Here is a 113,553-nt window from a genome sequence, read left to right on the forward strand (position 1 = left end):
ACCAACAGTTAGGGTATACTACAGTTCTAGGCCTGTTTGCAAAGTGGCAAGTTTTTATGAGTATCCTTTTTATGGCTGAATATACGGCCGAGGTGCAACAGCCCTAAACAAAATCTTTTCGTTTCATCATAGGAGTAGATTAAGTAGAGTTCGAACCCATAACCTTTGGCATGCTGCGCTACGCTTAAGCGCATGCACCTTAGGCGGTAAATTTTTTTTTGTTCGTATTGAATGCATTTTTGTATGTGCGCATTTGGTAGTTAAAATCTATTCAACTATTGAGTACCTGTGCCAGGGCTAACTCACACGATCGCCGAAACGCATTAATTTTTATGTGGAAAAGAAAATCCTTAAACAACATAAAAAAGAGTGTCAGAAAATAATTCTTTTATATCTGTACTAAAGATACTAGTCCCGACCCCGAAAATTGTGTGCGTTCACCACATAAATCCCGAATTTATATATCACACTGTATTTATATATACCAAAATAAATCAACAAATTCAGAAGTGGCGAGTTGTTAAGAAAGCCACCAGCAGACATATTCAGAATTAAGTCAACAATAACCGGCCACCGAACTTTGGGAGGTCATGCCAGGAAGAAGCGGCAAGCAAGGAGAATCTAAGGAAACAATATTTCACTATCTGTATGAGTGCCCAAGTCTAGGTGCTCTACGACATAAAATGTTTTTAAAGGGTTTTCCAATAAGAGGTGTTATTTTGATATTCAAAGAAAAATGCTATTTTTTAATATAAATGATCGGGAGTTTATGCCGCACAATGAATTTTCTGAGATGTAATGGGATCTCAAGAATCTCTGGGGAATCATTTTCTCATATTTATATTTTTGCTTATTCATATGCACTTTAAACCAGAAATGGCTTCAAAAGCTAAAGATGATTTCACGGTAAAAATTAAGTGCGTCTTCTAGTTGGGTTTTTAGCTTATTCACACAACGAAGGACAACCACAAAGGATAGTCTAATGGCTGTGAATGGGCTAAAAACTCAACTGGAAGACGGACTTGACTGGATTTCTACCCTGTTGGATCGTATATGGACATAAGCGAAGATTTTTTCTCGAAATCTACGAGTGTTTTTAAAGCAGTGTCGAGTCGCCTGAAGTAAACTTTGGTCTATTTGATGTATCGAAAATTGTGTATGTTTAAAAAAACATCCGTTATGTTTACAACTTAGTATAAGTATATATAACTGGCGCTTACACCCTTTATAGAGTGTTCAACCGAGCTCCTCCTCCTGTTTGTGTTACCCGTCTTGATGTTTTCCCAAGATTTATTCACCAACATTTTCGCTTTGATTGGAATATTCACAAATGTGTTTGTATTGATTTACATCAGCTTAGATGCTATGGGTATCGTTGTATGTAGAAATATGTAAGAAACTAAGCAGCCCCTCAGGTAATTCAATAGGTGTGCCGACACAACTAAGGGAAAGGAAGAATGTTGGAAGAAAACTTTGAAAATAATTGTCATGGTATATGCTTTTGTGGGTACTCAATGAACTGCGTGTAAAGAATGTATAAAGAGATACATACATACATATAGATATTCTCTACTCTGAAACAACAAACTTACGTACATACAACCACGTATGTATATTATTACATGAGTTAAAGCCCACGCACATACAAACATAACTCAGATTCATACGCAACAACGCAGATGGTTCAATGACGTCTCGGTAATTATTTAATCGAATCGCGGGAGTACATCGGATCTTATATTCGCAGCACTGCTACTTATGAAGGTACAGAATTCCACAAGGTTAGTCAGTTGATTTATCCATAACTGAGATATCGAATTGCGAAGCTGGTAAGAAAATTTCTCTAACTTGAGAGTGTAAGAGGGTAAATGAATTCTTTTGAGCAAAAAATAAGAAAATAATGGAGAAATGTAGTAAATGGAGAAGAAAGGTTGTAAAACGTGTGATAACAAGTACGAGGGTCGTTTGAAAAGTCAGAGAAATGGCACAATTGGCGCGCGTATCGAAGTTAGTGTTCAGTTAGTAGCATCTCTTGAAAAAACACATACCAAGTTTCAGCTATATTGGTATATTTATGTGCGTTTGGCATTCGATTAAATTCAACCGCTGAATTTGTCAAATTGTCGATATGCGCCATGATGGAAAGAATAATGAGATGGCGCCTGTCGTTGTACCGTTACTTTGCTCTCAGCAAATTTGACAGTGAGTAACATCGTATTAGCACCAGTATGGCCAGATTACCGGATTTCGTAACTTGATTTGGCATTTTTTTTTGTTATTTAGTCTCGAAGTTTTAGTTCTTTCTTCATGACATTTTTCGAGACTGTTCTAATTAAAATTTAATATTTATAATTTTGTAAAATATTCATTTTTTTTTTTAAATTAGTTCAATATTCACTCAGTTTTATTTACCTTTACTTTTTTTAACATCTGGTCACATTGCCCACGATTGCGGTTATTGTTGGTGTTCTTCTGCTTTCAGCAATCAAATCTCTCTCTCGCTACTGCAGTGTTGCCTAGCGTTTAAAGAAAAAAAAACAAATGTTTATTGAATAACTTATAGAACTTTGTACGCGTGACAAATTGTCTTAAAAATGTGTTATGGTTACGTACAATTTAATTTATGAGTTGTTTGTTAAGAGAACAATTTTTTTGCTATATTTTAGGTTATGTAACAAGATAAGGTACACTCTTTGTAAAAATGCAGTTATAGTTTCGTTAGTAGTATTTTGTTGCTTATTTTTACTATGAATACACCTCTTGATGCCCTATGTCCCACTAAAGATTGAGGACGGGAAGAAACTATGGTTGTAATTCTCATTCAGTTAATTCATACGCTTTGTAAAATGTATAAAAAGATTTTCAATGTTAAGAAGAATTGAGAGAATAAGATTTAATATTCTAACATATCCTTAAAATGAACAAAAAATTAAATGTTCTCTTTCAAAATATGAAATTTTATAAGAACCAACAAATTTTCATTAACACTAAAATCTTCTCAGAGTGACCTTTTTTAACATTATTTCGTTTAAAATAAAGTTTTTTTTAAACTTACAGTTCCGGTAGCTTTAAATTTAAAAAAAGAAGCAAACACCAAACTTAAAATATTTCGCATTTTGGGTATAAAAAAGCACTAAATTTATTGCGAAGGGCAAATGGTTGGCAACACTGCAAAACTCAGCTAATGCGACGTCACGAACTCTGTTATGAGCACAATCTTGTTTCCATCATTTTTGGATATGCGCTACACTCTGTATTCTCACAAATACAATTGTAATTCTTCATTTCATTATTCAATTTGTTATAACGAAATATTTATGCGAAACTCAAATCACTGAGCAACGTGATAAACCTATGGCTTTTTTAAGTCCATATATCATACATCTTAGGGTTTCTTCGGCTTGCGCGATGGCTTTTTTCCACGTGAGAAGTTGTTTTTAATGATTACATGGAATTTATCATACCATTTTATACGGGTCTGTTTCAAATATGTAGAATTTACATCAAAATTTGATAGATCCGTCCGAAAATTATGAATGGTTCTTTAAAGAAATGCTTCTTGATAAGCGAAATATTGGATGTGAGATGGCAATGCTTTTGTCCTATCTGCCTAGCGCGTTTTAGAGATAAACGTTTTTCTTACAAGATGTCGGGTGACAGAGCTAGGAATTAAAAGCTAAATTAAAAAAGAATTACTAATGAGAAAACAAGTACGGACCCATTTTTTATTATTTCCTCTTAATGTTAACCGTTAAATCGAATACTCTCTTGGTATCTGGCATCCGTACTCCATGCCGCTAGCTGGAGAAGTGTCTAGTCTGGATACTAAAATAGTCACTGGCTTTGTTTCATAGACTTTACATTTGAGGTGCCCTTCATAGAAAAAAGTTCATAGGGATAAGATCGGGCGACGTAGCTGGCCAGAACTTGTCACCGAAACTGCTTATCGCATCGGCTTATGTGTTAGGGAAGAGATCTCGCGGTATCGTCCTGGTCCTCCTGACCGTATGCGTGTGGCACCATCTTGCTAAAACCATCTGGGTGTGTGTTGGGTGCAGGATGTTCTCTCATTATTGCCAGACACCATACGCCGTACAGCATACGCCGAAAATAGAGACACCATGCACATTGCTTGTCCTCGATGCTTTTCAAAAAAAATATGGTCCAATTGTTTCACTTCTTGACAATGCATGCGAGGAGGTCACTTTGGAACTGTTGAAGTGGCTGTTGATGTTTTAATAGTGGGTTTTGTCTCTTTGCCGTACGAAATCGGCCAAACATTGTCTCGCAGAAATGTTTACGCAAATTGTAACCGGTCGGCTTAAGCGCTCGAACAATTTTAATTTTGAAGAGATGAAATCTATGATCCATCCTGAATATTTCATACATAATAGTTTGGAAAGTTCCAGGGCAACCACTCCCATGCGCACGGTGATTATTGTGCAAACTTGTAGCGAAGACTTCAATACTTTCATTATCTCTCAATGCCCGGTTGCGGGCTGTTTGCCACTAAACTTTTTACACGGCACACTCCCATCCACCATCGAATCAAATCTCCAATTTGGGCTTCACGTAAACGTCAAATATTGACCTTGGAATTCGCTTCAATTGCAAACGCAGGTTGTTCACCTGTCAATGGTGAAAATATTTTCAGAGGTGTGCTCTTTAACAGGTCGTTTTTCGGCTCTGAGCGAATTTGACAGAATAAGCTGATGGGCTGAAGGCACTTGGGATGCCTTTACAAAAAAACTGAAAATGTGTTGGTGATGTATGAAAAAATCAGCCAATAACACTTCGTTGCCGTCTAAGCAGCGACTGATTGGATGAGTGTGTGAATGCCTGTGAAATGATCGTGCAAAGATCCCTTCACAATATTCTGCTTCACCAAAGTTAAAGAACAAACCTTTTATATCTATCATCCTTGATGGTCTCCCTGCTCATAGGCTCGGCAATTAAGGAGAAACTTCAAATTTAAAACCTAAGCTGCCTAAAATTACATTTGTTTGTAGGATAGTGAGATATACTAGTTTTTTGAGGCTACCGAGTAGCTAGCCGCGAATCCTGCTCGATAACTTTGTTGTGTCTTTCACATGCAAATTTTTCATAAAGTTAGCGAGCAGAGAGATAGCGAGGAGAGAAGTGACGAATAAAAGAGGATTTTGAACGTAACGAAGTACGCTATTCTCAGTTCGAATGCATTTACTAAAATATAAATAGTATAACCGCCTCGGTAGTCTAGCGGAAGTGCACTAGCCTGCCATTCCACAGGTTGTAGGTTCGAGTGCCACGTAAAGCACGGTACCCGCGCTTTCCCAAATTTACCTACTTTCGCTGTTTCTAAAAACAAACAAAAAAATGTCATTCCTCAAACCCAAAAACTTATCCTTTCCATCCTTACTCCCGCACAATAATCAGCACATTATTTGCATTGTAGCTGCTAAAACAACCAAAAAAAAACAAAGAAAAACACATAGTTACACATTGCATAAGTGGTGCCAGCAAGAGGAAGCGGGCAATCGCGGTAATAGCGTAAACACACGAAATTTAGCGAAACTCTCCACCATCCGTGCGATCCTTTGGGCAAAAAAATGTGAAACACAGAGGGCGCTCCTAGCAGTAAGAAGGCATTGTTCCTAAGCAACGACAGGTGGGCATTCCCCCTATTTAGGACTGGTAACGGCAGGCTAATCCCCTCGAGGCCTTATGGAGTGAACAAGGAAACAAACAAAAAATTCGACTAAGCTCCGAACGGCAAATGTTTGTATGAGACGTAATACACTCGGAGATTCGCAAAATTTTTCAGAGGGATACCAGATTTGTTTGTGTTTTTCTCGAAACATCCCTTTTTAAACTGGTATCACGTTGCGTTGTCTTACAGAGGAATCAAGTACGCCATTTGCGAGGATTTCTAAAAAATGGGGCTCACTTGTCAGGTCATATCTCCGTAATTTTTTGATCTTTTTTTGTTGATATTAAAAATTGTTCATATGTATAAGTTTATTTTTAAGTGTGAGTGTTAAGTCGTTTCAATACTTAAAGGATGGCATCGCCCTGACAGTTGTTAAAGAGGAACTGCATTATTTCTCAGGAAAGCGCAGAAGAGATGGAATTCCATTTCTTCATGTGGTATTTCGAAAACCCTTTGGTCCCAGTACAATATACAAACGACTCAGAAAGCCATTCAAATTCAAAACTCGTAGCTGTATTTACCATTCACTGGACGAACGGCACACACACGGAAAAGCTAGAGTTACCATTTAACCCCTATTGCAGAAGCTGTTGGAACCTTTCAGAGAAGGAGACTGTTGAGTACTTTCTCTGTAAATGTCCGGGCTTGGCAGCTAGACGATTAAGGTCACTGGGTGCTCCTTTCTTTGACAGCCTGGGGCAGTACGCCAACCTAAATCCAATCAATCTCCTCCATTATATCTACAAATCTGGCTGGCTGTAGATATCTGCCTGTTGGAGGTCTCATAATGGTATCAAAACGGCGCTTAGTGCTACTTGAGGAGCGCCAGACCGGCACTCCAACTTTATTTTGCCATTTCACCTACCTACTTAAAGAGTGCGCTGGTAAAAAGTTTATTTTCATATCAATTTTTTCTATAACATAACATACCTACACGCCTATAAGTGCTTATTCGCTAATGTATGTGTGTATGTACAAAGACTGGAACCACAAAAATCACTAGAACCACAAGCCCCATAACATACTAACACTCTAACAATACTATCTAAACAAGAATTGTCAATGGCACGAGGCAATTGCAAATCAATGCCAATAACTGCACCCCATAAACAGTTAAAGTTATGTCTACATAAAGCATATATACATACATACATACCTACATACATATTTACCACAACTGGCAATTGCTATATCAGCTTACTAAACAATATGGCACAATCGAAGCGTTGTTGTTTTTTTAGATATTTCTATTAAAAAAAATTAAATGCAAAACAAGGAAAGAATATCCCAGCATGCTATAGTGATTGTTGTTGCTACAATTTCTTGCTGTGACTGTGAAAGTGATGAAATAAAGATTTGAAAACAAAAATATTTTTATGCTCAAACAGTTTTCCTTCTAAATTTTCGCCTTTGTGAAAAAGTTAACTAAACACACACTTAAACCAATTACCAACAGTTCCACTTGTTGCATAGTCCACAAAATCCGCAGCATTGCTCCAGTTAATGGATTTTAACAGATGGCAGGGTTTTGTTGTTGCTTGAAGTTACACTAAATCCGCGTGTTGGTCGCATTTTGTGTCTGGCTAACAATGCGCCTTTCACCAAAGCAGTGCGGCTTTGCACCAACGCAGTCGGGCACTACAACTCAGCACTTATCTGGAGCATTTGTGCAACACTTTTCTGCACATTTCTTGCACACATATACATGCATGTGTACATAAAGTGCAAACGTCAAGGGTACCAGTATTCTCACTCATGCAATGTAATGCACTTGCAGCTCCATATGCGACGTAAGCAGATGTCTTGTGCAGCACCCAACCAATAAACTACCGTTATTTCTGCTTAAAATTTTCATGCTTTGATTAGATAGATTTGCAGAATAAAGTGGATCAATTGAATTTGATTTTCATGTACGAACACTTTTTAAGCCTCCACAAATGGGAATTTGTTTACCCGTAAAAGTAAGTAAGTTTCAATTTTCCGATAAGAAAGGCATTAACAGCAAAAGTGGGTCACTAAAAAGTCTCTATAGTTAGAAGTAAAGAATGGCCACGAAAAATATTAGTCGGGCGAGAATTGTTATAACATCAAATTTTTATTTGATAGCTTATAAAAACTTGATTTTATAACGATTTTCGGCCGACCAATATTTTTCGTGGCGATTCTATTTCAATTATTTCCTTTTTTATTAAGACCGAAAAAATGCGAATTTTCCAGATTTTTTTCTGAAAAAACTTTTAAATTTTTTGATCTAAACATTTGTACACATATTATTTTAGCTTTTGACTGTATTTTAAGACTTAGTATTAGTAAAAATATTTTATTTGGAAAGGAGCTACAAGATGTTTTGCAGTGACCACTATATCTCTGAACTGAATCACCTGAAATTAAAAACCAAACAGATTTCGTTAGTGTAATGGTTAATCTAGTAATTAATCGAAGGAGTAAGCAAAATAAATTTGTTTGACAAAATGGCGGTTTCTAAAAAACAAAGTCTATTTTTGTCCAAAATGTCGGCCTTAAATTGTTTATAAAAAAATATTTATCGGTGAGAAAAAATCTTCGATTAATTCCTAAAAAAATATATTTCAGAAGCTCGTCTTAAAATTTGAGACTAATCGGTTAGCCATTTTCGAGTAATGTTGGTTACCGACTTTGAAAACACTTTTCATATGCTAAAATTTTCTTTTTTTTTCTTAACTTGCATGGAGTTGACTATTCCAGTCTATTCCTCCGCCGCTTCGGCAGTTTCTAATCACTCGAGCTGATGTTGTCTGCGGCTCATTCTTCCATCTCGGGTGCTCTTAGCGCTCTGAGATCGGAAAGTTCACGCGCTGCTCATCTTGTTTTTCAGCATATGAATGCGCATTGGACCCAAGTGTGATTCATATTGCCTTCCTATAATACAATAGTGATGCCATTCCTTCATTAAGTAAATTTCAATTTTCCGATAAAGAAAGCATTAAAAGCAAAAGGGGGATACTGAAAAATCTCTTAGTTAGAAGTAAAGAATGGACACGAAAAATATTTTGTCGGTCGAAAATCATTATAACTTCAAATTTTTATAAACTATCAAAACAATGTCTATCTTATTTTCCTCTTTATTAAGCGTACTATGTTAAACGAAAAACTCATAACAGTTCTCTTTGTTATAAACAAAATGGCGCAATTTCCATTTGATTCCTCTCATTAGGCGATGGACATCAGTTTTTGTTACGTTATCGAGCAATTCCTTTTAAACTGCTGCTCATTTTTATTGTATTCTTTAATCTTTAACATAGCAATGACATAGTGCTTATGGTTTCAGGAATGTTTCAGAGAGATTATGGAAGGAGCTCTGAGATTACTCAGCTATTGGACCACAGATTGTGGCTTAAGTGTAAACCCGAGCAAAATTGAACTGATGCTATTCACTAAGAGAACTAATATATATATATATATATAATTGACGCGTACACCCTTTTTGGGTGTTTGGCCGAGCTCCTCCTCCTATTTGCGGTGTGCGTCTTGATGTTGTTCCACAAATGGAGGGACCTACAGTTTCAAGCCGCCTCCGAACGGCAATATTTTTACGAGGAGCTTTTTCATGGCAGAAATACACTCGGAGGTTTGCCATTGCCTGCCGAGGGGCGACCGCTTTTAGAAAATTTTTTTTCTTAATTTTGGTGTTTCACCGAGATTCGAACCTACGTTCTCTTTGTGAATTCCGAATGGTAGTCACGCATCAACCCATTCGGCTACGGCGGCCGCCAATATACCAAACTTTAATCCCCCAAAATTATTCTCATGCTAACCCAACAGGCTAAATACTTAGGTGTTATATTAGATCCCAAACTCAGCTGGAGGTCCAACGTAGAGTACAGGGTAAAGAAATCGAATATAGCACTTTAAACGTGTAAGAGAATGTTGGGAAAAAAATGGGATCTCCAACCAAAACTATCCAATTGGTCTTACACAGCCATTGTAAGGCCAATACTAACATATGCGATACTAGTGTGGTGGCCTGCAATAGAAAAGAAATACAACCAAACCAAGCTGAACAATTTACAAAGAACAGCCTGTATCTTGTATCCTACAGGAGCTCTTAGCACCAGTCCCACTGAAGCGTTCAATGTACTAACTCATCTATTACCATTAGAATTACATATAAAAACAATCGCTACTTGCAGCGCGTTGAGACTCAGAGACATAGGAAACTGGACAACAAGATCGTACGGTCGCAGCTAGATCCTCCTACAGGGACCCTCGCTGCTTAAAAACAAATCAGGCTGCACAGTTCCCGACCTTAACTTCAAGAAAGACTTTGTGGTACGTTTTCCACCGAGAGCCGAATAGGGCAAAGGGAAGGTGATTGGAAGATACGACATTGGAATCTATACCGACGGTTCTAAGATGAACTGTGGTGTGGGAGCTAGCTTCTATTCGGAGCCCCTCAACCTATCTCAGTCAGTTCGACTTCCTGATTCTGCCAGCGTGTTCCAGGCAGAACTATTAGAATTCAGGGAAGCATATCACCACTAAAACTCTGCAAGGAAATTGATGCAAGTGTAGCTATCTTTTCAGAAAGTCAAGCAGCTATCAAGGCCTTTGATTCCAACTCCATTTCATCCAAACTAGTCTTACAGTGTAGGGAGGAGCTAGAATTGTTGAGTCATTGGTTTGGAATTACTCTGATAAGGGTTCCCGGTCATAGGAACATACGGGGTAATGAGATAGCGGATGAGCTTGCAAAAAAAGAGTTCGACACTAGACATAGCAGAGGCGGTGTCAGTCGCCACCCCACTCAACACAATAAGAGCATACATTGCTTCACACTATTATGCTTTAGCCAATGGAAGGTGGAAGCAATTAACTACATGTATTACAACAAAAATCACATGGCCGTCGTACAAAATAAAAGGACGAATTACCTGTTAGGATGCTCTCGACCAAACATTCCACACATCACTGCAACCTCCCGTTCGATCCCATCTGCAGAAGCTGCCAAGCGGAAGGGATGAAGGAAAGTTTTTTCCACTACTTGTGGGAAAGTCCAGGGCTAGCTGGGACACGGCTTCGCTCTTTCGGTAAGTTTTTCTTACAGCAAATTAATGAGATCTCAGATATCGAGATAAAGAATTTGCTGCTATACTTGGATCTCACAAAAAGGATCTGACTTAGAAAAAAAAAAACAAAAACAAGAGATCATCACACGAGAACAGAGGTATTAAAACGGTGCTGGTCTCTAATTAGGATTATTTCAATAGAAATACTCAACAACTTCAACAACAACAACAATCGTTTGCAATTTTCTTTTAACAATTGCGCAATATTTTCCTATAGGTCGCAATTGTGGGCAGTTGGGTGGGTTGTGGTCCTTTTGATTTCCCCTGAGATTTTCATACCAGTTCATGGAAAAGACGGCTAAACTGACACGGTTCAGAACCGACTTGAGTCTGTATGTTGTTTTATGAATGGCAGCAAACGTTTTTGCAAAAAAATTTCCTGATTTATAGTGCCCGGAGTAATGAACGTTTGGTTTTTCATGCAACACTGACAGATGACTTGATAAACCAAACATTTTTTAGGGCACTTGTTCCGCGCCCTGAATCTATTTAAAGTCTGCTTTGTTTCATTATCCATAACCGCACAGCCATATTTATGAATCTCTTCACGATATAATTTTCGCGCACGTGTTTTATCACTCTTATTTTGTTTAGCATTTCGATTGGGTCCTCCAATCTTTTTACATGATCCTAATCCTTCACTTTTGCACACTTCTTGTACGTATCCTTCCGACATACGGGCGTGTTTTGCAGCATCTCGAAGTGAAAGATCAACTTTTTTCGATTAATGACACCATTCCTTAGCTTTTGCTTCCTACGCAAATCCTTTTTTGCTTCCACTGCCAGGCCTTCGTTCAACCGACAAGATTGCATTTTTTAACACATCAGTTACCGTACTTTTCGAACAAGTTAAAGTTTTTGGTTCGGCATTGTGCAACAAAATCAGCTCACTGCTTAAAATGTTAATATTATTCAAAAATGCGTGTGTCAGGCAAAGATATAGGTGTGTCAGGTAGTTATATAAAAACTCACAGCATTTTGTGCTTCTTTCTGAGTAGGCTAAAAAGATGGCTTTTTACATGGTTTACATTGAGCAAATTGTCCACCGAGAAAGGGCAACATTTTTTCATAGCAACGAAAACACCATTAATTTTACCTCAATTTTGTTGTTTTTTTTAACTCACAATTTAAAACACACCTGAAGGCTAAAGTACCATATTTTCCAGCTTTACCGCTTTGTCTGTCGCTCGTTTTCCCATACAGAATAATCCCATTCAACAAATTATCCAATACAACAACCAGAGAACATCAATAACCACTAGTTCGAAACAATAAATTATACCTCTATTTTTATCCCTGCTTTATCTTTCGCTGTTTTCCCAGACAAAATAATCCCATTTAAATAACTTACCCAATACAACAACCATTAGTTCGCAGATATGTGTCTTAGCTGTAAATTATACCTCTATTTTTATCCCTGCTTTATCTTCCGCTGTTTTCCCAGACAAAATAATCCCATTTAAATAACTTACCCCATACAACAACCACTAGTTCGCAGATATGTGTCTTAGCTGTAAATTATACCTCTATTTTTATCCCTGCTTTATCTTCCGCTGTTTTCCCAGACAAAATAATCCCATTTAAATAACTTACCCCATACAACAACCACTAGTTCGCAGATATGTGTCTTAGCTGTAAATTATACCTCTATTTTTATCCCTGCTTTATCTTCCGCTGTTTTCCCAGACAAAATAATCCCATTTAAATAACTTACCCCATACAACAACCACTACTTCGATGACATGTGTCTTAGCTGCAAACGGAAAACTGATTACAATCCAATTTATCTGACTGGCATTCGTTATCAACAGCGAACTTAAAAACGATAAGAGATGCAAGCAGAGAACCAAAAAGAGTATATAGAGAAGGAAATGAAACTAATGAGCAGGAAGAGAATTTAAAAGAAGTATTTTCTTTCTTAAAAATGATTTTCTTTCTCAAAATAATATTTTCTTTCTTTTACAGTCCCAATATAATTTACTTACAACTGATTATTTCACGCACTAGCCACCCTGTGCTAATCGGAAACAGTTTTGTACACTAGATGTCGTCCTAAGCATTAAATCTTTTAGCCACGGAAGAAAGAGATTTGAGGAACGGATATGGGTGAGTAAATAGCCTTTGTTCTGGCAATACCTTTTTTACCAAATTATAAACTCTATTGGTCGCAGTCGCAGAAAATTCTAAAAACGGGTTTAGCGATTAAATTATGTTTTGTTGAAAACACCATTTTAGCTCTGTCAAAGTCAACTTGAAGTGAATTTTATCACAAAAAGAAAAACATTGTTTTAACTTTAGATGAGAACGACGTTGTACAAGTTCAAATAAGTTGTAAAATATTGAAAATAGTTGACACGATTTTGTTAAATTGAAATAATATAATTCCTAATCAGAGAATATTACAACATTTTGTAATTATGGAATTAGGAAACCTAAGCCATTAAGACCTTGATTGAACTAGGTTAGGTTAGGTTGGAATGGTTGTCCAAGGAATGAGCACACTTGAACGAAGATAAACGGATTCGGGGAAGAAGGTGAGGGGAAAGAGAAAACCGATGGGATGAAAGGAGAGTGCGGGGATAGGTGGTGGTGGGATGGTTAGGAGGATGGGTTTAGAGTGTGGGGATTATGAACGATGACTGCGCTGCATTTGCGTCAACCGCTTTGTGCTGCTGATGAAATTCATCAGATTTTTAATGTCAATGCCAGCTATATCAGCAGGCGCAGCAAAGAAGTAAGAGCCAAGATGCCTGGATCTCAACCCCGCCAGGGCAGGGCAGCTAAACAGAAGGTGGTGAGATGATTCCAACTCATCCTTCATACATCCAACGCAAAAAAAAAATCGAGATAATTCCAAGTCTCACAGCATGCATTCCCCGCGCATAGTGTCCTGTGAGAAAACCCACGAGATTCGAGAACAGAAATTTTGTCAACCTCAGAAGCTCACCTGAGCGCCCCCGATCCACACGTGATCAGAAGGATTTCGCGACCTTACAAGTTTGTCCCAACGCTCGCTAAGTTGGCGCGAAGCCCATCTTTCCAGGAGCAGACCGCAGTGAGTCACTGACCCGAGGGCCTTATTACCGCTTAGGTGTCGGGAGTAAATATTAACTTTCTTGACTGTTAGTACGCATATGAGCAGCCAATCAGCTGCCTCCTTGTTTGCAGCTACCTCTGCCTGGAACACACTGCAGTGGTCCGGTAACCTGAATTTGAGTCTGATGGGGAGCTCCTCACAAAAAACTCATCCGCCAACCTTTCCTTTATACTTCGATCCATCCATGAACAAGTTCACCAGGCCCTGTCCCCAAGTGTAGCCCCCCGTCCACTCTTCCCTTGATGGAATATGAGTGGATAAAGTTCCAGTTGGACTAAGGAGGGGTGAACTCAAAGTTTCTAAGAATGCTTGAGTGCCCATAACTGAGGTTGAGCCTATAGCCCGAACCCTTCATTCTGATTGTGGTACATACAGCGGCAATTCTGCCTGTGATGTTTACGGGTACCACATTTAATATTGCGTTGAGCACCAGAGTAGGAGTCGTTCGAAGCTCCCCACTGATTCCAATGAGTGCCGACCTCTGAACTCTCCCCAGCTTCTTCACCAATGTCTTCCTGTCCAATGAGTTCCATCAGACTATTACACCATATAACAAGTTAGGCTTTGCAATGGTATTATATAGCCAAAAAACAACTCTAGGCTCTGGGGCCATCTTTTGTCAATTGCGCCCTCGCACCCATACAAGGCGATTGTTGCCTCCCTCAATATTGGGCTTCCATGTAAGCTTACTGTCAAGGATAATACCTAGGCACTTCATCTTGTCAGAAAGCAGCAGAATCCTCTTAAGAGGATTCACCGACAGGCCGCAATCCATTGCCCATCTAACAACTACGTTCAGATAGACCTACACATGGTAGAAAAAATCTGCGTTCACCCACTGTTATAAAGTATTAAAATAATTTAACGTGTTTATCTTAAAACTCTCAGTTATTTCTTTTTACTTATTTCAAAGAAAATTATTCGTAGAGGGTATGAACAAAATTTTTTGGAGTTTGAGCTGCGTCCTTGTTCAGATAACGGGATTGTAGTACAGTTACTTAAATAGGCTGAGCAGAAAAAGTGTGCGTTCATTTCGAATAGTGACGATTATTTGGATGGCAATTACGTTAAATTTAATTTTAAATCATTCATGTAGTTGACGCGGTTAAGAACAAATCTAAAGAGGGAAAAATTGATATTAGAAATACATTTTTTGTTACTATAGACCAAAGGCGAAAAGAAATAGATATTGGTGAAAGGAAAATCATTGTAAGTTTGTGGCAAAATAGTAAGAGCTATTGGGAAATCGCAAAAATTGTTGGGAGGCAATACTCCTCGGTCCAAAGAGTGATAAACAACTTCAAGCAAACGAATTGTTTGGAGTCTAAGCCTCGTTCTGGGCGTCCAAAAAAACTGACGGAAAGAGAAGAATGCAACATGACTATTCTTGTGAAGTCTAATTCACGAGTAACAGCAAGCCAAATTTCAAAAGACATAGAAGTAAAATACCAAAAGAAAGTACATCCAGATACAGTAAGAAAAATTCTCAAAAGAATCGGATTTCACGGCAGAGTGGCCCGAAAAAAACCCTTCATATCGCGAGTAAATCGACTTAAGCGGATGGTTTTCGCCAAGGAATATGTAAACAAGCCACCTGAGTTTTGGAATAGTGTGATTTTTTCAGATGAGAGCACGTTTTGCATTGTCGGGATAAAAGGTCGTACAATTATTTGGAGGAAAAACGAAACGGCACTTGGAAAGCAAAATCTGGTACCTACGGTAAAGTATGGGGGAGGAGGTGCCATGATATGGGGGTGTATGGCTAGTTCGGGCGTTGGAAATGTACAGTTTATTGAGTCAATAATGAACAGACATGATTATCTCGATATTTTAAAAACGAATTTGAGAGAAAGTGCAATCAAACTGGGACTCGATGAAAGATTTGTTTTCCAACAGGACAACGACCCGAAACACACAGCAGAGATTGCTAGGTAGTGGTTGTTGTATAATGTTCTAAAACAACTTCGCACACCCCCACAATCACCTGACCTTGACCCCATTGAGCACTTATGGGACGTTCTAGAAAAAAAAATGCGAGAGCGTACAATAACTAGCAAGGAAATGCTTAAGAACGCGCTTAAAGAGGAATGGGAAGCCATAAGTCCAGAAATAACAGCCAAACTATTTGGATCAATGGAAAGACGCCTTCTAGAAGTCATAAAAAAGCGTGGATATCCAACTAGCTATTAATTTTAAAACATTTCTATGATCTTAAGCCTTTTATTTTATTATTATTGAAGTGAACGCAAACTTTTTCCGTTTAATTTGAATAGCCTTTTTAATTTTATGTGATCTCCTTTTAAATTTGATTTTGTTATTGGTAGCGAAATATGTGTGATAGTTACGTTTAAGTGAACTAAATAAAACTCATTAAAAAAAAATTTCTGAAATATTTATTGTTTTGAACTTTTTCTAATGCAAAGATAATTTGCATAGGTGAACGCAGACTTTTTCTACTATGTGTACATCAAATCGTACAGAGTATCTACAAATTTTCCTCTAACAATTAGTGCCACGCCATCCGCTTACCCTGCATTGATTGAACTAAGTTTTGAATGAATTTAATTTTGAATGAATTTAGCCGACCGACCATACCGGCCAAAGCTTTTAAACTTGATTTGTAATTTATTGATTAATTTGCACATAAATTGAGTCGGATTCTCCTTGAAATCCTATGAAGGCTGCTCTACGAGAAATCGAAATATCATGAAAAGTAAAAAAGGAAGGATGTAAAAATTGATAGTAAGCAAATTTAAACATAATTTTAATAACTTACCTCTTTTTTAATAATCAATTTATTTTAAAATTTGTATCTCAAAACACGGCAAAATCGCAAAGGAAAAACCCCTTATGGAATGCGAACAGTGAAGTGGGTCTCCCTGACATGTGGCCAAGAGCCCGGTAGAAAATGGACAGAGATGGGAAATTACCTCTCTAAACTAAGAAGATGCAAGTGAGATTGCAAACCGTCTTTTAAGGCTAAATTTCTCTCTATTAGTTGCAAAATTAAACCATTTTCAGTTGCGCAATGCGTATCGAGTAACACGCGACAGTTTTGCAAAGACAATAGCAATACATTCTCATTTTTTTAATACTACATTTAATACATACTCGTACAATTCTCTCATTCTCTTCGTCGCCGTATATGATTTTTCGAAGACTGTAAATTCGGCAAATAATTTGGCGTTGCTTGCCAACTCAGCGACGTCTCGTTGTAATTCGCGGAAGATTCAAAGTCAAAACAAGTATTTTGCCGATATGGCCACACATCTTATCCCTTTGGGGACGGAGCCGCTCGACGGGCGAGCGTCGCTGAGGACGAGAGGTATTGGAGTGGGCAGTAAAGAAAATAAATACTTTGAACGTTATAAAAACTAAGGCTTTATTTAACACAAGAAAAATTTTTCATAAAATCAAAAATCAAATTATGAACAAACTGCTATCACTGCTAAAGTTGAAATGCCTGAGTGGATTCCTTATTCCACTTGACGAAGTAATGCCGTCATATTCCGTCTTATCAGATTCAAAGTAATATTCATCAGAACACTATCTAACGTATCATCTCTAGATCGCTTAGCCATCATGCGTCGGATAAAATATATAAAAAGCCTGCTGGTTCCTCTGGCAGTGAAATTCATTCTGAATCCACCGTCGTCTCACATCGTAAGTTTACATTATAAGGAAAATAAGACTTCATCGCTAATGGCCCCTAATGTAATGAATGAAAACGTGACTCTTTTATTATACTTATGCGTATCTTATCGCTCAGAACGACAAACATCGCGAGCCTTGCAGCTACGACAAGCGTTCGGAACGGTAAAGCGGCTTGGGCGGCCATAACACTCGTCCGCAAAGGGCTAAACCTACAAGAGGAGTAGGACTCGTTTCGATTCAGTCCTAAGTTGAATTATAATCAAGCCTTTTTTAAGCTGAGATAGATAGATTTTCCTCCAGACTTTAGCTCGAATTTAGTCTTATACCTACGATTTTTTTATAATTTTATTTATTTTCTTTATTATATATATTTTTTCTTGAGATGCAATCTCTAAATACTTCAACATTTTTTTGCAATGAAAATTAAGTTTCAGTGCACATTAAATTTACTACATTCAAGGATTTATGGTCCAGTGGTCCCACTCTTGTATTTCATTATATAATATTAACCCCGGACTCTGTGTGCTGGAAACTTGTGAGGCAGCTAAAAGCATATAATTTCGATCTAATTCACCCTCCTTCACGCCGCAAGCCAATAGTTTTTTAGCGGCATTTAAAGCAGAACGGGATGGAAGTTTCTCTGAAAGGAGAAAAGTTATAGGATTAATAAACAACTCCCAGAAATAAAGGGTCTTTCAAAAGTGGCGCCTAGATGTAATATAAGTAGTGAATAATTCTTAAACGGTACGTTTTTTATGTCATCTTTGACATTTGTCAAGTCAAGACAAATGTACAGTTTTGCACGAGAGAACAACGCGTTGAAGATATTGAAACTTATTATGAAAATAGACGACTTTTAAGAACAACATATGGCCAAATTCGTGACTTTTTTGGTGGAAATAATCTTCTGAATGAGTAGACAATGCAAAGTTTGGTGAAAAAACTTCCAGAAACTGGTTCTGTCGGCCATAAAAAAAGGACTGGTAGACAAAAACTGAAGATTCTGTTGGGAATATTGGAGCTGTAACGCAAAGCGATGCTGAACAACCTTCAATATCGATGTCAATACGAGTATCGACGTTCTCAACAATTAGACAATTAGGCATTCACGAACCGACTCCTTGGTGGATTTTGCTAGTAGCCGTTTTCATGGTGGACATTTAAATGACGTTATTTTTCACATATTATTTTTCACTATTGCATAAAAATAGTGAAACCTGAAATAATCTAAATTTTTGCATGGATTATTTCAAAATAAAATCTGGGCGCAATCATGCAAAAATATTTTACCAGAAACCAAAGTATGTCCAAATTTCTACAGGTTTTCGACGCACTGAATGACACTCGGGAATCATGCTCTGGTCGCTCAAGTTTTTGAGATATTTTAGCGAAAATGTTCAAAAATGCGATTTGAACTTATATTTGAGGTTATGTAGCACCGTCATTTATTTATTTCTCTTTTCTTTTTTTTCTTAAGAAAAACTATACGCAACATCTTCAAAAGAATGCTTTTGAAAGACCCTTTACTTTCGCTTAATTTTGTTCAGCACAGCGAAAACCTGTGGAAAAGTGCTTCATAGTTCTTGGTAAAATTTCTTGCCGGCCTGTGTAAACACTGGATGATTAAAGTACCTGAATAATTGCCGATAAAAGCAATGCCTGTGCCATTCATATTGTATCCGAAGGTGTGCGCGCCACGCACGCCCCAGCCAGTGCCCTCATAAACGACGCCATCATTGCCAATGAGAAAACTGCAAAGGAGATATTTTATAATAATATTAATTAAAATAAAAGGCAAATTTTTGTTTCTTATAATTCAAATTTCTTTGTTCGATGAAAAATAAAAAAAAATGTTAATTTCTTATAATTCAATTTTTTTATTTGTTCAATGAAAAATAAAAAACAAATTTTTATTTCTCATAATTAAATTTTATTTACATTTTTGTTGAATGAAAAATAAAAAAAAAATTTCATTTCTTATAATTCAACTTTTTTTATTGTTTGCTCAATGAAAAATAAAAAACAAATTTTTATTGCTTATAATTCAATTCTGTTTTGTTTTGTTCAATGAAAAATAAAAACAAAAATTTATTTCTTATAATTAAATTTTTTTTTTGTTCAATAAAAACATTATTATTTCTTATAATTCAATTTTTTTATTTTTGCTCAATGAAAAATAAAACACAAATTTTTATTTCTCATAATTAAATTTTTTTTTGTTTTTGTTCAATGAAAAATAAAAAAAAATGTATTTCTTATAATAAAATTTTTTTTTTGTTCAATAAAAAAATTATTATTTCTTGCAATTCAATTTTATTTTTTATTTTTTGTTTAATGAAATATAAAAAACAAATTTTTATTTCTTATAATTCAATTTTTTCATTTTTTGTTCAATGACAATTAAAAAGTAAATTTTTATTTCTTACAATTAAATTTTTTTTTGTTCAATGAAAAATAAAAAAACAAATTTTTATTTCTCATAATTAATTTTTTTTTTTATTTTTTGTTCAATGGCAATTAAAAAGTAAATTTTTATTTCTTATAATTCAATATTTTTTATTTTTTGTTCAATGAAAAATAAAAAACAAATTTTTATTTCTTATAATTCAATTATTTTTTTTTGTTCACTGAAAAATAAAAAGCAAATTTTTATTTTATATAATTCAATTTTTTTTTTGTTTTGTCTTGTTCAATGAAAAATAAAACAAAAACCCGTTTTTATTTCTTGTAATTCAAATTATTTTTATTTTTTGATAATGAAAAATAAAAAAACCCATTTTTATATCTTTTGTTGTTATTGTACTCGCATTGGCACTAACCGATAACTGGTAATAACAGTTACTTAAATTGTGGGGCGTATCAATAAACCGATGTAAACTAAACCAGAAACGTAAACGCACTCAAACACTCACTTGTAACCGATGTCATCGTATTTTAAATCATTCATATGATAGTTTTGTGTATTCTGCAAAATTGACGCACATTTCAGGAACTGATCGCACTCATCGGAAACTGTATGATGAATGATAACATAGCGAATGGGAGGTATTTGATAGGTTAGCGCCGTAGCCGGTTTACCGCCCCATTGACGTTTCAATTTAATACGTGGACATTCATTTTTGCCGGCCGAAACGTGATTGACACAAAATATTAAGCCGAGTACTAAAAGCCATATGAAGATTCGCATTTTCAGAATTTGTTAGAATTGTTTTTTCAGTTTTAGCGCACAATAATAATACTTGAATCGGTCCAATGATTAGCAGTGCTCACCAACAACTGGTCGCGATACTGACGCTTTAAGTTCTGTTTCATTATCAGCAACCGATATGAGTGGCAATGTGCGCTAAGTCTGGCTCTTCAAAGATTCTTGCTGCTATTCATACTCGTCGCTCTCTGCCGTCAGGAGAAATTGGCAAGCTCATCCTCATACATATGTATGAGTACCTATGTATGCACATGTGAGTGCGTACATTTATGTGTTACATTTGTTTCACTGCGAAACGTCACATTTTCAAACCAGTTACTATGAGTAAGCAGTTCAATTCTACTTGTTCCCGGAAAACACAAGCAAATACAAAGAAATATTTCCGATGTTGATCTCTTGATTAAGATTGCATTACTGGCGTTATTTCCGATTCTGTAAAAAATCCAAACGATGTAATCATTCGGCGTGTTAAATAACTGCTAGATAGGCAAGCATTGCAACAATAATGAATTAAAAAGAAATTAATTTTTTGCATAAAACTTTTAACTTAACTTTTTGCTTCAAACCGGTTTCTGTATTCTTGATGTTCATTTCTTAAAACAATGAATTGCTGTATTGCTGTTTTAGCAAAGATTAATTAAGATGCAGGTACTTCCCCGATTAGTCAACTTCAATTGAATTAAGAGGCAAGATTTTTTGGCCAAAAAACAATCGAAATATTATACAGCGTTGTCCAATACAGGTATCGATTTGAATCATATACTTTTTGACATTGATAGTTTTTTCCAGGGTTGGGCATATTGCACTATCACTAAATTGCACTATCATAATTCTTTTTCGTGATAGTTAAAATAAGCGTTTCATTAACACCAAGTCTTCACTTTTTCAGTGCTTTAACTATCCGCTTATCGCATTAATTATTTAGTGCATTATCTGGACTGTCAGTAATCATTATGCCTCCTTAGAACAAAATAAAGAACATTGCGAAGTAAATATTAGTAAAGTTCACGAGTCAGAGCAACTGCCCTGGCAAAATGTATAGGAGCAGATTTTCTCTAAACAACAACAAAGTACATTTGTTGGAAACTTATTACCAATCAGATTTTTTCTACATAACTGCCCCTGAGCAAATTTTGTATTTAAATTGTAAGAATGGATCCGCGGTTTCATACAAAAAAATTAAAACGCCACAGAAGAGGTGGTCACATGAAGAGGGTGGCACCATTTTGCATAATGCAAGAAGTAGCCGAATAGTTGGTACGCGGCTACCATTCAAATGTGCACAGGTTCGAAACGCCGAATACGAAACATCAATTAATAGAAGGCGTTTTTTCTAATGGTGTCACTTCTCGGCAGCAAGGCAAATTTCCAAAGAAATACGGTGTTAACTGCCGGAAAGTTCTACCATGCCCCTTGAGATATTGCCTCCAAAGGCCAACCTCCTTTTACCTGATTGCACTTGGAGCTGCGATGGAAATAACGTAAAAGTCGATGGGAAGTAAGTGCAAAAGGACATTCAGGGCAGCACTGGGGAAAGTTTTACATGCTCCGGTGATGCCAATGCATGCAGTCCTTTGCACCCTCCACAATTTAGTGATATTATAGCCCTTCCGAAGAGCTTCCCACCAAACCAAGCTTCCATAATAATAAAAGAATAAATAAAAGAAAATAAAAGTAAAAAATAAAAGAATAATATTAACTCTTATACAATAATAATAAAAAAGAATAAAAAAATAAAAAAGAGTAAAAAAATTAAGAATGAAAAAAATAAAAATAAAAAAGAATAAAAAAACAAAATAGAATAAAAAATAAAGAAGTATGTTTACAAAAATGAAAAAGAATAAGAAATAATATAAAAATAAAAATATAGAAAAAATAAAAATAATAAAAAAAATAATAAAAATAAAAAGATTATTGGCTTTAATCGAACAAAAATAAAAAAAGAGCAACAAAAATAAAATAAAAACAAGAAAAATAAAAAAATTATAAATTAAAAGAGATAACCACTAAAAAGTAAAAATAAATCTAAAATTAATCAATGATTTGGTTTTTTAAATTAAAATTTTTCTTTTTATTATTATTTTATTTATGTTTTATTATTAATTATTTTTTTATATTTTGTTTTTAATTTTATAATTTTTATTTAGTTTTCAATTTTTTTTTAATTCTTATTATTAATAAATTTTTTTAATTTTAATGAAGTTAAATTAAATTTAATTAACCCTAGAAAAGTAAACCCCTTACATATTACATAACAAGCAAACTTCGTAAATTGTACGTCTACATAATTATTTTTGGTGTAAAAAACTATAATCTCTTAAAATTCCAAATATGCAATTTTATTTTACATATCATTTTTTTATTAATTGATGAGAAAAGTTTTATCCATCACCAAGACAATGCGAGCTCTCTCACATTGGCTCACAGAGTTTTTGAACACTCGAGAGACCGAATTAATGAGTCATCCGCCTTACAGCCGTAATTTATTTCTTTTTGTTCCCGAACATCACAAATAGATAAAATGCGTGGTAATCATTTTTCATCGCCTGAAAAAGCTGTTGATGCGTTTGAAGAGATCATTTTAAAGGTGTCCACTTCTGAGTTGTAAAAGTGCTTTGAAGATTGGTTCAAACGAATGCAGAAGAAGTTGCTTCCTAGGAGAATATTTTGGAAAACAATAAAGCCATTTTCACTATTGTTGTACTGTGTTTTCATTATTGGACGCAAATTATAAAAGGCAAACTTCTTAAGGGGTTACATGGGGTTCGTCGGGTAAAAAAAGGCCTATTTTAAATATTTTTTTTTTCTATTAAATTAAATTATTTATTTAATTCAAACTTTTTTCTGTCTTATAGATACATATTTAAAGAATAATTTCTGAAATTTTCAAAAAAAAAATTAAAACTCCCCCATTGTGACGTCATTTCCGGTGACCCCTCGAAAAACAGGGGCGTCCGCGTTGTCAGCATAACTCCTGACAGACTCATCAAAAATGAAAAAACAAAAATAAGTGCTTTAGTTAAGACCATAAACTCGTGCTTGAACGAAGAGAAGAAAAAAGAGTAAAAATTGGAATTTTGGCAGACATTTTTCCAAAAAATGAAAATTTCTGTCAAATTTGCTTGACATTTTGTTTTTTTTAAATAGTTGTAATTGAAAAAAAAAACAAAATCCTTCGTTCAAGCACGAGTAAATTGTATTACGAACACCTGTGTAAAATTTCATCAAGATCAGTTGAGTAGTATTCGAGAACATTTGACAATCGACTTTGAAAACAAAGTTCCGAGAAAAACGCGTTTAAAATTTTTAGTATATTAACAATACAAATGGCTTGGAGCGCATACCTTTCAAAGGCTGTATCTCCGAATTTATTATTCGGATCGACTTGAAAATTAAGGATAATATTTCTGAGATGTTGCAGAAATTAATAAGCCAAAAAAAAATAAATCGATTTTTTGAACCAACGAAACCCATGTAACCCCTTAAGTTAATTCAATTTCGTTTGCCTGTTTGAAGTGACTCAAAAATTGTGTTGATTTTTGATATATTTTTTTATTGACAATGTTCGCATCTTCTTCGAATGACGAAAGCTCGATTTTTTTATATATGGAGAAAATGCACAAAACCGCTGCAAAAAAACAAATTGTGAAAAATCAGCGCGCTTTTTGAGCCACTGCAAACTGGCACTTCAAAATCCAATGACTAATAAAACTGCATCGAAGTTTTTCGAAAAATTCTAATCAAAGATTTTGAATTTTGATGGAAATTTGTTGAATAAAAAAGTTTTTGTTGTAACGTAAATAATATTTAAAAAATAATAATTTTAAAAACTTGAATAGAAAATAAATATCCAAAACTTTATATGTGGTTCATCGCCCTGATATTACTGTGAACACAGTTGCAGGTATTTGCTTTGAAACCATCAATCGTGGAGACTCGTGACCGAAGTGAAAGTTACCGGTAGAATATAATAAATATTTATATTGCTTGGCCGAATGGGTTGGTGCGTGATTACCATTCGGAATTCACAGAGAGGTCGTTGGTTCGAATCTTGGTGAAAGCAAAATTAATAAAAACATTTTTCTAATAGCGGTCGCCCCTCGGCAGGCAATGGCAAACCTCCGAGTGTATTTCTGCCATGAAAAAAATCCTCATCAAAATATCTGCCGTTCGGAGTCGGCTTGAAACTGTAGGTCCCTCCATTTGTGGAAAAACACCAAGACGCACACCACAAATAGGAGGAGGAGCTCGGCCAAACACCTAACAGAAGTGTACGCGCCAATTACTTACTTACTTATATTGCTTAAGGAATCTAAGGTGAAAAATTTCATATCGCGCAAAATTCGCTCGCTTGGCAACTTTTTTTAATATTTTTTTTTTAATAGTCAAATTATAAGCAAATTTTATTAGCTTTCAACAAACTAAGAACCAAGCAAATCCAGTAATTCAGGTGGTTCGCCTATAGCAAAAATAAAATGAAACGAGGAAAAGTAGTATAATAAAGGGGGCAATTGTCGTCCTGCATGTATTTTGCTATATTCATTGTAATGCTGCGGTAGCGATGGTCCACTGCTTCGACATTCAAATGCGAATACACGTATCGGAAGCATTGTGAGTAAATTGGCCTGGGACTACTGTATTATACTAAGTAGTTGAACAGTCACATCTAACTAAATTTCGCGCCCACCAAAACCAAAAAAGTTTCACAAATTTTCGTTCGTATCACCAAAGTGCAATCCCGTTTTTCTTGGAATGTACCATTTGTCATAAACATTCCAGCCACCACCGGCAGCAGTGGAAATTGTTTACGTTCGAATCGTACGCACTAGCACCTGTTCACCATTCGGTGTTGTAATGTGCGCGGGGAACCTTATGGTGTGCTTTGTGAACCTTCCCTTTACTGTTTTGGGAGAACGTAAAGAACACGCACTCAAATTTTGGCTCGTAGAGTTTTCAACGCCTTCACTTACGCGAACGCACAGGCGCATTAACATTTTCCACGTCTATCAAACGCTTCATTGAGCGCATCCTAATGCATACAGACATACATACATACATTTATATATACAAAGGCATGTTTTACATTCAATTTAAAGGTAAATTGGCTGGCAGTCGCAAGGGTTAACACCCTGTATGAGCATTAGGACAAGTACGCTAAGCTAAATTTGAGTGAGGCTAACAATTGATTATGACCAAAGAGCGGCCAACCAGAACGCATGCTTTGCAACTCGTGCTACCACCTAGATCTACATACATACATGCATACATACATACATTCATACATTCAATAGCATGTAGTTACATTTTTACACATTTACTGTATGCCATTGGAAGGTGAAAAGCCGGAGCCTAAAATCGAATATTGCTTTCTGAAATTTCCACATTCTTCTCTATGAATTTGAACTTTGCATGACTGCGCAAGGGTAATAAGTATTCCAACTTCTTTCCTGTGATGTGACATGAGAGTTCGAAATTGCACAGCTGACAGCCGGACGTTCAGTTGGAGTTGAGCTAGCGCATCGAAATGTACGTCAAAATGAATACAGTGAATTCGGGCACTTAAATAAAAAATGTAAAAAAATTTTGGAAACTTGTATGCAGCGGTTAAAAATTAAAAAATATATAAATTTTGAATGCAAAAATAATTATGCTTTAAAGATTTTAATATTTCATTAAATGGTTTACCACAAAAAATTAAAATAAAGCAAGGAACAAGCAATACGAAAAGTAAAAAAAAAAATTTTAAACGCTCTAAAATGTTTCAAAAGTGTTAAATCATTTTTTACTAAAAAACAAAACAACCAAAAAATTAGTTCTGTAACCAAAAACGCAAGTGCCTTAGTATTTGAATTCTCGAAATATGATTGTAAATATGTCCGCAGCTCCAAGTGGCCACTCGCCAAATCCCTTGCCCGCGTCTACGGGTGCGCCCGGCATAAACTCCTCGCCTACGAACTGTGAATATAATTTTTTGAAACGAAAATTCGATGGTGAGTCTGTTTCAGCCGATAGCAGTGGCAACATTAATGTCACAGAAAATAACACAACTGAATATCAAAACTCTTCTTGCCCAACGCCTGCCTGGAAGAAGCGCCACATGCAGGAATCCAGCAGCGCTATGCCAGAACCAAACTGTTTCACAATCGACTCCAACTACAACAGCTACTCCACCGCACACAGTGAGCCCATACTTATGGATTCCTTACAAACTGAGAATGTGCAGAACGAAGTATGCGTTAGCACAAGTGCCACTCATGCAACAAACAACACTAGCGTAATCAACAACAACAACAACAGCAAAAACAATAATAATAATAATACTAATAACAACAGCAATTTGACATTCAATCTCATCAGTGGCAGTAGTTCCTTCATCAACGATATTTTCGCCTACGATGCCAATCTAATTGTGCCAGTTACCAGCGGCTCAGATGCTACGTTGCCAGCCTTTGCTACACCATCAAATGTCTGTGTGAATACCAGCTATGACGATGGTACCAATTGGCAAGCAACTGATCTACTCGAACTCGATCATCGCTACAATTCGGGTTTGCAAACTGAAATTGCCCATCTACATCCGACGGTGCCACCATTGAAGGTGGAGGAAGAAACTACCCTCAGCACTGCGCAGCAAATTCAGACACATACGCTGGAGCAGCAGCAGCAAACACAATCATCACCTCAAGCCCAGTTTCTAGTTCCTGAGAAGCAAATGTCAAGATCACCTGTAAATATGGGTATTGGCAGGTATCGCCAACATCAGCTGCAGCAAACGGTCGGTCAGTCGCTGCAATCGCAGCAAATTCAACAGTCTATGTCAGAAACCAGCGCGTTACCCGATACGGAGGCGGACTTTGAGGATAAGAATCTTTCTTGGTTATTGAATTTTAAGTTTGATGAGTTCCCCCACCTTTCGCCGGACTTGGGTGGCAATAGCAGTAACAACTTGAATACGAATGTATTGCAAGTGGGTGGCCAACAACACAATATCTCATCGCCTACATCATCGCACAAATCGAATTCCTGTTCACCGCAGTCCTCCTTGTCGACATCAACGTCACATTTAGGCGTTCAGCAGTCGGTAAATGACTACACCCGTTCACCAAAAAGTTCCACAAAAGCTGGAAAGAAGTTCGAGGAACTGGTTATGGAGGTCACCGCAGAAGTGGATGGAAATGATATGATAGTCGCTGAAAATGTAGTCGTCGAATACTCACCACAGAGAGCGTAAGTCGTGAAAAATTGTATGGTTTTGTTTTTAAAGAAAGATTACGAATTTCTTCGACCGGTTCCCAACTTGCCAGATTTCCAAACCTAAATTTTCGTACAATAATATAAATGTGTTGGTTCTGTAATAGAAAATGTGTTGATAAAAATTAAAATGACTAATGCCCGAAAACATCTCAGTACGGTATAAAATTCGAAAAGGCAAAATTCTATTGAAATTTAGAATAAAGTTCTATGCTAAATGGCACACTTCACAATTGTGAATTATGTAACTCTGAGTTTCAATTCTTCTCTATTTTTACTTCAGTTTTGGTCGCCATAGTCAAGTAAGTTTGTGCCCGACCCGCACTCGATTGGTTCTGAGTTCAAAGTTCATTATAGATACGAATCGTCAGATAAAAGAAAAAGTAGTCTTGCGGTGATTTAGATTAGATTATAGTGGAACGATTAGAGAGGCAGGTTAGATACAGTATGGATAATAAGACGGAAAAATTGGTTTGAGGTCACTGTTTGCAAATCTTTTGGATTCATTGATGAACTTACGAGATCGAGGAAAAGGATGAACTTTATCCATACTCACTACATCGCATCCCAACAGCCCAAGTCTGAATCTAGAAAACACCAGACAGCTACAGAGAAAATGATCCAACAACTAGTGGCATATCCGACAGTGGCCAGTGTTTTCTTCGTTTCCGCAGACTCCATTTAACTTAAGCCTGTCGTACTCATAGGACCTGTGATATCCATAGCATCTGTGATATCCAAACACACACTTCTCTGTAGACTGGTTAGGGGTTTTACTCTGGAGTTAACCATAGAAGCCTTCCACCAGACTACAGAAGCATATGTAATACTAGGTCTAATCAGGGTGATGTACAACCAGTGTACAATCGCCGGTCTTAGACCCATGTCTTGCCAAAGGTTCTCTTACACTGCCAAAAGACTTTAAATGTTCAAGAGACCTTCTGCTCGACGTGCATCTTCCAGGTCTAAGAGTGGTAGACAGCGTAAAGCTCCCGCATTTGTTCTCATCTCTTGAGCAGAATGCTACAGCCACTAGTAACGGCAAGTGCACTAATCCGAAAAGTTTCAGAACTTGGTGTTTACCTCGGCAAACGTTTGATCAACGAACCGGACATAACTCACTGAAGCTCACAAAAAGAAATATACAGCTTCCTACAGGAATAATGAGGAGCACTGAAACAGTTACCATATGAACACCAGTTGCGTAGACCATCGTAACGATTTCTGCTGGCGCTGTAGAGGTGAGAACGAAAGATAGTCCATTCAGCCCTTTCTGTACGAATTCCACGCACTTCGGTATGCTGCATATTTCTTGAGTATCACTTCTTGGAGGGTTTAAGTACTTTAGCCAGTGCCATTGCCCACCTTTGAGCCTTCAATATGAATATGGTGACCACTATCATCTAATTTGGCTCTGGTCTCCCAATCCTTTCTGTCGAATATTCGAATATTCTCTACAATAATGCTTTGAAAGGGTTTGGAAAACGTAGATAATTATTGCAATATAATTACTCACAATAGTTTTACTTCCGCTTTCAAAAACAGGAGTAATACAAGGTGAAGTCCAAACTAAACAAGACTGAGCTAAAATACAAACGACAGGAGCTTTGTTCTGATAACTTCGAGTTTATTTATTCAAAATAGTCCCCTCTAGCCTCGATACACTATTTTGCGTGATCTAAAAGGTTTTCGAAAGAGTGTTTCAGGTCATTCACCGGAATGTCCTTCAGAATGCCGGTACAAGCCTTTCGGATGGCCTCTACGGACGCAAAACGTTTTCCTTTCATAACCAATACGGTGAGTGATTGATGGTTAAAATGCGATTTCTAGTCAAAATCAGTCACAAGAGTGGAACGATGAGACGATACATTATCATGCAATAAGCGCCAGCTTCCTCCTTCGCGGTATTCAGGGCGAATTCGACGAATGCGATACAATAAGCGCTTCAAAATGCCAAGATAGAAAATTGCATTGACGATTTGGCCCGTTGGCACGAACTCCTTGTGGACAATTCCCTGGAATCGTAAAAACAAATAAGCATCGACTTGATTTTTGACTTCTCCAAACGCAATTTCTTGGGTCCTTCTATTCGGCACTTTGACGCTTAGCTTCTGGTTCATGTTGGAAACTCACATTCCATTACAGGAAGTTCTCGTCTTTTCTCGCCTATTTAATGAAATTATTATGTATTAAAACTTCGTGTGATAAAATTCTTAGATAAAGCGCGTGTGTAGTAAAGTCTACTTTTTGATCCTACGTTTCTCTTAAATTCTTATTAAAAACACAGCACAGTGGAGATTTTTTGATTTCATATTTCTTGTTCATTTTCTAAATGATACTAAATAAAAGTTGTATGGGAAAACTTAAAACGCATTCGCATGGCTGTCATAGTTATGGCATTGAAGATATACAAAGATACAAAGAGATACAGTGGATCAAACGCTTAATCGTACATTTTTTTTTTGTCAGGACAACTAGCAAGTGCAGCATTCAGGCAGTAATTTAGTCCATTGTACTACACTTGGATTCCCTTTTAATTTTCTTTAAATCTACCCGATCTCCGAAGAAATCTGAGTAGATCTTGGGGTACCAAGGAGCCAAGTTGGTCGCTTCTTAACACATCAGTGCTAAAGACCTCAAACCTGATTCGAGCGAAGGCGGGGCAGACGCACAGGAAGTGGTCCGCCGTCCTACTCTGGGCATAGTACACTGTCTGAGATGCAGACCCTTTCCATGTGCTTCGCCCAAACAAATTGGCGCGTCGTACATACTCACCGTTCAACTATAGAACAGATTTTCGAAGCGATAAATTAATTTTAATTCTTTTATGTTTTTCGTTTATTTATATAAACAATTAGTTTTAAATCAACATTATCTATACTGAGGAATACAAATTAACGAATACAGAGAATTCATGTCAAACCAAATAATCGGAATATTGCAATGCTTTCCCGAGTTGTGTGACTTCTGGTTCCATCCTGTTGAAATTGAAGATCGCCTATGTCTATTCCTTAATGCTCAGACCACAAAAAACCTCAATAGGATGCCCATGGGGATGTCCATTGACTCTAACAACTCTTTCATTTTCATCTTTGAAGAAAAACGTGCCAATTATTCCACCTGGATTTGGAAATTGTTCTGAAATTACTCTTCTGAAGTTACCAAGATGGGGCAATTTTGTTTCTTGGTAAATCCATCCCCTGTGATATGAGTTTCACCACTAAAGATAATTTTGCGTGAAAAATTAGCATTAAGATATGTACAAAGAGCCAATTCACACAATTTCTGCGTTGATAATGATCTGTTAGCTTCAATTCTTTTGTAAGGATGCAAATGGAAATCCTTATGCGAAGTCCGCCAAACTGTCGACTCATGAATGCCTAATTGTTGAGAACATCGAGATATGAAGGTTGTTCAGCATGATGTGGCGCTACAGCAACACTAATCTCAATAGAAGGTGTAGTTTGGAATCTACCAGTCTTTTTTTCACTTATCTTTTAATTGAGGACTCATTCGGTCGATTATTTCCACAAAAAAACATAAAACTTGCGATATGTTGTGCTTAAAATTCGACCATTTTCATATAAGTTGCAATAATTTTAGCGCGTTATTTTATCGTGTAAAACAGTACAACTGTCTACTTGGTAAATGTCAAAAATGATATAAGGGGTTAGGGGTAGTCAGAGGCCCGAAAAAATTATGACTTTCAAATATTTTTTTTTTTTGCTAGTCAATGCCCTTTTCCCCAAAATTCCCTTGCGGTGATCATCACAAGTCCTTGGAAATTCATTTAAAATCAATCGGACAGAAGAAATCAGTTTTATTAATCGATAATCTGGTGTCTGATCGAAGATTTTTACAAAATTAACAACATGGCGACATCAGGAAATATTTTTCAGATTTTCGAGAAAAAAACCGGCAATTAATTGTTTAAAAAAATCGAAATTTTTGAAAAAAACGAAATCCTCCGATCAGGTACGAGTTTTTTAAGTTTTTCAAAAGCAGTATAAATTTTATTGAAATCTACCAAGCGGTTTTTAAGTTACAGTGATCAGCAGGTCAAAAAACATAATTTTGAGAAAAACGCATTTAAAGAAAGTTACCGGTTATTCACTACTTACATCTAGGCATCACTTTTGAAGTACTCTTTAAATAAAAATAAATAATTGGCACATACACTTCTGTTAGGTGTTCGGCCGAGCTCCTAATCCTATTTGTGGCGTGCGTCTTGATGTTGTTCCACAAATGGAGGGACCTACAGTTTCAAACCGACTCCGAACGGCAGATATTTTTATGAGAAGCTTTTTCATGGTAGAAATACACTCGGAGGTTTGCCATTGCCTGCCGAGGGGCGACCGCTATTAGAAAAATGTTTTTATTAATTTTGCTTTCACCGAGATTCGAACCGACGTTCTCTCTGTGAAATCCTAAGGGTAATCACGCACCAACCCATTCGGCTACGGCGGCCGCCAAAGTTTCATCGAAGATGTACATAAATACCATATTTATACATAAATATTCTTATCATTAGAACGCATTTGGTGAAACCACATAAAAATATTTATGCTTGCAGCAATTCAAAATGAAGCGGAGAAGTAACACCAAAACTTATTTTATTTTTTTACTTGTATATTTTATTTCATGAATTCTACTGCATCATATTTCAACCACCGTTAATGCGACGTCATATTGAACACCTCCCACCATACAACGCCACATGCGGAACGCGAAACGCCCCAACCCAATGCACAATGGATTTGCCGCCACAAAATCAGGCCAAAGAAACCACCATTTACGTATACAGAACTCATCGAATACGCCCTCGAGGATAAGGGTGAACTAACGGTTTCGGGGATATATCAATGGATATCGTAAGTACACTTCTACATACTATACATAAATATGTAAATTATTTAGGAAACAAATCTTGTTATCAACATACACACGACAACAATAAATGGGGCAATGAATGAATTGCAGCGCCATTTTGTGTAAATTGTACGAATTGTTTTAATATTATACATTGCTGAGGAAGCAGAGGAGAGAGAGAGAGAGAGAGAAAGTGATAAAATATTTAGAAAACAAAAATGTAACGGATGCAATTAAACAAATCGAAAGCATTTATTTACGTTGTGGTTGCAAAAGTATGTGCAAGTTTGAAACAGCGAAAAGGTTAAGGAATTTTTGATAGCGGAAAAGTTTTCGTACTCACTTCAGTACGTGCTTACAGTAAAGCATTCATACTTGCATACATACATACGTGCATATACATATATGGCCGAAAGCAAGAATTCAAGTTGCTTATGTGCAATAGGGTGGCCATAATTTATGTATATGAACCAAAACGTATTTATAAAAAAACTACTAAATTTCAAACCGATTGCTAAAAATTTTGAAAAATAAGTATTTTTACTGAAATAAGATCACATGAGGAGTAATAAAAAATGAAAATGCGAGCATAACAGAGCTTCTTTCCATCGTTCTCGATTTACAGCCACTTCCCTCCAACATTGCACGCACATTTTCCTAAGATCAGCTTCCACATCATCTAGTCACCTTTTCCTCGGGCGTCCCCTTTTTCATTCTCCAATTGGGCCTTTCGCGTTGATCGCTCCCTTGACATTCTAGCCACATGTCCCAGCCATTTAAGTCGTTCAATGCACATTAGCTGTTTTGTCTCGTTAGTTTTCAGCGTCCATAGTTCACAGCCATATGTAAGCACAGGTCGTATTAGTGCTTTATACATTCTTAATTATTGCTCACGCGATAATATTTTAGATCTGAGCAATTTCAGATTAGCATTATAGGCTTTGTTGGCTGCCCGTATTCTGTCGTTGATTCCTACCGACGTGGCTTGGTTGGCTGATAATGTAATGTCCAAGTAGTTGAATTCATTTACCCATTGGAATGTGTATGCCACACTCCAGATCATTGGATGCAATGTTTGATCTTGATCAGGCCATATATTTAGTTTTTTCTGCATTGATTATCAGTCCAGCTAGATGTATTCTTTCCTCCAGCTTTTTGAACGCAGCCTGCAGCTCATTTCTAGTTTTTGCCATTATTAGTATATCATCTGCATAGGCACACATTTGGAATGGCTTGTTGTTGATGTCTCCATTCGGGTTTATTTCGTTTAGTATTGCATATAACACCAGGTTAAATATCAGCGTTGAGAGGGCAATAGAGAACGGTTCCGTACATTCTCCTTGCACTATAACTTTTACTGTCGTATTTTTAAGGGTCATAATAACAAGTTCAATAAGCTTTGTTGGTATTCCTATAGACGACCAGTTGGCTCTATAACCAGTGATGGTAAATGTAGGGAAAATTCCCTACATGTAGGGATTTTTGTCGAAAAATGTGGGTGTAGGGAAAAGAGGGACAGATTTTCTTAAATTCTGTAAATGTAGGGAATTTTCAAGAAGGACAAAAAAAATTTTAAAATAGTGGGGTAAAATTAAAAAAGTGCATTTAAAATAAAAATCTGCGGTATGATTTCATGCCAGACTTCTTTTCGTTATGGCAGCATACTTTTAAAAGCGTTAATACGGCAACATTGCCTTCGTTAACGCTAGCACGATTTTTTCTTTGCGCGAAAATGTTTAGTTGTCCCACGTTTTCTGGTGCTTTTCACTTTTGAAGTAAGTTTGCAATTATTTTAGTTTTAGCTTTTTTATATTTAAAATGCATATATTTTACAGAAATTAGCTCCTCTTTTTCGGCTGACACTTCGGAGGAACACCAGGAAAAACAATGCAAGTATCGGAAACAAAAGTTCAATAACAAGTGGCTTGACGGCGAAATGTTAGTGGCTAGTTTGAAGCTCTGGCTAACGATCCATTCAAATGCAAATGCTATGCGTGCAACAAAGTTTTGAGCTGTGGCAAGTCTGATTTACCGAAGCACGCCGAAACAAAAATGCACCAAAAAATATGAAGGCAATTGAAAAGACATCTAAAATAAAGCGAGTAAACCGAATAGTTCCAGAAATTTCGAAATAAGACTTAGCATGTTCTTTGCTGATCATAATGTTGCGCTGCAAGTGGTGGACCATTTAATCCCACTCTTAAAAGAAATCGTGCCCGATTCTGAAATAATAAAAAAATCTGAGCTCGGAAGAAAGAAGTGCACCAGCATAATAAAAAATGAATTGGCAAAAGAGGAAAAAGACAATTTAGTTAAAAGAACTAAAAGTAAACAAATTTTCCATAATGATCGATGAGAGACATCGGACTCAATAAGCATATGTGTCTTATGGTGAGATTTTTCGACGAGGAAAGCGAGCGGCTTGTGGTTAAGCTGCTGGATCTAATTCCAATAAGAACTGAGTGCACTGCAGAAGCTCTGTACGGAATTTTTAAAAAATCTTAAGCAAACAATTCAATTTTGACGTTGCAATTACCTCATTACAGTGTAAACACAGGAGAAAAAAATGTAGGGAATTTCGTAGGGAAAATTTGTTGTAAGCGTAGGGAAAAGTAGGGAATTTTTTTGGGCTGTGTAGGGATTTTTCAAAAAACCATTTACCATCACTGTCTATAACCTGTTTGGTAATCATCTAGTATTTCTTCAGCAAATTGGCTCAGCCTTAAATATAACATATTCGTGAAGAACTTGTACCTTGAGTTCAGTAGCGATATGCCTCTGTAATTTTAACAGTTTGCTCTAACACCTTTTTTATGTATCGGAACAATAATATAGGGTTTTTCAGTAAGAGGGCTTCAACTTTTGAACTTTTTTGAATAAAACACAAACGGTTTGACTTTTTTAACTAATTTTTTTTTTTATTATCGAGTTTGAACATATACATTTAAGTATGAAATTCGATTTCTTTTGCATGACCACCGCGTGCACGTTTTACGAAGTCCAATCTTTGAACCCAATTTTCGACCACTCTTTTGCATAAATCGGCCGAAATTCCAGCAATTTCGCGTTCAATATTGGCTCTGAGCTCACAAATCGTCGCCGGCTTGTTACTGTAGACCAATGACTTCACATAACCCCAAAACGGGACGGCTTGTTAAATGGACCGTAAAATGGCCGTAATGCTCTTAAAGTAGCAGCAACAGAACGATTATTTTCATAAAAAATTTGCACGATTTGCAATCGTTGCTCAAGTGTGTAGCGTTCCATGATGAAATGTATACTAATGAAGTTTACAAATGACAAGCGAAAAATAAAAAATATTGCGTCGTTCGCCCTCCCTATCGGAAAAAAGTTGAAGCGCACCTATTGAATAACCCTATACTTGTCAACCATTCTGTAGGTAAGGTGTTGGTTCCCCATATATTTAATAATATTTTTCGCTTAATATCTTTTTTTCTTGGTACTCAAGTAAGTTTTGTCTAGTGCCTCTTTCTTCCATTCATTAGCTATTCTACATTCGCTGTCACACCACTCCTTCTGCTTTTTTTGTTTGACGCCTATACTTTCTTTTGCAGCTCGTATAATGGTATCTCTTATCGTGTGCCAGACTTATTCAACTTCTGTTTCACCATGCACACTGGTAAGCCTATTATATCATATATTGCGCTTTCGAATCTAATTCGAGTTTCTTCATTTTCAACTATTTTTGCTACATTCCACTTATGCATTTTGGTATTGCTATTGTTGTTGTTTACTAAGGCGATTCTTTGTCGTAATTTGCCTATGACTAGATAGTGGTCAGAGTCACAGCATGCTCCCCTTTGTGATCTCACGTCTATAAGCGAGGTGGCGTGTTTCTTATCCACTAAAATATGGTCTATTTGGTTTGCTTTTCTTTGGCCGGGGATTTTCCAACTTTTGCATTGTAGTCACCTGCTATTAGGATTAGATCATGCTTGCTTGTTGTTGTCTTCACTATCTTCGGTGGGGGCATATATGTATACTTATTATGGGTAGGTTTTGGAATTTGGCTTTCAATCTCAATTAAACTTTATTTTTTTGTGTTCAATATAAAAACCAACACTTTTTGGCCTTGAGTCTGAACTCCACTATAATAGATAGAATAGCTTCTTTTTCTTATCTCACCACTATCTTCCCATCTTATTTCCTGTAGGGCGCATACATATATTAAGTTTGTATTTTATCAATTCGTCAACTATTTCTACCATTTTTCCTGGTTAAAGTATTATGAGAACATTCCGTGTACCAATTTTCATATCATTATCCTTTAAAAGTTGTGAGAGTCGATATCGTTAAAAAAAACACCGAGTATGATGACCAAACTTTTACTATTTACGTTAACCACTTCAATCTGCTGATGAAATTCCCCAGATGATGTCTGTAGATAAATATTATATAATTTTCGCATACACCCTTTTTGGGAGTTCGGGCGAGCTCCTCTTCCTATTTGTGGTGTGCGTCTTGATGTTGTTCCACAAATGGAGGAACCTTGAGTTTCAAGCCGACTCCGAACGGCAGTTATTTTTTATGAGGAGCTTTTTCATGGCAGAAATACGCTCGGAGGTTTGCCGTTGCCTGCCGAGGGGCGACCGCTATTAGAACAAACGTTTTCTTCATTTCATTCCTCAAAGACTTCAGGCAATCTCAAGTCTCACCGCATGGACGTCTAACGGCTATGTCCAGTAAGGACACCCTCCTCATTTGAGAGCCCCGCTTTGTGAGGCTCAGAAGCTTCCTCGAGCTTCCTCGAGCTTCCTTTAATAAAAATAATTAAAAAAAAATTAATACAATAATTTTCAGATTTATTGAATGTTGAAAATTTTGGTAGGAAGCTTTTAAATTTGGGTTCTTTAACTTTTTATAATTTTTTGGTTTTTAGCATAAAATATAATAAAATTTTTTTTTAATTTTTGTAGGAATTTTTTCAAAGTCAAATAACTTCGGTTCTTCTAACATTTTTATAATTTTTTTGTTTTTTGAATAAAATATAATAAATCTTCTTTGGCATCTATGAAAACCCCTCTCAGTAGTTTTCTTATCTTGTTTTTTAACAGGGGAGACTGTGCCCAAGAATCCCTAACAGCTTCATAGTTGGATTCCATTAAAGCCGCCGTAGTCGAATGAGTTGATGCGTGATTACGTTTCGGTAGTGCATAGGTTCAAAACTCCCTGCATGAAACAAAAACAAAAAAGTTTGTCTAATAGCATCGCCCGTCTGCAGGCAATGGAAAATTTCCGAGTGTTTTTCTGCCATGAAAAAGCTACTCATAAAAAATATCTGCCATTTGAAGTCGGATTAAAACTGTAGGTCTCTCCATTTGTGCGAAAACTTCAAACCGCAAATCACAAATAGGATGAGGAGCTCGGCCAAGCACCCAATAACTTGAACATTTCGAGTTATATTCAAATACGTACAGTAAACTATCCTGAAAAATAGTTGAGTAGAATAGTGAAATCTTATAAAAACTTTTAAGAAAATTGAGAAAGCAAGACTAGCTAAGTGTATTTTAAAGTTCGGAATAGTTTATCAGCGCGATTAATAAGACTCGCTTTATTGGTTAGATGAGAAAAAAGCCGCCCTTAGAGTTTCTTTACAGTGCATTCATTAAACCATTTATTCCACTGAATACTAAAAATATTAACAGGATGGCAGTGACACCCAAAGGTGTAGTAGGTTGATCCTCTTTCACAAATAATTATCTGCCGATGGGCGACCACTTTGAGAAAAAATTATTTCCCATCACTGTAATGATACAGATGTTACCTTTGGAATCTCTAAATTAAAATTAAGGTCTGCAAAGCTGAGTTGGAATTGTACTATTTTCTTTAATAAATTGTTTAAGCGAAGCTCAAAAAGCCTTTTATAAATATAAGGCTTAGAGAATAAAACTTCAACTTATTGAACACTTCCATACAAACATAATCGATTAGATCAATTTATCACCCTTTTCGTGACTGCAATGCTTGTGCATTATGCATAAATTTAAATTAACCGGAAGGGTCTGCAATACTAGAAACCACATAAAAATACAAATAAAACCTGCACGGCACCCAATCCAATATAAAAAATGCCAATATCCGCTTGAATGTTCGAAAAACATGTGCGGCACTGCATATCGACGAACAGTGACGACGTAGTTTCCGTATTGGACGGCACCTGATCGAAAGCATTCAAGCGTTAAAAAGGTGCATGTCTACACACAAACACGCATATAAAGTGCTATATGTATGTATATGAGCCAGCGTCACGTGCCGCATGCACACAGACTCGTTCGACTATCCTTGCGGCTCTCAACCCAGGTAATGCTTTTAAAGGAATCTTATGACGAACCACCCTCTGAATTATAATATATGAATTAAAAAAGTTCACGGCAAATGCCTAAATGTTAAATACAAGTTAAACGTTACATTTTACGCCCTCTACGAATAATTGGTGCACAGTGGGCACAAAGAAGAAATTTTATAAAGAACTAAATTTTTTTGAATAGCGGGTAAGGTTGATTTGGTAAAAAAGGCATATTTCAATAATTTTTTGGCGAAATTTGGATAACCAAATGTTGAAAATTAAGCGAATGACAGCAAATCTTCGAAACTCTTTCGAAAAAAGTGGTTTTGTGGTCCACATCCTAACTAATAGAATCATTTCCCTACAGCTGCGATGGAGGTGATGTTTGAGCTGGCACCGCTTCATATATGTAGTTATTCCGCATGGAATTATTGAGACTGATGATATCACTAAAGTCATCAAATTCGAAAAGAAGTTAAGAATTGAACTGAACGATAAGTTAAACTGGAGTAGACCTGCATTTGAATGAAAACTCCAGGAGTGTACTCTGCATTGGTACACAGGTGGCTCGAAGAGCCTAGAAGGCATACGCGCTGGAAAATACGGCCCAAGAACCAAGCGTTCTGTGCCGATCATTAGTTTTCCAAGCAGAAGTGTATGCCATCTTTCTATGTGCAGAGATCAACTTAGACAGAAATTTCAGAAAAGAGCGAACTACCATTCTGAGCAGATCTCAAGGCTCTATCATCATATGAGATTAAGCCATCACTGGTCCTTGAGGGTATAGAGAAATCGATTCTATCAGGAACGCACAATCGCATCCGGATAATTTTGATATCAAGACACAGGAGTATAACAGGGAACGAAATAGCAGACGCTTTGACGGGAGAGGCTGCGGCCTCGCCTTTAACGGGACCCGAGCCCTTCCTTGCTATAGGAAAACACACCATCAAAGGGAAACTGAGGAATAAAGAGCTGCTAGAATAAAGAGAGGTTCGCTGCCAAACTATGGGGCTACGCAAGGTGAAATCCTTATTGGGAGGGTGCAACCAAACGAGGTTTAAAAGACTCATATCCCTCCCCAAGAATAAAGTGAACAAAACTAACAATCTATAAGATTATCATCATGCCCGTCCTAACGTATCACGAAGAAGCTTGGACGATGGCAATATCTGATAGGCGTCCCTTAGAGTATTTGAAAGAAACGTTCTACGGGAAATTTTTGGATCTCAGCACGGTGGTGAAGGCGAGTGTCGTAGCCTATGGAACAATGAGCTGTATGAGCTCTACGACGACATAGACATAGCACAGCGACTAAAGGTACAGCGGCTTCGGCCGGGTCATTTCATCCGAACGGATACAAACGCTCCGTATCTGAAAGTATTTGATGCGATACCAGGCGGTGGTAGAGGACAAAGAGGAAGGCTTCCTCTGCGTTGGAGAGATCAGGTGGAGAAGAACTTGGCTTCACTTGGTGTATCCAACTGGCGCCGGTTAGCACGAGAAAGAAACGACTGATGCGTTTTGTTAAACTCGACCAAAATCGCGTAAGCGGTTATAGCGCCTATCAAGAAAAACAAGAAAAGATGGTGATTTTAGTTCATGATGGATTCTTGGCTTGGCAATCCATATCCAAAATTGTGAAAAATAATGGCACGGAAATGTTTAATTCAATTTTTTTGCCAAGATGAATTTTAAAAGCCACTGTTAACAGCAGTCATATGACTCGCACATCAAAAGGTTAAGAGTGCGTTTGTGGAAGAATAGATTAAACTTTCCAATGGATATATCAGATGGCGTCTGTTAACACTAGAAGTTTCTAAGACCAGAAATATAAACAGCAACTCTCGTAAAACTGTGGGTCCCTCCATTTGTAAGATATCATCAAGACGCACACAACAAATTAGAGGAAAAGCTCGACCAAGCATCAATGTCTGTAGAATTTTGGTAAAAGAACTTAAGTGGCTTAAATAGTCTTTGCTTTAAGGTAAAGAAATTCTGATCTATCATAGACAAATTGAGTATTTTATTAAACTTTTTGTAACTTGGTTTCACAAGGCTTTGAATGATTAATTAATTAAATATTTCCAGAAAAGCAACCATTTCGTGCCTTACTGAAAAAAGTACTAAGTTGACTAAGTTGACTTAAGTTGTTCATCAAAAGTACGCAGATATATTTCATATTTTATCATTTTAATAGAAACCCCACTGTACTTAGAATTCAAACAATTAGTATTCGCAAATATTATAAAAACAAAAATATTTCAAATTTTTTGACTAATTTATAAATATTGAAGCCTACGCCGAAGCTCAGCCGTGGGCAAGTACATTTACATATACAAACATTTATATTTACATACATATTTGAATAAGGACCACAAGACATATTTGTCGACGGTTAATGAAATGACTACAACAAAAATTGGATAATGTGCAATAGTAAAATATGTTTCCGAAAAGTTTACTTTTCCTCTACCCACCACGCGAATATCACAGCTCTCACACTCTTCTCAGCACACATTCATACATAACTCTTGTCTTGCTTCATTTTATAGACTGGTTGGTTATGAGCTTTGTAAGTAGTTGTCGGTATTTAATTTATGTACATTTGTACATATGTGTGTATGTATGTACGAATGGATATTGGTTTGTGTGTGTGGTAGTGTGTGCATATAGACAATGAACACGCAACTTTAATTTCCTTTCATTTAATGAGGAGAAAACGCTATAATGATGAAGCAGAAAACTGTGAAAACTTACTACGGAACCTTGAATTATGTGCAGGACGAAAAGTTTGTCAGAAATCTCGGACAGCTTAAAGTGAATAACAATTAATGGTCGTAAAAACTTGCCTGCTTTAAGAAAACTTGAAAATTTTACAAATACTCACACGAGTATTTACCTACGTATAAGGAAAACTTAACGAAATCGCAGTATGGCGGGTAGCTCTGAGCTCTCGTTCCCAAGCCCCTCGACTGTATTTCTGCCATGGAAAGGGTGCTCGTAAAAAACCATCTGCTATTCAGAGAAGGCATGCAACTGTAGAACCCGCCATTTGTGGATCCACATCAAGACGCACACACACACAAAATTGGAGGAGGAGCTCGACCAAACATACAGCAAAGGGAACAAGCGCGAATTACTTATATGTATGCAGGGTGCATACGGTAGTTGAGGATCTGCATATACTATACATATGCGGCTATTACTTCCTGAAACCATTATTTTTCTTTTTGTTCTTCTTCAGATAAGACTTGGAGGACTACAACTTAACTCAAGAAATGAAGATATAGACAGTTATCGTCGCTTTTTGTGCAAATCACACCTATTTAGAAATTTCTAATTTTTTAAGTGCGCCCGTTCATTTGGTCATAAGGTTCACCGTGAATTGAAAGCATCTGTTGCGAAACGCAAAAAACACGAGGAACCCTCTTATACTGTCCGATCTGCAGAATTAATTCAACAAGTGCAAGCGACCATTTACGAAGGCCCTTTAAAATCAATAAGGTCTCTTGTGTGGGAGCTTAAAGTTTCTAAGGGGCTTATCCGTCAAGTTGTCCATGAAGATCTCCGGTGTAAATCCTACGTTATGCGTAGAAGATAGTTTACGTCAGAGCAAACACGAGAACAACGGAGTCATTCCATCAAAACGCCTTGTAAACTAAATTAGTCTCCCTGAGGCGCTTGAGATATTATGGCGAAAAAATCTTGACCAAGACCAAAGTCACCGTCTACCGGTATAGAGCTTAATTGCAGCTCTGAAAATTTGTTCACTAGTTACCCTCGATGGAGGTGCAGATGATATTTCAAAGCAATTTAAAAAAATGTGGTCTTTGATGCTAGTATTAAAAAAATGTTACAAAAACTAAAAGTTTATTCAATTTTTGAACAAAAATGTTCGGCTCTTATGCGGCCTAAGCCAAACTGAAACCGAGCATAGCATAACCGAAGCTGAAGCCGAGGCAAAGATTCGGTCGTTCTCTATTCATGACTTACACGTCTAATCATTTTTGACCGAAAAAAAAAAGAAAAACCTGTTACGGCCAACAATTTCATGGGCTATTGGAATGAAAAAAAGCTAATAAAAAAATAAAATAATATAATATATTTTATTATAAACTTAAATAAATTAAAATTAAAAAGTTAAACAAATCAGCAATCAACAAAATAACATAATTCCATCTTGGTGGATTTCTTTGTTACAGTTTTCAGCGCTAACATCATTTTATTTCTTGACTTGTTTTAAAAATATCGTAAAACTCTACACTTGAATATGTCAAATTGCATTTCACCACAAGAATTGCTTTTAGCGTATCCGTGATTCAATAATAAAAGGTTGTATAAAGTTTGACAACTGATTTCGGATGCTACTTAATTTACTAGAGGCAATTTAGAAGTAGTAAATGTTTCAGAAATTTGCTATAATTTTTTTTCAGGTTTTAGAAAGAATAATATCCAAAATCAGTGACAAACAATTGTGATAACCAAAACCTTACATACATATATACATATAATTGGCGCGCATACCCAGAAAGGGTGTGGAGCTCCTCCTCCTATTTGTGGCGTGCGTCTTGACGTTGTTCCACAAATGGAGGGACCTACAGTTTCAAGCCGACTCCGAACGGCACATATTTTTATGAGGAGCTTTTTCATAGCAGAGGTTTGCCATTGCATGCCGAGGGGCGGCCGCTATTAAAAAAAACGTTTTCTTCTTTTTGGGCTTTCACCGAGATTTGAACCTACGTTCTCTCTGAATTTCGAATGGTAGTCATGTACCAACCCATTCGGCTAGGGCGGTCATACAGAAATAAAATACAACTTTGCGTAGAAAAGTCAACCAAAGGATATTGCGTCTCGGGCTCATCTAGCCTGATCTCGAAATCCGTTGCCGAAAAATTATGGATTCAAGGCGCAACATTTATTTGAAAGGTTCTTCATAAAGAGGGTAGATACGGAGGTTATATTGAGTTGCCGGAATATATTCAGAAAATTGAAAATACGAGTTTATTCCTCAAAAGTAATATTATCGCCTTCAAAGTACTTCCCATCAAGTGCAACGCCAGCGTTTGATACAGCTCTCGAAACATTTCTGGAACTCCAATTTCTATATTTTCGGTATATCCATCAGAGTCGTACTCGATTTTTCCATTACTTCCTTTCTGATGTTAAAATGCGATCAAACAGAAAATAATCGCAGGAAGCCATATCAGATGAATTCGATGGCTGTTGGATGGTATTCGTTTCGTCTTTGTTTTCCCAATAATCCTTTATTCTAATATGCCGTATAATCCCTAAATAATAGCCTTCTTGGTGTACAATACCGTCGTAATACACACATAATAACCGAGAGCATCGCTTTTCTGTTTTGCCTTTCATGAGCCCACGTCTCGTCTCCTGTAATGATGCGTTTGATGAATATTGGGTCAGATTCAGACATGGGAATCATGTCTTAACGCAGTATCTTTTTTGCATAAAACTCAGGTCCTTTAGGACAAACGCAGCGCAAACCCAAATCATTAACTACAATATTCTGAATGGATCCGGAGGCAAGGTTCAACTATGAAAGTGCAACGTAGTCATCGATCGTCTTCATCTAACTCATCCAATGCTTGGCCCAGAAAACGTGCTGTTTCGACAGGTTGTGGTCAGAGGGAGAGGGATGTTAGGTGAGTAGATTTGTGAAGGTTCGAGATGGCATATGAGTAGATGTTTGGTAATGGTAATGGGTTAGGCTAAGGTCTTTATGCCCTGCGATCACATTGATCTATTGTGACTCCTAAGTGCTTAATTTTAATTATTTAAGCACTTGTAAGTCTTCATCCTCTAGTAGATGCGAGCCTAGGATTCTATGTCTCCTGTGACCTAATGCTTCACAGATGGTAATTAAGTATAAGTTAGTGCTAGATAGTCCTATTGTATTGAAATGTTTATTGCAGGCAAAGTGACCTGTAAGTGCTACACAGAGTAATTCGAGGGCCTTTTCGTCGAGGACCTTTTCAGGTGGTTAGTATCGTGTCGAATGCCTTCATATGTCCAACATATATTCAGTATGTCCGGGTCGATTCTGGATAAGTAGGAGTTTATCCTGCAACAATATCCAGATCGTAATTGAACCAAAGTTACGCGGGTTTCGCGACGCAGCTGAAGCTCTGCTCCGGTCCAATAGTTATAGTTTAATGCAATAATGTATTCGGGCAGTAGAATATTTAATAACTTCTTTGGCTTCTACACCAGTCAGTTTTCTTCAGTCGCTAACATATCGTCAACCAAGTCATTAAGCTCTGCTTTTATCTGCAGATAAGGGAGGAGGGTTTAAATCGATATTCTCCATAATTTTTAATTCAACTATCTTAAGATGGAATCCGAGTATATTTCTGCCGTGAAAAAGCTGCTCACAAGCTGCAAATAGGAGGAGGAGTTGAGCCGAACACCTAACAGAAGTGTACCAGCCAATTATTTACTTTATTTTTTTAAGACGGAATCACGTAGAGCGAAAATGACTGGGGAATTCCTTCGCTGCTTCCTTTTTTGCCATTGCACTGCCAGCATTGCTGCCTCTGAAATTGTTCAAAACCCGACAAGTCCGACAAGATGGAGCTTCAAATTTTTAACTACACAAAATATGTGGACGCACCGCAGATACTATGATATAACTTCTTAACTAGTCAGAGCAGGCTAAAATAAATATTTCGACACAAAACAACTCCATTTGTTAAAGTCACATCATTTTTCGGACAAAATTTAATATTTCTGCTTCTCATAAAGAATTTAATAAGTTCTTAATTGGCATACGGAATATTCCATTAAAACTTTCCACCAAATAAATGACAATATTCCTTACTTGAACGAAGAGCCAGTGAAAATAAAATCAAAATACATCAAAATAATTTATTGCAAGGATTATCATACCTACACCACACCTCCGCTTTCTGCGAGCCACCTGCACCTCTCTCTGCCTGCTTGTTTTCATAAGAATTTACTACATCAAATTCGTGAGCCATAGGCTCGCCAATATACAGATACTTATTTACACAGAAACATTTGCATTATACTTACATACATACATATACATTTAGTACGTAGATACAGGTGTATGTTCTCGAATATGCAGACACGCAGTCACATAGAAATCGTGGTAGAAAAAAACGAAAGAATTTTATATAAAATTTATGAACTGACTTTCCGCAGCAACTCGAAATGTACCATAAAAAATTACTCGGAACCATCAGAGGTATTCAGCATTGGTTTCGGCGTAGTTGGCCGTGCCGGGGCGTTCCTGGCACGAAAGCCAGCCGTCGTCAGCCATACAGCCAGCCAGTAGTCGGCTGCCGGCAGCCAGCAAACGGCCTACCAACCAATTTAGCCAACCAACCAACCATTCACGGGCCACGAGCCGACCTGCGAGCCGCCAGCCAACCAACCAATAACCAGTCAACCAGCGGCTCATCAATGTCTAGGCCCACCGGCAGCAACCCAGCCAAATGGCCAGGTCATTCGATAGTCTCGGCAAAACTTTCGAAAGGGGATGGACAATGTAATGCGCCCACTGTGTGCCGTGTGTATGTGGACATATGTATGTATGTATGTGCGTGTGGGTTGTTTTGGCAGTGTATAAGTGTAGTGAAAGCCATTCGGAAAAAATACTACAGTGAGTGGAGGCGATTGGGCTACTCGGCCAGCGCAAGTAATTCATTGGAGTTGGGGAATTTGATTTTGGTGGTTGTGTGTAAATTTTGGTTAGATACATAAATGTGTACAATTTATTATGTAATACATATAGAGTACTCTCCTAGTCTCAACAGTATTTCCTTGCAACAAAAAACACCGTATTTTGCCATATTGCACATCTCATTTATTTTGAATGAAAAATGTATTGGCGTTATTGTCATTGCTATTGACGTATGAAGCAGCTTTTATTATAGCGAGTACACACTCATGCATGCATACATGTATATGTATCTGCATATGTAGGTAGTTTATGTACAATTGCAATTGCACTACTGCAACGCCTTACGATGGGTGCTCCAAACACAATACAAAATTTATCAAAAAGTTAAGTGTTTGCTGTGTAGAAATGTGAAATGAGAAATGCAACTTAGTTGGTGCTTAAGTATGTATCAAAATTATTGACATATACGAATTTGTAAATATCTAAATGTGCCAATATTTTCGTCAATCATACGAACTGCCTCGTACAATAAGACAATTTGGACTTGGCCTCGCTCTCCAGCCCACTTCAGTAAGATAATGATAATACAAAATACATATGTGTATGTATGTATGTATGCATGTGCATGTGTTAGTAAGTAGCATATCGACTGACGTCTTCCGTCCATCGATGACTGACTCTGATATTTGATATTAATGGCTAAGTGGCACGATTCATACAGGGCCTGATAAATTTTTGTACTTATATTTTTATGTATTATGCATGTACACATAAATGCATACAAGCATATGTAGTTACCAGTCAACCAGACGTTTGATTTTAATAGAGTATTTCCAATTCGTCTTTCCCCGTGATACGGAGATTTCAAAACATGTAACTGGAATCAAACCATCTTTCCTACGCTGGAGAGTTCAATACGGATTTTAAAAGACAAATAATTCGCCTTTGCGAATCTTAAGTTCAAAATCATAAAAACAACTAATTAAGGCATTTAAGAAGTAATTCAATATGTATTAGATCTACTCATTAAAAAAACATTAGCCTATGGAAATCCTGTAGCTGCATCTATGAATTAATCAAAAATGCCAACTAATCTGAGCCACTGAGGTGGCTTTAGAAAGACTTCGAATATCCTTCCGACAAAAATCTCGTACCGGCTTGGAAAGAGAAAAATCGCGAATTTGAACAACACACTTTTTTACCATCCTGTGCATTGTCAATTGCGCGATAAAACTCGACTTTCAGTTCCGGCAATGTTCAAGAACAATGAACCCAGGGTCATTGGCATACACCATTCCTCCCAAAAAACGCAAGAAATAAAACGATGGCCTCAAATAGCAATATGTTGTTGTTGTTGCAGCAGTTCACTAGGCCCAGTGTGGTGTGGTCACTGATCACCAAAGATTTGCAGGGTCTCACGAGGCAGCTAAAACTCTTCGTCTCCCATGGGTGGTGATTGGGCTCTGATAACGACATTCAACTATCGGGAGTTTAGGAAGGTGATGAGAGTCTTTCGATGAATGTCGTTTAATGTCTGTATACTGTCCGATCCAGTATTTGGAGTCGTGTTTGGACCTAGATCTCGTCGGTGTCGTCGAAGAGATGCATCCTGACTCGCCTGGGAGATGACTCAGGCTCTAGCAAATGTCTGCAGGGGTAATTCCTGCGGTAACACCCAAGCATAAATTGCTTGCAGAACATTTTACTGTGCTCCTTGACCGGGAGCATGGAAGCCTCGTTGTGAAGGTGTTGCAGAGAAGACATCAGCAGGCCCCCCGTGGATGTTCTGATAGCAGTATATTGGCAGGTCCTGCGGTTTATTCAATGCGAATCACTAGTACCAGGCGACCAGACGGGCTAAGCGTAATGACCGACCAGCCAATTTCTTTAAATGTCGCCAGCAACTTTTTTTTTGTTTTTCGTCCAATGCAGTTGGCTAGCAATTTGAGGACCTTGTTGCATTTCGGCAATTGCGGTTGTATTCCCCGAGAAGGAGAACAACCCGTTAAAGGTGGCACCCAAAATTTTGGAGTTGTTAACGGCCGGTATTGTTGTGTCATCGACTTTCACCTTTAGTTGACCTCCTTTGTCTAGGTGGTAAAGAGGGTCGCCGTGGATTTAGTAGAAGAAAGCTGGAGATTCTTCGGAGTGAAAAAGAGAGAGAGACGTACGAGATAAACGTTTCACAAGTCATCAATGTTTTTGTCAGACGCCTTATCGAATAATCGTAAGCATAGGAGAGCAATGAAGCTTCCTCTGCTGGTAAAAGTTGATTGTGTTTATCGGCACAGAGTGAGCTTTAATGTTAGAGGTTAGTTGAGTAAACTACCATAAGCGACTTGACGCCGGCGGCTGGCGACGACTTGATGCACTGCTAGTGCGTACACTCCTGGCAAATCGTATTCATGAGGAGCTTTTCCACGGCAGAAATACGCTCGGAGGTTTGCCATTGCCTGCCGAGGGTCGACCGCTATTAGAAAATACATTTTCTATCATTTAGTGCTTCATGCCCGGAGATTTGGATTTACGCTCTCCCGAATGGTAGTCACGCACCAACCCATTCAGCTACGGCGGAACTACTAATATACTATACTAATAATGTGGCTTTTTGACAAGCTGATTCCGAATCTGTATTCACGACTTAAAAAACAAATATCTCTAGATGCTATATAACCTCAAATAAAGTCATAAATCGAACCTATTCGTGTTTTTTTCAGTTTTGTGCCGAAATATCACGAAAATGTGACGAGCTGAAGCTCTTCTGAGGCTAGTTTGAGATTCAGCAATTGAAGAACCTTCGGAGTTTAACTGGTTCCCCGCTCTGAACGCTATTTATTGGCGTGTATTATGAATTAAGTTGATAATGAGCAAACGCTGAACTTTAAACGCTGCTAGACCGTCGATATTCTCTTTAGTCCTACTAATATTAGCAGCCGTCGTAGCCGAATGGGTTCGTGTGTGACCAGTTCGAAATACACTGTGCGCATGAAACACCTTATGAATGATAGCGAACGTCCAGGCAGGCAATGGTTAACGGGACGATGTTGCCCATTTTCTCTATATAAAGGGTGTTCCAATAACAGATGTTATTGGTGAATGGATTGCGCTATCGAGAGATGATTTACGATTTTTTATGGCCGGAATTGGATGGTATTGATCTTGACAACGTTTATTTTCAACAAGACGGCGCTACGTGCCACACAAGCAACGGAACCATTAACCTTTTACGGGAAAAGTTTCCGGACCGTGTTATCTCTCGAAGAGGTGAACACCTTGTGACTTTTCTCTTTGAGGCCACGTGAAAGAGAAGGTCTACGCCAATAGCCCAGAGGCGATTCAAGACCTCAAAGATGGAATTCGTGAGGCTATCAAGGACATAGGGCAGCCACTTTACAATTCGATTATGGAAAATTTCATGAAAAGGGTATTGTCCTGTAAGCGTGGTCGTGGTGGTCATTTGCCTGATGTTATTTGCCACTATTAACGGCATACCTTCCTCTTTATAATGAAATAAACATCCGATCATTTATATTAAAAAATAGGATTTCTCTTTGAATATCAAAATAACACCTCTTATTATATTAAAAAAAATCAAAGAAATTTTTTAGTAACTTCAAACAACTAATGAAATTTTTCTAACTTTATAATTTTATTTTAGATTTGGATTATTTGGTTTTATTGTATGAAAAATAATGAACATTAAAAATCAATGAAACAAAATGCTGGAATTCTAAAAAAGGTAGCCTGCATTTTTTTCAAAATTTAACATTTTCCAGTTATCGTGTTATACCTTCCAATCAAATCTAACACCCTGTGTAGTCACATCTACAGATATAACGAAAATTTAGAGCCAAAGGTCTCTAAATGAATAATATCTATCCACGAAATAAAAGAAAATAAAATATTGTAAATAAGGCGAACATCTCAAAACCGAGACAACGATACCAATCAAACGCCCAGTCGGTGGAGCCCTATCACGCCAAATGCTTCCAGCAATGCAATCAAAATGTACGCATCACCACCCCTCCAGCAATCCTTCTTCGTGCTCCTCGCTCATAATTAACTACACGCAAGTCATATTTGCGTTGTAAGTCGTCAATAAAGCGTAATTCTCCCCTCATTACGCCAGCCCAAAGAATTTTAGATACCCGCCATCTTTTCTTTGCTGTTGTTTCCATACTTTACGAGGAACTGCCCCCTCGATTAGTGCGCAGCAGAAAATTGGGCTACATGGCAATAAATTTACATACATTTATATGTTGAATGACAAAATGAAATGAATTTCCACATTGGTATGTTTGCTTCCCAGCAGACGTACGCCCATAAATTCGCTTCACAGCAAAGGTATAATACTTACAAGTATTTCAGCAGCCCTGGGGCTTCGGTCGACTTCGGACGACAAAAACTTTCTAGCGGAAGGGTCATTAAAAATATATGAGCTTTGACATGACTGCCATATAAAAACTTACCGGGCGCTATTGCTAGTCGTTTCCTGAACTTTCCACCTGTTTCCCCATTGCCTTTAATTTGTTTTTTCTTTTGACAGAACACAACCCACGGCACACTTTCGCTGTGAACTACCCAAAATCAAGCCTATTCATTGTTTTTTTTTTTTTTGTTTCAAGTTGTAATCAAGTAGCGGGGATTTTCCACTTCTTGCCTACCCATCCGATGGGTGCAGTGTGTGGTGTGCGGTGCGCGCTATGTCGCATGTTTTTCATATACGAGTACTAAGGCTAGGTACATAGGTGTAAATACATACATATACTCGACATGTAGATATGTAGACTTGATTATAAAGGTACGTATTTGCTTTAAGGACCTACAAAATTAGTTGGCAAGAAACGTTGAATTTTAATAGTTGATGTGAGATACAAAAAAATATATGTGTACGCACACACACATAAATATAGTGAGTTGGCCAAGAGTGCACACTCAAACCAGCGACATAGCTTTGGCATTCGCTTTATGCCACCGAGGTCGAAAGGTATGGCTCGAATTGGTCGGATGCCACCAAAGGGAAGGGTGGCTTTATGGCTACCATTATTGTCTCTCTCCTATTAGCGGAGAGTGCGCAATGCAACCTATGTATGTCCTTTCCATCTTTTCCTCCTACCCCACTTTAAGCTCATACACTCATACAAACACGCCTGTACATGTATTTGTATGCATTCACCCCTCTATCTCTGCATGCATACATACGTAAAAATCGGGGTTGTACATGCGAATACTTACAAAACAAATGGGAGGTAATTCCACATGCGGAAACATTGTAAAGTTGGCTCAACTTTAATTGCCACTGGTCAAAGTTTTGATGAGTTTTTGTTTGTGACGCTGGCCAATGGTGGCCAACTTTGTTTTGATTTACGTCGTAAGGGTGGCAAGGCATGAAAGCAAGCGGTAAAATAGTAAACACAATACAAAATATATAGCTCACCTTTACTGTAAATTGTGTGCGCAAAATGTCCCTAAGCAATTGGCACTTGGATTTTGCATGCAAAAAAGTTGTATTAATATTATTGGGTTATACTTGGTGCACTGTGTCCCCTTCTTCGGGTTTTTTGTTCCATATCACCAATGGATTTGGAGTCATACCACCTAAGTGTCCAAGTTTTCTGAGAAGATGTTCTGGTGTTTCATCGTCCATTTCGCAAAAACGGCAGATGCTGGTTTCTAATAAAAATCTCGTTTCTTATCAGTAGAAACTGGGGTTTAAAGCTTAAACTCACACTCTTGATGTACAAGGAGAATTCCAAAATAAACAAGACTAAGCTCAAAATGCCAAGATAGAAAATTGCATTGACGATTACGGGCCAAACCGTGGCACGAACTCCTTGCGAACAATTCCCTTGAAATCGTAGCATCGACTTGATTTTTGACTTCTCCAAACGCGATTTTTTGGGTGGTGACTCGTCTGGGGCCTTCCATGCGACATTTTGACGCTTAGTTTCAGGTTCATGTTGGAAACACCACATTTACCATAACCAGTTACAATATTGTTAAAATATGGTGAGAGAATGCCTTAGCAGGAAAATGAGAGGTACTCACATCTACATACTTTCAGATAGCCAAGCGGCTCTAAAAGCCCTTCTATCAACAACTATCGCCTTTAAATTGGTAAATGATTGCCTAAACCTTTTCAACACGTTAGAAAACCTCAACATAGTAACACTAAGCTGGATTCCGAGACATGAAGGACATGAGGGAAATGAAATGGCTGATTACCTTGCAAAACAAGGAGCAAATATGCAACTTACTGGTCCTGAGCCTCTCTGTGGACTCACAAAAGACCACATTAATGAATTCCTTAGGAAATGGGAAGAAAGAAAATTTGCTGCACACTGTCTAAACTGGGCCGGTCAGCGTCAAGCCAAACTATTCCTAAGTCCCAACAAAGGAATATCTGACAAGCTTTTCTCACTACGCAGAGTAGATCTGCGTCTTTTAACCGGATACCTTACAGGTCACTGCAGCCTGCGAAATGGACATAGAAAGCTCAGAACATGTGCTTTGTGAATGTCCTGCGTTGGGCAGACAGAGACTTCATCACCTTGGTGGTATCGTAGTAATGCATGCAATCTTTGGAGCAACAAACCCAAAATTGTGCTAAAATTTTTAAAAAGCCTAAAACTCTAGGGTTACAAAAATAGGCCTTTCACAATAAATCAGCTCTGGTCGCAGTGCGTAATGGCCTTCTAATAATAATAATAATACAATGTTGTAAAGGAAGTTCCCGTCTTTTCTCGTCTCTTTAATGAGGCATTTCGATTGTTGAATTCTGAGCAATTTTTGGTCCTCAGTTACCTTGCGCGGAATGAAATAATGAATGATCAATTAAAATCGATGTTTTCAAGATATTCAACTCCGATTCCATGAATGTGAACGATAAGTTCGGTTCATTTTTGATAAATTTACGAACGATTTCGATGAAGTTTTCGGTGATTACTGATTTTGGGCCCGCATGTTCATTGTCGGCGTGTCCCCACAACCATCTCTGAAACGTGTAAACCACTAATGAACTCTGGCACGAGGTAGATAACCATCGCCATCGGTTTTTTCATTAATTCAAATGTTTCGGTAAACGATTTTAAAACAAAATTTGATATTAGCTCTTTGTTCGAAACTCATTTCTGTACCGATGACCCAAACATACTGACACTTTAGGCGCAATAACTTCGCTTTGCCTGAAGCTAGGGAAGTCAGCCAGGGATGTAACTTCCAATGCACTAACTCATTAAAAAGATGGCGCCATAAAAACATTTTTATGACGCCAGTCTTGTTTATTTTGAACTTCACCTTCTTTACAACCATAGTAATATCGATTTTCGATTCGGCCCATTAGTATGATAGCCTGCATTATACAAACAGGAATAACTGGAGCTATGACATCGGGTCCAGCAGAGACACTTAAGGGGTTACATGAGTTTCGACGGGTAAAAAAAGCCCTTTTTCAATATTTTTTTTCTATGTAAAAAATTATTTATTTAATTTAAACCTTTTTCTGTCTTATAGATACATATTTAAAGATTAATTTCTGAAATTTTCAAAAAAACAAAAATTAAAACTCCTCCATTGTGACGTCATATTCGGTGACCCCTCGAAAAAAAGGTGCGCCCGCATTGTCAGCATAACTCCTGACAGGCTCATCAAAAATGTAAAAACAAAAATAAGTGACCATAAACTCGTGCCTGAACGAAGGAAAGAAAAAAAAAGTAAAAATTGGAATTTTGGCAGACATTTTTGCAAAAAAATGAAAGTTTCGGTCAAATTTGCTTGACATTTTGTTTTTTTTTTTAATAGTTGTAATTGAAAAAAAAAAACAACATCCTTCGTTCAAGCACGAATAAATTGTATTTCGAACACCTGTGTCAAATTTCATCAAAATCGGTTGAGTAGTTTTCGAGAACATTTAACAATCGACTTTGAAAACACGGTTCCGAGAAAAATGCGTTTAAAGTTTTGAGTAACAATAAAAGTGGCTTGGAGCGCACACATTCCAAAGGCTGTATCTACGAATTTATTATTCGGATCGACTTGAAAATTTAGAATAATATTCCTGAGAAGTTGTAGATATTAATAAGCAAAAAACAAAAACGATTTTTTGAACCAACGAAACCCATGTAACCCCTTAATGTCATGCTTTACCTGTTACCAATAGACTTACAACTACAGCTTACAGCAACGAATACGGATGTTTGGTCATAGAGTTATTTTAGAAAGCCAAAGGCTTACTAACAATTCGCCACATTTTACTACCGCTACCCTAGATTTTAGAACATAGTTTAAGGTAAAGTTCCCCACGCGAAAGGAATGAGATTTGAATTCAGTAGTCAAAGAGAACACAACTACACTTTACACTAACGGAGTATATTTGAAAGACCTCGAAACTCCCAAGGCTTTTCGCCTGGGGAATTGGAGTAGTATTTCCCAAGCAGAAGTTCTCGGGAAAAAGAAAGTTTGCAGGATAATTAAAAACCATCCCCAAAAACTATCGGGAGTACGTACTTAATGATTTAGGTTGCACGACAGGCATAACTCTCATCTGGGTACCTGGGAACATAGAAGGAAATGAGAAAGCTGATGAACTGGCAACGAATCCGAAGCGGTAGAAATAAGCTGTCCCCAAGGCGTGCGCAAAAGGGAGATCTTCTCGCTATTCCAGAAGCAGGCCGTTGACAGATGGACTAACAGGGATACCTGCAAAATAAGTCAAGAAGCGTGGCCCAATTTCAACAAATTCAGAAGTGTAGAGTTGTTAAGACAGCCACCAGCAGACATATTTAGAATTAAGTTAACAATAACCGGTCACTGGCTTTTGGGAGATGTAGAAGCTGCTATCAAGAAGAATCTAAGGAAATAGTCTCTATCTGTGTGAGTGTCCAAGAATGTGGGTGCTCTACGACATAGAATGCTGCAACTTTAAAGAAATTTGAACACAAGAAAACAGACAACATAGACAGATTCATAGTCAAATCTAGATGGTTCTAAAAATGGTGTATCAAAATGGTTCGTAAGCCCTCTCTATCCAGGTTTAGGAGCATATTTGTTGCACTTTTGAAGTAAAGGATAAACTGTTTAGCCTACCTCTGTATCGGGACCGCCATTCACTGTCCTCCCAGTTGTAATAAATTGCTTTGTGTGGACTATAGAGAGCACACAAAAGGGCTCTGGACTATGGCATTTTCAAATAACGCCTAATTTCGCTAGGCAGTCTATCCGTTCATTACCGTCATGCCCTTTACGTTAATACATTGTTCCCAGGGTATTAAGTACAGTGAAGCATTTCTCAACGAGCTTCGATGTTAATTTATGCCACCACAGAGTGCATGAAGTCGCCTGACAGTCTAACTAAACGCAGATTCTCTTTATAGGCATTCTCTGCTATATATTTCTATGTCATATATAGACTTGAGAGGCTGTGGGATAACCGCCCACTGGTATCGATATTTCAAAGTTCAGCCCAAGACATCGGCACAAGTCCTGTCATCCGCAAACTTTCGACCCATCCATTTAACAATTTTCTGAGTCAGAACCAATGTATGAATGGTAATTCTGTCTTCCAGAGGGCCTAATTTGGTATTGAAATTTGAAATTTCTGGACGCCTTCAGCGCTGGATGTTCCATACAGAAATGTTTGCGAAAGTCATTGCGGTTTCCACATGTCCTGCGAAATTTTCGATTCTAGCAGGGAAGAAACGTGAAAGCTTAGAAAAGTAATCGTTTATTTTCGAAAATAAGTAATCAATGCCATGAGGGCCGAATGCCCTCTGCATATACAATATGATCAGGAAAACTAGCACTGGTTATGACACCTGTGACAACCCTTGGGGTGGTTTGAGTCTTTCGACAAGTCTAGTGTTGCTAGAATAACGGTCTCACCTGAACATTTTTGTTTCGATTCACTATTTACCTAAGTGTTTATGCCTTTAAAGGACCTAGTGGTACTTTTCACTCTGCGGAAAACATTCAAAAGTGCTGCTGGGCTCAAATAGTGTGTGAAAGTTAGGGGTAATAAGGCCTCACGTGTTATCTATACTGGAGTAAAGAGAGATATCGAGCTATATGGCACTCCTTGAATGGCTAGTTTCCCAGGTCTCAGTAATGATACCAGTCTACCTGGGATAGCGAGAGTAGTAAGCGACGAATTGATGTCCTCGGTTACGTTATTTACCCCTGTGCAGTGCAAATTGCCGCCGTAGTCGAATGGGTTGGTGCGTGACTACCATTCGGAATACACAGAGAAAACGTAGGTTCGAATCTCGGTGAAACACCAAAATTAAGAAAAAGTTTTTTCTAATAGCGGTCGTCCCTCGGTAGGCAATGGCAAACCTTCTGCCATGAAAAAGCTCCTCATAAAAAATATCCGCCGTTCGGAGTTGGCTTGAAACAGTAGGTCCCTCCATTTTGTAGAACAACATCAAGACGCACACCACAAATAGGAGGAGGAGCTCGGCCAAACACCCAGAAAGGGTGTACGCGCCAATTATATACATTAGGGCGGGTCAATTTAAAAATCGCTCATTGCTCTGTGAAAATCGTATTCTAGGGATCAAAATAAGAAACTTTGCCGAAGGAACCATACCTCTAAAACGAATTCTGATGTCCCCCAATTTGGGTCGAACGAAAAATCCCACTGACCCATTTAGAGTGCTCCAATCGAGTCCAAATGTATGACCGACCCCCACTAACTTTGGACGGCCGATCCACCCATGCCAGTGGTACACCCCCTGGAACTCCCCTGGGGGGTTCCCCATACAATCATTTCAAAGTATCACCATTTTTGGCCTTTACATGAGAAAAGAAACTAAAAAGTTCGATCCAAATTGGGGAACATCAGAATTCGTTTTAGAGGTATGGTTCCTTCGGCAAAGTTTCTTATTTTGATCCCTAGAATATGATTTTCACAGAGCAATAGGCGATTCTTTTGCCTCCCCACAAATCGACCCGGCCTAATATACATATATATAGTTCAAAATGCGTTTTTCCAATGACCACACGATCTTCATTCCTGGTATATACAGATGGGGCAGAATTATTTGACAAACTATGCCGCCTTCTAAGGACAGGGTATTTATAGGTTTATCAATGAAAAAAATGCAGCATAAATTGCGGGCCAAATTCGTTGCTGGTCGCTTCGGATCCGACGAAATGCCACCATAGAAAGTAATGGACATTCGCTCACTGAGCTTCGTTGGGTTTATTAGACACCTGATCTTAATAACACCGGTTGCCGAGACTCGAAATAGATATCCCTAATACTTCGCCTATCCCAGCGATCGACCTAGCGTGGGCAAATACACACACAACAAAAAATATATTCTATGTAGATTAGAACAAATTCGAAGTTGGCCGACATTTTAGTAGTCGTAGCTCCGCCCAAGAGCTCAAGATCAACCACAAAACAATTTAAAGTCATTTGCGCAAAAATGAAAAAAAAATGTTTTCTCTTTCCCCAAAATAATAAAGGGTGGTTAAATTTTAAGGGCCGATGTTAAATGTGAACCACACCTAAACGTCAAGTTTTTTCTGTATTTCATGTGACATTTTTCAATTTCAGACTAACTCAATTTGAAATATAGAAAAATGCACAATCGAGCAACGCGTTAAAGTTATTCAGGCTTATTATGAAAACGGGCGTTCAAATCAAAATGCATATCGCGCACTTCGTGATTTTTTCGGCCAATTTAATCGTCTGAATGTGCGTACAATCGGAAAAATTGTGCAAAAGTTTGAGCAAACCGGGTCTGTAGGATATGTGAAAACACCAGTGCATGCTCGTACAGCTCGTACTGCAGAAAATATTGCTGCTGTTCTCACGCTCGTCGTTATGAACATTATGCATAAAGGCTTGCATTTACACGCTTACAAGGTGCAATTGACTCAAGAACTAAAGCCTCTTGACCATTTCAAGCGTCGTCAATGGTCAGAATGGTGGCAGGAAATGGCAACAGTGAATGAGCAATTTTCGAAGAAAATCATCTTCAGTGATGAGGCTCCTTTTCACCTCGGTGGATTCGTCAAAAAGCAGAATTGCCGCATTTGGGGGAATGATAATCCAAGAGTGATTGCCGAAAAACCAATACACCCACAAAGAGTGACTGTTTGGTGCGGTTTATGGGCTCGCGGCATCATTGGGCTGTATTTTTTCCAAAATAAGGCCGGTCAGGCAGTTACTGTGAACAGTGTTCGCTATCGTGAGATGATAACGAACTTTTTATGACCCGAATTGGATATGGACGATATGTGGTTTCAACAGGACGGTGCCACTTGTCACACAGCTAACAAAACAATGGCTCTTTTGCGCGAAAAATTTGATGGCCGAATAATCTCACGCCGCGGCGATGTCAACTGGCCGCCAAAATCATGTGATATGACACCGTTGGACTTCTTTCTTTGGGGTTATTTGAAAGAAAAGGTGTACGTCGGTAAGCCAGCAACAATTCAAGAGCTAAAGGATGAGATAATTCGGCACATTAACGGCATAGAACCTCAAATATGTCTCAGAGCCATCGAAAATTTGGACCATCAGATAGAGGTGTGCCGCCGAGGCCGCGGCGGCCATTTAGCCAATATTTTGTTTTATACGTAATTCAGCTATAAAAATATTATCATAATAAAGAGAAATGATAATAATTTCTTAAAAAAATTGTATTTTATTCAAATTCAACACCGGCCCTTGAAACTTAACCACCCTTTATATAAAACCAAAGTTTTGAATTTTTTAACCAAACGATTCGTATGAACTCAATTTTGTCCAAAGTCACACTTATCCGTTATAAAAAAAAACAAAAATTCTAGAAAAAATTCAGCACTATTCAACATATAAATTTTGAATTGCAGTGATCGTTTTCCATATTACAAATCGAACGATGATCGTTGGAAGAATTCAGTGCGACACAACCTCTCGATCAATCCGCATTTCCGCAAAGGTCTCAAAGCACCCCAAGGAGCCGGACATTTATGGACAATATCAAGTGGGGATTCAGCAGAGAATGTGCTGGCGTGGGAACATGTAGGTTTACAACCCACTTGGCGTACATCAAGTTTTAACATTTTCCTCACTTCCTATTTTTTTCCCGCAGAAGAAGCAACGACTGGATTTATTCTTCAAAATGGAGTCTATGAACCGCGAACGCCTGCAACAGCATCAACAGCAAATGCAGCAACGCCAAAGCTGCACCTCACCACATCCGGATTGCCAACAACACCATCGACAACAACAACAACAAAGACAGCAACAGCAACACCAACAACAACAGCAATGTGTCTATGATGAAGCCGCCACAGCAGCTGACACAATCAAACGAGAAATGCTCAACAGTAGCGGCGACGAAGGCTGCATCCAGAATTGCAATAACACTACAAATAACAACAATCAAAGGCTCGAGAGCACACAATTGGTGCACGAATTACCCTTTAACGATCTGATGAGCGACGAAGAACTTCGCAAGACAGCTGGACAAATCTTGAATGGCATACATCGCGAAGTTGAAGTACAATCGGTGAACTCTATTATCAGCACCTATCAGGATGTGCTGCTGGACAATGGTGAGTAATGGCGCAAAGCTGTCAAATCATTGAGACTAAACTAAATTTGTTCGTTCTCTGCCTTAACCACCAGAAGATTACCTTAACCCTATACACAAGGACATCGCCGTACATGAGAGTGGCTTACGTAGCTCGAATGCAACACATCTGCCAAGCGCCTCATACACACAGACGCACAATACAACGAACTCACAGTATTATATCACAGAAATCGATCCACTCGAACTGGGCGTACAAATGTCGCAGCAAGTGGGTGCGGAGGAGGTACTTTTCAGCGATGAGTTCAATTTGAATTACTTTGGTTATAATGGCGCTAACGATATTGTTGCCTGACCGCCAGTGGCAGCAACAACGGGCGGTAGTGCCACCAGTGGCACAGCGGCACCGTTAATTAGTGTAACCGCAGTAGCAGCGACGTTGGAAAATGGTACATCGTCGCAGCAACTGGGGCCGAGGCCAATTGAGCAAGCATACGGCCAACTACAGCAATAACCAGTGTAGCGTTAGAACTTAGTAGTAAGTTTAGTATTACATATAAAGGTGTGAATACTCGTATTAAAAGGCCTTACAATCATTTCTAGTCACTATGTGTGGACAGTGCATGTCCAGAGCAATACTATCACAAATTTTACCAAAGATACATTTTTAATTTAACTCAATGAAATTTATTTCAATGAAAAATTAGGAAATTTGTAAGTAGATAAGTACATGACCAAATGTATTTATATGTATTTTAGTACGTATGTAGGTATATATAATTTTGTAAGTTATAGCATTGGAAAATCCCAACCACTACTGAGCCAATCAAACTTGGTTCCCAAAATGTCTCATCCCTGACCAAAGTGTAGCCAGGCTCTTTTCAACTTGGGAGTAGACACCTCGCTTCCTCTGCCCTCGCCAGTAGTGCATAGAATACTTTAGGTACTGGAGCATTCTAATCCAATCAAATGATATGACGCAGCCGGCCGGATACGGCGCTTTTGATTTGCTGATTGATTTGATTCGACTTGCGGATTACCTCGACATTCCATTGCCTGCGGTATACGGTATGTTAATTAAATATATGCAAATAATTGTCGATAAAGGATGGTTTTTGAGGTTTGCTAACTATAAGTTCACTGAAAGCTTTTACTACCTCAAAATTTTGGCTTTTAGTCCGCAAGATTCCTGCGTAGAGCAAAATGAATCAACTTACGTCTGAAAATGCTAAGGAATTTGAAAACTCATCACGAATGTGAGCGCTTTGTTGCCCAAGCAGTACATTTACTAGCCGCTAGTTGGCAACATTCTTGGCTGCCTCATCGTCCCTTGTGTTCGGATCAGAATGTGTCCACTTTGGCTGCGAACATGCAGCGCACCCATAAACATCGCCTCGCTAAGCAGAGGTAATCTTACTGAAAGAAGTCTTAAACTCTCCCCTACTAAAACAGCAATCCTATGTACAGCATGGTCTGAGAAGATCGAACTGGAAATAGGCATTAGAGTCGAAGAAAACCAAATCCGACTTTAAATTACTCTAAGCTATTAGGGCTAAAGTTCAACTGTTTGGTCTTCTTTTCCGCGCACACAAAAGCAATTACGAGCAGAGTTCAGAGCCGCAACGAAAATCTCAAAACGTTAGCTGGTGAAGGAACATTGCTGGCAACGAGGAAATTCTGGCACGTCCTAAGCTATTCCTTGCTGACGACTAAAACCCTCAGTGTAAGAAGCTGCAGACCTTTCAAAACATTGTACTCAGGTGTGTAACGAAATGTATTTTAATGCCCCCTGACTTTCGCTAATGCAGTGAAACATGTACAGGGTCCGGCACTCGAAGTGTCATAAATTTACTTTGGAAAATTACTTTTATTCAATTCAAAGTAAAAAATGTGTGAAAATAATACAAAATTAAGAATCAATTTACTTTTGCTTGATATGACCACCTTTTGCCTTGACTATGGCCTTGAGACGGTCCAGAAAGGAATCGCAAACTGCCCGAATATGACTTGCAGGTATTTTGGCCCACTCACGTACAATGACTTTTTTCAACGCCTCGAGACTGGTTAATCTTTTAGTTCGGACCTTGCTCCCCAAATTGGCTCAAAGAGAATAATCCATCGGATTCGCGTCAAGTGAATTTGAAAGCCATTGTGCGGACGTTATGAAGTGCGGAACGTTGTTTTTAGCCATTCTTGGTTCACTCGAGCTTTGTGAGTCGGTGCCGAGTCCTGTTGAAATGTCCATGGTATGCCACCGAAATGTTTGTCTGCCATCAGTTACATCCTAGATATTATATAATATGTATATAAGGTGTAAAATGTATAAAGGGTGATCAATTTAGAGGTATGGGATTTTAAATTTAAATAAAACAACGAAATACAAATTGATTGGGCCGTCTTTATTATTTTTGTGTAGAACCATTCATGACATTTATTTTTTAAAGATAGTCCCTAGTTGGCCATAATTGCGCCGTAATTCGGCCATCCGTAAAAACCAATTTGAATGACTCGGTCGAGAACTTCTGTTGGTATGTCGTGAATAACTTTAGTAATGTTGGCTTCCAATGCCTCAATCGAAGTTGGTTTAACCACAAAAGATTTAGATCTTACATACCCTCACATATAAAAGTCCAAAGGTGTGATATCACACGATATTGGTGGCCAATCCACTGGTCCGAGACGAGAGATAAATAGTTCACCGAAACGACGACGCCGTAAATTCATTGTTTCACGGGCTGTATGGAAAGTAGCGTCGTCTTGTTCGAACCAAATGTTGTGGAGATGACGGGCTTCAATTTCCAGCATCAAAAAGTATTGTATCATAGTGCGATAGCGTTCACCATTGACTGTTATATTGGCGTCAGCCTCATCTTTGAAGAAATATGGGCCAAACAATTGTTTTCAATGGATGTAATGGCTGTTCTTGAATGGCTTCGGGTTGCTCTTTAGCCCAAATACTACTATTTTGCCTATTGACGTAGCCATTAAGCCAAAAATAGGCCCAGTCGCAGAACACCTGCCTGAGCGCGCGATGAACACTTTTCACAGAGTGTCGATTTTCGTCATACAATTCCACGATTTCTAAACGTCGTTAAAGCGTTAGTTTTTCCATGATGAAATGTCAATGAATTCTGAAAAAAATTATATATATAGTAGTACCGTGGGATCTGTCAAAACAACCCTATTGAAAAGAGTACCTCCAATCTGATCACCCTTTATAATTGGCGAACTCCTACTCTAAGTTTTGCTGTGCGTCCTTATGTTGTTCTTTAAATGGAGGGACCACCTACACTTTTATGTCGCCTCCGAATGACAGGTGATTTTTCATGGCAAGCTTATTCAGTGAAGAAATGCATTCAGAGTTTTGCCACTGTCTTCCATTCGACTACGGCTGCCACATAGATTTTACTGCAAGTTCAACTTTTATTTCGCCAGAATCGACAACACCAAGATGCTCAAAATAAATCAGAAGTTACATGCGAAGGAACCCCGCATATTACTGAGCATTTCTTCACTTGCCCTGAAAACCAACTTATCTAGCATCCCTATTGCTTTGGACCGAACCTATCGGAACGACAATTGACCTATTGACCTATGTTTACTTGATATGGCAACAATAATTCTAGAACACCTCCAGACAATTTCAAGAACTAAATATCTCGCACGTCAGCCTGTGGAAAATTTTTGCGCAAAAATCACTACTTTTTTTTCACTTGCAAGTGACAATTTCAGGCAAACCATCAGCAGCTTCAATAGCGCCGGCTATGTTGAGGTTCGCACATCGCGTCTGTGATTGTCGAATCTCCAATACCGTCCCAGAGTATGAGAGTGCGTATTTTTAATATTTCGGTGATGCTACCGTAAATAAATTTTAGTAAACGGTGAGCACTTCAGACGGTTCCAAGATGGAATCAGGAGTCGAAGCGGGGGTTTTCTCCAAATCAGCCAATTTATCTATCTCCTTGAAGCTGCTTAGGGAACGCGGGAGCGAGGAAGATATTAACATTTTCTCCGATAGTCAAACCGCGATTAAGGCTCTGACGACGCCATGGTGCAGAACGAAATTAGTAGATAAGCTCCTGTAAGGAGGAGATCAAATCTCTTGGGTGTGCAGGTAACATTTCTCTGATCTGGGTTCCAGAACATAGGAGCATAGAGAGAAATGAAATTGCTAATGAGCTTGCCAAGAAGGGGACTGAATTGGCCTCAGAGACGTCCTACCCGGTCATCGGCATCCCCCTGACAGTTGTTAAAGGGGGAACAAATTATTTCTCAGGAAAGCGCAGAAAAGATGGAGCTCCATTTCTTCATGTGGTATTTCGAAAACCCTTTGGCCCAAAACGGCGCTTTACTGCCACTTGAGGAGTGCCAGACCAGCACTTCAACCATTTCACCTACCTACCTACCTAAGCACTTCAGAATTAGCCATTCTGAATTAGCCATAGTACGGTCTTAGCCATTCATGAGTTGAGACCAAAGTTTTGGATTGACGAAATATGGTAATGGTACGGCAACCAAGATGAAAATGTTTTAGAATAAAATAAGGATCTTTCGAATAAAGTCGTTCATATATATGCATAAATATATACTCATATGTATGTAAATATTTGGTACGTACAATTTAATTAAGATCTCAAAAATACCGATAGCAAAACTTGCACCTAATTTTCTAATGCATATTCCAAGTGTAATTAAACAAATAAGTCAATAAACTATAAATACAAAGTTTCAATAAATTACTTTCACTTCCACTAACTTATTCATCAAAATCCAATTCTTAAACTCCATTGTCCAAAAAGTCAAAAACATCAGAGAAATATCGAAAATAGCGAACAAGAATATAGTTTGACGATTGCCCAAAGAAAAGCTTGTTGTTGTTGTTATTGCAGCATAAACATTCGCCATACATGAACGGGCTCTAAGGGACTACCCGGTGTTAGGCAAAAATGTGTATTATCTCCACTCTTGGTCAACCTAGTCCTGGACCTAGCAATGCGACAAGCGTGACCGGGCATTTCCTGGGGTTTATCCGGCCGGCTTGAAGGCCTGGACTATGTGGACGACATTTGTTTACTAAACATTAACATAGCAAAGACCAAAGTAATGCGGATTAACACCACCGAAACGCACGCCCATCAAATTGCCGACACGCCGCTTGAAGGTGTAGTTGCAATTTGCTACCTTGGGAGCATAATTTCAAAAAACGGCGGATCAACAACTGACATACGCAATCGAATATCTAAGGGACGCGTGGCATGCCAGACAAGGTGTGGAGATCAACCCACATCTCCAAGCACACAAAACTGAAATTATTTGAAGCCAACGTGTAATGGATGTGAAACATGGAACTTAACAACAAGCATATCACAATCATTGCAATCCTTCCTAAAGCTGATAATTTATAAAGCCTGATATTAAAGGGTGGTTAAGTTTCAAGGGCCGGTGTTGATTTTGAATAAAATAGAATTTTTTAAAGAAATTATTATAATTTCTCTTTATTATGATAATATTGGTATAGCTCAATTACGTATGGAACGAAATATCGGTCAAATGGCCGTCGTGGCCTCGGCGGCACACCTTCATCCGATGGTCCAAATTTTTGATGACGCTGAGGCATAATTGAGGTTCTATGCCGTTAATGTGCCGAATTATCTCATTCTTTATCTCTTGAATTGTTGCTAACTTATCGACGTACACCTTTTCTTTCAAATAACCTTAAAGAAAGAAGTCCAACGGTGTCAAATCACATGATCTTGGCGACCAATTGACATCGCCGCGACGTGAAATTATTCGGCCATCAAATTTTTCACGCAAAAGAGCCATTGTTTCGTTAGCTGTGTGACAAGTGGCACCGTCCTGTTGAAACCACATATCGTCCACATCCATATCTTCCAATTCGGGCCATTAAAAGTTCTTTATCATCTCACGATAGTGAACACTATTCACAGTAACTGCCTGACCGACCTCATTTTGGAAAAAATACGGCCCAATGATGCCACCGGCCCATAAAACGCACCAAACAGTCGCTCTTTGTGGGTGTATTGGTTTTTCGGGAATCACTCTTGGATTATCATTCGCCTAAATGCGGCAATTCTGCTTTTTGACGAATCCACTGAGGTGAAAAGGTGCCTCATCACTGAAGATGATTTTCTTTGATATGCATTTTGATTTGAACGCCCGTTTTCATATATTAATAAGCCTGAATAACTTTAAAGCGTTGCTCGATTGTGTATCTTTCCATGGTTCAAATTGAATTAGTCTGAAATTGAAAAGTGTCAAATGAAGTGCAGAAAAGAACTTGGCGTTTAGGTGTGGTTCACATTCAACATCGGCCCTTGAAATTTAACCACCCTTTATAAGCAACGATGATCTTTGGGCGGCTACCGGGCAAACACCAGTTCACATAGAAATTATGCGTCGCAAGTGGAAATGGATCGGACACACATAGCGCAAACCACGGGATGCCATCGCAAGTACAGCGCTAGACTGGAATCCCCAAGGAATGCGTAGGTACGGGAGACTGGCCAACTCATGGAGGCGACAAGTAGCAGCAGAGGCGTACAGAGCATGCCGTTCCTGGAGTCAAATTAAATATCTGGCGCTAAACAAACGAAATTATAACTTGCTTATTGAGCCCCTATGTTTGGCCTAGGAACTATGGGAAAATATATATGGACATATATATATAATACATGACCGGGGAGGGCTGCCGTACTGGAGTGACAGTCCTTGGTCGGATATAAATCCGGGTCGTTTCGGTAATGTAGAACCGATTGTCCTGGGACTTTTGCCAAAAAAAGTCCGTGTCGGTGGTTAAAAGCACGTCCATGACATCGTAACAGGTGGCCAATCTTGGATCTATGCATATGAGCCGGACACACACCGGTTGGGTATGGGCAGCGGTTGAGGCGAGCTTAATCCAACAGAATTTGTTCGCGGAAGAAGCACCTAGAAGCAAATGGTCGCCAGTTTTTTTCAGATAATTTGGTCATGTCTCAACTGTTCCACTAGTGAAACTTAAAACAGTCAATTCTGAGTGGTGCACAACCATTTGTTTGCCAAAAGGTTTCGGAGAATTAAGGAAAATTAATAGCCGAAGACGGCCCCCGTAGCCGAATGGGTTGTTGCGTGACTACCATTCGGAACGTAGGTTCGAATCTCCGTGAAACACCAAAAATGAAGAAAAAGTTTTTTCTAATAGCGGTCGCCCCTCGGCAGGCAATGGCACACCGCCGAGTGTATTTCTGCCTCACAAAAAAAAACATTTGCTGCTCGGGTCGGCTTAAAACTGTAGGTCCCTACATTTGTGAAACAACATCAAGACGCACGAATCATCCTTCACCAAGACAATGCGAGCTGTTGTAGTAGCATAAACATTCCCCATACTTACATAACGGGGAATGCTGCTGGAGTGACAGTCCTTGGCCGCATATAAATCCGGGTCGTTTCGGTAACGTAGAAGCGACTGATAACAATGCGAGCTCTCACGTATCGGTTCACACAAGAGAGTTTTTGAGAGTAGAGTTTAGGTGGAGCCGTCTTTGACGAACGCAGCAGAAATAAACTTCGGGTTATCGGCTCAATGCCAGCCCTAAGAAGTAGTGGGAGCAGCCTTGCTGCATGGAGCTCCTCCATTGACGATAGAGGACGGGCGATGTTCAGCGCACTAGAAAGGGTGAGTTTAATATGGCGACAGCCCTTGGTCTGGAAAGCCCACCGAGTCATTCCGGTACGTAGAACCGGCTGTCATGGAAATGGTCACACCTGCTACCGCTATTTCCAGTTATACAGCAAAATTTTTTTTTGTTGTTCAAAATTAATTGCTTGTATATTTGTTGCAGTGCCGGGTTGTTACTTTAGTTGGTTCATCTCTATTTTTTTTTGGTTCGAATCATGCCAAAGGCAATATTGCTGCCCCAGCCGTTATCAATTGGTCTCCAAATCCATCCATCCAGGCCACGCAGACAAACCCTAAAATACTGCTTTGGCAAATACGACAAACTTCCAAAAACTTCTTGCCCCCAAGCGGCAGCTCTAACCCAGATAATCAACACTAAAAATGGGTGCAGCTTAGCATCACTATTCGAAAGGAAAAAAAACATCAAATGCGGTGCATGAGCTCTCTCAAATTTACGCTTTACTACAAATGACTGCAATACATATATAATTATATTATACATACATTGAAATTGAACAATAAATCTTAAATGCTATACAAATATTTTCGTATGGTTATTAAATAAAGTATTCCAATAGCAACACCGCGTTGGACAAACTTCTGCAACCGGTCAAATGTGTTAGTCAAACAATTAATCGTCACTCTCCTCGAATGTGGGACTACTCGGTGAATATGCTGGACTGGTCGGACTGTAGCCTTGTGAGGGCGCGGTTGGTGAATACATTGGCGATGTTGGCGAGTAATTCCGCGCCGTAGGCGTATATGTTGGCGATGTTGGTGAATATTTAGTGCTACTGGGCGAGTAGATCGACATATTGGGCGAATAGCGTGGACTTGTTGCCGAGTAGCTGGATCCAGTTGGACTGTATTGATTGGCCGGTGAATGTTGGGGCGAGCTGGGCGAATAAAGTGGCGATGTTGGTGAGTACTTCGGCGATGCCGGTGAAGACTGGGGCGAACCGGGCGGATATTGCGGCGATCCAGGGGAGCCGTCGTATGATGGAGAAGGTGGTGAATAAGTTGGTGATGTAGGCGAATATTTGACACCCGTTTGCGAGTATGCAGGCGATGCGGGTGAATAATTTGGGGAAGCCGAATAGGTAGGAGAACTTGGGGAATACGATGGTGTAACTGGAGTATAGTGTTGTGACGACGGCGAATACGAAGGAGAAGTTGGCGAATAGCCCGGTGAAGTTGGCGAGTACGATGGACTCGACGGTGAGTAAGATGGTGATGTTGGTGAATAACTCGGCGAATTTGGTGAATAGTTGGATGAAGTTGGTGAATAGGCACTGCCAGGTGAATACATGTTTGTGCCACTGCCCGAAAACGACGGACTAGACGATTGAAAGTTTGAAGTAGGCGAATAAACGGGGGATGTGGGAGAATAGCCGCTGTTTGATGGCGAGTAGCCAGTCGATTGCGGTGCGAAATTCGGTGTAGTTGAGTAACGTGGACTCGTGGCGGGGTAGAGCGGACTCGTCGGTGAATAATTGGGACTAGCGGGCGAGTAGTTCGGTGAAGCAGCACCCGGTGACGAAGCAGTATAATTCGGACTTGTAGGCGAATACGATGGGGAAACACTGGGCGAAGGCGGCAAATATGGTGACATCGACGGACCAGGTGAGCTAGGGGAAGAGCCGGGATGGGCAGGCGACCAGCTAGGTGACATGCCCGATGCATCAGAAGCAGCTGATGGTGAAAAACTGGGACCACCAGGTGTCATGCCGCTCACTAGAAGTAAATATGTAATATATTATAATATATAAAAAATAGTCAATATATATTCGTATAATACATACTTTGTCCAGATGGTGAGAAATAACGTGGAGTGCCACATTGCACCCATGGAGTCATTGGTGGCGTCATGCTCGGCGTAGCGCCCGCACCGAAGAACATCGCCGAACCGCCTATCATGCTCGCGCCCAATGTGCTAGGGATTTCGATGCCATAGCGGCACTTTTCGGCGTCCAGCAACAAATCGAAGCAACCTAAACATAGCAATTTACAAAAAATATTTTGAGTAATCTATTTTCACAACTATCATGGCATATTTTTTGTACTTACCCGTGCCCATACGGGGCAGCTGGCCCATAATAATGTTCTCGGACACACCTCTCATAGGATCAGTTTCTGCATGCGCAGCAGCATCCATCAACACGTCAACTGTTTCTTCGAATGAGCAACGCATAAGTGCGCCAGTATCCTGTCTATTGATTCCGTGACGCGTAATGGCCATCAAATGGCCCTTAGCCGTCATTACGTCACACAACAAGGCCAAATGACGATAGTTCACGTACAAGCCATAGAACTGCAGCACAGCATTCATTTCCTTTTCAACGGATTTACGTACAGCTTCAATGCCCAACACTTGGAAAATTTCACAAATGTCATTAGACGATGTACGCACCGGATCCACATCGCGTTCAGACAACACTTTCATCATAGAAGTACCGTCCGTTTCCAATAACCATTCGCCAATGGCCTTAAATTCACCTGTCTCAGTAATGACTATACGTTTTTTGCTGTCCGTTTGCGGCAAATGCATATACACTTTGCCAATGGCTTCGATGCCCTGCAGTGTCATGTCAGAAAGCATATTCGCTTCGATGCAACGTAAGAACATATCGTCCTCCATCTTGTCGACAGCTTCATCTTCGTCTTGGAACTTAGTTTCCTCGTTATTCATGATACGTATGCGAAGCACCAATTTGTCAGCGTTATCATCATTGAAAATACAATTCAAATCGTCACCAAAGCCGGCATTAATTTTTTCTGCAATTTGTTCCATAGTCAATTTTTTATCAGTCATACGTTTGCGATCCAATTCAATACGCAGCAACCATGGTGAAATGCGCGTCGGATCGAAATCGGGCATCTCATAGTAGACGTTAACGAATTCTTGATCCTCCGATATGACTGTTCTTTGTGGATCGGGATCATAGTAAATTGCCGTATTGGCGGTTACCTTGCGCAATGTGGTGTGTTCCAAGCGGCACAATACGTTCTTTGCCTTTTCAGCATCGCGAGCTGCGCCACCCGTGAGGAATACAGTTAGTGAAGGCGCCTTTGGTTTCTTGGAAATGTTGATAATTTCCTTTAAACGCGGCACACCCAATGTTACGTTCTTCGATGACACACCAGCAAAATGGAAAGTGTTCAGTGTCATCTATAAAATTCAAATAATTTGTATATTAATAGACCTTCTCAAACAATCCCGTGCGTCGTCTTACCTGTGTAGCAGGTTCGCCCAAACTCTGTGCAGCCAAGGCGCCTACCATCTCGCCGGGATTTGCCTGTGCTTGCTGGAAACGCGTTTCAATTTCACCAATCAACCACTCGAAAGCTTCAGTTGACAAACGGAACTCTTCGGCTACATATTTCGTACAAAGCGTAGAACGCACCAAACATTGAAACAGCAGCGTGGCGTTCTCATTGGCCTGCTTGGAGAGACGATCATTGCCCACCACAATGACACAACGCTGAAGTAAATCGCGCACACCATTGATAACACGCAATGGCGAGAGATCTGTTGGCATGCGCTTGTTGATATGGAAAATTTTCTGCACATTCCAAATCATACGCTGCAAATTGCACGGCAATACGACCTAAAGAAAAAAATATGAGGTATTAATATAATTGTATAATTAAAAAAAAATTGAGCCTTTTACCTTTGAATCACCGTTGGGGAAAATTTCACGCAAGGCCTGACGATCGTGACACAATTGATCCCATTCGATTTCCAATTCAGGCAGCGCATTGCCACTCTCACTCAGCTCTTTAATCACATCATCTGTGAAAACTTTACGCATATAACGTTCATTGGACCAGTCAAACCTGAATCTTTTCTCGAATGCCTTATTGGACAATTTGACAGTTGGCAGATTTTGAAATTCTACCGTTTCACCAGCCAAACCGTCTTCGCCGTAACGCAACTGAATCAGTTGGCCCACTGAGTTACGTACTGTGCCGTCGTAGTTAACCATAACAGACTCCATAGCCTTTATTAGACGACGTTGAATATAGCCAGTTTCAGCAGTTTTCACAGCAGTATCGATAAGACCTTCACGACCACCCATAGCGTGGAAATAGAATTCAGAAGGAGTTAAACCGGCAAGATATGAATTTTCAACGAAGCCACGTGACTCAGGACCGTAATCGTCTTTAATGAAATGTGGCAATGTTCGTTTGCGGAAACCGTATGGTATACGTTTGCCCTCGACGTTCTGTTGACCCACACAAGCAATAACCTGTGAGATATTAATGTTGGAACCCTTTGAACCGGACACCACCATAGCCTTTAAGTTATTGTATTCAGTTAAAGATTTCTTTGCAGAGCCACCAGTCTTGTCACGAGCATCGTTTAGAATACGATTCACTTGATTTTCGAAAGTCTGACGCAATGTATTACCTGTAAGCAATATATAACTCAGCATATGGAAACTAGTATGCAAAGCACATAAAAAATAATTACCGGGTGTTGGCTCAAGCTCCATGTTGTGCGCTTTTTGAATAACGTTTATGACATCGTCTTTAGCCTTCTTGATGGCCATCTGAATTTCATTATAGGTCTGAGGATCAGCAATGGTATCTCCAATACCAATGCTGTGACCTTCCAACAACAGCCAATTGTTAATTACAGTCTGAATATTACCGTAAAAACGGCCAGCAATTTCATGACCCAACTCCAAGAAACAAATATGCAGCAGTGAACCGGCGGAAGTACCCAGCGTCTTTTTACACAAAATTCCCATTATCAATTCACCATGTTCTACCATGACCTTAGTGTCACCCGGTGAGATCCATTTGTAGGGCCCATCGTCCTCATCGTCAGGATGGGTAGAATGTGTTCGTATCATGTTTACATTGCCAGGAATAATTAATGAGAACAGTTGTTTGCCCGTCCATAGAGGACGTGGTTTCAAAATACAGGGCTGTGGCACTTTGCCGTCCCAAGTTGGTAAGAACATGAGTAAGTTCATCATTTGCTCACGAGTGATAAATACGTCACGTTTGGTCATTTTACGTACAGCAGTCAGTGTATCCTGCACAATACCCATGACGGGTTTGTTAGCCTAAAATGTAAAGAATGTTATACGGATTTTTTTTCTTCGGAAATCGTTTGAATAGAAATAAAAACCTGCGGTGTGATAATCTGGCGTGGTGTTATATGTATATTCTCAACCTCAGCACGGGTTTCCATAGATTGTGGTACGTGCAAGTTCATTTCGTCGCCGTCAAAATCGGCGTTGTAGGGAGAAGTACAAGATAAATTCATACGGAATGTGGACCAAGGCAACACCTTGACACGATGCCCCATCATACTCATTTTGTGCAAGGTTGGCTGACGATTGAAGATAACCAAATCATCATCACGTAAATGTCTCTCCACCTTGTAGCCACATTGCAAATGCAAATCGGATGGTTTTGGATGGAAACGCAAGTCTATACGTTCGCCATTGTCACGCACAATATATTTTGCGCCGGGATATTGTGAATTGCCACGTCGCACTAATTCCTGCATACGATCAATATTGAAAGGTGTAACCAATTCTGGAAATGTTAAGTTTTGCGCAATGGATCGCGGCACACCAACTTGATCGATACGCAAGTTGGGGTCAGGTGTGATGACAGTACGAGCGGAAAAGTCGACACGTTTACCCATCAAATTACCACGAATACGACCTTCTTTGCCCTTCAAACGCGCCTTAATCGCTTTTAGCGGTTTTCCAGATTTTTGCATAGCACGCGGCATGCCAGGCATATCGTTGTCTACTAAAGTAGCAACATGGAATTGCAACATTTTTATATTCTCTTGAATAACATGCGCTGCAGCGCCTGTGCCTTCGTTCTTCTTTAATTCATTGTTGGCTTTAATTATATCAGCCAGCTTGTGCGTTAAATCATCCTGATTCTTAGCTGCCCCAAACATAACGACAGCCGGACGCACCGCCAATGGTGGGACAGGCAGCACTGTGACAATCATCCAATCTGGGCGTGCATATTTAGGATCCATACCAAGAATAAAACACTCTTCATCGGTTATATGTTTCAAAATTTCCCAAACACGCTCCGCAGAAACTATAATTTTCTTTTCCTGTAAATATAATTTAATTAGTGGCATTTACCAATTTTGTATTTTATGTTTTGTTACCTGAGAGTCCTCATTTACATGCTTCCACTCGGCGGTTAATTCTAGCCCACTACGTCTAAGTGATGGTTGATAATGACCGCAACCGCCATGCCCTTGTTTTTTATTGGGATCGGCTTGCTGACCATCTTTTGCCATGTCCATATCTTCGCCGCCTTCGCACACTGTTTTACCCTTACATAAATCGTATACATATGCAAGACGCTTGCGTGGCTGTCCTTTTGACTTCATTACAATCTCTTTAATTTTAGGATTTTGAGGCGATACTAACATTTTCGAGCAGTAAAAACATACGCATCGCAATATTTTTATAGTCTTTGTAATGAAACCGATGTGAAAAACTGGTTTTGCTAGATCAATGTGTCCAAAATGTCCGGGGCATTCGGTCATATTGCCGGCACACGTTTGGCAACGAGATGTTCTGTCGATTACACCTTGGCGTGGGTCCATTAAACCACCCAGCTTGGGTCGGCCACCTTCCATTGTCTCAGCAAACTGCACGCCACCCTCTGTGACGGACATACGACGCTAAATTTTTTGGAAAGTAATATTGGCATCAATATAAATTACAATATTTACTTATTTCTAAGCAATATCAATAAAAACATTGCTCTGCTCTCGCTACATCTCTGAGCTTGCACAGTTGAGTAGTGGGGCAGGTAGCGCAAAACGCGGGAACAACAGTTTTGCTTCGCTTCAAGCTACGTTTTGTTACTGTTAGTCGCTCAGAGCAATAGTGAAAAAAATAATTAAGTGATGATGTAGTTGGAGTTGAAATAAAGAACTTGGAATCGGCCGAAGCGCTACTTGCGAAATTATTCATGATTACTCTAGCTACCGCTACTGCACTCACTTCCGTTGCTTTGCTACTACTCCCATAGCTACTATTTGAACACTGTTCGTTTTTGTTTTGTTGGGTGCATTTTGTAAGTGTTTTTGCGATGCCACATTGAAAATATGACTGACAAATTATGTTTTTTACAGTTCTCAAAAGTGTCCACATTTTATGTTAAAGAAATGCCATACGTAACTGAATATGGCGCTATATTAATATACATTATACGACAAATCATATATCATATGTAAATGTATGCAAATTAAAACAGTAAGTAATTCATATTAACTTCAAACAAGGGCACTCTTTTGAAACACAAAAGTACGGACAGACAACAGAAATCTAAATTTTTATGGTTATATTTTTTCTCGCCGATTATTCAATGATCTTGAACCTTTTCCCATTTTTGTATATTTGGCGCGGGTAACAGCTGCTCTAATTACCTCATTATTTGTAAACACCACGCATTTCTTTGGGTTTTCCTGTATGTCGCTTGCCTGTATTTTCAGGAGTTTCAATCCTTTGTTGTTGTCGCATTATCACTCGCCTACCTGCTAAAATTCGCGAAAATGGAAAAAGGTGAAAAGCCATTGAATTATCGGCGAGCGAAACCAAAGCAACTACAATTTAGATTTCTGTCGTCTATCTGTACTTTTGTATCTGCCTTTGTTTGAAGTAAATATCTAACACTTGTTATATTCCTGGAAATACCCAACTTGTTTGCTGTTGCTGCTTGCTCAATATTTAATAGCTTATACTCAAAAATATTCAAAAAAGCCTTTGTTAGATTGCGTGATTGTATGATTTGACGTAGAATATAATATAGGGCCATATTCCCAATTGTAGACACATATAATTTAATAAATCGTTAAAAAAGTTAAGATATCTTTTAGATTAGTCCGTTATACATAGAAATTTTTTAACATAAAATGTGGAGACTTTTAAAAACTATCAAAAACATAATTGTAAGTTGTATTCAACCATACCTACAACCTAGTCTGCATAATTTGTCCGTTATATTTTCAATGTTGCATCGCAAAAACGCATAAAAATGCATCCAACAAAACAAAAAGGAACAGTGCCCAATTAGCTGCTATGGGGTAGTAGCAGGGTAACCGAAACGAGGGCAGTAGCGGTGGTTGGAGTAATCATGAATAATTTTGCAAGTTGCGCTCCGGCCGATTCCAAGTTCTGTAAACTACTACTACTCCAGCTACAGACAGCATTTACATTTTTTTACTATTGCTCTTGAGGACAAGCAGTAACAAAACGTAGATTGAGCCGGGGCAAAACTGTTAAACCCGCGTTTTGCGATACCTGTTCCAAATTCAGAGAAGTAGAGAGTACAAAAAACTAGGAAATGAGATACTCACAATTTCATCAGGTGATAAAATGCCAAACTGCACACGTTTCACTTGGCGCAAAGGCGCCTTAGAATCGTTTGTAGACATTTTTATAAATAAATTCCCCCTTTTACGTAAAAAAACTTGTTAAAACAAAATACGAGCGCTCCACAAAAAACTGGAGTCTCCGACTCCTCCGCACTCGACCCGATGCGTCTTTTCTACTATCGGCGTTCGTTATCGACGTCGCAGTTTTTTCTGGTGAAATTTGCAAATTTTTCAAACCCACATAAAATGTTCAATTTCCCTATGCGCTGGCCAAAAAACTATGCGCACAAGTGTCGCAACACTTTAGCTTCAGTTTTATATACTTTTTGTTTATATTTGTGCAGAATTTATACCACTTTAAAATAATAAAATCGAAGCACGCTTAAAAGAATGACTTTTTTCCGCGGCGAAGAGAAGCGAGTGTTTTTAGTGACGGACGAGTACGATATGTTTCGGTCGATAGTTCCGATTGTTCAAACATCTCAGTGGTTCTCAATGTTTTTTCTCGCAAACGAATTCACGACGAATTTACTGTCGCGACTTTGCACAACTTCTAAAAACTACAGAAAATTTAAAGCTGATTATACTTCGCATTCTGTAATATATAGGAATCGTAATATGTTTTTTCTTCCAATTCATAAACTTCATTGCGTTTCTGTAAAAAGACGGTATTTTTTTGTATTTCATTTGTTCATACAAAATACAATAAACATAAACTTCAATAACTACCGGTAAAAATACGAAACAATATTTAGAGTTTATAATTCGGTTATAATACGTTCGCATATATGTAAGTAGATAATCTACTTTTTCGTGCTTAACTCCCAATCCTTAATTAAAAAGCGAAATTTCCTATACAAAATTTCTCTCCCAAAATCAGAGACTATAAAATAATCCTAGATAATAACCTTACTTTTTGACATACAACCCTGTGTTTTCTCTGTTTTTATTTTTACGGGTGTACAGAAAAACGTCAAAGTAAAAATTAAATAAAATGGAAAACAGGTTTGTAGACATAATTCTAATAAAATGTTTTTTAGGTATTATTAACTACGCATTCATATAACAGAAAAAAAGCGTGTGTCCATAAACGCTTCGTCCTCTTATTACTTATTATAATATGTAATATCGAATGGGTATTGCCGCCATAATTTTTTGAAACTTCAGTAATCGTCGTTTTCGGATTCCCTCCAACTGTTTATTATTAGCAGCCCATTGCGCAATTAAATTAGCTATTCCTTCTCTTTGTCTTTTCTTCATACCGTTAATAATAATTAAACAAACAAGACACCGAAATATTCCGCCAGAATAGTTTCTATGACGAAAAACCTTTCGCAACAGTATTGACAGCTGATTGTCAGTTTTGCAGGTAATCTGCCATATGTAAACGGGTAGATTAATTTGGAGGATTTATTGGTGATTGCCGCATATGTGAACGTACTTTTAGTTTTCCAAAAATTATATATAATATATATATAATTGGCGCGTACACCTTTTTTGGGTGTTTGGCCGAGCTCATTCTCCTAATTCTAGAACAATTAATTATTACTATAACAATTCATTGTATTTCGCTTTTCTTGCTGTTTTCGTTTCTGTACATTTATTATTATAAAATCAAATAATAAAGGCATTGAGTTTGTGTACATATTAATTAATTTATAATAATAATTAAATTTTCAGAAAAATCTAAATTCAGCGGATTGCTAATTTTTCGTAAGTTGGGTATTGGGATATCCGGGTAATTAGACATGCAAAATTCGTACAACAGATTTTTATAAGATTAAGGTTTAAAATAATTAAAATTTTTGCGAAGTTGGTATGCATAATGCTTCTGCTATTCGCCACTTCTCTGCTCTCTCTGCTCGCTATTTCTCTGCTCCACTCACTTGGCGAAAAATGTGCATGTGAAATCAACAACAAAGTTATAGAGAAAGATTCGCCGCTAGCGAGAATGCTTATAGCTCATAAAAGTGGTATGACACTCACTATTTTACATAAGGCATCTTTTTTTCGTCAAGCGTTAGCAAGTGGCGAATCGATGAAGCAACTGGTATAAATGAACAAATCTTGGCAACGCTGGAATAGAACTGCCTTAAATTGTTTTTATAGATTTTGACCCACCAATAAATTGGCAACAAATATAAATAAATATAACTGTGCATGTATCGGGTGTTTTTATAACAGTTAGAGAACTTAGAATGATAATACAAAACAGAAATATTGTTGGAAATATTTGTTTATTATAATCTTGTAGATATTTTCATGGAATTTATTTTTTGAATATGATATCCGGCATATGTGAGCTGTGACAACGAGTTACATGGTCCAATAAATCGATAGTTAAGCGCGCAGTATTGTAAATTTCGCCATTTTGTTGGAACTAATTGTCGTCGATGTTTAGCTAATTAATTTTTGGAAACGAAAATCAGTCAGCATAGCTCGATAGGCTCGCCATTCACCGTAACGGCAGCTCCTTCCTCATTTCAATAGAAATAAGGGCCGATGATGGCGCCAGTGCTTTATGAACTTCGCGATCAGATTTATTTTTTTCAAAGTAAATTTCCACAACTTGGAAGACTTGTTCTGACGTTAAACAATTCATGATGACTTGCCAAGCCTTACTGAACCAAATGTCATCACTGTTGCCATTCTCAGCTGTAAAACCATGTTCGGGATATCGATAGTTCTTATCGCGCAGCTAAAAAAGTACCCGATACATATGAAAGTTATACGGAATTGCTTTACAGAAAAATGCATGGTGTTGTATTTGAGTACAAACTTTAAATTTTTAAATAAATCATCATAGTTATCTAGAAATAAAGTTCAAAATTGTTTAAAGTATCTCTAACATTTTTTTAAAATAGGAAATTATCAAAATTAGTATGTTACAAGAGTCATTCATAACCGATTTAATAAAAAAAATATGGCTTTACATTCCAATTGGTTATAGCTCCCCCCGATGTGTTCTTTTTATTTTTTTACTTAAATAAAAAGCGAACTAATTTTGTGGGTACTTGGTACTCTTTGCAATGCAATAATTCATCAATGGCAAGACGGATGTTTCATAATAAAAAGCGTTCACTGAACATACTGCACGGATAGTGTAAATAAATAAGGATTTTTAGATTTATAGCAAAGCGAATCTACCTCTTGTTTTATACGAGGTTTTAGTCTTTTGTTTTAGTAATGCGTGAATCTACAACGCTGCCAACGGAGGCGGCGAGGATCGAAGGAGACTCCAAATATAAGCTGAGAGGTAATAAACAGAAAATGTGCAAAACACTTTGACCTCTTACTCTCCTCTATACGCCACGGTGAAATAGCGGCTGCGTTTCTTGGACTGGTTGGTGGTGTATCTGCAATCTTTGGATTTTCTAAAACTCTTGGAAAAGCAAAGCAATCACAAAATAAATTGATAGATAAAAGTGGTCGCGAAGCAGCTATATTGCTCGAAGAAGGCTCTGCATTAGCACTGCGTGCTTTAGGATGGGGTACTCTATACGCTGTTCTGGGCACTGGTGCGTTTTGTTACGGTGTTTGGCGATTATCGGGAGCTAAAAATGTTAGTTACAGAAATACATTCATTCGATTTTAATAGTTTTGCTTTCACAAAATAGATGGGAGAATTTCGTACAACAATGGGCAAAGGATTGCCCAGAATTACCAAAGACTCACCTCCGACCAGCCGTACAGAATTTGATTCACTTACAGACTTCATGAAATATGTGGGTTCTGGATGTAGAGAATAATGAAGTCATATCAGTATATAATCAAAAAATATGAACATTGTATATATAAAATAAACGTTATTTATTTGCCAAATTCTCGGAAATTTTGCTTTCCCTTTTAATAAATATGTTATGCTCGCAAACGTCTATAATATTATTTTGGACATCTTGAAATTCAGCATAGTCTTTTTCTAGAAAGATATAAGCCTTTTGCCGAAAGTCAATTGAATCACTTAGAAACCGTTGTAAATCTGGAGCCTTTTCTAAGTAGGCGCGTTTATCTGCTGACAAAACAGAAATATCAATGACAGGATGCGATTTTAGTTTGAAGTTCTTCAGTTGTTGAATTGAATCGCGCCAAAGTGTACTCCACTGCTTTATTTCCTCCTTGAGGCGTATCTCATAACTGAAAATTGTTATTAATTAGTGCTTGCCAAACACAAACTCTTACTCCAAGAGTATTAATACACTATGCGCTTACCTTTTGATTTCAAGACTTCTTTGATGATCCAGCTCTAAATATTAAATCGTATATTATCATGCAATCCACATACATACACACAGATTTACTTACCATCGTTTAATGTTATATTGAAAATGCTTTTGGTGGCGTTTGTTGCATGTGAGGCTGGATTGACCATAGACTCCTCCAGCTCCACCGTGGTCTCGCCTTCGGTATCTGTTAAAATTGGAGCCTGCGTGGCCATACTAATATCAACAAATTCAACAAATAGAAAGTGAACAATAAAGATAAATTGAATTTTGTTACAATATCCACAAAAGATTTAAATGCTCTTCTTCTTGTTACTGCCGGTTATTCGCAATAAAAATATGTCCATATATCGATTACTTTTAATATCGATTACATTGCGTTGAAGGTGTGTTTTTTCTTTCTAAGTTTTACAATTCAAGCAATTCACAAGTATTAATTCCAATATTCGGAACAAACAATTTATTTATGAGTCTAATTTCCCATAACTTCTTTTTTTGTTGGTCTTAAACCTGACTGTTACTTCTTCCTTGGGCAGGTCGCTTCACTTCGAGAATTTCCAGTATTACTATAGGCATATTGTAATTACTTTAGACTGAATATTAATTTACTAGCTATAAAAAAATGTTTTCTTGCATTTTTGCATATACGAAATCAATCTAGACATGGTTATATAAAACAGTAAATAAATAAATATTTGTACATTTCAAACAAATTGACCATTGGCATGCCACATTTTCCCAAGGCGATTTGACACGATTTTGTCTGGCGCCAAGCTCCTTCCCAATACAAACAAACGAGCAAAACAAACAAATAGAGGAGAAATTACATGTTTGTCAAAATACTTGGTTGGTAATATTGTGATTTGTGGGATTTAAATTAAAGAAAGTAATGAAAACGAAATGTGTTTGGTCAAGGATAATATAATTCAAGGTTGCGCCTTCCGAATTCGCTGTCTCGTTAAGCTCCACGTATAAACAAATAAAAGGAAGGAGAGTTACTTACTTGTGGCGAGGAAGAGTACTCGAAGGCAATAGAAACTACCAAACACAAGAAATTATACACACACACTTTCACTTCCATACTTGACAACAAAAAATACATTTTCATGCTTAACTTGATGTACTATTATACATTTATAAAGATGAAAATTAAAAACAAATATATTTTTTTTATATAATAAGTAAAGCCGTCTTTGAAGAAGCTAAAACCCCAAAATTCAGAAAATTCAGAGACAAAAAAACACCTCCTAAAGTTTTCTTAAGGTTTATGTCAATTTTAACCCTCTCCGGAATATCTTGTGCGCATGCACCTCTGCTTCCATACATCCGCTTAATGTTATCGTGATTTCTAGATATGGCAACTCGTATTTTCTGGCAACTTCTGTCTTGGCATTCATATTGTCGTTTTAAGTTGTCATTCTTTGGTATTGTCATAGGGCATGTTTTTATAAAGTAAGGTAAATGTTTTAGCGGCAATTATGCTACTGTGTTTTTTATGTATCCTCAAATATTTTGTTTCTTTTTATGTAACTTTATATGCCCTTCCACTTTAGATTCAACTCTTAATTGCATTAGGCATGACAAAATAATAATAATCATGGCCAAATTAATAATCACTTACCTATTGGAGTTTGGAACATTTCTAAATTTAAGTTTAGATTTAAGTTTATAAATATATAGTTATTTTATAATGTTTTGATTAAATAACGTGAGAATCATAAAAAGTTTTGTAAAATGTCATTTCCTACTTCAGTGGCAGCACTTCTCTATTAACTGCTATTAGTAAAAACACTTTGGCCATAGATGGACTCTAACGATGACATCTGTCAATGTTAATATACACACCACACATTCTTACGAACGTAATTATTTTGACAGCACCACTACTATCTATAGTCAGTTTGATATAAAGCAATATTAAATCTTATGTACGCTTCAATTTTTTAATCATGGGACCTCGTACATCAGTAGAAAAGCGTGAGTTAGTTTTGGAGCATTATAAAAAGGGAATGCCACAACGTAAAATTGCTAAAATAGTAAATTTATGTTCGTCAACAGTTCAGCACATTATTGAACGCTTCGTGCATGAAAAGCGTGTGGTAAATAAGAGCCGGCAGGCTCCAAATAAAATATTTACCGAAAAAGAGTGTAAGTGGCTAGTGCGCCAGGTGAAGAAAAATCCAACCAGAAGCGCTCCAAAATTAGCTGAAATGGCCGAGAAATATCTCAATAAGAGTTGCCATCCTGAAACTGTTCGAAGAGTTCTGAAGAAAGCAACTTTAAATGGCAAAATAGCCCGTAATAAACCTTTAATAAGCGCAGAAAAATTAAAAGGAAAAGAAAAAGAAAAAAAGATAAAAATAAAAATATGATTAAAATATAAATTACCACATATTTTTGAAACTCCAGTGCTATCACTAGATGTGAACGTCATCGAAAATTTGAGACCGGTTTTGAAAACAAATAAAAGACAGCATGACATCCATAACAAATCTGATCTTAAAAGAGCTATACTAGGTAAAGAGGAACTAAATTAGTCCAGAAATCACCGAAAAATTGGTTAATTCCATGCCAAATAGGCTAATAAAAGATAACCAATAAAGTTCTAAAAGTGGCGCTAGCTCCAATTTGGAACTCAAGGAATTGTAAAATAAAGCACTAAATAACTAAAAATGTTAAAATTTACAAATAAATACTTGTTCTTTCTAGACCTGTATTCTCTGGCGTAAACTGCCTGTTATTTTTTATTAATTTTTGCATTACAATGAAATTAATGGACTTTTGTATTTTATGGTGAGAAGTAAAAAAAGGAACATAAGATGTCTGCGTACTCTGTTTTTCTATTTTCTTAATATATTTTGAAAACAATAGAAAATAACCAAACACAAGAAACTATACACACGCACACACACTTTTTAGCTACGGCGTTATCCGCATAAAGGCTTTATATTAATTTGTGGTTTCACAATTTAACATGGGGTTCTTCGTTATCACTAGTTTGTTTATTTTAAATCTCACAAATCACTATATTACCAAGCGATTTATTGATTTTTCACAAACATGTAATTTCTCCTCCTATTGTTTGTTTTGTTCGCTTGTTTGTATTGGAGTGGAGCCTGACGTCAGATTTGTCAAAATCGATAAAAATAACGTAACAGTTTTGGGAAGACGGCAAATTTTTGCACATAACACACTTACAAAACACAAACACCCGGCTATATATTATATTATATATAACTAGATATATTTTATAGGTCAGAAAAAATTAGTTTTTGGTAAAATATCACAAATTTAAGGGATCTCAACTCAATTTCAATTCAATTATGGCTTTTTCCTGGCCTTGGAACTTGAAAACTCATTGTCCTAAACACACATCCTCGAGTTTACTTATTCTTCACATTTGACAATTTCTTGCTGGAAAAACATTATTGCAATATAATTTATTAGCTTTAAACATCAACCTGGTACTAACAATAATATTTGCCTTCTTAGTTTTTATTTTTCCCTTTTATTCGAGCATAAATTCTTGGAAAAATTGAATATCGCGATATTAACACAAAAACGGACTGTTTTCGTAATTTTGGTGACTGGTGTCTTACTTCTGGCACCTCGCAATTTCGTCTATCAGCTGTTTGTCTACGTAGGGAGTGGCAGTGCTGCCAAGTCTTCAAACCAGTTTCTGGGCGCGCTCACATTAAAATGTAGGGGGTTTCGTATATAATTATCCATGCTAATAACGTTTTCTTTTATCTTCTCCGAATGTAAGATTTTAGTTGTAAATAAAATAAGGTATGGATTTCCACGTATTGGAACTTTTTAGCGGCATTGGTGGCATGCATTATGCATTCAGATGTAAGTTCAATACTATCATTATTAAATAATCACAGATAAATCAAATTTACTTTGCTTTATCAGCCGCTGCAGTTCCAGGCAAAGTGATCGCTGCGATGGATATCAACACAAACGCCAATGCAGTATACGCCCACAATTTCCCAACAACTTCAGTGTGTAACAACAACATACAAAGTTTAACACCTGAAAAAATAGAAAAATTGAATGTAAATATGATACTCATGTCCCCACCCTGCCAACCACACACGAGAGTCGGTAATCGCTTGGATGTAGATGATAATCGTTCGGACGGTCTGCAGCACATCTGTAACTTGCTACCACTATGTCAAGGCGTTCAATATATACTTATGGAAAATGTAAAAGGATTTGAAATCTCAAAAGCACATGATCAATTCCTTGATGCGCTGCGTCTAGCAGGCTACCAATGGCGAGAGTTCATACTCTGCCCAACACAGTTTGGTATACCAAATTCTAGACGTCGCTATTATTGCTTAGCGCGTAAAAAGGAGTTTTGCTTTGATGGCGGACACATCTTAGATGATATACCAATAGAGTTTAGAATGGGGGTGATCGATGGAATGATGATTAGTAACTTACTACTGCCGGATAACCTAATCGGCCCAGAATGTTATTTACCAGATAAAATATTGAGTAAGCGAGTGTGGTTAATGGACATCGTAACTGCGGAAGCAAGAAAGACAATGTGCTTCACAAAGGCCTACACCTACTATAGTGAAGGAACGGGCTCCATTTATTGTCCTTTGAATAAAAAGGAAATGGATATCGTTTTCGCAAAGGTCAAAGAATTAGAACTAAGTGAAGAGTCAGAGGCTTTGCGTTTAGAACTACTTAAAAGTTTAAAATTGCGATATTTTACCCCACGTGAGATAGCAAGATTGATGAGTTTTCCAAATACTTTTGAGTTCCCAACAGAAACTACAAATCGTCAAAAATATCGATTCTTAGGAAATAGTATAAATGTACACGTTGTGGGTGTGTTAATAAAAATATTGTGCTCCTGAAGATATTTTATTGGCCTTTTGATATAACTCCTATATATAAGTACATACATATGTATGATTGCACGTACATATGTACAGTGATAGCCAAATCATAAGCAACTATTGCCGTTATAAAATAACAAAATATGTATTTTGTTGAATGTTTATTGAAAGTAAAATTCATTTAGTTTGGTATTTGGTTTGATTTCGAAGCATTGAATAAAAGTGCGCATACCAACTAAAATAATTTTCAATCTAGTTTTAAATCTATTTAACAGAAGGGGATTGAGTAATTTTTTTCTCTATATCATTTAGAAATTGGGAAGTTTTACACGGCCTTTACAAGGACTGCCACTCAGCGGCATTTGTTGTACATTTTACAAAATATCTAATCTTTGCTCCCAGTAACAATTTAATGCGGAATATTTGTACTATTACAAAAACAAAAACATACAATGTTTGGGTTTTAGTTTATATTATAATCAAATAAATTCCTTCAATATGACATACTTGTACGATAGCGAAAAAAATTGCGTAAATCGTATTCCGATATCGTGACATTAACCGCGTTGTACATAAATACTTGTATAGTAAGAGGAATGTACAATACACTACCTTAAAATAAAACAATTTCACTACATTTTTTAAATGAATTAAACATTTTTGCATAAATAGTTTGCACACTTCGTCTCACTCCAATCAAAGATTTTCCCCAGCACGACAACAGTTTCGGGATTCTTCAAAACTCATTCATATTTTATTTCCTCTCTATCCATCCCTCAGTTCATTGCCCCACTCCTTCGCAATCATATAAATCGCATTTTGGCTTAATTTTGGCCCAAGTAGAGGATTCATTTGTGCCATATAACAGCATAACCAGAAAAGCCAGCAAGTTGCTGCAGTTAACATCATAATGCAACGGAAGAGACTTTGATGTGGTCCTTTTGGAGTCATCATTGGAACACCAATGCCAACACATGCCCAAAACGCGGTGAAGAACAACACAGGAAAGAATGCAGCACCCATTAGTTTTGTAAATTTATTTTTTCACTAATTGATTTTCACAAAGAAAGATCTATTCAACTCTGATGATTAAAAATCAATACGCACAAAAACATAGTTTGACGTTGTCAAACGACCAATGCTGCCAATTTGAAAGACAAGCATAAACAACAGATGGATTCATAGGCATTTTAAATAAATGAATAAAATTAAAAATTCTTTTTTTTATTACATAATTTTTTTTTTAATAATTTATCAGTTATCTGTAGTATAGTATCATGCGTATAAGCACAATTTTTCCTGCCTTATCTAAAGAAGTTTGGTGGTGGAACTCGAAAATAAACATGCACAATGATGTATCACGCGGGCTTTGTAGTTTTTGTTTATAATCTTGTCCAGGGTTAAGTTAAGTACCGAAACCTAAGCTTAGTTGCAACTCTGTCTTGAGGCGTGGTTTTGAAACAAAGCTGTCAAAGGCATTTGTCACCCTTTAGTCTGTTGTTGATTATTTTTTTGTTGTGTTTGCCTTAAAATTAATATAAATCCTGCACCTGCTTTAACGTCCCTTAGTCAGCGAATTGTTAAAATGGAAACATGGAAGCTACTTATTATTACACTTTTGTCGTTTTATTACATTGGACAGGGTAAGTGCGTCAACACCATTTATGATACATGATGCCACGACGTTTTCTATTGTAACGCCCTATTTTAGTACACTTCGTAAGCGGACTTGAGTGCTATGTGTGCTCCAACCAAACAGGAAATACCGAGAAATGCCTTAATACAATAAAAACATGTGAACCGGGCGAGGATGCTTGCGGCACAGAAATACGTTGGGGTAGTCAACCGTATTTCTCGCAAGGCGCACTGAAACAATACTATGTTTCCAAACGATGTTTGACGAAGCAACAATGCCAACAGAGGCGTAAGCGCTATATGCAGTATTGCACACATATTTGGTACGAAGATTGGTGGTGTTATGAGTGTTGCGTGGGCGATCGCTGCAATTACTTTGTTATTGTAAGTTCAATGAGTTGTAAAAAGTATGGTGTATGAATGCGCTCATCCAATTAAATGCAACCGTCTTCTCTTACAGAGTGGGTCAATGCAGCAACTAATAGGTGCTTCCACAATAGTCGGAGGATTATTTGTGGCATCCGTGTTAAGCAAGGCCTTAGCATCGTATTAAAGGAGATATGCATTTTATTTCCTAAACATTAATCGTAAGCTCACCCAAGTGCTTCTGAATTTTCATAACAAACGAGAACCGAATAATTAAGCACAAAATTCGTAAAACAGATTTACAAAGCATTATGGTATTCGAATATTATCCGTTCAATTTAGATACATACTCTAATATAGTGGTACAAGTTTGTAATATAATATATAGTATTTTTTATTTCAATATTGCTTTGGAAAAGCGACGGTCGGCAAGTGTGTTTTAAGACTCCTTTTACAATTAAAATACCGAAATCCTCGTTTTTTTCCAATAGTCTGTATGTAAGTTTAATTTTTAAATATACAAAAATTTTATGTAAATGACAAAATATTTTCCTACCTTTATGGAATGCATCAAGCGCACAAAATATTTTTATTTTGGCATACATTTGTACACTTTTGTTTATACATACCTACGTAGGTATATAGTAAAAAATATTCCCAAAATTTTACTACGATTTAACTCTAAATAAAACAACAAACATTAATATTTGCAATGTAGTTATTATTAATTTTCCTTTTTACCGATTTAATGAGTTTGTGTAATGTGATTTCTTGATTTGACGAATTGATTATAAACATACATATACACGTACATATGTAGATACATGGCATAAAATTTCGTTCTGGCACTGATGAAGTTTAGGTATTGACTTCCTCTTTGGCGAGTCGAGATCGATTCCTATTCAACTCCTGCCTGATGTATGATTCTCTAAAAAATTTATCACGGTTTTAGATTGAAACAAATTATTTAAATAACCAGAGGACCTCTACTGTTCCTTGTACTTTTAGACACCATGGCCCTATTATGAGTTGCATTCGATCTTCGATATTCGTTGGTTGTCGAAGATCGAAAATCGGATGTCAATTTGGTATTATGAGCGGTGCAACGCTGTCCAAATTTTCGTTGTATACCGAATTTAGAGTCAAATGCAATTTTGCTTTCGATTGTGTAGCGTATTGTGTGAAAACTTGCTAAAATGTAAGTTGTTTGCGATTATTTATTGTTTTATAGTAACCAAATAATAAATATATACTATTTTTGTTAATATTATGCAGGTCGAAAGTCGTGAGTACCAAACAGCAATTAGAAAGGCTAGTTGCATTAATGGAAGAGAATCCACAATTCGCGAAAGGGATTTCCACCAAAGTACAAGCAGCGAAAAAATGGGAGGAATTTACAACGGAGCTGAATTGCTTGGGACCACCAGTTAGAACGGCAGCAAAATGGATTAAAGTTAATAATGGATTTTTTTTTTTGTGATGAATAATTGAATAAAGAAAATTTATAACAAGAATAAAACAGAAACTGTGGCGTACATGTTTCTATTTAATACTTTTTAGACTTTTCTATAATATTCTAACAATTTCATTTCTTATGTTTCCTGCTTCTCCGTTATTTGGCTCCACTTCAATATCTTCAGCATCATCCGGAAGTTGAACATTATAAAACAAGCAAATGTTGTGCAAAGCTGCACACACATTAATAATTTGTGTTGCTTTTTTTGGAGAATAGTGAAGAGCTCTTGGCTCGGGTGCACTGCTGCAACTGGTTTTTCGTACTGGGCAGTAGGTTCATAAACGCCTCTTTAGATAATCTAAAGTTCTTTAAAAAACTGTAAGGAAATTTCTGTAATATTAAGTACGTCAAAACATTTTGAAAATACTAAACTTACTCAGTGGAAGCTATTTCTAGGGGATTGGATGTGCCCCTCAGCTGTTTTCTACACCTAGCTAGTTCCACTAATCTTTCATCGACCGATGAATCGTCGAACCACAACTCCGTTGTACTCATTTTCACAAAAAATACATTTTTTAACTTTTAAAAATGTTGTTAGCAAAGAATTTCAACACAATCGGTTTTTCTTTTATTTTGATTTGCTGTATCAGCTGAGAAAAAATTATCTATTGTAAATTCGTCGAGCGATCGAAATTCACAATAGTCCTATTCTTCAACGAATGAGCACCATAATACCAAAAGAAAATTCGTTCGATCAGCACTTTCGACTACAGTCGAAGATCGAATGTTGCTCATAATAAGGGCCAATTATGATATTACAAGTGTATAATCATTCCTCTAGCTCGGGTTTTTACCGACCAGGGCTGCGCCTCAGTAAACTTGCCCTGCCCAGCAATACTATTGACAACTATTCTTGTTGGGGCTGGAATCGAATCTATCTCTGGCTCGAATCTATTTCTGCTGCGTTTGGCAAAGACGGCACCACTCGAATTCAATTTTAAGGCCGCCTTCGAACGGCAGATGGTTTTTATGAGGAGCTTTTTCATGGAAAATATTTTCTATCATGAACCTGTGCTTTCCCCAATGTTAGTCACGCGCCAACTCATTCGGCTGCAGCGGCTACCGAGAAACTACAATTAAACTCCAGTTTACTCTCTAGCGAAATTGCCGAGATAGCCAATTTGATGAACCGACACAGAATATTGCCAGAGAGGCCTCAATGTGCACCACAAGATCGCGAGCGAGACAGCTCAGTGTTTATAGCTCACCATACTGTACAATATCGTCTTATTGATGAAGACCTGGACGCAGGGACACCATCTTGGATTGTTAAAGTTTAACCGAGCTCGTAATATTTATATACTCACTGTTACTTGCTGCCCGCTGTGTTATCACCCTTGGATTAGTGTAGAAGTGAACACCTTATGGTTGGTGACTTCAATGCGCATCACGGTCTCTGGCATTCGCAACTGCTAAACTATCAAAGCGAACTTTCAGAGGCGCTGCGTTATGCCCATGTCGTCTTCAAGCTCATACGGCTCAACGTTCCATCGTCTGCGATATTCGCCGTCGCTAACGTGCAAAGGTCCAAAAATCTTGCGCAGAAACTTTTTCTCAAACACTCCAAGCGTCGCTTCATCGGATATTGTCTCGTCCACGCTTCTGCACTATACGTTAGGACGGGCATGATGTGAGCCTTATAGAGTGTTAGTTTTGTTGGTCGAGAGAGGACTTTACTGCTCAGTTGCCTACTTAGTCCAAAGTAGCACTTGTTGGCAAGAGAGATTCTACGTTGGATTTCAAGGCTGACATTGTTATCGGTGTTAATGCAGGTTCCTAAATAAATCAAGTTTTTTACAACCTCGAAATTACCTGTTAACAGTGACGTGGGTGCCGATACGCGAGTGCACCGACTGTTTGTTTCATGACAGGAGGTACTCCGTTTTGTCCTCGTTCACCACCAGACCCATTCGCTTTGCCTCTTGATCCAGTTTGGAGAAGGCAGAACTAACAGCGCGGTTGTTAAGGCCGATGATGTCAATATCATCGACATACGCCAGCAATTGTACGCTCTTATAAAATATTGTGCCTGAGCGATTAAGTCCTGCTGCTCCTACGATGCTCTCCAATATCAGGTTAAAGAAGTCACACGACAGCGAGTCACCCTGTCTGAAATCTCGTTTGGCATCAAACGGCTCGGAGGGGTCCTTTCCAATTCTGATGGCGCTACTGTTATTGAGCAACATTATCTTGCACAGCCGTATTTGTTCTGCGGGGATACCAAATTCAGACATCGCGGCATACAGGAAACTCCTTTTCGTACTGTCGAATGCAGCTTTGAAGTCGACGAAAAGATGGTGTGTGTCGATTCTCCTTTCGTGGGTATTTTCCAAGACTTGGCATATTGTGAATATATGGTCGATGGTGGACTTTCTAGGTCTAAAACCACACTGATAAGATCGGACCTTATAGGCGATATTTAGGAGACTAATCCCGCGATAATTGGCACAGTTTACAGGATCACCCTTCTTATGGATTGGGCAGAGCACACTTAAGTTCCAATCGGCAGGCATGCTTCCATCCGACCATATTTGGCATAGAAGCTGATTCATCTACCTTACCGGCTCCTCGCCGCCATGTTCTAATAGCTCAGCCGCCAGTCCGTCTGCTTTGTTGTTTTTTAGCCACATTATCGCTATTCTCACCTCGTCATGGGTGGGTAGTGGAACGACAATCGTCCACGATTGGGTTATCGGGATCTTCACATTCTCTGTGACGTACGCAGGTGTCACTATTTAACAGGTTCGAAAAGTGTTCCCTCCATAATTAAAGTATGCTCTGGATGTCAGTCACCAGATCGCCGTTTTTGTTCTTACAGGAAAACACCCCGGTCTTAAAACCTTTTGTAAGCTGTCGAACTTTCTGGTAGAATTTTCGGGCGTTGTTCCTATTGGCCAGCATCTCAAGTTCCTCGCATTCACGTATTTCGAGCACAATGACAGAGGGTGATTGCGTTGGACCTGGAGCGATGCATAAACTATTTTAGCCAACAATTCAAGCTACATCCTTCGGTTGACAGATTCAAGCGCCGTTATTGTTGTACTAGCAGTTCATCAAGCCCTGCCAGTACCATGTACTTACCGATCTCCATCGTCTATTTCATCTAATGGTAGACAGTTTGGGTCCAAATGAAGAAAGGTGTTAGGTGAGTGGGTTTAAGGGGACATGTCAATATGTGGCTCGTGTCGTCCAGGGTACCTGAAAGTAATTATGCCAGAGTACCGCAAGTCTCACGAAGCAGTTGAAGCTCTTCGTCTGCATGTGTGAAGGCTGAACTCCGATGACGGCATTCGTGGATCGGGAGTTTAGAAAGATTTCTGATGAATGCCGTTGAATGCCTGTATATAAACTGCCTAGCCCAGTTATTTACGGTCGGTATTGGTGTGTCGTCGACTTTCACATTTGGCTGCAGTTTGACCTTCTTCCAGGTGGTAAATGGAATGCCGGTGCATTTTGGGGGGTGAGGGACACGTGATATTGCCTGTGTTGATAATATTCTACATACAGCTGATACTGTTGTGGTCTAATGGTGGAAGGCAACCACCCCAGACGGGGTGATTGTAGGTGTAGAGCTCAACAGCAGAGGGCAATGCAGTCACTTATTCAATCTCAAGCGGTGCACAAGCCAGAGCATCTCTGCAAGATTCGTACTTGACTGATGTCACTTTCCGAGATGCTCTGGCCTGACACACGGAACAGACTGTGTGTGGGATCAAGAGCTGCCGGTTGACCCTCACACGGGAGTTGAAGCGAGGTATAGTGAGGTTTGGGATGCAGAATAAAGGGGGAGTGAAAGTAAAAGCTTCCATGCTGACACTCTTATCTTTCTTGAAAAGTGGAAAATAGGAAGAGTGGTCCCACTATTGAAACCTGGAAAGCTCGCTAGCTAAGGGGAGACCGACAGATTTATCTTCTTCCCCCAGTAATGAATACACATGAAACCCTCCAACTCCCGTTCTTAACGAAACATCTGACAGCTACACATCACTCCAACCTTCAACTACACTACAGCTCTTATGCCCGCTTATAAACCGCGGGTTAAACCAAAATTAACGGTTGTTAGTTGTTATACCAGCATTTTCCTCAGAAATGTGCGGGGTATACTGCTGGAGTGACAATCCTTGGCCGGATATAAATTCGGGTCGTTCCGGTAGCGTAGAACCGTGGTCGCCTTGAACTAGTGACACACAAAAGAGGAAGCTCCATACCAGTCAAAACTCCATACTGCTATCTTCTGAAGTCCTCTTTACAACACCTTCACAGCAAGGCTACTATTTTCCCAGTTAAGGAGCATAGTACGATGCTCAGCAAGCAATTCCTGCTGGGATTCTACCGTAAGAACTACCTCCCAGGCACATCATGAGTCATTTCTTTGACTTAACTGACCAGATCTAGAATTTACCGATACAGGGATGTACCACCAGTTTACAGATAAGCTATAAACAGCATTCATCGGGAGTCTTTTACCTCTCTCTCTCTCTCTCAAATTACCGCCCACCGAACGTCGTCATCGGAGTCTAATCACCAGCTATAGCAGAGGAAAAGTTTCAACTGCCTTTTGGCACAATTCACAATTCAGGATATTGTAGCAGGTAAAACTCCTACCTATCCAGAATCGACAGCTGCAAACTCAACATATGACCGACATGTGAAGGTACCCCGTACGACACTAACCACCTATTCACGTGTCTCCTTAAACCCACTCACCTCTCTCCCTTTGGGCCTACACTTAGAGGAGATTGATGATGATGACAGGCGACTTCACCATGTTTGGCAGAGCTTGATGAACTGCTACAACAACAACAACAAGTGAGTTCTTGCACAGCTACTTAAAGCTCATGCCAGTATGTCTGCTACTTAGCGCAGGCCAAGAATGATTAATTCAAATATACCTATATATGTATGTATGCATAATAGGAATGTGCCGATGGTTTCTAGTTCGCAATGATCTGTGACAAAAACCAGTTTGCCACCTCAAATTGAGAGTTTAATGAGGTGATTGAACTTTTCAGTTTTTGTTTCCCCAATTAAACCTTTACCAGCCAGCATCTGTTCCCATTTTGATTTGCTAAATCTCTTCTTTGTGAATTTTTAACTTAGTTGTCTATTCACTTCCCGTTTGAGCTTCTCTTGCAAAAATTCTCCTCCCGCTATTAGAAAAACTTTCTCTATCATTTTTATATTTCATGTTCGCATTAAATCTTGAACACCGGATCTGCAAAGACGGTCGCATAAATAATACTTCCACAATAATTAAGTGCGAATAATATTTTTCGAAGTTAAAGTGACAAATTACAGGTAACGTAATTCAAACACGTCTTCGATCATCTCGCACAACTTCCTATCAATCACTGCCTTCGTTAGCAATTCCATATGCCAACTAAATTACGCGCACGCAATTAGATGCGTTGATAGCGACCATACCGCTGGCGGCTTGGCGCATACATACTTGTATGTATGTATATTATAAATACATATTTGTATGTACATATATCATACATACATACATAGTATGTAAATAACTTATTTTCTCTAACTTTATTGGTTTGCATGTTTTGTTTACACGAATACTCTAGGTGTGACTGGAGCATTCCTAACCAAAATTCATAGCAGTAGCAGTAACTGCCAAGTGCTTGCGAAACGTCGTCAGGTTTACTAACATACTTCTGTGCATGCATAGTACTTGAATCACAGCAATAAACATTTGATGTGCCCAATGTGATAATCAAACTGACCGCCAAATTGTCTACTGCCACAAAAAAGAGAAACAGCAGAAAATAGCACTTTGCTGTGTACTCATCCATCTACTTTATGTGTAGCTTGGTAAGTAGTGCGTTGGCGTAGCGCATGGCAAGCAGTTATGTGCGTGGACAAACTGGAGGCGCAGGCATCGAGCAGCCAGCAACAGGCAACCAGCGTGATGAATGTGGACCACAAGCGGTGAGTGATATGCGTCTGTGTAAATACAAATCATTTTCTCATACAAGGACTCAATGGCTCTTCATAGTCATGAAAACAGTGGGTCCAGCACTGGCAAAGAGCGGAAATCAATGGCTGTTAGATGTATGCGCGCAGTGGCGAATGGATACATAAATGCCGTTTATGGATTGCTTAATTCGCGACTGCTCATGTAACTACCGGCAGGAAATACATACTTGTGCGTGATTATGCTTATAAAATATTTTGTTTATTCTTTATTTTTATTTATTTATATTTAGTTTAACTTTTCTTGTGAATTAAAATTATGGCAAACTTATAAGCACACATTTATTTATATGACATTCTCATATTACCGCTTCCTATGTTCTGCTCTTTTTTTCTAATTTTGTTTACTTTGCTATTACAACACTAAACCCAACAAAATAGAAAATTTTAAGTATTTATTGAGTTGAAAATACATAATTTTCAATACTATTACCAAAACGAAATAGAAAAGACTAGAACGAAATATTATTTTAAATAATATAATAATAAATTGATTCGGTTATGAAAATACAGCAAAAAGTTGCCAGTGTTAAATATAAAAAATATTTTACCTAATAATTATAAAAGTGGGATTAAAATATGCGTCAAAATTGGAAAACACAAAAACATGATTAACCATTTTTTTTTAAATGAGAAAGAAAAACAAAGAAAAAAATTAGAAAAAAAATATACATAATTTTTAAATATACAGGTAGTACTTATTTTAAAAATAAATAAGAAAAAATTAAAAAAAAAGGTTTAATTACGAAAGCAACTTAATTGGATAACACAAAAACAGGATTATAAATTTTTTTAAATAACGAAACAAAAAATTAGAAAAAAGATATATAATTTCTAAATAAACAGACAACATATATAAAAAAAAAATTAAAAAAAAAAGTTTAATTACGAAAGTAACTTAATTGGATAACACAAAAACAGGGTTAACAATTAAACAAAATTAGAAAACATAATATTTAAATATTACAGGCAGTACGTATTTTTAAAAACAAATTAAAAAAAAATGAATTACGAAAGAAGCTCAATTGGATAACACAAAAACAGGGCTAACAATTTTTTTTAAATGAAGAAAGAAAAACAGAAAAAATTAGAAAAAGATATATAATCTTTAAATATACAGGCAGTACTTATTTTAATAACAAATTAAAAAAAAAAATTAAAAAAATGTTTAATTACGAAAGTAGCTTAAGGTAGAAAATACAGTCTCCTCTGTTGAATGCAATAAAAAAAAGAATTATTTGCTTCAGCGAATCAAACAAAAATGCAAAAATTAAATCAAGAACTATAAAATGCTTAATTACTGAAATTTAAAAGTACAGAAAACCTCCCCTGTTGAATATTGACAACAAAAAAAGCAACAACACCATATTAGAAAAAAAAAATTTTCAATGAATAAAACAAAATACAAATTTATAACAGAACGTAAATACAGAATGTAATGCTAAGAAATAAACTTAGGTTTAAAATAATAAAAGGAATGTATTCACTTCTGAAATTAAGGGGGAACGCCACTGTAGGGGGTCAAAAAATAGTCGATTTTTGGGAATTTTTTTTTGTAAGTAAGAATGATTATTCGAGGATCGGACAGAAGGCAATTTATTATATGTGTATTAAACTATGTTGATGTAAATTTTTATTAAAAAATATTGAAAATTAACAAATTTATGAATAATCATCTGAAATCAAAAAACCAAAAATTTTATTAATCTACACAATAGTGGCTATCGTTGTACGTAGCCGTTTTTTTGGATGTGTGTTTTTCACCATTTTTTTATTTTCAACAGGCCCAAAGAAAATAGTTATTTTCAAAATTTTGAAAATTGGCTATGTACAATGATAGCCAATGCGATAACAAAAATTTCGAAAAAAAGAAAATTAAAATCGGTTCATTTATCTTCGAGAAATCGTTGCCACCGTATCAAAAAAAGTCGTTTCGAGAAAAACGCGTTTGAAATAAAGCATTGTATCGTAAGCGCTACGGGGCCGAATCGACGGGCGCTCACTTAAGAGCACATATTGTTTAAAATGTATGTTATATAAATAATTTGAAAATACACAATGTCCTTATTATTTGTATGCGGTACTTCAATATAAATTAAAAAAAGAATCGGGTGTCTTATTAAGATCGCCTATTTTGAACTTTACAAAATGGTGGCATTATCCCGGACCAATTTAATGGTGCAACTAATTTTGTCTTTCAGTTCCGAATCATTTTCTGAGAAAATTTTTTCAAGGCTACTCTTCAAGAGTTGGACTTATATGATCAAGCTTCCATGGTCAAGTGATCATTGATACGAATAGTTTCACTATTAAATTTATATATTTGTAGATCTTTATTTCTGAAATTTTATTAGTTGTCTGTTGCTCATTTCTTACACCAGAAAATAAAATTTATTGCACATAATTATTTTCAAATATTCGTTTGGGGAAAGAGAAATCCATTATTTTCTCGATAGAGGGCTGTATTGATTTATGTCTCGTAAAGTATCGATCAAAATCGATTAAAGTTAAAAAAAAAAAAAATCCCTTGCTGGTTTTTTGCATGTTCCACTCATTGTGAGTTACAGGGTGTTAACAATGGAAGTCAACAAAGAGAACATTTTACAGATTTCCTTTGATAACGGCAAAAATGTGAATGGTGTTTACGGTGCCTGATAACTAATTATAGGCCAATAGCTAATTATGTGCAATTTCAGTTTCGTCGATTCCGTTCAGGCAGTTCTGATGTTAAAGAAAATGTTGATAAAATCACAGAAACAGTCGAAGTTGACCGGCAGATTATTAGCCGTAGCAACACCCAGGAGCTAAATATCGACCATAAAACAGTTTTAAACCATTTGCGCAAAAATAAGGGATTTCTTTTTCCCCAATCTAAATATACACCTAATTCTCTTTTTACACGAATTAAAAAGAAAACAATTTTACACGTATTGGATTGCTTTAACACAAATTTCAATATTTTATGAATTTTTCTTGAATGTAATACAGCAGATAGAGGGAGATTTTTCGATGCATGTACGAAGCGTTTAAATTAATAAATTTCTGAGACTCGGTAGATTTCGCTCTCGCTGTTTAATAGTGCATTTCTTATAACATATATTTAATGAATTAAAATGTGTAGGTACGAAATAAATTCTTAAATGATCTCTAAAAACAATTTTTTAAATTATATCACACATAATTCTTTCTTTACATTAATTTCTTGAGAACGTACCTATTGTGCAAAAAGAGAATTAGGTGTATGTACATTCGTGCACAAAATAATAAGGTTAGTGGAACATTGTAAGATCGAAGAGAGTATGAATATTATTATTACTTATCTGATCTATTCTCGTTATTCAAGAATTTTTAGTAACATACAATAAGCGAGGCTAGCAACACTCTTAACCCTCCGTTGGGCATCCGGGTCTGGCCAGACTGGCTTTTTCGACTTTATTCTTTCTATCATAGCTAACGACTTGGGCTTCGGGTAGCTTCCCGAAATTTAATTTTCTCTCGATTTATGGATATAACCTTTTAAAAAGGTACCCAACCGAAGGTTTTAAAAAAAGTTAGTTAAAGTTGCGATTTGTTTCAATGTAGTGAATTTGATTTGCAGTCAAAACAAGAATAAATTTAGGAAAGTAGAATACAAGGCGCATCCATTAAAGGTGGTGTTGGTAAATCAGCTGAGTTGTTTTTTTCTTTCGCCGTGTCCATATGGCTGTCAAGTCAGAATGAAGCAAGACGAATTCATTATTCAATTTCTAGCTTCTCAATACTTTGCTTTGACAATCAAACGTACAGAACAGTGTTGTTGGTCTAGTGCCACCACCTTTAAGGTACTTGACCACCTTATAAGTTTCAAAAAATTAAATTTTTTTTTTTACATTTTTTCAATCCTTATACTTTTAAAAATCATCACCTGAAACTGTTTTTTTAAATTCGAATTCTAACAAAGTGAAATCAGTGAAAATGTGCAGGCGCATCCTGCACTCATTACTTGCTGACTCAGCGGAAAGAAAATAGCAAGTTTTAACTTTAAACGCGTTTTTCCAGAAATTACTTTTTTTCGAATGGCGGACACTTTATCTCCGAAACTGCTTAGCCGATTTTAATGATTTTGGTCTTGTTTTATTTGTTAAGATGTTTTGTATGCCAATTTACCACATTTTGCAAAAAAAAAGTTAATAAAGTATTGCTTTTTAAGCATAACATTGTGAAAAACAGGGGTGTTTTCTTAACTTTTTTTCAAACATCCGCCATTTTTTTATTATTTTTTTTTTTGTCAGTTTGTGGTAAATTCTCACGCAAGGAACCTTCCTTTTGAAAATTTTGTTTCTCTCTTTTGTTTTAGAATTACCATTTCTAAGATTAACTGTCCGCCGCAAGACATGATTTTCTTCAGGCCTCGACTTTGGCGCCTCCTGGATATATGTTAAAAAAAGAAATTTTAATAAATCAATTTTTTTTTTGTATTATATAAGCTCTAAATAAAAATTAAAAAAAAAATTTATTTTAATATATTATACAGAACATGAAAAAAAAATTATTGAATATGTTGTACTTTTTAGCTTTCCAAGGTGGTCAAGTACCTTAATGAATGCGCCTTGGGAGAATATATCATATATACATATGTATATCACTGCGTTCATACATCTCGGCGGCGCGCGGAATTTTCAATGCTTCGGCTGACGGTCTTTCCACCGCTATAAACGCAGCTGACCATCATTATTATATTTTCATATGTGCCCAAAATTATATAAACAAATTTCAATCGGCATAAAGTATATTAGTTTTACTTTTTAATTTATTTAACAAGTCCGCCTGTTCAGCTGACGTATTTTTCTCCCTCTACGGCGCAGCTATTTTTTTTCATTCTACTAAATGTCAACAATACACAAAAAAAATTTCAGCCGGTATTAAATGAGTTGCTAAAAATTTGTTTTCGACACGTTTCGCAGCATCCCACGTACCCACCACTACTGGACCAGCTGACGGTTGGTTTCGTCATCCATTGGATTTTAATACTGAAGGTAGAGTATTAAAATCAGTCGGCATGAAATGATGAAATCAAAATGACCCCTGGCTCCCGGACTATAAGGAATACTAACGATTTTTATGCACAAATAAAGGAATGTTAAAAAGGAAACAATTAGTTTTCCTATTTCAGAATTTTCAATCGTTTATATTCGGTAAGCAAGCAGAAATGCAGTGGGTATATATTATTTTAACACAGCTTAGACAAATTAGAGTTGAAGCTTTGAATATAAGCCTCAAAACCTTGATAAGTGAAATCTTTAAATGACTATATTGTCTATTTATTATACTTCATAAATAATTCTCTTGAAATACACAGCTTACAACTTTAATTCTCTTGAAATACACAGCTTACAACTTTTAGCCACAAATTTCATTCTTTTTTACCTTAGCAAAATGCATTTTTATTTCATCAATAATATCTAAAAATATCAGAAACATACATTTAAGGTGAAATACTACTATTTAAATTAAAAAAAAAAAAAAAAAAAAATACATTTCATTGTCTAATTTTACAAAAACTTATTTATAGTAAATATGGTTATTTCTACAAATTCCTTTGCAAACTACAATTATGGGTATTCAAATCGATAATAGTGAAAACTTACAGCTGAAAGTTTGCTAAGCTCCAACAAATTTCAATACATAAGGAAAATCTTTAGCAAATGCATATATATATGCATCAAAAATAATTCAAGCGCTTATTTTTCAGTAATTTAATTTACTTTTTTTTATAATTAATACATAAAACTTATAATCACAATTGCATATTTATGTACCTTTTCAATAGTTAAATACTCAAACAAAATAGATAGCTTTTGAACAAAAGATTTCAAAACAATCTTTAAGTGTATGAAGCAACAAAGAAACAAACCACTTATTGAAAATCCATTCAGTATTTATATTTGTTGTTGTATATGAGATTGATTGTTTTTTCTATTGATTTGACTGGTGTTATTTATTTTTCAGGTGTCTATTGTGTACATGCAAGCAATACACGTGTGAATGTCTGGGTTTCTGTGAGTGCATGCTTGTGTGTGGGTTTAATCTAGAGCCTAATAACAGACTTTACAGTTCATCCTTATGCAATAGTGTGTAACGATTTTTCGAAGGTCCCAACTTTTTAAAGCTCGATTCTGGCGGTGAAGTGGCTTTGCCTGATTTGGAATCTGCTTCGGTTTGCACCTCATTGCCTGAAGGATCGGGACCATAATGAAATTCTCTGTTGAGCCACAAAAAGAGAGCAAAGAATTATTGAAAATATCAAACTGTGCTATGTCTCGTGAAAAGCGATTGCTTATTGTTAAATTGTTAAACGTATAAACCAACCTGTGCAATTTTCCACTGTACAAATCCTGCAAAAATTGCTTCAACTTGCCGGGCGTATACATATCCTCAAACTTAGGGAACATATACATATGACGGAATGAATCGATAGCAATCAACGGTAATTCATCCGTCGATCTACCCAAATGATGTAATGGATGTGCAAAGCGTTGGCCATCTGCCGTTAAGAAATTGATATTCTCTGCAAAAGGAATGAAATACGTATGTTAATTGAATGCTTAAATTTATATCTTTCATTCTTCTACGTTTCTCATCCAGTAATTGGGTTTCTATAATCGCCTTAAAGTCCTTGATTGCCTCAGTGTCGTCTGGCTTATGGAAAAGTATCAAAAATGGTAAACCTTCTTCGGTCAACTCTTCAGCGTTTTCGAATGTAATCTCGCGCACTAATGGCACACACTTTTCCTGCACCCAAATTTTTAGCTCATCAAAGTTTTTCAAACTGCCCGTGAAGGTTTCATCGTTTTCGTGCGACAATGCCACATCGGGTCGGAAAACAATGATGGGTTGACCTGTTAACGAAGTCAAAATAGTAATGTTTAAAAATCTATTACGGCAATGAATAACAAAAGAGCAACATAAAGTTATTTACAATCGAAGTTGATTACAATTAAAAACACAATTAGAAACATATAAAATTAAATAACAAAAACGTTGGTTTCGGGCATTGACAAGCAGATTTTTTCTTTAACACTTTGCGTGCCAAGGCAATATTGGTAGTGTTTCATATACTATATATATACTCGTATTTTTGTTTGTTTTCGAAGTACATGGGCTACTATTGGCGTGTAACCGTCGTATAAATTTGAAAGACGCATCTCACACAGAAACATTCATATTAGAATGGCGTGGCACGCAATGTGTTAATATTGGCGTACACGTACCTTTTGTAAATATGAATTCCCCTAAAGGAAAGGGAAATACTTTGGGTAAATTTCGGTATCAAATTTGAAAAAAAATTAAGTTCTTCTGAGCGCAAAAATTTAATTACATATTTAAGTCCTGAACTCCTTTAAAAGTAATATATTATATAACTTCCGGGCCATCAAGACACGAGTCATATTAATTCGCGACTTGCTCCGAAAGAAATCGCGACGCTATCTCGAGAAGAGGTATACATACACCTTCGCCCCTCGACAAACAATGGCAAACCTCCGAGCGTATTTCTGCCATGAAAATTATTTATTTATTTATTTAAGGACAATCACTTCAGCAGAACTTCACAAAAATTCATGAGGAATATTTATGATGTTACAATAAGAATAACTTTAGTTCAAAATAGCTAAAGCTGGAATTAGCAGTGCCGTAGCCATAACGCCACAACCGCAACATTACAGCATTTGTGGATTAGTCCTGCTGTAACCCTAAACTGCTAATATTGAACAAAAACACAGATAATTTTTCGTTTTTCACTTCTAACATTCAAATTTTTATCGCAAATATCAAAGCAAATATCAAACAAATGTAAAGTATTTCACAGCTGCTTAGGGTGACGAGGAAAAACCAAAATTCAATAGATACATACCGCTACGGTTAAGGTTATGGCGTTATGGTGCGGCACCTATAAGCGTTTACAGTGATGTCGATATGTTTGATCTGAGGCCAACTTCTTCTACGGTTAGTAAATGGGATATAGGCTGCAGATGGACTAAACTAAACTCTTACCTGTCATGTCCGACCGACTGTCGCAAATCTTCCTGTTATTAAGGAGAAGGTACTGCAGACAGCTGGTTGGATTGATGACGGGCCATTTTCAGTGAGCGAAGCACATGGAAAAGGTAGGCATCTCAGACAGTGTACTCTGCCCACCTTGTGAAGAGGAGAATGAGACGGCGGATCACTTCCTGTGTGTCTGTCCCGCCTTTGATCGAATTAGTTTTGAGGTCTTTGTCACTGAGGTATTAAGAAGCGACCACCTTGGCTCCTTGGCACCTCAATATCTATTCAGATTTCTTCGGGTGTCGGGTATATTTAAAGAAAATTAAAAGGGAATCCGATTGCAGTACAATGTGTTTGATCAGAACAGCTAATCGCTATGGTTACGGTACGACTAAGTGCGGTTTAAAGAAGGTGCGGCTTACGTTCACTATCATCCAATATGCTCTTAGAGTCCAAAATAGTATTGGGTCGGAAGGAAGTACTTTAGAAAGGAGGAAACTAATGATAGTCAGAATTATTTTTCAGACACTTCAAAATTCAATGTCAAGCTTTCTAAATTATTGTTGAGCCATAAATCATAAATGTTCTGTGGCGTTATGTTGTCGTTGTTGTAGCAGCTTAAACATTCGCCATACATGCACTGACTGAAGTGACTGTCCTTGGCTCCGGGTCGTTTCGGTAACATTGAATCGACTGCGGTAGAAATGTAATTTGCCGATATCGTGATGATTGCTTCAATTAAATCGCTCTCTAAAATCAATTGGCGACCGCCGTAGCCGAATAGGTCGGAGTTCAGAGAGGTTCGAATCTCGGAGAAACACCAAAATTAATAAAAAGTTTTTTCTAATATCGGTCGCCCCTCGGCAGGCAATGGCAAGCCTCCGAGTGTATTTATGCCATGAAAAATCTTCTCATAAAAAATATCTGCCGTTCGGAATCGGCTTGAAACTGTAGGTCCCTCCATTTGTGGGGCAACATAAAGACACACGCCACAAATAGGAGGAGGGGCTCGGCCAAACTCCCAAAAAAGGTGTACGCGCCAATTATAGATATATATATATTATATTATATACTTATATATATATGTATATATATATAATCTATTTAATTAACTGTATAGATCAGAAATAATCGTACCGCCTGCGAACTCATAATGTTTAAAATTGGCTCTCCAATTCAAGTTCAAAAAGCTTTTACTAAATAAATCGACTATCCACATTATCGTAATTTTTAAAATGTCCGCTTTTAGCGAGACGTACTGTTTTCGAGTTTAAAGCCATCTATCAACGATTTGTTACCGATTTTTTAGTCAACCCAAAGCATAAAATGTTAAACAAATTCATTCGAAGCCCATAGATATTCTGAAATCTATAAATATAAACGTATAATAATGCGTGTTAATATTTGTGATGAAAACAATGTGATGTGAATGGACTTCCGATAATATTGCCATATGCGCCTAATTACTGTATATTGAATTGACTTCCGGTAATATTGCATGTGCACCTAGACCTCTTACATACACCGAGAAAAGCGAAATTTTGTACAAAAGCATAATTACAATTCATAAATTACAAAGCAAATGATTAAACAAAATAAAAGTAGAAAGAAATAAAAAAAAAATAAAATTTACATAAATTACCTAATGTTAAATTGAAAAGCGCTTTACCTCTTCTATCGCTACTGTCGTCCTCAGCTTAGTAATCGTACGGGAAAATGTTAAAGTTTCGTTGTTAATAGAAGAATACAATATAATGACAATAAAGTTTTTCGTAAATAGAATTTTAGTTATTTAGAGTTACAACAATGAATCTCTCGATATAAGAAGAACGCATGCATTCAAGAAAAACCCAAAATTAAAAGATTATAAATAAAACCATTTCAACGCTGTATTGTGATACATAAAGCACTTACTTGGCGGATGCATGGCCTGAACAACATCTCCAAAGCCGACATGAAATTGACAATCTTCTTTTAAATTTGTAGCTACTTTGCGGAAAGTTTCATACTCCGGCTGATCACGACGATCGAAATAACCTATAATTATACGTTTCCTTGAATCAAGATTCTCCAAGTCCTTCAATGACGAAAACTCCTTAATTGGATCCTCAAGTTGTTTCCGCACAAATTCCACAAACGCCTCGGCAGAGCGTTGTCCCCGATATTCACGTTTACTTAACTGTCCGTTGCGTATCACCTTGAGTGTAGGGTATTTGGCTATGTGAAAGCGTGAAGCGATTGCTGTTTCCCGATCACAATCGACTCTACCGAGCACTACTTTGCCTGGTTCGGGGAAAGCCTCTTTCGTCTAAAATTATTTATAAGCAATGTTTAATTTTAACTGGTTAAAATATAATATTTGCTAGTGCGTTGTGTTTACCTTATCGGCAGCTTCATTGAAAATCGGCGCTAGGAGATTGCTGAAGCGACACCACTCGGCGTAGAAATTAAGAAAAACCAATTCATTGGACGCTATAAACAAATCGAATAAATGATAAGTGTAAGTACATGAACTTTTACATTTTTAGGAAATCGCAATATTATTGTGTTTGAGTGTTTTCGTGTTTGTTTTTTTATGAGAAAGTATAGCATAGACATAAGAGGCCGGCGTCAAAAGAAAGTGTACACCACATATTGACGAGAGTGGACTATTTATTTATTGATCATTTAATTTCAAGAATTTTTTTATAAAACTAAAGTTTATACTACAAAAACCATATAATGCAAAGTTTCAAACTTTTTATCCAGAATTTCTGGAAAAATTTCGAGTATGCAGTTTTCTAGTCCATTGTTTTCGTTACAACGAAGTGCAAGTTTCAAGTAGCTCAAAAATTACGTTGATTTTTGACAATTTTTTTCTGCTGACGATGTTGGGTGATATCCTCCATATAAAAAAAAATTCAAGTATTCGCTATATGGCGGAAGTACCCCACATGTTTTATAGTTTTTTGTAGTATAAACTTAAATTTTATAAAAAATAATTTAAATAAAAAAATAAAAAGATAAATAATCAAAACTTGTCAATATATGAAATGATATGTTGGCTCAAGGAGTTAGGGGTAGTCAGAGGCCCGAAAGAATGATGATTTTCAATAATATTTTTTTTTGCTAGTCTATTGCTTTTTTTTACAAAATTAAAAACATAGCATTAATACACCACGTTTCGACTTGACTTTAGCAAAAATTGAAAAAAAAAAAAAAAAAAATTAATAAATAAAAGTTAACGCTGTTTGTGTGGAGCCCGTTTCTCCAGAAGTCCCTTGCGGTGATCATCACAAGTCCTTGGAGACTCATCTAAAATCCTTCGGACAAGAGAATTAGTTTTATTAATGGATAATCTTGTGCCTAATCGAAGCTTATTTATTTTCAAAATTAACAATATGGTGGCCTCAGGAAATATTTTTCAGATTTTCGAGAAAAAAAAAATCCTTCGATCAGGTGGGATCGTTGGACCGTCCCCGTCCCCCTGTTTTAAAAGTGCGTTAGGATTTTGCAGTGGCGAAAATGCAGCGATCGTTGGAGCAACATTACTCGATCAAATTTTGCGTAAAGCTAAACAAAACGAGTACCGAAACCATTGGGCTACTCAAGGAGGCTTACGGGGACCAATCTCTGTCCAGTGCCCAGGTAAAACGGTAGCACAAGTCGTTCAAGGAAGGCCGGGACGACGTCGAAGACGAACAGCGATCTGGAAGGCCTTCGACAACGCAAACAGACGAAGATGTGAACCGGGTCCACAAGGAGTTTGTACCTCCAGGAAACACTGTAAACGCGGAATTTTACAAAGAAGTGCTGCTTCGGCTGAAAAACCGCGTCGCCCGGCGGATGAGTTTAAAAAATGTTTCCTGCAGTGGAGGGAGCGTACCAGCGGTGTATTGACGCTCAAGGGTCAAGAATATTAGTTGTATAAGCCAAAAGATTTAATAAAACTGCTTAAAAAAAAAATAAGGCTCATTACTTTTCAATCAAACCCTGTAGTTTTGAGAAAAACGATTTAAAAATTTTTGGTTGTGTCTGTTTTTGCCCGAGCGCCCTTTGTTAATTGTTGAATAACTCGAAAAGCATTTGTCGGATTCACTTCAAATTTTCACACAATATTTTTTAGATATTTTAGAAAATGCAAAAAAAAAATTCAATTTTTTGAAAATTCTGACTACGCCTAACCCCTTAAGACGGGTCGCCAAATTCCATTTGTTGTATTTGTCTATATTTTTTCATCCTTCAAATACTGATACCTGCATGCTAACACTGGTTTCTAACGTAGAGTATACACGCTTCAACCGTTGTATCAGCACGCTGTACAATGAGTTGGATGGCTGTTTAGTATAGGTACTTTACTATTCTCATATTCGTGGTGAACATTTCGCAAAGTCAAGTAAAATTTGTTCAATAATAAGAATTAATGAAATTTTTTTTTATTTATTTATTTAATATTATTTATTTTTTATTAAAAGAATTTTTTTTATTTGAACAATTTTTTTAAACTAATTTTTTTTAATTTAAATTTAAAAGTTTAATTAAAAAAAATGTTTTTGTTTGTTATTTTTAAAAAAATCTGCGTACACACGTTCCAACTCATTACACAACAATTGGGCCAACATGGAAATCGGTTGTATTTACAACCATACATGGTAAAACCGTTTATCTAACATGCCCATGTTGATACAACGGTTGGAGCGTGTACTCTCTACATTAGAGATATGCAATTTTAGGTCAAATTCAATAATATTAAGGAAGCAAATGTGTACTGATATATATGTACATATGTATAATAAAAAATTTAGTTCAAATTCAAAAAATTCCATATTCAAATTTTCGTATATCTACTGCGTTATTCAGCTACATATGTGTGTACATAAACATATGTATGTACATGCAGCCATACATATAGTATATGTACTATATATGATATGTATATTCGCAACGTTTAAGCAAATATGAAGTATAGAATCCGTAAAAAATATATTTTAACATTGATATGAATATAATAAGGCCATCAATAATGACACAGCTGTTCGACAAAGTTACGCAACAATGCTCTAAATACCTGAATAACTATTTATTCAGATACAACGTGTATCTATAGAGGTCGCTGGCATTTTATACTATCTGAAATCTTTATAAATAATATAATATGAAATCTTTATAAATAATATAATAATGAAATCTTATAATATAAAGGAAAACTCAACACAAAATCGATCCTATAATCACTTCCGAGCGAATTTCATTGAAATTTTCTTACAATTGCCTTGAAATTTACTCAGAAGTGAATTACAGAAACTCTTCGAATAAGAAACACAATACCTTACGGCAGGAATAATTTTTCTGTATTTTCGCTACTTTTAAATAAAATAAAAAAGATTATAGGGAATGTTTTTTCAAAGAAGTTTGTTAGAGTTTACTTCCAAAAATTTTTTAGCAAATAGTCGCGCACTAAGACTTCACCTTCAAAAATTCTCCTGCATTCCGAATTTAAGTACTTAAAACAGGAACTTACCTCAACAAGTATAAAATTCTTTCAAAAAAATCTATGCCTACTTAAAACAAACTCGACATAATTGCAGACGACTGCTAAGCCACGACACAAAACATGTTAAAGCAAGAATGTGATTTGACCAAGATATTTTACGAAACTCTGGACCTAACATCTCGCATGGAAGACGGATACGTTATTTCTCTTAATTCCTCCTTCTATTCAAAGTATTTCATTGCATAAACCGCCTTTTAAGATCCAATTTCACCTACCTGGCACAAACATTGCCTGTTACCAAAAACATATGTGTAAGAGTTATATGTGTTTGAAAAAAAAAAATAGCTTAACAACAGTTCACTGATAACTGTTATGCGGCCCTGCTGATTACAACTTTTAATTAACTTGTTTTTGACTTCAAAAATTAAGCATAAAAACATGTGTTTTATGTCTTATGTTGAAATTTGAATTTTTGTGTATCCACCCTTTATATAGCTCATTAACAATAACGGAAGCCCACCCATACACACGAGGGAGGTTCAATAAGTACCCGTGTTTTATGACAGAGATTACACGTTTCCACGACAGTCGGTTCTACGTTACCGAAATGACCCGGATTTATGTATATCCGGCCAAGGACTTTTCCTCCAGCAGCATTCCCCGTATGTATGGGGAATGTTTATGCTACTACAACATCAACAACAACAACAACAACAACAACAACAACAGAGGGCGTTCCTGAGCGAAGTTGGTGTTAGCATCGTGTGCTGCCATCTATCAAGCGACGGCAAAATAAATTTCAGACTGATTGATAAGTTGGTTTGGAGACGTGTTTCGTGATTTTCGCTAAGATGGAAAAAGCGCAGCATCGTTCGGTAATTCGCTTTTTGTTTTTGGATGGCTTTTTGTTTGTCTTTGGGGACGCTTCGCCCGCCATGTATATTACGACCGCAGTTAGATAGTGGTTAAACGAATTCAAACGTGGCCGAACATCCGTTTTTTGTTGAGAAACGACCAGTACGCCCGGCAGACGCGGTTACCGAGGAAAGCATTGAAAAAGTCCACGATATGATTCTCGCTGATCAACGAACGAAAGTGCGCGAAGTAACAGAGGCCGGTCATAGGTGTGTTGACCGAAACGGTAATTAACATTTTACATAAGTTGACGAGGAAAAAATTGTCGGTATGATGGGCGCCGCCATTGCTCACGGTGGACAACAAGCGGATGCGGCTGTTGACTTCGAAGCAGTGTTTGTTTAAGCGAGATCCGAAGGAATATTTGCGTCAAGTTCTCGCCGTTGATGAAACCTGGATTCATCATTACACACCAGAAACTATGCAACAATCAAAACAATGGATTTCTTCCGGTGAATCTGCTCCAAAGAAGGCGAAGACAGTCCCATCGGAAAGGTCATGGCGACGTTTTTTTGGGGTACGAAAGACGTCATTCTTATGGATTTTTTAGAAAAAGGAAGAACGATCACTGGACAACACTACAGTGAGTTATTGGGCGGCTTTCACAAAAAATTGACGGAGACATGGCCGTATTTGGCAAAAACGAAGGTGCTGTTTCACCACGATAATGCACCAGCACATTCATACGGAGTGTTGGCGCCCGGCGACTTTTTCTTGTTGTCTAACATGAAGAAATGGCTCGCGGGGAAAACATGTAGTTTAAACGAGGAAGTCATCGCCGAGATAGAGGCGTATTTTGGAGAGTTCGACAAATACTATTTTTGGAGGGGTTAAAGAAATGGCCGGAGCATTAGGAGAAGAGTGTCTTTCTAAAAGGGGAAAAATATTTTTTTTTTAAATGGTGTCTTCATTTCTAACACGGGCACTTATTGAACTCCGCTCGTACATACAATTATCTAAACTTGCAATTGCGTATGACGAATTGATGAAGATAAACCATTTCGCAAAACACTACCAACCGTGCCGAGTAGTGCACCAGATAGCATTAAGCCACCATATATAAATATGACCATGAGAACGCACTAGTACATTTTTCATTATTTTTAGTAAATTTTTTGTGCAATACCTATTTGTACAATTCTTTTCTTCCCAATATTAACACTACAGAACATATTACGCGGGACACATATGTGTAGGCGTAATGAAGGTGCATTTAAGGCAATTTTAGATCCAGCTGCTACTTTCCCAATTCGACATAGAGGGTGGGTTTTAAATATTGGGGTCGAACCCCATTAATAGGCGATACGCCATGGGCAGAATCACATTCATAGGTAAACACATTTAATGAAAATGTCTTAAATATTGTTTCCACCCTCTTCCACTAACAAAACAATCCATTTTGTTGAAAAATGTTCAATTCTTCTGAAACAGTCGCCAAAGTTTTTCTTCATAAACTAATTAAAAATGAATGATTCACACCGCTTAGGATTAAAAATTTAATCTATTAAATCAATGAATATAATGTAAACATCAACTTAAAAATGTGTCAGAATATTGGTGGAAAAACCAGCGAAGATACCCAACAAAACATACGAGACGATAATTTCACTTATTTTACTAACAACATGTGAATAGCTTGATTGTGCCTGTTGTTTTTTGTCTAAACTCTATACCGACTTCGCTATTGACACGTCAAGAGGAATATAAGCCATGGCTTGCGTATCGCTGCACTTCCTTAATGTTACTTAAAATTCTCTAAATAAATACATTCGTTTTTCACTTACCTAATGTCATGTCAATATTTTCACTGTTAATGTCCACCGCTCCAGAATCGGTAGGATTATAAAGGACATAAATTACCTAAAAAAAAAATATTAAAACCACACGTTTTAATGTTATGAATGAAAAAATAAAAGGAAAAAACTTTCCAGAAAATTTCTGACAATGCGGCAACAAATCAGCATTGCAGTGGATAACACATTGGGTACAATTACTTACCGTAAAAATTGCTAAGCAGTGGCATTTTCGACTGCTCCAAAACTGCATTTTCCACACTTCTATATGATATATACAAATAAACTAAAGATTGCTAAGATTTGCTAAAGAAATTTAGATGTGCGTGAAAAAAATCATCGACACTTTACGTTCGCCAGCGTCCGTTCAGACACCTATTCTTTTTTCTTTTACTTCCCAATGCTGTCCGTCAAAAACTTCACACCGCTGGCAAACAGTGTTGCCTACTCAATGTATAATATCTATTTTGGTTTCTTATTTCAACATTCCGGGGGCAATATACTGTGAATGTGACAAAAATTGTGCATATAAGAACTTTCGTATTCGAAAGAATTTATTATCACTTTACAACTTAATTAATGAATAAAATTTACAATTCAGGGGAGAGACAGAAAAAGGGATTTAGCACGTATAATGACGTATCCTAAAAAGTACTGCCAGCTCCAAGTTTTGCTATTGTGACTGAGTAACAAAATGAACTGAAAGACGGCTTATCCTATGCTCCCACGCCACGTAATTCGTTATAAGCAGTTTTATAATTACCCCGCTTCCATAGCGCATTCATAGTTTACTTTGGTTCTTCTTCTCGTTGTTGTCGTTGTTTGTTGTTGTAGCATATATATATGGAGAATGCTGTTGCTTGGCTGGATATAAATCTGGGTCGATCGGGTAACGTAGAACCGACTGTCGTGGGAACGTCTTTGTTTGTTTCTTTGTTAACAGTAATAGTGGGAACGTCTCTTGTACTTTGCTTTTAACTATTTCAATTGGTATTATTCATGAGCGCGCTGGCAGTCCGTTTTCCAGGAAGTTTTGTCCTAAAAACGTTATAAGAAGATATTTTATACAAATATTGACCAGTTGATATATTATCTTTCCAAAGAACTTACTTTCTTCCAAGTTAAAATTTCAGAAGCAATGATAGCTGTGCAGTATTTAGGAGGGGGAACAGTTCTCTGAAGATAATTTGGTATCCTCAATCATTCTTGAGGTATTCAGCAATCTCCTCGGCATAATAATGTTATATATATATATAATTGGCGCGTACACCCTTTTTTGAGAGTTTGGCCGAGCTCCTCCTCCTATTTATAGCGTGCGTCTTGATGTTGTTCCACAAAGGGAGGGACCCACAGTTTCAAGCCGACTCCAAAAGGCAGATATTTTTTTATGAGGAGCTTTTTCATGGCAGAAATACAATCGGAGGTTTGCCATTTCCTGCCGAGGGACGTTTTTTCTTAATTTTGGGGTTTCACTGAGATTCGAACCTACGTTCTCTCTGTGAGTTCCGAATAGTAGTCACGCACCAACCTATTCGGTTACGGCGGCCGCCATGTTATAATATTGTTACGTTCGTAAAAATACGTACCAATGGCAATCAGTTCTACGTTTGCGGAGCGATCCGGGTTTATATCCGGGCAATGACTGTCACTGTGGAAGGCTGCTACAGCAACAACAAGAACAACACCATAATAATTTTCTTAATAATTTCGGTTTTTGCTTCCATTATAAAAGACAATTTTTTGGTTGATTACTTGTCTTTCTATGGTATGAACTCTTTTGTTTGAAACCACAAACTAATTTCTATAGAATTCCGAAGACAATGATTTGTTCCTTATTTGAAAGTTTATTTAATTAATTTTAAAATTTTTAAATATATTTTGATATCAGACCAATATTTCCGTACACCGTGTTGCGTTATGAATTAGCGTCAATGTTGGTGTGCTTTGAGAAAACGAGTTTCAAATCTAGTAAAACAGAAGAAAGAACTATTTGTGTTTGAATTTTTTTGAATTAATTGATAATTCCTTGAATGTATGTAGATCTTGACAGTCACTTTAACTTTTGAGTTTATATTGAAAGCTAGGCAATAAAATTTGCTTTTACGAATATATGCACAGTCCGTGGCGGGATATAAATTTGAATAGTTCTGGAGTAGAATAGACTGTCGTGGAAACATGGGAATATGAAATATAATTTGAGCATATAGTAAACAATTATTGCGAAAATAATTTTCAAATAAAAAATCAAAATAACAAAGCCTCAGTTACTTCTTTGTTAATGTGTAATGTTATCTTCATCTTAAAATACAGGTGACTGCTGTAATTTTGTTGGGTTTATTTTA

The 113,553-nt window shown here is 37.4% G+C and overlaps 10 protein-coding genes across 12 annotated transcripts; 5 read left to right on the forward strand and 5 right to left on the reverse strand.

Moving 5' to 3' along the window:
- Nucleotides 1–17,905: 17,905 nt before the first annotated feature.
- On the reverse strand, nucleotides 17,906–20,890 carry LOC129237650 (peptidoglycan-recognition protein SA). Its single transcript, XM_054872523.1, has 3 exons — nucleotides 20,458–20,890; nucleotides 19,178–19,296; nucleotides 17,906–18,185 (listed from the first exon to the last, which is right to left on the reverse strand). Exons 1-3 carry the CDS (start codon nucleotides 20,730–20,732, stop codon nucleotides 18,001–18,003), a joined length of 579 nt encoding a protein of 192 aa, XP_054728498.1. The 5' UTR covers nucleotides 20,733–20,890; the 3' UTR covers nucleotides 17,906–18,000.
- A 6,532-nt stretch (nucleotides 20,891–27,422) lies between these two features.
- On the forward strand, nucleotides 27,423–60,727 carry LOC129238670 (defective pharyngeal development protein 4). The gene is made up of 5 exons (XM_054873771.1): nucleotides 27,423–27,977; nucleotides 32,777–32,872; nucleotides 59,687–59,858; nucleotides 59,929–60,394; nucleotides 60,468–60,727. The coding sequence occupies exons 1-5, from the start codon at nucleotides 27,463–27,465 to the stop codon at nucleotides 60,725–60,727; spliced, it is 1,509 nt and encodes a 502-aa protein (XP_054729746.1). The 5' UTR covers nucleotides 27,423–27,462.
- A 7,751-nt stretch (nucleotides 60,728–68,478) lies between these two features.
- LOC129236820 (DNA-directed RNA polymerase II subunit RPB1) lies at nucleotides 68,479–76,830 on the reverse strand. Its single transcript, XM_054871064.1, has 9 exons — nucleotides 76,410–76,830; nucleotides 74,205–74,729; nucleotides 73,191–74,147; nucleotides 72,525–73,125; nucleotides 71,722–72,461; nucleotides 71,284–71,658; nucleotides 70,118–71,219; nucleotides 69,853–70,041; nucleotides 68,479–69,784 (listed from the first exon to the last, which is right to left on the reverse strand). Exons 1-9 carry the CDS (start codon nucleotides 76,485–76,487, stop codon nucleotides 68,682–68,684), a joined length of 5,670 nt encoding a protein of 1,889 aa, XP_054727039.1. The 5' UTR covers nucleotides 76,488–76,830; the 3' UTR covers nucleotides 68,479–68,681.
- Nucleotides 76,831–79,420: 2,590 nt separating this feature from the next.
- On the forward strand, nucleotides 79,421–80,259 carry LOC129237646 (transmembrane protein 242). Its single transcript, XM_054872520.1, has 3 exons — nucleotides 79,421–79,683; nucleotides 79,751–79,989; nucleotides 80,045–80,259. Exons 1-3 carry the CDS (start codon nucleotides 79,614–79,616, stop codon nucleotides 80,174–80,176), a joined length of 441 nt encoding a protein of 146 aa, XP_054728495.1. The 5' UTR covers nucleotides 79,421–79,613; the 3' UTR covers nucleotides 80,177–80,259.
- Nucleotides 80,223–80,932, reverse strand: LOC129237645 (uncharacterized). The gene is made up of 3 exons (XM_054872519.1): nucleotides 80,730–80,932; nucleotides 80,637–80,670; nucleotides 80,223–80,561 (listed from the first exon to the last, which is right to left on the reverse strand). Exons 1-3 carry the CDS (start codon nucleotides 80,860–80,862, stop codon nucleotides 80,234–80,236), a joined length of 495 nt encoding a protein of 164 aa, XP_054728494.1. The 5' UTR covers nucleotides 80,863–80,932; the 3' UTR covers nucleotides 80,223–80,233.
- Nucleotides 80,933–82,526: 1,594 nt separating this feature from the next.
- LOC129238808 (uncharacterized) lies at nucleotides 82,527–83,297 on the forward strand. The gene is made up of 2 exons (XM_054874000.1): nucleotides 82,527–82,624; nucleotides 82,706–83,297. Exons 1-2 carry the CDS (start codon nucleotides 82,597–82,599, stop codon nucleotides 83,017–83,019), a joined length of 342 nt encoding a protein of 113 aa, XP_054729975.1. The 5' UTR covers nucleotides 82,527–82,596; the 3' UTR covers nucleotides 83,020–83,297.
- Nucleotides 83,298–84,387: 1,090 nt separating this feature from the next.
- On the forward strand, nucleotides 84,388–85,522 carry LOC129237644 (tRNA (cytosine(38)-C(5))-methyltransferase). The gene is made up of 2 exons (XM_054872518.1): nucleotides 84,388–84,499; nucleotides 84,563–85,522. The coding sequence occupies exons 1-2, from the start codon at nucleotides 84,439–84,441 to the stop codon at nucleotides 85,519–85,521; spliced, it is 1,020 nt and encodes a 339-aa protein (XP_054728493.1). The 5' UTR covers nucleotides 84,388–84,438; the 3' UTR covers nucleotide 85,522.
- Nucleotides 85,523–85,958: 436 nt separating this feature from the next.
- LOC129237841 (V-type proton ATPase subunit e) lies at nucleotides 85,959–86,622 on the reverse strand. Its single transcript, XM_054872794.1, has one exon. The coding sequence runs from the start codon at nucleotides 86,524–86,526 to the stop codon at nucleotides 86,269–86,271; it is 258 nt and encodes an 85-aa protein (XP_054728769.1). The 5' UTR covers nucleotides 86,527–86,622; the 3' UTR covers nucleotides 85,959–86,268.
- A 344-nt stretch (nucleotides 86,623–86,966) lies between these two features.
- LOC129237786 (uncharacterized) lies at nucleotides 86,967–88,176 on the forward strand. The gene is made up of 3 exons (XM_054872719.1): nucleotides 86,967–87,146; nucleotides 87,215–87,522; nucleotides 87,599–88,176. Exons 1-3 carry the CDS (start codon nucleotides 87,089–87,091, stop codon nucleotides 87,689–87,691), a joined length of 459 nt encoding a protein of 152 aa, XP_054728694.1. The 5' UTR covers nucleotides 86,967–87,088; the 3' UTR covers nucleotides 87,692–88,176.
- Nucleotides 88,177–100,901: 12,725 nt separating this feature from the next.
- LOC129239434 (endoplasmic reticulum resident protein 44) lies at nucleotides 100,902–111,708 on the reverse strand. 3 transcript variants are annotated; one of them, XM_054874910.1, is made up of 8 exons: nucleotides 111,417–111,708; nucleotides 111,203–111,278; nucleotides 105,411–105,502; nucleotides 104,945–105,338; nucleotides 104,673–104,726; nucleotides 101,617–101,883; nucleotides 101,354–101,552; nucleotides 100,902–101,246 (listed from the first exon to the last, which is right to left on the reverse strand). In XM_054874910.1, exons 1-8 carry the CDS (start codon nucleotides 111,462–111,464, stop codon nucleotides 101,093–101,095), a joined length of 1,284 nt encoding a protein of 427 aa, XP_054730885.1. In that variant the 5' UTR covers nucleotides 111,465–111,708; the 3' UTR covers nucleotides 100,902–101,092. The 3 variants fall into 3 exon arrangements, with proteins under 3 accessions (XP_054730885.1, XP_054730886.1, XP_054730887.1); XM_054874911.1 differs by having other exon boundaries at nucleotides 104,700–104,726; nucleotides 111,417–111,707; XM_054874912.1 differs by lacking the exon at nucleotides 104,673–104,726 and having other exon boundaries at nucleotides 111,417–111,705.
- Nucleotides 111,709–113,553: the final 1,845 nt, after the last annotated feature.

This window comes from Anastrepha obliqua, chromosome 2 (genome assembly GCF_027943255.1).
Source record: "Anastrepha obliqua isolate idAnaObli1 chromosome 2, idAnaObli1_1.0, whole genome shotgun sequence".
NCBI classification, from domain to species: Eukaryota; Metazoa; Arthropoda; class Insecta; order Diptera; family Tephritidae; genus Anastrepha; species Anastrepha obliqua.

Excerpts from the sequence above, each read along its gene's own strand:
- LOC129237645 (XM_054872519.1), bottom strand. The coding sequence starts at position 80,862 with ATGGCCACGCAGGCTCCAATTTTAACAGATACCGAAGGCGAGACCACG. Across the intron at positions 80,671-80,729 it reads CAATATAACATTAAACGATG|AGCTGGATCATCAAAGAAGT; the intron begins GTAAGTAAATCT and ends TTTAATATTTAG. Across the intron at positions 80,562-80,636 it reads AGAAGTCTTGAAATCAAAAG|TTATGAGATACGCCTCAAGG; the intron begins GTAAGCGCATAG and ends AACAATTTTCAG.
- LOC129237646 (XM_054872520.1), top strand. The coding sequence starts at position 79,614 with ATGCGTGAATCTACAACGCTGCCAACGGAGGCGGCGAGGATCGAAGGA. Across the intron at positions 79,684-79,750 it reads CTCCAAATATAAGCTGAGAG|CGGCTGCGTTTCTTGGACTG; the intron begins GTAATAAACAGA and ends ACGGTGAAATAG. Across the intron at positions 79,990-80,044 it reads GATTATCGGGAGCTAAAAAT|ATGGGAGAATTTCGTACAAC; the intron begins GTTAGTTACAGA and ends TTCACAAAATAG.
- LOC129237786 (XM_054872719.1), top strand. The coding sequence starts at position 87,089 with ATGGAAACATGGAAGCTACTTATTATTACACTTTTGTCGTTTTATTAC. Across the intron at positions 87,147-87,214 it reads GTTTTATTACATTGGACAGG|TACACTTCGTAAGCGGACTT; the intron begins GTAAGTGCGTCA and ends GCCCTATTTTAG. Across the intron at positions 87,523-87,598 it reads GCTGCAATTACTTTGTTATT|AGTGGGTCAATGCAGCAACT; the intron begins GTAAGTTCAATG and ends CTTCTCTTACAG.
- LOC129238670 (XM_054873771.1), top strand. The coding sequence starts at position 27,463 with ATGTCAAGATCACCTGTAAATATGGGTATTGGCAGGTATCGCCAACAT. Across the intron at positions 27,978-32,776 it reads GAATACTCACCACAGAGAGC|GCCAAAGAAACCACCATTTA; the intron begins GTAAGTCGTGAA and ends CCACAAAATCAG. Across the intron at positions 32,873-59,686 it reads GGGATATATCAATGGATATC|TGATCGTTTTCCATATTACA; the intron begins GTAAGTACACTT and ends TTTGAATTGCAG.
- LOC129237650 (XM_054872523.1), bottom strand. The coding sequence starts at position 20,732 with ATGCGAATCTTCATATGGCTTTTAGTACTCGGCTTAATATTTTGTGTC. Across the intron at positions 19,297-20,457 it reads TACGATGACATCGGTTACAA|TTTTCTCATTGGCAATGATG; the intron begins GTGAGTGTTTGA and ends TCTCCTTTGCAG. Across the intron at positions 18,186-19,177 it reads TTTTATCGGCAATTATTCAG|AGAAACTTCCATCCCGTTCT; the intron begins GTACTTTAATCA and ends TTCTCCTTTCAG.
- LOC129239434 (XM_054874910.1), bottom strand. The coding sequence starts at position 111,464 with ATGCAGTTTTGGAGCAGTCGAAAATGCCACTGCTTAGCAATTTTTACG. Across the intron at positions 104,727-104,944 it reads TCAGGCCATGCATCCGCCAA|CTGAGGACGACAGTAGCGAT; the intron begins GTAAGTGCTTTA and ends ACGATTACTAAG. Across the intron at positions 101,884-104,672 it reads GCTTTTCAATTTAACATTAG|GTCAACCCATCATTGTTTTC; the intron begins GTAATTTATGTA and ends CTTCGTTAACAG.
- LOC129238808 (XM_054874000.1), top strand. The coding sequence starts at position 82,597 with ATGGGACCTCGTACATCAGTAGAAAAGC. Across the intron at positions 82,625-82,705 it reads TCGTACATCAGTAGAAAAGC|TTCAGCACATTATTGAACGC; the intron begins GTGAGTTAGTTT and ends GTTCGTCAACAG.
- LOC129237644 (XM_054872518.1), top strand. The coding sequence starts at position 84,439 with ATGGATTTCCACGTATTGGAACTTTTTAGCGGCATTGGTGGCATGCAT. Across the intron at positions 84,500-84,562 it reads CATGCATTATGCATTCAGAT|CCGCTGCAGTTCCAGGCAAA; the intron begins GTAAGTTCAATA and ends TTGCTTTATCAG.
- LOC129236820 (XM_054871064.1), bottom strand. The coding sequence starts at position 76,487 with ATGTCTACAAACGATTCTAAGGCGCCTTTGCGCCAAGTGAAACGTGTG. Across the intron at positions 71,659-71,721 it reads TCCCCAACGGTGATTCAAAG|GTCGTATTGCCGTGCAATTT; the intron begins GTAAAAGGCTCA and ends TTTTTTCTTTAG. Across the intron at positions 69,785-69,852 it reads TTTCTCACCATCTGGACAAA|TGAGCGGCATGACACCTGGT; the intron begins GTATGTATTATA and ends ATTTACTTCTAG.
- LOC129237841 (XM_054872794.1), bottom strand. The coding sequence starts at position 86,526 with ATGGGTGCTGCATTCTTTCCTGTGTTGTTCTTCACCGCGTTTTGGGCA.